The sequence below is a fragment of the Cyphomyrmex costatus genome, unplaced genomic scaffold (genome assembly GCF_001594065.2).
Source record: "Cyphomyrmex costatus isolate MS0001 unplaced genomic scaffold, Ccosl1.0 scaffold51, whole genome shotgun sequence".
Lineage (NCBI taxonomy): Eukaryota > Metazoa > Arthropoda > Insecta > Hymenoptera > Formicidae > Cyphomyrmex > Cyphomyrmex costatus.
In genome coordinates, this window is record NW_017279354.1 from 256,938 (window position 1) to 401,116 (window position 144,179).

The 144,179-nt window shown below is 31.5% G+C and overlaps 11 protein-coding genes across 11 annotated transcripts; 10 read left to right on the plus strand and 1 right to left on the minus strand.

Annotated features, from left to right (window-relative positions):
* The first annotated feature begins 12,381 nt into the window (after window positions 1-12,381).
* On the plus strand, window positions 12,382-12,723 carry LOC108778728 (uncharacterized). The gene has a single exon (XM_018545980.1). It carries the CDS (start codon window positions 12,382-12,384, stop codon window positions 12,721-12,723), a length of 342 nt encoding a protein of 113 aa, XP_018401482.1.
* Window positions 12,724-20,997: 8,274 nt separating this feature from the next.
* On the plus strand, window positions 20,998-23,420 carry LOC108778750 (odorant receptor 4-like). The gene is made up of 6 exons (XM_018546002.1): window positions 20,998-21,254; window positions 21,352-21,697; window positions 21,939-22,175; window positions 22,419-22,532; window positions 22,661-22,816; window positions 23,370-23,420. The coding sequence occupies exons 1-6, from the start codon at window positions 20,998-21,000 to the stop codon at window positions 23,418-23,420; spliced, it is 1,161 nt and encodes a 386-aa protein (XP_018401504.1).
* A 1,002-nt stretch (window positions 23,421-24,422) lies between these two features.
* Window positions 24,423-34,800, plus strand: LOC108778729 (odorant receptor 13a-like). The gene is made up of 10 exons (XM_018545981.1): window positions 24,423-24,679; window positions 25,083-25,425; window positions 25,583-25,816; window positions 25,983-26,096; window positions 26,217-26,396; window positions 27,851-28,110; window positions 28,618-28,963; window positions 29,997-30,110; window positions 34,489-34,644; window positions 34,750-34,800. The coding sequence occupies exons 1-10, from the start codon at window positions 24,423-24,425 to the stop codon at window positions 34,798-34,800; spliced, it is 2,055 nt and encodes a 684-aa protein (XP_018401483.1).
* Window positions 34,801-36,692: 1,892 nt separating this feature from the next.
* LOC108778730 (uncharacterized) lies at window positions 36,693-46,720 on the plus strand. Its single transcript, XM_018545983.1, has 13 exons — window positions 36,693-37,019; window positions 37,363-37,461; window positions 37,720-37,833; window positions 38,062-38,217; window positions 40,320-40,685; window positions 41,008-41,244; window positions 41,365-41,478; window positions 42,531-42,686; window positions 44,784-45,149; window positions 45,683-45,919; window positions 46,038-46,151; window positions 46,326-46,481; window positions 46,670-46,720. Exons 1-13 carry the CDS (start codon window positions 36,693-36,695, stop codon window positions 46,718-46,720), a joined length of 2,493 nt encoding a protein of 830 aa, XP_018401485.1.
* Window positions 46,721-47,872: 1,152 nt separating this feature from the next.
* Window positions 47,873-53,537, plus strand: LOC108778731 (uncharacterized). The gene is made up of 9 exons (XM_018545984.1): window positions 47,873-48,129; window positions 48,543-48,885; window positions 49,210-49,446; window positions 49,569-49,682; window positions 49,859-50,032; window positions 51,558-51,646; window positions 52,048-52,390; window positions 53,056-53,169; window positions 53,352-53,537. Exons 1-9 carry the CDS (start codon window positions 47,873-47,875, stop codon window positions 53,535-53,537), a joined length of 1,857 nt encoding a protein of 618 aa, XP_018401486.1.
* Window positions 53,538-54,941: 1,404 nt separating this feature from the next.
* On the plus strand, window positions 54,942-62,266 carry LOC108778732 (uncharacterized). The gene is made up of 9 exons (XM_018545985.1): window positions 54,942-55,198; window positions 55,601-55,943; window positions 56,263-56,499; window positions 56,618-56,731; window positions 56,913-57,100; window positions 58,642-58,698; window positions 60,725-61,067; window positions 61,751-61,864; window positions 62,081-62,266. Exons 1-9 carry the CDS (start codon window positions 54,942-54,944, stop codon window positions 62,264-62,266), a joined length of 1,839 nt encoding a protein of 612 aa, XP_018401487.1.
* A 1,345-nt stretch (window positions 62,267-63,611) lies between these two features.
* On the plus strand, window positions 63,612-69,233 carry LOC108778733 (uncharacterized). The gene is given in 9 exon segments (XM_018545986.1): window positions 63,612-63,868; window positions 64,273-64,615; window positions 64,830-65,066; window positions 65,185-65,298; window positions 65,481-65,668; window positions 67,022-67,282; window positions 67,682-68,033; window positions 68,718-68,831; window positions 69,048-69,233. Coding segments are annotated over 9 exon segments (2,052 nt in total).
* Window positions 69,234-70,578: 1,345 nt separating this feature from the next.
* Window positions 70,579-76,200, plus strand: LOC108778734 (uncharacterized). Its single transcript, XM_018545987.1, is given in 9 exon segments — window positions 70,579-70,835; window positions 71,240-71,582; window positions 71,797-72,033; window positions 72,152-72,265; window positions 72,448-72,635; window positions 73,989-74,249; window positions 74,649-75,000; window positions 75,685-75,798; window positions 76,015-76,200. Coding segments are annotated over 9 exon segments (2,052 nt in total).
* A 1,236-nt stretch (window positions 76,201-77,436) lies between these two features.
* On the plus strand, window positions 77,437-80,564 carry LOC108778735 (uncharacterized). Its single transcript, XM_018545988.1, has 4 exons — window positions 77,437-77,489; window positions 77,930-78,275; window positions 79,759-79,914; window positions 80,514-80,564. Exons 1-4 carry the CDS (start codon window positions 77,437-77,439, stop codon window positions 80,562-80,564), a joined length of 606 nt encoding a protein of 201 aa, XP_018401490.1.
* A 3,709-nt stretch (window positions 80,565-84,273) lies between these two features.
* LOC108778736 (odorant receptor 13a-like) lies at window positions 84,274-94,356 on the plus strand. Its single transcript, XM_018545989.1, has 8 exons — window positions 84,274-84,542; window positions 85,015-85,351; window positions 86,487-86,717; window positions 87,007-87,120; window positions 87,208-87,374; window positions 87,474-87,538; window positions 89,473-89,684; window positions 94,156-94,356. Exons 1-8 carry the CDS (start codon window positions 84,286-84,288, stop codon window positions 94,354-94,356), a joined length of 1,584 nt encoding a protein of 527 aa, XP_018401491.1. The 5' UTR covers window positions 84,274-84,285.
* An 8,842-nt stretch (window positions 94,357-103,198) lies between these two features.
* On the minus strand, window positions 103,199-105,936 carry LOC108778779 (uncharacterized). The gene is made up of 4 exons (XM_018546046.1): window positions 105,838-105,936; window positions 105,130-105,329; window positions 103,901-104,044; window positions 103,199-103,360 (listed from the first exon to the last, which is right to left on the minus strand). Exons 1-4 carry the CDS (start codon window positions 105,842-105,844, stop codon window positions 103,274-103,276), a joined length of 438 nt encoding a protein of 145 aa, XP_018401548.1. The 5' UTR covers window positions 105,845-105,936; the 3' UTR covers window positions 103,199-103,273.
* Window positions 105,937-144,179: the final 38,243 nt, after the last annotated feature.

A 144,179-nucleotide genomic window follows, 5' to 3' on the forward strand; every position in this document is an offset into this window, starting at 1 on the left:
TCGCATAATCAATTAAAAATTTTATAATGTTCAAGTAATATTAATGCCTAAACATACTTTCCTAAGAGAATAACGTTAGCTTCTTACTTCTTATAATACAATGTTTTTTACAGCTTAAAAGCATTATGCTTGTCGTTTGCGAGAAACGCCGTTGCTGCAATATAAAAAACTTCACTCAACATTTTGTTCTCCGTTTTCTACTTCTAGCTTACTTCTTCATGATTATTGCACGCAACATGTTATATCTGATATGCACAAAAGTTTCATTTAAAATCGTGCGATTTATATATTTCAGAAGAATAAGTTGCGAACGCATTCGCACTTATCATAATCCGCGAAAAAAATATGTTTCGATGTAAAGGAAATAATCTTGGAAAAAGAAATGTCTCTTTCACTTTCATTTTTCCGTTTCTTCAAAATATTCTTCCCCATTCACGGAAATATGAAACTTTTCTTGCGGTCACCAAGGTTTAATGTCCTGTATACGTTTGCATGTTGCTGTCTGCCATGTTAGCTGCTGCTTGAATTTTTAAAGAAAATAACGCACAACTACATTGTTTCTCCCGAGAATTTGAGAGGGGCAGGGACGACCATCCGGAAACTTCGTCTTTTTTTCTTATCGATAATACTGCACGCAGTCTGTGTACGTTGCGATTAAAATATTTAATAAGCCCTGCCTCACAGGAGGGTTCCTTCACCCGAGACTTCTTTCAAGATCTTAGTTTTTTGTATATAGAAACACTATATCATACACGTCGTCTAATGAATTAAATGTTATTTATAACATCATTAAAAATTCTCTCGCAGAAATCAATACATATATTGATAACAGTGTAAAATAATAGAGAATAAATAAAAACAGAAATATGAAGACAAAAATACTGTCAGCCAAATGATAGAAATTTGGTTTCGTATTTTTGGCATTTGGCCAAATATGTCATGCATTTTGTTGTGTAGGTTGTTCTGAATTATTTTTCGCTTGTATTCGAGTAATTTGTTCAATATCGATATGTCGTAAGGAATTTTCATTTGATAGATAATAACTTTGAGTACAATAATTCCGTATACGAGATTTTTAATTAAACTTGCCATTTTTTAATATAAATAACGGTGAGATACATAACGGTAAAGCTCCTAATAATATGCACCATCAATGAAAAATATATTTTAAATATTATTTAATTTGATTATATTTAACTACACTTATTCAGAGAGAGACACATTAAGTTAGTGATGTAAATCTATTTAACAATTACTCTGACAAGTAAATTAAATTTCTTAACAATTGCAAACATGAACAATGTAGTAAAGCGAAATTTAAAATAAATTGCTGTAATAAATTAATTATTGTATGCAAAAAAGGAAATAAAAATAGATATAAATGTATTGATAAAATTATTATTGTACAACGATAAATTTTTCATCAATGGTATAACGATTATGGCCAATAAAAATCATTTGTAGAACTTTCAACAAGATATATTAACAATAATGGCGATTGACTGGGAAAAATACTCTAGCACGAAATTCAGTATCTTTCTGACATGCAATACCAAACTGTCGGAGCACTTTGTCAACGTAATGGTGTTTCTTCATTCGATAACTGTAATTCTTTTTAGTAGCAAGATCCTCCTACAACACGGATGACATCAAAGCTTCCAACATTTCTACACGATTACTCCTTCTAGAGATGGATTTGCCATTTGACGCTAACCAAAGATTGGTATATGAATCGATCATAATTACTCAATTTGTTAATTTGCTGATGTGTGCCGATGGAAACTGTTTATTGAATGCTTTACTTGTAAATTTGGTGAGTCTTACAAGACGCAAAAAATATTATTACTATAATGCAGCTATATTTTACAGCTTTATTATAATACAGCTATATTTTTACTTAATCTATACTTTTAGCTGTGATTACTGCACGCAACATCTGATATACACAAAAGTTTCTTTCAAATTCGTGATTTACATATTTTAAGAGAATAAGTTGCGAACGTAGTCGCACTTACAGTAATGCACGAGAAAAAATTTCCTTCGATATTGAGGAAATAATATCTTAAAAAGTGAAACGCCTCTTCCGTTTTTCCTATCTTTTCTCTTCTTCAAAAAATTCTCCCCTATTTACGGAAATACAAAAGTCTTCTTACGATCACTGAGGTTTAATGTCCTTTGTACGTTTGCATGTGCTGTCTATCCTGTCTGTTGCTGCTTGAATTTTTAAAGAAAATCACGCACTGCGCGCTACTGCATTGTTCCGCCCGAGAATTTGAGAGAAGGAGGGTCGACTATTCGGTAACTTCTTTTTTTTTTACCGATAATACTATACACAATTTGTGCATGTTGCTGTTGAAATATTTAATAAGCCATGCCTCATGGGAGGGTTCTACCACCCGTGTTCCCTTCTAAGCTCTCAGTATGTACGGAGACACTATATCATACACATCGTATAGTTAATTAGATGTTATTTGTAACACCGTTAAAAATTCCCTCGTCGAAATCAATATATGTAAACAGAGTGTAAAATAATAGAAAGATAATAATATTAGAAATATGAAATTAAAAAACACTGTTAGCCAAGTGATAGAAATGTACCTTCGAATTTTTGGCATTTGGCCGAATATGTCGTGCGTTTCGTTGTATAGACTGTTCTGGATTGTCTCGATCATAATCGAGCAAATTTTTCAATATCGATACATTCTAATGCGTTTCCATTTGATTGATTTTTCCGAGATAATGCATATTTTGGGTGCAGCAATGACATATACGATATTTTTAATTAAACTTGTCATTTTTTGGTGTAAACAGCGGTGAGATACGCAGTGGTGAAGCTCATTGTGATATGCACACTATCAGTGAAAAATTTATTTTAAATATATTATTTTAATTAATTATATTTAACTATCAAATATCAAACACATTAAGTCAGTGGTGTATATATATAAATTTAGTTAATATAATTACTCTGGCAAGTAAAAAAAATAAATTATTTAGTAAATTGCAAACATGAGCAATGTGTAATAAAACAAAATTAAGTTGTAAATCGCTGAAATAAGTTTATTATTATATGTAAAAATGAAATAAAAGCAGATACTTATCACTAAAGCCATTGTACAACGATAAATTTTTCATCGATGGTTCGCATAACGCTTCGTTGCGGCCGTTATCACGGATTATATGACCAGTAAAAATCATTTATAGAACTTTCAACAGGATATTAACAATGATGGCGATCGACCGGGAAAAATATTCTAGCACGAAATTTAATATATTCGCGACATGTAATGCTAAACTGTCGCAACGCTTTGCTAACATGACGGTAATTCTTTATTCGACAGCTGTAATTTTTTTTAGTAGCAAGATTTTCGTAAAACATGTGGATGACGGCAATGCTTCCAACATGTCCACACGGTTACTTATTCTAGAGATGGACCTACCATTTGACTCTAACCAAAGATTTGTATATGAAACAATCGTTATTGCTCAATTTGTTACTTTACTGTTGTGTGCCGACGCAAATTGTTTATTAAATGCTGTACTCATAAATTTGGTAAGTTTTGCAAAGCACAAAAGATATATGATACTATTATTTGTAAAAATTAATTTCTTGAAATTTTATTAACCAGTCAATTAATATCAATTGATGCGGTATGTTCACCGTAGAGATTAGTTCTTACTTGTGTATAGTGTAACCATTTTCTTTCAACTACTCTATATAAGCATAGCTAAATTCCAAAATTCATTAAAAAATGTTGCGACTTTTCTGTGACTTCCTGTACATACATGTGTTTATTGTCTACATTAAAAAAAATTGTTAATAGGCAATTTTGATTTATGCTATTTCTCAAATTTTGAAGTTTTGAAGTTTTTTTTTAGTATAAATTTAAGCATTATAAAATATTCGGTTAAAAAGAATGTATATTTTAGATATTGCATATAGGCGGACAAATCGATATTCTTCGAGAAGGTTTAAAGGAAGTTTTTCCGAAGAACGGAAAGTGTAATCCGAGTCATTTTACGGTAAAAAAGATAATTAAAAAGCATCAGAAGATTATTAAATTTTCAGAGCACATCGAAGATCTGTATACGTATATTGCAATGGTGCTGTTCGTATCAGATACTCTGATTATCTGTTGCTTAGGTTTTACAATTGTTGCGGTAAGCAATTTTGATTAATTTTATATGATAAACGAAAAATATAGAAACCACTGTTGAATTTGTATTGTTGCAGATCAGAAAAGCACTAATTTTGCACCTTTAATTATTCATTACTTTTCCACTTTTTCATTGCTCTTAGGACATTTATTAATATTCCAGTCAATCGGTCAACCCGATGCTACGAAAAGTATAATCAGAAACTTCTTATTTTATGTCGTTATAAATGTGGAAGCGTTTGTATATTGTTTTGCTGGAGAGTATTTGAGCGCTAAGGTTAGATATTGAGATCAATATATTGTTCACGATGAATAATAGAATATTATGTTTTGTTTTATAAAAATTACAATTAGTTTTGTATATAAAAGCTACAAAATCTCTATTATTCAATAGAGCAAAAGTATCGGAGATGCTGCTTACACTTCCCTCTGGTACGAATCAGATTCTAGAAACAGTCGAATTATATTGACCCTGATAATGAGGTCGCAAAATCAATTAACCATTACAATTGGAAAGATAATGAATTTGTCTTTGGAACAATATAGTAGTGTAAGTTTATCTCGGCACACACAAGTTCATGTTTTATATATAAAACTTTATAGCACAAATTTTACGCTTTAAAAATAATTCTGTAAATAAATATCTTAAATAAATCGGTTTTAAATATTAAACAAAATTTGCAGCAGTATTTACATTGTAATACATTATTAAAATAGAAATCAAGTAACAATTTGAATCTAAATATTTATATTTTTTACAATGATATTTTATATTAATAATAATAATAATAATGCTCTTACAGATTGTAAAAGCTTCAGCTTCTTATATATCAGTCCTACTTGCTATGTATTAAGAGGTGGAACTACATTCTATTTAAAACAAATTTTTTATACTATTATCAATTACAAGTAACTGGTAGTTTGATTAGTAGCAACAAAATTTGCACATAAATTAAAAGTGACGAAAACTGTTCTAGTATTATTTACTACTTTTATTTGTCTTCATTGATTTATTACTTATATTACATTTTCTTTCCTGTCGTATACTTGCACATATGTATGCTTCGTACACTTGCACGCATATGCGTGTATTTCAGATGAGAGTCAGAGTAAACTCGGGACTGTCAGGCAATATATCGATAACTCGGGATATGCAATGTTTATTAAATGAGATCGAACAATGCAACTCCGTGCTATTTTCTCATTCTACCTGGGATTGTTCTCTTCACTTTGCAAGTTCCTACAATTTTTCTCTTATTTTTTTCGCGGATATTCTAGTCGAACATTATATATTCGCTGGGCGCATGACGTTTTGCACTTTTATTTCTCATAATTCGCCACTATCATTATTATCCTACCAAGAGAGAAAAAGAGAAGGGAGTGGAAAGCATAAAAAGAGAGAACGAATTTTGTAAACTTTGCTTCTCTTTTAACAGTTTAGTAATCGTAATTCTATAATTGAAATTGGGTATCATACGTTTAGTATCAAAAGAATTTTTAATGATTGATTGTTCTCGGTCAATTATTATATGCAAAGTGTTTTTGCATTTCTGTCTTCAGCAGGTTATTTCACTTCTCGATCGAGAAAACACATAGAGCCTGTCAATATCTGATGTTTTATAAGTCATTGGTATAGAATTCTTTGTTCTTGTAATTACGAAAATGACAGTACGAATACAATAAGCTTCTTCATAAAATTTGTTCGTCGTCATCTTTGGTATCTGACTTGATTTGTCGTGCACCATTTGGCATAAATTATTTTATCTCGCGGAATTAATTATTGTTAAAATTTGTCGATATTTATTTTGTGTTGTACTACCACAATTGTTGAGTCACAGCCAGATTTTATTTTCATATATTTCATAAATATGTATTATTTCTGAAAACAAACAGTTTAATTAGAGTCACTATATAAATATAGTAATCTTATAGGGAAACATTAGATGAAAATATAAAGTAAAGTAATATACATAATATAAATCTCCAAAGGGTAAATAAAAAAAATACTAGTATTAACACGATATCAAAGAAGTTATTATCATTGTTATTTTATATGATACTTTAAATAATATTGTATTTATTTCAAATATAATTAAATTATTCATCTTTTCTTTCATTTGTAAAATAAACATTGAAAAAAATAATTACATTACAAATATTACTTCTCATTGCGTAAATAAATATTACTTCAAATTTATGTTAATGTACAAACGATATTATAATGATTATTAAACAATCTTTTCTAAAAGATTAACGTAAGCTCTTTGCATTTTATGATCTTTTTTTATAGCTTATACTATGCTTGTCGTTTGCGAGTAACTTTATTCCGTAAATTTCGCTTAACTCCGTTGTTACTTGAATATAAAACTTTTTTTTACTCAGCACTTTGCTTTCTTATCTCCTTTGCTTACTTTTTTCACTAGTGTTTTATCCAAAATTTTACGATTCATATATTTTAGGACAATAATAGTAAATATGTAAACACTGGCCATACTTATAGTAATGCACGAAGTAGAATATTCCTTAATACTTCCACCTTTCCTTTTCTTCAAAAAATTCTCCCTCATTTACGGAAATATAAAACTTTTCTTCTATAGTCACCGAACATGGTTTAATGTCCTGTCTACGTTTGCATGTTGCTATCTGCTGTTATCTAAATTTTTAAAGAAAATAATGCACTGTCTGCTACATTGTTTTGCCCGAGAATTCAAAAGGGAGAGGGTTATCCACCTGAAAACGTCTATTTTTTTATCCACAATGCACACAATCTATATACATTATGATCAAAATATTTAATAAGCCGTGGCTCGTGGGAGGATATCCACCACTCCCGGCGCTCTCGATCTTTCGAAGCTCTCAGTTTGTACAGAGACACTATATTGTTCACATCGTATTACGATCGATCAAGTGTTTCGTGTAACATTGTTTTTTTGTAAAAATTCTTTTGTCAGAATCAATGCATATTGACAGTGCAAAATAATAAGAAAATAATAATAAAAACATGAAAGTAAAGAATACCGTTAGTCCAGCTATAGAAATTTGGCTTAGAATTTTTGGCATTTGGCCAAACATGTCATGTATTTCGTTGTGTAGGCTATTCTGGATTGTCTCGATCATAATCGAGCAAGTTTTACAATATTAGTATATCATAATGTATTTCCATTTGGTTGAGTTTACCGAGATGATGCACATTGTGGGTTCAACAATGACTTATACAATATTTTTAATTAAACTCATCATTTTTTGGTGTAAACAGCGGTGAGAAATGCGAAATCGGTGATGCATTTATTTATATGCACTGTCAGTGAAAAATTTATTTCACAGATTATTTAATTTAATTATAATTAATTATGCGCTATTCAGCCACATTAAGTCAGTTAAATAAATATAAAATTGCACCTCTCGATTTGACAATTATTATATTAACTTTGGTATCTATAAAATGAGTTATTAAAATGAATTATTTTCAAATGTCAATGAAGCTGAATTAAAGACAAGCTGCTATAATAAATTACTATACGCGATAAAAAAATGAGAGGACACGCATCTGTAAAGTAATTGCGCAACGATAAATTTTTCATCGATGGTTTGCATAAACGAGCCGCTTTGTTGAGGCCATTATCATGATTATAATTATTGAAAATTGTTTGTAGAACGTTCAACAGGATATTAACAATGATGGCAATTGACTGGGAAAAATGTTCCAACACGAAATTCAGTATGTTCGCGACATACAATGCCAAACTGTCGCAGCGCTTTGCTAACATGATGGTGATTCTTTATTCGACAACTGTAATTCTTTTTAGTAGCAAGGTTCTCCTAAAATACACGGACATCAAAACTTCCAACATTTCTACACGATTGCTCATTCTAGAGATGGATCTACCATTTGATGCTAACCAAAGATTCGTGTATGAATCAGTAATACTTACTCAGTTCTTTTATTCTCTATTATGTGCCGATGCAAACTGTTTATTGAATGCCCTGCTTATAAACCTGGTGAGTGTGCTGTGTAAGAAATATTATTATTATCCTTAATATTATTATTTATTATTTCTACAGCTCATCAAAATTAATCTTGATATTTTATTAACCAATTAGCTGATATCAATTGCTTAGCCAAATATATACATGTATTTATTATTTTATATATTATTAAAAATAGTTTAAATAGAAGTTTTAATTTATACTGATTCTCGAATTTTAAAAGATTATACGCAAGATATATTTAATCTAAATAATTTGTTTCAAGTTTGAAAATATTTGATGTGTAGTCATTTGAAGTAAATATATTTAAAATAAATTACACATATAAATTATTATTCCAACTTTGATGTTTTTTTTATTTAATTCATTAAAAATCGTTTTTCGCAACAATCATTAAAAGTAATATATATATTTAGATACTGTATATTGGAGGTCAAATCGATATTCTACGCGAGAACTTGAAGGAAGTTTTTCCGAAGAATGGCAAATATATTCCGAATCATTTTGTGATAAAAAAAGTAATTAGGGAACACCAGAAAATCATTATATTTTCAAAATACATTGAAGATTTGTATTCATACATCGCTATGGTATTGTTCGTATCTGATACGCTGATTGTCTGTTGCTTGGGTTTTACAATTGTCGCGGTAAGTATTATAATTTGTTTAATTCTACGATAAAGAGAAATATACATTATAGGATTTTGCAGAATAAAAGAGCACTAATTTGTAATTATCTTATTACTCTTCCATTCTTCTTAGGACGTTTCTTAATATTCTAGTCGATTGGTCGACCTGATGCTTCAGAAAGCATAATCAGAAACTTCTTATTTTATCTCGTTATAAATATGGAAGCGTTTATCTTTTGCTTTGCTGGAGAATATTTAAGTGCTAAGGTTAGATATTGAGACAAATATATGATTTATGATAAAAGAAAAGCAAAATATTATATAACTGATTTGTAAAATTACAAGATTTGTTATTCAATAGAGCAAGAGCATCGGAGATGCTGCTTACGCTTCCTTTTGGTATATGAATCAGATTCTAAAGATAGTCGAATTATATTGTCCCTGATAATGAGATCGCAAAATCAATTAACCATTACAATTGGAAGGATAATGAATTTGTCTTTGGGACAATTTAGTACTGTAAATTTATCTCAGACACATTGTTTTACACGTAAAACTTAACGTATATTTTACATTAAAAGGTTCATTCTGTAAATTACGTAGAATACGTATATTTTATATTTTTAGTTTTTATATTCGCGTTTTAGATTTAAAAAAATCTGGAACACTCTTTACATTGTTACATATCAAAATTTGTCAAACGACAAATAAATTATTTTTTAAGTAATTTTCGAATTTAAATATTTACAATTTCTATGTATATTGATACTTTTACAATAATCAAATAATACTTTTACAGATTGTAAAGGCTTCAGCCTCCTATATATCGGTTTTACTCACAATATATTAAAAAAAAAAACTGCATTCTGTTTATAACATTAAATTTTTTATGTTAACAACTGGTAGTTTAATATCGTATGATATTGCTAGTCTAAAAAAATATGCACATAATTTAGAAATGACGGAAATCATTATAGTATTACTTACTATTTTTTTCCATATGTCACACACTTGCGTGTATGCGCTTTGGTAGTTACAATGAACCAAATTTCCAGGTAGAGAGTAATCAATAACTCGAGATGTTTATTAATTGATGTCAAATAATGCAACCTCGTGTCGCTTTCTCTCATCCCACTTGGCAACGTCAACGCGACTTTGCAAGTACTAACAATTTTTTTTTCATTTTTTTTTCTTCGAGTTCTCCATTCGTACATTATGCATTTGCTGTGCACGTGGCGTTTTGCATTTTTAAGTCTCATAATTCGTCGCTATCGTGTTACCCTGTCGAAAAAAAAGAGAGAATAAGAAAAATAAAAAATAAGGGAACAAATTCTGTAAATTTGTGTGGAAACATTTTTAAAGTTTTATAATCGTAGATCTATACTTCTATAGTTATACACTCTAAAAATTATGGATGAAAATTTTTAACACCGTGCAGTGTTTATGTAAGTCTCACCGTATGTTGATCTAAATATGAAAATTATATTTAACACCTATGAAGTTAAATCCACAATATATTATTTCATGCCTGGTTTCAAGAAAACATTTAATGAGTAATCGTTCCCGGTTAATCGTGAGCAATACGCTTTCGCGTTCTTCAGTGAGTAATATCTTGATATTTCTCATGGAATTAAGAAAATATGGCAGATCCGTATTTGATGCTTTTATAAAATCATTGATAAAAAATTTTTCTTTCTCGCAATTTTACAAAAATAACTGCTACGAGTATAGCATGTTTCTCTATAAAATTTGTATTTCGTATCTTAATTTAGCATGTGGTTCGGTATGTTGTAAACTATTTTGCATAAATTGTTCTGAAATTAATTGTCGTTATAATGTGTCAGTATATTTATTTCATATTTCTCTACCGCACAATGCGATGAGCTAATGGATTTGATGAATAATTCGAGCAGCTCTTTAATATATAGCCTGTTGCTATTTTCAAACTGATTACTTTGTGGAATTATCAATCAACAAAATTACCTTTTTAAAAAAAGGGAAAAAAAGGTGCGAAGTGTGCGTGTTCGCCTCACAATAAACCGTTACATATATATATATATATATATTATTACAGTATACAAAAAATGAAATAAAATCTTTAAATTGCGCCAATTGTGAAAGGAATATATTTTTTCTTCCCACATATATAACGTATACTTAACTTCAAAAAGTAAAAACACAAAAAACTCGGCGGTTCTTTATAGCTTATAAGTACTATACTTGTCGTTTGTCAAGAACATCATTGCTACTGGAATATAAAACTTCGCTCAGCACTCCACTCTTCGTATTCTGCTTCTAGCTTACTTATTCATGATTATCGCGCGCAACCTGTAGGTATCTGACGTGCACCAGAGCTTCTTCCAAAATTGTGCGATTTACATATTTCAGGAGAATGAATTGCGAACGCGTACACACTAGCCGCACTTACATAATGTGCGCACGGAAGAATATCTTTCAATATTGAGAAAATAAAATATCGGAATAAGAAAAACTTTTACTTTCTTCCCTCTTCCTCAAAAAAGTCTCCTCCATTCATGATACATAAAACTTTTCTTACTGTCACTGAGTGCATTTCACATATGTGAACATTTGCGTGTTTCTATCTACTGTTTCTTGAATTTTTAAAGAAAATGATGAAGCACTGAGAACTACTTCACTGTTTCACCCAAGAATTTGAGAGGTAGAAGGTCGGCCATCCGGAAATTTCTTTTTTTATCGACAATCTGCACGCAATCTGTGCACGTTGCGATCAAAATATTTAATAAGCCGTTGCTCATGGGAGGATGCCCTCCACTCTCATTCTCTTTCAAGCTCTCAGTTTGTACAGAAACACTATATCGTGCACATCGCACAATCGATAAAGTGTGTTTTGTAAAATTTCTCTTGTCGGAATCGATGCATATTGACAGTGAAGAATATTAAAAAGTAATAATAATAAAAGAATGAAAGTAAAGAATACTATTAGCTTAGCTATGGAAATTTGGCTTCGTATTTTTGGCATTTGGCCGAACACGTCGTTTGTTTTGTTCCGTAGACTGTTCTGGACTGTTTCAATTGTATTCGAACAAGTTGCTCAATTTCAATATATTGTAAGGAATTTCCGTTTAATGGAATTTTTAGACATAGTAACCATGTTAAGTGCAATAATGGCGTATATGTTATTTTTAATCAAGCTCATCATTTTTTGGTGTAAACAGCGGTGAGATGCGCAGCGGTGAGACATATAATATACGCACTATCAATGAAAAATTTTATTTTAAATATTATACGTTTAATTGTCCTAGAGTATGGTGATTAAATAAATTTAGTATTACATCTTAATTCAACAATTACTTTTTCGGTCGATGAAGTGAATTATTCGGCAAATTGCGAATGTGAACAAAGCTAGAGACAAATTGCTGTAATAAATAAATTACTAAAAAAATATAATATATATATATATATATAAATACCTAAAAATAATATAAGTGAATACGCATTTGTAAAGTCATTGCATAACGATAAATTTTTCATCGATGTTTCGCATAGTGTTCCATTGCGGCTGTTATCATGAGAGAAATTGTAACCAATAAAACTATTTGTAGAACATTCAACAATATATTAACAATGATGGCGATCGATTGGGAAAAGCGTTCTAGTACAAAATTCAGTATGTTCGCGACATCATACAATGCTAAACTATCGGAACGCTTCGCTAACGTAACAGTAATTCTTTATTCGACAGCTGTAATTCTCTATAGCACCAAGATTCTTGTAAAACATGTGGATGACGGCAATACTTCCAACGCTTCCACACGATTGCTCATTTTAGAGATGGACCTGCCATTTGACGCTAACAAAAGATTTGTATATGAGTTGGTCATAATTGTTCAATTTCTTCATTTGGTGTTATGTGCCGACGCCATCGGTTTATTAAATGCCTTGCTCATAAATCTGGTGAGTTCTGCGTAAGTAGATAGATCTCGATCCTCCGCAACTTGCGATCTTGAATAAAAAATCACTTTAGTGTTGCTGCGCTTGTCTTAATATCAAAACAATACCGTGTCTCCTAATATTGTTTTTATATACTACTATTATTCATAAAAATTAATTTTTTGATATTTTTTTATTAATCGATCAATTAATATCAATTTGTTAGTAAAATATTATATATTATCTATGTTATCAAAAATAATTTATTTGATTTATGCTGTTTTTTGAAATTTAAAATATTTTTTGTTTTACAACATTAATTAAATTTAGGCATTAAAATATATTTTTCGCAACCTGCATTTGCACGCGGTGTGTATTTAATTCTAAAAAGCATACATTTTAGATATTACATATAGGCGGTCAAATCGATATTCTTTGTGAGAGTTTAATGGGAATTTTTCCGAAGAAAGAGAAGGGCAACTTGAGTCACTTTATTGTAAAAAAGGTAATCAAGAAACATCAGAAAATCATCATCTTTACAGAGAATATCGAAAATCTGTATTCTTATATCGCAATGGTGATCTTTGTATCAGATACTTTGATTATCTGCTGCTTGGGTTATACAATTGTTGCGGTAAGTATTATAAATTTTCTACATTAGGGAGAAATATATGCTAAAAAAAACCATTGTTAAATTTGTAGAATAAAGGATCACTGTTTCGAACTTTTAATTATTCATTACTTTATTACTTTTTCGTTGCGTTAAGAACGTTTTTTTGAAATATTTCAGTCAATCGGTGGACCCGATATTTTGAAAAATATTATTAGGACCCTGTTATTTTACCTCGTTATGAATATGGAGGCGTTCATATTTTGTTTTGCTGGAGAATACTTGAGCGCTAAGGTTAGACACTGGCCTAGTTTACACCCTACGTTTAGGCCGCCACCTATACTCTACGAAAACATATTTTTGTCGAGATATTAGTCAATTAAAATGGGATATCCTGTATAAATGTTACAAAATTAATTATTTAATAGAATAAAAGCATTGGAGATGCTGCTTACGCTTCCCACTGGTATGAATCAGGTTCTAGAAACAATCGAATTATATTATTCTTCATAATGAAGTCGCAAAATCAATTAACCATTACAATTGGAAAGATAATGAATTTGTCCTTGGAACGATTTACTAGTGTAAGTTTATTTTGGATTTGCTTTACACGCTTTACAGTCTTTTAGCACAGATTTTACGTAAATGATTTTATCCACATAATTATCTGTATTGAATAAAAAGCGTGTTTCTCCTTCTTAAAATATAAGTAAAGTATTGTTATCAATTAACATGTATATAGGATATAATTAAAAAGAGACAAATTTTGTGGACAAGTTCTCTCATTACCAAAAGTAAAAAAGAACATTAATAAGTTGTTTCCAGATTTTTCTAATTTAATTTCTAATTTAATTATAATTTGTTGTTTTATATTATATAATATTAATGACTTATTTCATAAAAATAGATTTGATTCTTTTTAATTATACTTTAATTTTCAAATAGACCGAAAATCACATATAAAATTTTACTTTTAATGCACAAATAGAGAAAAGCACACGTGCTTGGCAGTCGAGTACAGAATAATCTCTATGCGTTTCGAAGATATTTGAATGTTCCAACTTGCCTTCACGCTCGACTAACCTAGCTTTATCTTATATAATTTTTTATATGTATATATTGATTAATAAGAAATAGTATTTGTGTGTTGCAATATTTCTATTATTACACATTAAAATGAATCAAATGCTAAACAAAATATTTTTTACATAAACTAAATTTAAATATTTAATTTCTACATACATTTATATTTTATAATATTGTTACAGATTATTAAAGCTGCAGCCTCCTATATATCCGTCCTACTTGCGATGTATTGAAACGGAACTACATTTTATATTTACATTGAATTTGTAATGAACGTTAACATGTTAGCGGTTACTATTTATTCATTTAAAAATTTGCACATATATATATAAATTATATATGTATATAAATTATATATATATATATATATATATAACAACAGAATTATTTACCACATTTCCTTCCATCCATTATACATTTGCACGCGTGTATACATTGGTCGAAAGTAAGAATAAATTCAAGACTATCAGACAATAGATCGATAGACACGCAATATTTATTAAATAAGGTCGAACAATACAATTCCGTGTTGCTTTCCTCTCTCGCACATAACACTGTTCGCACTTTGTGATTTCCGACAACTTTCCTTTTATTTTCCTGCAGTACTTCATTTGAACATTGTGTACTTGCTGCACGCACGGTATTTTGCATTTTTAAGTCTCATAATTTACTGCTATCATGTTATCCTGTCATGAAACAAAGAAAAAAGAAGAGAAAAGAGACTAAGGGAAAAAAGTTCTTTAAACTTTCTATTTTTTTTTTTCGTAATCGCAGATCTATAGTTATATTAAGTATCTTATATATACACAGGGTGATTCAATTTAACCGCAGGAGTCGGTACGTACATATTATTCATGAAAAAGTCAATCGAAAATATTAATAGCAAAATGTTGTGGCATCAATAGTTTTCAAACTATTGATGCGACCGACCTATTGCTTTTGAAGGCGCAAATTTCATACCATGTGGTTGGTTATTTTCAAATACTTACCATTTGAAAACTATTAATGCCACAACATTTTGTTATTAATATTTTCGATTCACTTTTTCATGAGGAATATGTACGAATATACCGACTCCTACGGTTGAACTGAATCACCCTGTATACACAGGGGTGTCATTAACCGATTAAATCACCTATCAAGAGCAGGTAGAGTAGACCGAACTGAATCGAAAAGACTTATACCATTTTGCAATTTACGCAATATCTGCCATCATTAACTTGGTGGATGTTATCCGGCAGTAGTAGTAGTTCGGCTACCTTTAAGGTCTAATATCTCGTTAAATATTGCGTAAATTGCAAAATGGTATAAGACTTTTCGACTCAGTGATCTATAATTTTGACATAATTTTGCCTAATACGGAGAGTGATAACTTTAATACATCAACTGTTTTGTTCAGGCATTTATCCTGAGGATGGAATTCCTCTTTGACAGCAATAACTCACCCTGCACAAGCTCATAATGTCATAATGATGGAGCAATTTTTTTACCTGCTGAAAAAAGCTCAATTGACGTGGTAAGCGCTTTAATCATGATATTGGTAAGGTTCAAGATTTATCGCTAAAGTTTAAAATAATTTTACATAGAATAATCATCATCAATATGCTTCGATCATAAATCTTGTTAACTGAATATAGATAAATCTTTACATTAATTTTGTAATTTAATATTTACGTTGTTTAAAGTAATTTTATGTCGATATAAAATGATTTATTGTCATAATAAAGCTATATAAAAGAAAAAGAAGTAAGTTAAATTTTTTGCTTATAATAATTTAATTATTAATTTTCAATTATTTACTTTTCCCCCAACATACATTGCTATATATATTTATTGTATTTACAATCTTTTCTTGACACTTTCATTTATCGATATCTTTGATATAATTTCTCTCTCCCTTTCTATTTTTATCTGTTTTCTTTCATTATTACTTATTCACACATATTTTTATATTTTTTTTGTCTTTTCTGCATATAGCCTGTGTTTATTTTCTCTGCTTTTCTTTTTTTATTTTTTAACGCTTACATTCCACCATCCTTCACAACTTATTGTTGCCTAAAAATATCTTAGCATCCCTGTTGTTCTTAATACCCCATTGTACCTCAGTTCTCTCATTTTTATTTTTTTTTCATACCTTTATACATCTTTGTCTTTTTTCTCCTTTGCCATTTCTAATCCTTCTTTTTTTCATAATCATGTATCACTTTTCTCGATGAAACGTTACAAATAATATTGAATATTATAATTAATTTCATCTATTTTTATTTTAATTTATCTTTTACGTCATGTAAAACAATTAACAGATTGTAAGGTTTAATTAAATTACGTCATTCTGCGTTTGTTCTATTAAAATGAAATAAGATTTTATATATTGTTTTTCAAAAATAAGTTTTTAGAATTGAATATTATAATTTAGAAATTTTTCACACACAAGTTAAAACTCATATTTGAATCCATATTTTGATGTTAATTACCGTTATATCGCCTATAACACGTACGTCAATGTGCTTGAACGTGCGCTTTCGTTGAAAACCAGAATAAACTCAGAAGAAAAATCAATAACTCGAAATATATGCAAAGTTGTGTTAAATGAAGTTGAACAAATTGAACTTATGATTTTCTCTCTTTCTTCACCCTCCCCCCCCCTCTCCGTGCTCGTTCATTATTCTCTCTGCTTCGAATCCCATCGATTTCTGTTCCGACTTTATATACTTTCTGCGCGCATAGCATCTGCATTTTAACTGCATTATTTTTTTACTGCGTTATACCAAGCGACAAACAAAGAGAGGGATGGTGAAGATTCGCCTGAGTTGTAAATTTCTTTTTCTTCTGTTTTCTTTTTTCTTGTTTTCTCATATCTTAAAGCGTGAGAACGTATAACCGTGACTACGATCGATGCTGTTGGTTTTCTTCGAATATACAATTTTCACACAAGTTGAAATTTTTTTCTTATAATCTCCGTTATAAATTTAATATTCACGTGTGCGTTTGAGTGTTGCTTATTTATGTTTGCTTGAATTTTTAAAGCAAATCGCTCACTCTTGCATCAGTCCGTAAGGTTATTGTTCAAGGGATATTCTCTCTTATTTTTTTTCTTACAAGTGTTATTAAGAGTAACAGGAAAAGCAATTGTACATATAATTTAAACGTGCAGACGCAAATATTTAATGACTATGAGGAAACCAAAATGTGTTCTTTTATTTCGCTTTCTCTTAAGATTTTCAATTCGTACCGAGACGCTAAGTTTTACACATCGTATGATTGATTAGCTTTGTACGATTTAGTAACATCAGGTTCTTCAGTAACACAAATTATATACATGTTTTTGTAAAAAAAGATGAGAACACAATAAATTAATATAAAAAGTTAAAAACGAAAGGAGTATGAAGCAAACACTTACAAGCACTGTCAACGGAATCGTAGAAATTCCGCTTCGCATATTTGGTATCTGGCCAAATTCATCGTACATTCTATTTTGCAGACTGTTTTGGACGATTGTACTCGTAGTTACTCAATCTTTGCAATATCGATTTATTATTTTGCACTTCCATGCGGTCGATCTTTCTGATTTGATGGATGTTTTAAGTACAACCTTGAGTTTTAGCCAATTTTCTTCTAAACTCGTCATTTTCTGGTTCAATCAACGGTAAGACACGAACAGCTATAATTTAAAAATGTTAGAAAGATATTAATAATATTTTCATAATGTGTGTGTGAGGCACTATGTTTATTATAATTACACACATACACACATACGCGCACACACACACACTCACTTACATATTATTTATGCTTTGTATAACAATGTTATACAAATTCCTGCAAATGTAGTAGCTCTAGAAAAAAAAAATTAATACAATATTTTTTTACTATTACATTGTAATAATTGGTAAAATTGTTCACATAGAACATTTGATAAATTATTGACTATGATGGAGATGGACTGGAACAAAAATAGCAGTGCCGATTTTAATAGACGTGTGAGAACAAACAAAGCTATTCTATCGCATAATTTCGCTAAAATCGTCTTCGGTATCTTTTCAATAGCAATAACGTTATACAGCTCTAGCGCTTTCAATTTTGGTACAAATAATCTAGAAGAAACCGACATATCTATGCGACCGCTTATTCTAACGATGGACTTCCCATTCAATAGTAGTACACGATTTGTTTACGGACTGATATTAGTTATACAATTTTTTATCACAGTGCTATGTGGCTACACTGTTGTTATGTTAAACGTTCTTCTCGTTGTCTTGGTAAGTTGAAATCGTTTTGAAATGTTTTAAAATTTTTTAATTGTTATATTGTAACTAATGTAACGCAATTCTCTTGAATCATATATAATATTACTGCGATTATACTATATATAAAATATTAACATAAAATCGCACTTCTAAATATTTTAGGTATTACATTTAGCTGGCCAAATCGAAATTCTCGTTAAATGGTTCACAGAAATCGTTTCAGAAGAAAACGGACGTGGGCTGAATCTAACAATAATGAGAAAAATAATTAAAAAACATCAGAGCATTATTACCTTTTCAAAAAACATCGAAAATTTATATTCCGATATTGCGTTGATTCTATTCGTGTCCGATAGTTTGATCATATGTTGCATCGGTTTTGTATTGGTTACGGTAAGTGATTATGATGAGTGTACCTAGTAAGAAAAAATATTATGAAACATTTTAGCAACTTAACAAAATGTTGCTAGAATGTATCAAAATATTTGTTGCTTACTGGATTATTGTTAAAAGTAATAGTTCAAAGAAAGAAATTTTTATGAAAAATTTACAGGTAATTCATTTAACTTTACTTTAATTTATATAACTTTACTTATGTTGACGACTTATTATTAATTATTATAATATCACTATTTTATATATATATACTATAATATATTATTTTATATTACAAGTATTATTTTTAATATTCTTAAGTCAATTGGAAGGCCTAATGCTGCTACAATTATAATAAAGTCACTTGGATTTTACTTTATTATGAATTTTGAGGTATTCATGTTTTGTTTTGCTGGAGAATATTTAAGCGCTAAGGTTAATATTAACGTGAATATAATGCATTTAATTATTAATAAATAAATTGTTAATTTTATGTTGTTTTTTAATCCTCTGGTGCATAGAGTAGAGCAATCGGAAACGCTGCGTACGATTCCCATTGGTATCAATGCAGATTTCAACAGAGCCGGATTATCTTGTTTTTGATAATGAAATCGCAGAATCAGTTGACGATTACAGTTGGGAAATTTATGGACCTTTCTCTCGAACGATACGTCAGCGTAAGAATATTTTTTAAATATTTTTATATTGTAAAAATTAGAATTTCTTCTTAAAAATATATAATATGGTATTGACAATTCCACGCCTATTATTTATACTGCTACAGTTTTTATAATAATTAATATTTCATATGCATCTTTTACATTGTCTACATTTTCATGAATCAATCTAGTGACAAAAACGTATAATATTGTTATAGATTGTAAAAGCTTCAGCATCTTACATATCAGTTATGCTAGCAGTATATTATTGACAACAATGATACGAGTGCTTAATCATAATAGTAATTTATAATTGTTAAATCTGATTATTATATATAAAGAATGTGCACGAATTGAATAAAAATTGTATTTCGTTGTGACTGTATCACTGTAATATTGTCTTATTTTTATTATTTGAATGATTCGCGCACATGAATGTGCGTACAAATCAATAATTCGAATTAATTCACTATATTAATCGTAGATAATAAGATTGATATATATTTAATTCTCTTTACATACCTGAGAGAGATATATTATACGAAGATCAAAGAATTGTATGAGTAATATTCATATTTATAATACTTAATAATTTTATTTTTTTTTCTTAATTAATTATACTTTTATATTTTTAATTTTACCGAGACTTTAGAGCAAGTTTTATTTTAATGTGCATTCGCGTCTACAATCCGTCATATTTCATACTGCACCCTGAATTATTAAAGCAAATAAGTTGCGAATGCGCAGTAACTGTTTTACATGAAAAATATCCTCAGACAAGTTTTTTTTCTTTAAAGGTGACTGTTGTGAGAAGTTAATACTTTATGACTAAATTCGTTATTTCGTGCTGTAATAATTACTTGATCAATTTCTTTATATTTTCCTCTTGAATCTTTTTTCTGCCCTTTAGATCTTAAAACTTTTCCAAAGATCGCATTTTGCCAACAGAGGTATATACATCGTATAGATCACTACATATCATTACATATTTATGCAAATTATTCACGAATGCATCGTCTGCATTGAACAGAACGTTAGACAACACTGCCTATTCCCTTTTTTTTTTTAAATTATAAGAGATTGCTTCTTCGTGATGTGCACGCATATGATAAAAATATTTAATGAGCAACCGCTATTGGTCAATCGCCGAAGGGTGCTGTTTGCTTCACGATACTCGTTTCTAGAACTCCAGTCTTCATGCAAATTTTCTACAACGTACGTCAAGTCGAGGAGAATATAATTTTAGCCAGCATACCACATGTTTCTTATAGTTTGAAAGTATCTCTAGATTTTGACGCACTGACTTATAGACAATTACAGAGAAAAACACGAAATTATGAGGAGTAAACGTACAATCAATCGCACGGTAGAACTTATGCTCACTATGTTTGGTGTCTGGCCAGGAATATCATGCGTCATATTCTATAGAGTGTTTTGGATGATTACGCTAGCAATTGATCAATTCTTCCACTACTCGTATTTTGTAACGCATTTTCATTTGGATAATCTTTTCGATTTGATGGATTGTTTGAGTAGCTTTTTGGCGCATGTAAAACTAACCGTTAAGCTCATTATTTTCTCGTTGAAACAACGGTAAGCGACAATTAATAATCAATTAAATAATTAAAATTTTGTAAGAAAATAATGTGAAATTATGCTGCAACGTTCTGAAATATTCAATTGTTTATAGAAAATTCGTAGAAATCTTGACAACGATGGCGGAAGACTGGAATGATTGTGATAACGGCGGCGTTGCATTACGCGAAACGGCAGGCAAAGCAAAACTATCAAGTCGCATTTGTAATGGATTAATTATTCTTCATACAATCGCCGCGTTTGCATATGTCATTGGTATCCTTCTGGCCGATGCCGACGTCACCGATCGAACGGCTGAACTCCCTCTCATGATGAAAATGGAATATCCCTTCGTTATAGACACGCAACGCAAGTACAGTCTGGTATTAGCTGCGCAGTTCGTTTTCGTGATGGTGTGCAGTTGGGGAGCTGGTTTATTCAACGCTCTGTTTCTAACTCTGGTAACCTGCACCTACATAAGCAAGTATCATAAAGCAAAGCATAATTATATTTGTAATTAATATCCAACTGTAAATTATTTGCATAAATATTAGGATAAAGAGAATTAAATATTCATCAGGTTTTATTCGCTCTCGTACAGCTTATTATGTTCACATTTTTCATAACAATACTTTTATGATTTAAAAATAAAACAAATAACTGTAATCACATTGTCCTAAATAACAGAGTCTTTATTTGTAGACTCTACACGTGGGCAGTCAAATGAACATTCTGCTTTGCTGGTTGACGCAAGTTGGATCCAAAAACATCGAGAACAAGCGTGATTCATTCGTCACTGTCATGACAAAGATCATTCGAAAGCATCAAAAGATTATCAATCTGTCAGAGAACGTTGAAAATCTCTATTCATATATCGCTTTGCTTCAATTCGCGTCAAATATAGTGATGATTTGCTCATTAGCATTTCTTATTGTAACTGTGAGTAAAGTTATTTAAATTTTAAATATAAAAGTACGTATTCCACCTTAGAATTAATTGCATTAGTTAATTTTTTATAGTGATCTTTGTTGAATATTTATTATATCGCATTATTTAATTTATTATAAATAAAGATTTATATTATAATAAACTAAATAATGCGAGAAAAAGAGAGAGAGAGAGATGTTGAAATAACTTTCCATGTGTTGAATACTTTTATTTTCATTCTACCTCACATTGCAGGCAATCGGCAGTCCTGATGCCACTGAACAAATAATCAGGTCTCTTTTATTTTACGCTGTAACGAATCTCGAAGCATTTATATTTTGTTTCGCTGGAGAATATCTAAGCAATAAGGTTAGCAACGTAAGATTATTGCGATTGCAATGAAAGGATATAAACAATCTAATGCTTGTGGTAATAATAATAATATTATAGAGAAAAATATTGTAGAATTACTATTTTTAATATTTCTATCTTCATAGAGCAAAGCAATCGGAAATGCAGCATACAATTCTGCTTGGTACGATATGAAAACTAAGGATAGTCGTGTCCTATTATTTATAATTTTAAGATCTCAAAGGCAATTGAAGCTTACGGCGGGCAAGATGACAGTTCTCTCTTTAGAATGCTTTACAAATGTAAGATATATAATGATTTAAAGAATTTCTCTTAATTTTTTGTGTATAATAAAAAATAGTTACCAATATTTTTGTTATCTATCAGTGAATAATATTATAATATTATATTACAATGTTCAGGTAGAGACTTTTGTGCTACATATATCAACTTTTTATATGTACGAGTACAGACATATTGTTTTCTTATTTTAAAAGTAACACAACAATAAATTAAGTTTTACAAAAAACAAATATTTTTGACCTGACAAAAAATTATTAAATCATATCGGTAAAAAGAGTGCATGTTTTTGACTGGTTAAATTTCATTTTTGTTATTTTCGTTTCGCAACCCTTAAAAATCCACCCTTTTTGAATTATAACAATTTTGATGACCTTTTTATGAATTAAATTTTAGACTTTACTTTTAACAAATAATAGCATAATGTTTATTTAACTTATTTATAATAATTCAAAAATCACATTTCTGAGTTGTGTTACTTTTAAAATAAAACAATGATATGTCTGATAATAATGCACATATATTTTATCACTGATAGGAGTAACATTGTTGTAGATTATGAAGGCTTCGGGATCGTATTTGTCCGTACTTCTGGCAATGAAATAAATGCCGTAGTATCCATCATGTAATTTCATAAGTGACAGTCGCCTGAAGTAACAAAAATGATCAAATAACGATCGACTTTTTTAATTAGAAAAATTGAGACATAATATATGTATATATAAATATAGAAAAATATATATGTAATAAATATTTTTTAATTATATATTTTTAAACCAACATAGAGTATAATTATTAACTGTATATTGAAAACTGTAACACAGAAATCATGATTTTTTTCATTAGTGTGAGACAAATTTTATACTCTCTCATATATGGTTTCTATTTAGAAGATGCACCTATAGTGCTAATCCTTTAAACATACTTTTGTATATATGAAACACTATATTGTACTAAATATGGTACCTATGCGGTCTATACACTCTTATCAAACACCATAGCGCACTTAGATACGCTATAAACTGCTTTGCGCTATCAAAAATATTTATATATTATTAACACTAAACTTGAGTTTCTTGCTGTCTTTTTGCTGCTTTGTTGCATAAATTTCAAATCTTTTTCGAAGTGTACGCTGAAGTGCGACTGACCATCAGATGCGTACGTCGTCGCGTTCATGCTGCACGATCATTGCATATTTAAATTGGATAATACATGGCGATTACATTACCGGCACCCAAGAGAAGGAGAAATGACCCTCCTACGTATTCTCCCTCTTCTTATATCGATGTTGTGAAAAGCTACGGTATAAGTGTATGCGAGAGCGAGGACTGCGTGTGGCATGATGAAAATATTTAATGAGATACTCTCATTGGCCGATCATGGTAGAGAGCGCCCATTTGATGATCTCATAGGACCTCCCAGTCTTTATAAAGTTATTCTAGAACATACATCGAGTTCTCATTGGAAAATACTGAGTAGGAAATATTGTATCACAAAGAGAGAAAAATAGAGAAAGTAATTCTTTTACCTCCCTAAAAGAGCGTTTGTCCTATATATAAACTGATGTTTTCCTCGCGTAAAAACAACAGCGGAAAGAAATAAGGAATTATGACACGTAAAAGCACAATTAATCGTACGTTAAAATTAATGCTTACTCTGTGTGGTATATGGCCAGGCACAACGTGTATTATAATCTGCAGGGCGTATTGGATTATCGCATTAGCAATAGATGAAATTTGTCACTGCCGTTATCTTTTATTGCATTTGCATTCCAACGATCTTTTTGACTTGATGGACTGTTTCAGTAGTTTCCTAACGCAAGTAAAATTCACAATTAAGTTGATTATATTCTGGCTGAATGAAAGGTAAGTACAAATGCTATAAAATAAATAATTTGCATATGTATTACTCAAAGTTAATTTCGTTTCTTTTTCTGTCATTATTTCCTGTATTTATCATAATTAATATACAGATAAAAATAAATAAATAAATATTAATAACCCACAAATATTTTTTTTTTAATTTCTAACAATAAGCGCACAGAATTTTTGTACACATTTTATATTCGGCTCTAAAATAAAAAGAGATTAGAAAATTAGAATATCATTTAAAGAAATTATAAATACGTAAATAAAAATACGTTTATACAATTATACTTTATACGATAATATAATAATACTTTATACAATATACTTCTTTAAATACATAAGCTTCTGTGCCTTATATTTCTCCCATAGCCGGCAAAATAATCAAGTCAATAATTCGTAGAAAATTCTTTGAGATCTTGACGATGATGGCAGAAGACTGGAACGATTGCGCTGGCAGTAACATCAATATGCGCGAAACGGCATGCAAAGCTAAATTAGCAAATCGTATCACTAATGCGATGTTCACTCTTCACACGTTAACCATTGTTGCGTACAGTATTGGTGTTCTATTGGCCGACGTCGACGTCACTGAGCAATCCGAACTACCTCTTCTATTAAAGGTGGAGCTTCCTGTCAACATAAACACAAAACGCATGTATAAAATGCTCCTGACCATGCAATTCGTGCATCTCATCATGTCCGGCTGTGGAACGGGTTTATTGAACGCATTGCTCTTAACTTTGGTAAGTTGCAACTTGCAACGCGTGCGAGATATACTTGTCATAAGTAACATATTGATAATTGCTAATCAATATCGTCTTTAAACAATTTTTTTTTCGCTGTTTAATGCATTAATTTGAGCTTCGATTGATAAACACAATGTATAATTTTTATTTCTAGACTTTACATGTAGGTGGTCAGATGGATATTTTGCGTTGTTGGTTAAATGAACTTGTACCACAAGGAAATGAAGGATCCGAGTCTGTCGCCGTCACGACGAATAGAATTATTCGCAAGCATCAAAGAATCATTAACTTTTCGGAATACATCGAGGATTTATATACATACATCGCGTTAGTGCAATTTACATCAAACACTGTGCTCATTTGTTCTTTAGGATTTCTTATTGTAACGGCGAGTGAAAACATTCAGTATTACGCATAATAAAATGAATACTAAATTTTAAATAATTGAATGTGAATTATTGTTGCAAAATAACTTTTTGCAACTTGTTAGAGTGACGTAGAAGTCTACTTATAATTTTAGAACGCATTTAATAATTGTTACTTTAATATTGCAGGCAATTGGCAGTCCCGATGCAACGGAGCACATAGTGCGATCACTTTTATTTTACACCGTGACGAATCTCGAAGCATTTATATTTTGCTACGCAGGAGAATATTTAAAAAACAAGGTTAGACACAGGAAAATAATGGTGACAATAATCAATAACGATTATTTTGAGACTGTTGGAAAAACAAATTATAATAATATATATTAGGGCAATCTCTTTTAACGATTTCCAACTTTCTAGAGTAAAGCTATCGGAAATGCGGCGTACAATTCTGCCTGGTACGAAATGAAACCTAAAAACAGCCGTAATTTAATATTCGTGATATTAAGAGCACAAAAGCAATTGACACTTACAGTTGGAAAAATAATGGATCTCTCCTTAGAATCTTTTACAAGTGTAAGATTTATACGTAACACACAAAATAATTTTGGACAATAATTGTATACATAATATTTGTATCAAGATACTTTCTATATAAAATTTACTTTTCGTCTAAGTAATTTTTTTCTGCCAATCCATTATAAGTTTGCAAATTACTTATTATAGCAATATTTAAAACGCATTTTTTTCTTTTGGTGACAAAATTATAATCTTCTAAAATATTAATTTCTAATACAAAAGGTTCATACTTTATTATAGATCATGAAAGCATCGGGATCATATTTGTCAGTATTGCTGGCTATGCAATAACATCGCATATTTGAAGATTTTTATATAATAGTCGTGAAGCATATATTATGTAGATATATCTTCACTAGTAATAGAAATGCATACAGTAGTAGCAATACATATATATTTTTATGGCCTGAATAGTAGTATAATTTAGATATTCTAAAATCGTAGTAATCTGCAAAAGAATATAAAATCAGTCATTTTTTTATGTGTGTTATCAAAATATCTTAGATTCCTATTTCCTAAGAATTGTAAAATAATTATATTATATTATATGTCATATCGATAACATTTTTAGTCAATAACCAAAACTAAATTAATAACAAATATAAATAATCTGATGCGACTTTTGTGTTTTCCATGTTTAGTTTTACACAGATTTTGCATTTATGGAAAAAATATTAAATAAAGTAGTTAAATAATTAGATATACAATATATACACTTCTTGTTATAAAAGAATAACGTTAAAATTATTTACAAAAAATATAATATGGTAAGTTTTAATACAATGTTGTTAACTACTGTATAACAATTAGTCTGTTTGAATATTTATTTATAATACGTAAATTCTGATTGACATATATATGTAGTTCACATACATTTTCAGATAAAAATCCGTTTTGTTAATCCTAATTATATTTTCTCAATACCTATATTTCTATAACACAAAACCACTTTTTCGCTATTATATGCAAGTCAATGTAAAATTTTGTGGTATAGCAGATAGTTGCTAGTTGTTCATTCTTTAAAGAATAAAACTTTCCTGAAGCTCCGTGGTCACGATTGATCATCGGACATATACATCACCGTATCTACGTCTGCACATATCGTTATATATTTAAAGTGAACAATTCATGATTGTAGTACAAACGTATAGAGTAGAGAGGGAAAAAAAAGATCTCATCTATCTTTCCATTTCTCAAGTAAATGAAAAACCACAACGAAATATATTCGCAGTCTATGCACTCGGCACGATAAAAATATTTAATGAGCAACTCCAATTACGATCAATTGCCGAAGGTTGAATCTACTGATTTCTTAGAAGCTCCTAGTTTTCTTTATACAAGTATTCTATAATACGTAGAAACGCATGCGTTTTATCAGAGTATATTTCTTTTATCTATCTGAAGTTTTATGTTCTGTTGTACGCACCTTGATGGATTCGATTCTGTGCACAACGGAGAATAAAGAAAAATAAAAAATTATGACTCGTAAAAGTACACTTAACCGCACGTTGAAATTTATGCTCATTTTATGTGGTATTTGGCCGGGCGCATCGTATATTCTACTTTGTAGAATATTTTGGATTGTTTCGTTGATCGTTACCCTATTTTGCCATTACCGTTATTTTCTGACACATGTATATTCTGCCGAAATATTGGATTTAATGGACTGTTTATCCAGTTTTCTAGCGTATTCCAAAATCATTATTAAGTTCCTTGTGTTTTGGTTAAATCAGCGGTAAGTAATATTATTTAATTTATATATAATGTTGAAAACATTCGATAAAAAAATATTATGATTGATGTCACTATAATGACTTAGGTAAAAGCTGTAACAAAAAAATATATTACTTCAAAATCACAATTTTATAGAAAATTTATTTGTATAAATTTTTTTCCTTTAAAAGTAGAATCGTAAATAGTATTATGTAGTCATACAAAACATTCTTTTTAAAACATTGCATCTCATAATAATTTGATCAGCTTCAAATAAAAAATATCTTAAAGCGTTTTAATTAAAAAATATAATTGGATATTTCTTTCTTCGTAATATCAATATGTATAGTTATACTCAATATAGTAATAATTTAAACAAAAATTGTTGATAAATAAAAAGCATTGATAGTGTTTACACATACACACACACATCTAAATATAACAAATCTTTAAAACATCTAAATATTTATATGACGACAATTAAGATTATTTTGCGAATAATACGATTAATAAAACTAATTATCCACAGAAAATTCGTCGAAATCTTGACAGTGATGGCAGAAGATTGGAATGATTGCGCTAATAGTGACATTAGTATACGTGAGACAACACGCAAGGCGAAAATATCGGATCGTATTACAAATGCGATCATCACCCTTCATACGACGACAGTTGTTGCATATTGCATTGGTATCGTTTTGGCTGATGTTGATGTCACTGACTCTACGAAAGAACTACCTTTAGTCAATAAGGTAGAAATTCCTTTCAGTATAAACACACAATTTACATACAGAACCGTTTTAATCACGGAATTTTTACTTATGATCCTTTGCGGATGGGCGGCTGGTATAACAAACTCTTTATTATTAACATTGGTAAGTTAAAAATTCTTTATCGATGCAAACTGTATCTAATTAAAATGATAAATTTAAAACAACGCGTAAAAAATGCAAAAATTAGAATGACTTATAAAAAATGTTATTTGTAATTATTTTATAACAATATTATTTAATCAATGATTATGCGTTTACTTAGTTTATTATTTAAGAGAAAAAATAAGCAATGATAGATCTCACCTAAAGAATCAGTTCTCGTTAAGAAATTTGCATTCTTTGATACAAGAATTACATGTTCTTGTTCGGCCGGTTGTAAGACACGCAATCGATTGTTAAAGCATTGCGTATGACGTCTGGCAATACTAGCCTACATTTGCGCGCGCGCTGCCTTTACTTTTTTTTTTTTAACAGAAATGTAATCAAAGTCACGTGGTTCCTTAAAACTGTTGGAGAACAAATTCCTAAACAAAAATTGATTTTCTTTCGATAAGATCCTCTAAATTTGGTGTTAGAGATTCTGAAACATTCTGTAGATACTTTTTTTGTTTTGTACTAAGGTATTCTTATTTTCAAATTTGTATTTTTTATTTTGAGATCTTACATACCGCTGGCCAAATCGAGATTATGCGTCACTGGCTAATGCAGCTTGTGCCTCGTAGGAACGAGGACAAACATAAATCAATAACTGTGACTACGAGTAAAATTATTCAAAAACATCAAAAAATTATCAGTTTTTCAAGAAACATTGAAATACTTTATTCATATATTGCGTTGCTTCAGTTTGTGTCAAACACAATAATGATATGTTCGTTAGGTTTCGTTATTGTAACAGTGAGTAAATACTATTGAACACAACTATTGCAATGCTTCCAATAGTAATTTTAATTCTAATAATTTAATATTATTGAATATTAATTTATTTTTTATATTGCATATCATTATTTATATTGTATATTATACATTTAAATTGTCATTGTTATATTTAATTTGTATTTTATATTTTATATCATATTGTGTGTTGAGAGGTCTGTATTTTTAATAACTCGTATATTATTTTTATACAATTTTGCAGGCAATCGGCAGCCCCAACGCGCTAGAACAAATAATGAAATCAATTCTATTCTATACTATAACGAATCTCGAAGCGTTTATATTTTGTTATGCTGGAGAATATCTGAATAACAAGGTTAGTGACAAGATAATATTCACACAACGATAATAAAAGTAGATAATTATTTTTTTCTCGCAAAATATTGTGTAAAAGATACTATGAATATTAAAAATTCATCATTTTCAATTTCATAGAGTAAAGAAATTGGGCTCGCGGCGTACAACTGTGAATGGTACGATTTAAAATCTACAGAAAGTCGAATCCTGTTATTTATCATATTGAGGTCGCAAAAACAATTGACACTTACGGTAGGAAAGATGATGGATCTCTCTTTGCAAGCTTTTACAAGCGTAAGATTTATATGTAAATTTTTTATCTTTAAACATAAAAAATATACATGACAAAAGAAGTATATTATATGTGTATAAAGAATTATAACATAAGAATATTTATTCTAATTAAAGAAATAAATTTCTAAGACAAAAGTGATAATATTGTTTTAGATCATGAATGCTTCGGGTTCATATTTATCGATGCTGCTGGCGATGCAATAAACAAATCGACAACTTTTAAGTAACTATAGAAAATTCAAATTATTTGTAATTCACTAGTTATAAAAACACACATTGTAATATAACGTTTTTTTTTTTCAAATATATAGTACAAAATAATCGTAAAGCTTTTTATTTTTTTAAGTTATCGATATATCTACAGTTAAGAAATATCGTAAACACTATACTATGTAAAGAATGAAATTATTATTTGCTGAAATTCTAATAAGTAAAATAATGTAAATTTCCGTAGTGTCGCACTTTATAATTTTTATTCCTATCGATTCGTTCCCCTTTATAAATTTTAGAATTTTCTTGAAGGGTCATTGCTCACGATTGGTCATTAGGCATCATTGTTATATCTGCCTACGCATGAATCATTGCATATTTAAAACATACAATTCGTGGTATGCTACTAGTATTCAAAAGAGGGAAAAATTATACTAGAAGGTTTGTGGGTTATCGCCGTGTGTTTCTTCATTATTAATGCCAACGTTTCGTGAACTATGCCGTTTACTTCATCAGGGCGAGGGGTGCACTGATACTGAGAAAAAATATCCTTTTTTTTTCTTCTCGCGCAACGAAATTCACGAAAAACACAATATAAATATATTATACATACAGTAAACAATACTTGATAAATTTGTATAGATCTGTAAGTTTTATCTGTAAACATTTTATCTTGACACTAAAAAATATATTTTTTTATACTTATAGTACATAATAAATTTTGAATAAATAGTAAAATATATTTTATTTGATTATCTGTAAAATTATCATATTTATAATATATATACGTAATTTGTAATAATACGTCAGATATTATAACAACATATACATTCTTTTTGTATAAATACGAATATAGTTTTAATTTATTTAGGTTGTGATAAATTTTTTACACCTATTTGTACATCCGTGATTTAAAAACTTTATGTATTTGTAATATTACTATTATTTTGTTAAAACATGAATATTGCTAATAACACACAAATTCTCATATAAAGCTTTTAATTATTGCAAATAACATTTCGTTCACGTGGGAGCTCTCCTTCCTTTCAATTTTTAGTCTCTAGATTTTAAAATTTTCCTGAAGATTCACAGACTGACTGACTATAGACACATAATCAATTTATCTACCACCGCACGAGTCATTGCATATTTAAAGTGTAGACAATTTGCAGTTATATTATCGGTAGTATAGAGAAAGTAATTCTCTTTGTTTTTCTCGTATCTTGCAACAAATTTGAGAAAAAAGACTATAGCAGATACTTTTACGATCTGTGCACACAGTATGATAAAAATATTTAATAAATACAATTTATTGATCAGTTGCGCTGAGGGATATATCTATTAAATGATGTTTTAGACTTTTCTTTCTACCTCTCAGTCTCGGGTAGATATTCTGTGATGTATATAGTTTCCATAAAAATATAAACTATATTTCATTGAACAAAGATAGATACACATTTGATTGAAGCATATTTCTTTTGTCTTACCGGAATTTTTTATTTTGTTATCTGTCACATATTTCGACAAACTTATTCATACAGACAAGAGTAAGAAGAGTTATACGGAAAGAACGGTTTTAAAGTATGTACAAATTCAGCTTAATACACATCTGAAAATAAGTTTGTTGAACTGTCAGAATAATTATGTAGGATATGTTTAAGCTTATTGTCAGAATATCGAAGTTCCTTATAATATTGCTCATTATATTAAAGTTTCCTACATATTTATTTTAATGATCTAACAAAATCATTTTCAAATTTGTATATCTAACTAAATTTTTTAATATTTTTACTAAAAAATCGTTTTTTTTTCGTATAGAAAATTATGGATCGTCAGAATCCGCTTAATCGTACGGCAAAATTTTTACTCACTTTGAGCGGTGTTTGGCCGGGCGCATCATGTGCTCTATTTTCGAGAACATTATTCATCGTTTCAGTGATAATTATTCAGTACTGTCACTACCGTTATTTTATGATACATATGCATTCTGCCACACTTTGGGAATACATGGACATGCTGCCTGTTGTTATAGCACATTCCAAAATGCTTTTTAAGTGCCTTGTGTTTTGGTTGAATCAACGGTAAGTAATATGTATATATGCAAAATTAAAAAAAAATTTTTTAAGTATTCGATCATATTTTGACTGATTGGAATACGTGAAAGGTTGGTTTACATATATTACGTTCAGGAATAATATCTAAAACATGGTCACAGCACAAAAACTAAGATTGCTTTAAGATCGACAATATGATCGGCGAACACCACCATTCATAGAAAATTCATCGAAGTCTTGACAATAATGCGAGAGGATTGGAGTGATTGCGCTAATAACGATATCAGTTTGCGTAAGACAGCAAGCAAAGCGAAAACGTCGGAACGTATTACAAATTTAATACTCATTCTTCATACAATGACAGTTTCTGGCCATGGCATCGGTGTCATCCTGGCGAATACCGACGTCACCGATAACGCGACCACGGAGTTACGCTTCTTCACTCAGATAGAAGTTCCTTTTGACATAAATACGCAACGCACATATAGATGTATTTTAATAATAGAATTCTTTTTTTTGATGATGTGGTCCTGGTCATCTGGTGCAATGAATTCTTTATTAATAATTCTAGTAAGTTGTGATTGTACAAATAATATTCAAGGTCGAAAAATATAATTTAAATAATATTTTATAATTTCATTTATAACTATATTATATGCTACTTAAAAGCGATGCACATGATAGATACAAAAATTAAAATAAATTATATGATCTAAATTACTATACCTATCTCCGTGAATTTTGATAATATTATTCTGTACAATATCCATCCTTGCAATTTGAGCAACTACACGGAGAGAAGGATTTCTTAAAATTTACCCTGAAAATATAGTAATTATGGTACAATACAATAAATTTAAAGATTTTTACCATGCACTTCAGTAAAATTTATCATACTTATTTTATATTTTATTGTGGTTTTATTAATGAATGTGAAAGATTTACATCAAAATTCTTCAAAATATAATATTGTCCCACGATTACCATATTTTCAGGGTAAATTTTAAGATGTAATTCTTTCCGTGTAGTTACGGATTGTAATTAATTCCATAGACAATGAGATCTTTATTTTCAGACCTTTCATACAGCTGGCCAAATCGATATTGTGCGTTACTGGTTAACGCATCTTGTATGTTCTAAAGATGAAAGCAAAGATGAATCGGTCACCATGGCAACGACTAAAATTATTTATAAGCATAAGAAGATTATTCGTTTATCGGAATATATCGAAAGTCTGTTTACGTACATTGCGTTGGTGCTATTTGTGTCAAACTCAATAATGATTTGTTTGCTAGCTTTTCTTGTCGTAACGGTAAGATTATTAAATATGAACTCATAGTATTTCTTAATATATAAGTGCAAATAATACAATATAAAATACTAACTAATCAATTAATAAATATATTTAAATTTACTTTACATATTTAAATTATATCTTTATTAATTATATTTATTTTTTATTAAGTAACATATGTTATTACATACCTAATAATATATTTGTATGTTACTAGTAATACTAGTACAATTTATATTAGTTTGCATTTAACAATTTTCCTCACGTCATTGTTGTACAATCACAGGCAATCGGCAGCTCTAACGCGTCAGAGCAATTAGTAAAATCTTTTTTATTCTATTTCATAACGAACCTCGAAGCATATATGTTTTGTTATGCTGGAGAACATCTGAAAAACAAGGTCAGCATTAAAATTTATTAAAAAATATTAATATATATTATAAATGTTAATAAATAACTACAAATATACTGTATATGATTAAAAAAGCTGTTAGAAAAGGTTTAACAAAATATTAAAAATTTGACTATTATTTCTATCTTAATAGAGTAAAGAAATTGGTTTTGCGGCATACAGCTCTACATGGTACAATATGAAATATAAAGACAGTCGCGTCCTACTATTTATTATACTAAGATCACAAAAGCCACTAACGCTTACAGCTGGAAAGATGATAGACCTATCTTTACAATCTTTTACAAGTGTAAGATATATACATCGAAATTGCTTCTTTACGATAAAAAGTATTCTTTAATATTATTAAAAATAAATTTGAATTTTCTAATACAAAAATACAATATTTTTTTAGATCATGAATGCTTCAGGATCATATCTATCGGTATTATTAGCAATGCAATAAACTAGCGTCGGATTTTCTTTAACAAAAAAAAGTCTTATGACAACAGAAGTATTATAACAATACATTAAACAGGTCATTTTAACATCAAGATAATGACAAATAATGTTAACTTAATAACTTGAGAATTATTTAAACATTAGCAATGCTAGGAATTCACAATGTAATATAGTATATTTCTCCAAATATAAATTTAGTACAATAAAACTAATTCGCATCTTTTTTTAAATTATAATATGTCATAATGAAATCAGATTTTACGTAAGTATTACAAATATCAAATATTTATTCATTGTATTACAATATAAGTACAAAATGATAAATTTCATTATCCTCTGAGAAAAAATCTTATTTTGCACGTTAAGTATATAGTAACAACAAACACATACATTAATAAACTTTTTGATAGAAATTAATCTTTGTACAACAATATTTCATAAAATATATAGGGAAAAATAATTATAACTATATGTTACTTTATAGGAGAGAATATGAAAAAGCCTTTCCCTTTAAATACGAAGAGAAAACAAATTTAATCTGTTAAACAAATATAATCACTTTCTTGATTAAGTATACTAAAAATCAGAATAATTATTTATGTTTAAAAAATTGGCATTGGCTGCATGACGTTACCTTCACGAACTAACGCGATACAATACTAAGCAATAAATCAATACAACGCCATACGCATAGGCACTGCCATTAGTTGTTTCTTATGAAATATTATCGTCAATTTACTAGTCAGTAAACGATTTCCAGAAAATTTAATGCCATGATGCACAAAAATAAACTATATACTCTCGTAGAACGGACGATACGTGTATCTCTTCACATGAATCTCTCATCACATATTTAACGTACGAACTTAATAGCTGCAACAGCTGCATTGTGAGTATCACGGGCGGGAAAAGAACATCTCACATATCTTCATTTTTTTCCATACAGTTTCAAGGGAATACGACGAATGTATTTAAGGCTTGCACGTACAATAAAAATATTTCATGAGCAATTTTCATTGATCGATTTGCTAGTGGTGAGTCTGCTCGAACACCTCTAACAACACATCAGTCCTTATGCAAGGTGTCCAATGATACACATTGTCCAATAGTTGAGAGATACAATATTAAATTCTTTAACTTTTTTAAAAATTCTCCTTTAATAATTCTTACTCTGTTAAATATTCTCTAATGCGTTTGCCTGAACAAACTTAGCGCACAGAGAAATAAAGCGTTATGACTCGTAAGAGCACGATTAATCGTAAAGTGTTTCTTCTGCTTCCTTGGTGTGGCATTAGTTCAGACGGAATAATTAAGCTAACAGCCAGATTATTTTGGATTTTTACGTTAGGATTTACACAATATTGTCATTGGCTATATATTTCGACGCATTTAAATGGGCAGAACTTTTTTAACTTGGTAGATTGCTTATGCAGTTTCATAGCATTCGCGAAAGTAATCGTTAAACTTGTTGCGTTTTGGTTGAACCAACAGTAAGTGTATATGAGAGAGTGTGTAATTTTATTTAAATAAAACATTTTTTAATGTTATTTAATCATTGACATATTTACGTATTATTCAAGATATAAATTATCATTAAAATCAAAAGTCATAGTATTGCGCGCACGAATTAATAAGTTACATAGTCTTTTCTATTATTGCCTATAAGCGCACATATAATTTGTTATTATTACTTGTTTCTGGAAAAAAAACATAAAAATTACTGAAATACGCAAGAAAAAATTTAACTCAAAAGAACAAAGACGTCAATATTGTTTTGCGCGCGAGTCGAAAATGATATATTTCTGAAGATACGGTTTACTTCGCGAGATGAATGGGATTCTTATTTGAATTCGACTGCATGATCGAATAATCGTCCACAGAAAATTCGTGGAGACTATGATGTTAATCACAGACGACTGGAATGACTGCGCTGAGAATGATATTGACATGCGCGTGATGACAGACAAGGCAAAGATATCAGATCGTATCACTAATATGATTTTCATCCTTCACACGGTGACTAATACTGCATATGCCCTCGGAACTGTTATCGCTGATGTCGATATTACAGACAAAATCGAGCTGCCGCTTATCAACAAATTAGAGCTTCCCTTCAGTGTTAATACGCAACGAACGTATAGATTAGTGTTAATCATAGAATTTATACACATGATTTTTACAAATTGGGTGTCTGGAGTTATAAACATCATATTTTTGGCTATGGTGAGTTGTAATAATGTAAGAAGTTTTAACTTAAAATTTATATAATAATAATAATGATTATTTGAAATTTAGTGTTGTTACTTTCGTTAAATAATATATATATATTAATATTCTCTTCGTTAATTTCAAAATCATTATTCTGCAAGCTTAAAGAAGTTTCATAGAATAGGTTATCTGTATAAGAGATTTTAATAAATATATTATCGAAAATTATACTTATAAGAAATTATACTTATATATTTATGATATTTTTATTCTTTTTGTAAATTAATTATTAAGAGTTTAATTAATTTACATGTGTAGCTAAAATTAAGACAATTAAAAATTGAATCTTCTCTTTCAGGTTATACATACAGGTGGTCAAATGGATGTTCTGCAACGTTTCTTGGCAGAATTTACTCCCAATGAAATTGAAAATAAGAAAAAATCTGTCGTTATCACAGCAAATAAGATTATTTTGAAACATCAAAAAATCATTCAATTTTCTCAAATTATCGAAAGCATATATACCTACATTGCGTTATTTATAGTTGCATCAAACACAATACTAATGTGCACTCTAGGTTTTCTTATTGTAACTGTAAGCACAATAATCACACTGCGAGAGAGGAAGAGAAATTGCTATATTCTGAAAAAATAAAATTTGCAATTGATCGACCCTTAACTAATGCATAAAGACAAATTTTCTTTATTTTTTCAGGCTATTGGTAGTGCTGATTTTGTGGAGCAAATGACGAAATGTGTTTTATTTTTCATAATAACAAACATGGAGGCATTCATATTTTGTTACGGCGGAGAATATTTAAATAGTAAGGTCAGTAATGAGAAGTAATTACTGCAATAAAGATCGAAATTATTAATGATAGCATAAATATATACTTATAATTTATATACATATTTATAAAACATGCCATAGAGTTATAAAATATACATATATATATTGTTTTTTAAAACATGGCATACAGTAAATACTTTTATATTAGTTACATTATAATGTAGTAAAAAAAAGTAATATTATATAGAGCCTCTTTTACTTTTGTAGAGCAAAGAGATCGGATTTGCAACGTACAATTGTGCATGGTACAATTTGAAATCTAAGCACAGTCGCATTTTGTTACTCGTAATATTACGGTCACAGGAACAATTAACGTTAACAGCTGGCAAGATAATGGATCTCACATTACAATCTTTTACAAGTGTAAGATTTAAAAATAATAAAAATTTTTGATAGTTAACTCTGTTCCTAGAAAAAAACATATATGTATTACTCACTAGATAATATTATTTTTTATCACTGAACCTTTTTATAATAGAAATATTTTCTATATTTGTTATATCAATATATGTTTAAATATCAATTCCCCTAATACAAACAAAACTGTTATAGATTATGAATTCTTCGGGATCATACCTATCGGTATTATTAGCAATGCAATAAATTAGCGTCGTCTTATTTTTATTAAGAAGGTGTTATGATAACGAAAGTGTTATGACAAGTCAGAGATCATTTAGCATCAAGACAACATAATGACAAAAAATATTATCTTACTACCTTGGGAATTATTTATATATTAGCAATTCTAGGAATTCTCAAATTGTAATACAGTATATTTCTCCAAATATAAATTTAGTATAATTATATAATTTGCATCCTTTTTTAAATAATAATATGTCATAATGAAAACAGATTTTACGTAAGTACTACAAAATCAAAAATTTATTTATTGTACAACATAGGGACAAAATGATAAAATATTTAATTATTCTTTACGAAACAATCTTATTTTGTACGTTAAGTATATAGTAACAACAAACACATACATTACTAAATTTTTTTAATAGAAATTAATCTATGTATTATACAAAAATATTTCATAAAATATATAAGGAAAAATAATTAGAATTATATGTAATTTTATAGGAGAGAATTGGCATGAAAAACCCTTTTTCTTTAAATACGAAAACAAATTTAATATGATATTAAACAAATATAATCACTTAATCGACTAAGTATAATAAAACTCAGAATAATTATTTATGTTTAAAAAAATTGGCATTTGCCGCGTGACGCTACCATCACGAACTAATGCGATACAATACTAAGCAATAAATCAATACATTGTCAACTTATAGGCACTGCCATTAGTTGTTTCTTATGAAATATTATCGTCAATTTACTAGTCAGTAAACGATTTCCAGAAAATGTAATGTCATGTGTTGAACAAAAATTAACTATATACTCTCGTAGAACGGACGATACGCGTATTTCTTCAAATGAATCTCTCATTACATATTTAACGTACGAACTTAATAGCTGCAACAGCTGCATTGTGAGTATCACGGGCGGGAAAAGAACATCTCACATATCTTCATTTTTTTCCATACAGTTTCAAGGGAATACGACGAATGTATTTAAGGCTTGCACATACAATAAAAATATTTCCTGAGTAATTTTCAATGATCGATTTAATAGTCGTGAGTCTGCTTGAACACCTCCCACAACACATCAGTCCTTATGCAGGGTGTCCAATGATACGCATTGGCCTACAGTTGGGAGATACAGTATTAAATTCTTTAATTCTTTTAAAAATTCTCCCTGAACAATTCTAACTCTATTAAATATTCTCTTATGCGTTTGCTTCAACAAACCGTGCGGACAGAGAAATAAAGCATTATGACTCGTAAAAGCACGATTAATCGTACAGTGTTTCTTATGCTTCCTTGGTGTGGCATCAGTTCAGACAGAATAATTAAATTAACAGCCAGATTATTTTGGATTCTTACATTAGGATTTATTGAATTTTGTCATTGCCTTTACTTTTCGACGCATTTAAATACGCAGAACTTTTTTAACTTGATAGATTGCTTATGCAGTTTCATAGCTTACGCGAAACTTATCACTAAACTCGTTGTGTTTTGGTTGAACCAACAGTAAGTGTATATGAGAGTGTGTAACGTTATTTAAATAAAACATTTTTTATTGTTATTTATAATTTAATTATTGACATATATACGTATTAATCAAGATATAAATTGTTATTAAAATGAAAAGTCATAATATTGCGCGCATGCACTAAAAAGTTACATAGTCTTTTATATAATTGCCTATAAGCGCGCATATAATTTGTTATTATTACTTGTTTCTGAAAAAAAAACAAAAATTAGTGTAATGTGTAAGAAAAAAATTTCTTTTAAAAGAACAGTGATGTCAATATTGTTTTGGGCGCGATTCGAAGATGATATATTTTTGAAGATACGGTTCATTTAGCTAAATGAATGGGACTCATTTAAATTCGACAGCTTGATCGAATAATCGTCCACAGAAAATTCATGGAGACTATGATGTTAATCACGGACGACTGGAATGATTGCGCTGAGAATGATATTGGCCTGCGCGTGATGACAGACAAGGCAAAGATATCAGATCGTATCGCTAATATGATTTTCATCCTTCGAACGGCGACGATTACTGCATATTGCCTCAGAAATGTTATCACTGATGTCGATATTACAGATAAAATCGAGCTGCCGCTTAGCACCAAAATAGAGCTTCCTTTCAGTATTAGTACGCAACGAATGTATAGATTAGTGTTAATCACAGAATTTATACACGCGATTTTTGCAAGTTGGGTACAATGTGTTATAAATATCATATTTTTGGCTATGGTAAGTTGTAACTATGTAAGAAGTTATAACTTAAAATTTATAGAAATACTAATGATTATTCGAAATTCCGTGTTGTTACTTACGTTAAATAATATATCTATATTAATATTTTCTTCTTTAATTTCAAAATCATTATTCTGCAAAGTTAAAGAAGTTTCATGGAATATGTTATCTGTATAAGAGATTTTATTAAATATATATTTTCACAAAAATTATATATATATATTTATTATTTTATTCTTTTGAATAAACTATTGAGATTTTAATTAATTTGCATGTGTAGATAAATTATTTTAATTAAGAATTGAATCTCCTCTTTCAGATTTTACATGTAGGTGGTCAAATGGACATTCTGCAACATTGGTTGGCAGAATTTATTTCCAAAAAACATGAAATTAAGCAAAAATCTGTCGTTATCACAACTAGCAAGATTATTTTAAAACATCAAAAAATTATTCAATTTTCAGAAAATATCGAAAGCATATTCACGTACATAGCGTTATTCATATTTGCATCAAACACATTACTGATGTGCTGTCTAGGTTTTCTTATTATAACCGTAAGCACCATAATCACACTGCGAAAGAAGAAGAGAAACTGCTATATTTTGTAAAAAAATACATTTTGATTATTCTCAAACCATAAATAATGCATAAAGCTATTTTCTTAATTTTCTCAGGCTATAAGTACTGCTGATATCGGGGTGCAAATGACGAAATGTTTTTTATTTTTCACATTAGTAAACCTGGAGGCATTCATATTTTGTTACGCTGGAGAATATTTGAATAGTAAGGTCAGTGATGAGAAGTAATTACTGTAATAAAGACGGAAATTATTAATGATAGCATGAATGCTTATAACTTTATATAGGTTTCACTTTTTATTTTAGTAGAAATTAATTAATAGTAATTAAAACAAGGTAAAGGACAATGAGAGTCAATTCGTAAGTAAACAACAAAGCGATTATAACATTAAATCTATAATATGAATTTTTAAAAGAAAAATAATAATACAATGAAATACTTAGCCGCAAAAATTAGAATATCCGTCAATATGTAACAATATACAAAATCGCTCGATATAAAATTTCGTGACAAGTTTCGACTCTTGGTTTGAGTCCTTTTCAGACGTACAATAAAAATTCTTCATTTCAGCATTAAGACACAACCCTTACTGACTCCTCGATTACTTTCTTCGTTACACACCATATAGGATGACAAAATCGTATATTGAAACAATGTATCTGTAACAACGAAAACGAATTGTCAGTTTACTTATATTGTAAATGCTGAAATGAAGAATTTTTATTGTACGTCTGAAGAGGACTCAAACCAAGAGTCGAAACTTGTCACGAAATTTTATATCGAGCGATTTTGTATATTGTTACATATTGACGGATATTCTAATTTTTGCGGCTAAGTATTTCATTGTATTATTATTTTTCTTTTAAAAATTCATATTATAGATTTAATGTTATAATCGCTTTGTTGTTTACTTACGAATTGACTCTCATTGTCCTTTACCTTGTTTTAATTATTATTTTCATATAAAGAGTCCTTCAACTTTAATTTTATTTGTTAATTAATAGTGCTACATGGATTTCTAAAACTAGAATTCAACTTGGTATAACCAACTCAAAACCAGAAGTTCAAACAAAAATTAGAATAAAGATAATACCATATAAGTTTTACTTTTTCTTTACACATATCTACAAAACATGGCATAGGTTATAAAATATACATATATACATATTTATAAAATATGGTATATAGTAAATGCTTTTATAGTAGTTATATTATAATGTAATAAAAAAATAATATTATAAAGTCTCTTTTACTTTCGTAGAGCAAAGATATCGGATTTGCAACGTACAATTGTGCATGGTACAATTTGAAATCTAAACACAGTCGCATTTTGTTACTGGTAATATTACGATCACAGGAACAATTAAAGCTAACAGCTGGCAAGATAATGGATCTCAAATTAGAAACTTTCACAAGTGTAAGATTTAAAAGAATAGATATTTTTGATAGTTAACTCTGTCCCTAGAAAACAATTCAATGTACTATTTACTAGATAATATTCTTTATTATCAGTGCATATTTTTATTATAGAAATATTCTTTATTTGTTGTAGCAATATTCTGTTTAAATATCAATTCCTAATACAAAACAACACTGTTATAGATTATGAATGCGTCGGGATCATACCTATCGGTATTATTAGCAATGCAATGAGCAGGATCGACTTTTTTTCATTAAGAGTATTTTGACAACAAAAGTGATATAACAAAACATTGTAGACATCATTTTAACATCGGGATAATAACAAATAATGTTAGCTTTAGGAATTACATATACGTTAGCAATTTACATTAGGAATTTACATTGTAGAAAAGTATATTTCTCCAAATATAAATTTAATACAATAAACTAATATGCATCTATTTTTAAATCACAATGAAAACATCAAATCATAATGAAAACAGATTTTACGTAAGTATTACAAATAAAAAAATTTATTTATTGTCCAATATAGGGACAAAATGAATGATATTTCATTACCTCTGTGAAAAGATCTTATTTTGCACTTAAGTATATAGTAATGATAAACACATACATTAATAAATTTTTATGATAGAAATTAATCTGTATTATATTTAGAAAATATATTTCATATAATATCTAGAGTAAAATAATTATAACTATATATGTAACTTTTAGGAGCGAATAGGCATGAAAAAGGCTATTCCTTTAAATACGAAAAAAATTTAATCTGGTATTAAACAAATATAATCACTTTCACGATTAAGTATAATAAAAGTCAGAATGATTATTTATGTTTCAAAAATTAGCATTGGCCGCGTGACGTTGACATCACGAACTAACGCGATACAATACTAAGCAATAAATCAATACAACGCCAATGCATAGGCACTGCCATTAGTTGTTTCTTATGAAATATTATCGTCAATTTACTAGTCAGTAGACGATTTCCAGAAAATGTAATGCCATGATGCGCAAAAATTAACTATATATTCTCGTAGAACGGACGATACGCATATCTCTTCACATGAATCTCTCATTACATATTTAATGTACGAACTTAATAGCTGCAACAGCTGCATTGTGAGTATCACAGGACGGCAAAGAACATCTCACATATCTTCATTTTTTTTCATAAAGTTTCAAGAGAATACGACGAATGTATTTAAGGCTTGCACGTACAATAAAAATATTTCATGAGCAATTTTCATTGATCGATTTGCTAGTGGTGAGTCTGCTCGAACACCTCTAACAACACATCAGTCCTTATGCAAGGTGTCCAATGATACACATTGTCCAATAGTTGGGAGATTCAGTATTAAATTCTTTAACTTTTAAAAAATTCTCCTTTAATAATTCTTACTGTATTAAATATTCTCTAATGCGTTTGCCTGAACAAACCTAGCGCTCAGAGAAATAAAGCGTTATGACTCGTAAGAGCACGATTAATCGTAAAGTGTTTCTTATGCTTCCTTGGTGTGGTATTGGTTCAGACAGAATAATTATCATAATAGCCAGATTATTTTGGATTTTTATATTAGGATTCATTGGATTTTGTCATTGCCTTTATTTTTCGACGCATTTAAATGCACAGAACTTTTTTAACTTGGTAGATTGCTTATGCAGTTTCATAGCTTACGCGAAACTTATCACAAAACTCGTTGTGTTTTGGTTGAACCAACAGTAAGTATATATAAGAGTGCGTAATGTTATTTAAATAAAACATTTTTTATTGTTATTTATAATTTAATTATTGACATATATACATATTAATCAAGATATAAATTTTTATTATAATCAAAAGTCATAGTATTGCGCGCATGCACTAAAAAGTTACATAGCCTTTTGTATAATTACCTATAAGCGCGCATATAATTTGTTATTATTACCTGTTTCTGGAAAAAAACAAAAATTATTGTAATATGTAAGAAAAAAATTTCGTTCAAAAGAACAGAGATGTCAATACTGTTTTGCGCGCGATTCGAAGATGATATATTTCTAAACATACGGTTCACTTGGCGAGATGAATGGGACTCTTATATGAATTCGACAGCATGATCGAATAATCGTCCGCAGAAAATTCGTGGAGACTATGATGTTAATCACGGACGACTGGAATGATTGCGCTGAGAATGATATCGACATGCGCGTGATGACAGACAAGGCAAAGATATCAGATCGTATCACTAATATGAGTTTCATCCTTCACACGGCGACTATTGCTGCATATTCCTTCGGAACTCTTATCGCTGATATCGATATTACAGATAAAATCGAGTTGCCGCATATCAACAAATTAGAGCTTCCCTTCAGTGTTAATACGCAACGAATGTATAGATTAGTGTTAATCACAGAATTGATATTCATGATTTTTGCAAATTGTGTGTCTGGTGTCATAAATATTATATTTTTTGCTATGGTAAGTTGTAACTGTGTAAGAAGTTAAAACTTAAAATTTATAGAAATAATAATGATCATTATTTGAAATATAGTGTTGTTACTTTCGTTGAATAATGTATCCATACTAATATTCTATACTTTAATTTCAAAATTATTATTCTGCAAGGTAAAAGATGTTTCAAGGAATATGTTATCTGTATATGATATTTTATTAAATAATTTTCGAAAATTATATTTATATTATGTGTACAAATTAGTTCGATCCGTTTTTTGTGTTCAAAGATGCATTTATTTCAAAACAATATGAAAAAACAGATTAATTAAAGTATTCTCCATCGCTGGCTACTACTTTTTCCCAATTCTCAGGAAATTTTCGAATTCCATCTCGAAAAAATGACTCGTCTTTGGAGGCGATCATCATTTGGAAAACGAACCGAAATAATTTGTTCTTCCAAAAAATTTATGATATTTTTATTCTTTTGTGTAAAGTATTAATTAATTTACATGTGTAGCTAAAATTAGTTTAATTAAAAATTGTACCTTTTCTTTCAGATTATACATGTAGGTGGTCAAATGGATGTTCTTCAACGTTTGTTGGCAGAATTTATTCCCAAAGGAATTGAAAATAAGCAAAAATCAGTCGTTATATCACCAAACAAGATTATTTTAAAACATCAAAAAATTATTCAATTTTCAGAATGTATCGAGAGCTTGTATACCTACATTGCATTATTGATATTCGCGTCAAACACAATACTGATGTGCTCTCTAGGTTTTCTTATTGTAACAGTAAGCATAATAATTATACTGCGAGAGGGGAAGAAAAATTGTTATATCTTCTGTAAAAATAAATTATATGTATTCGAACATTAAATAATGCCTAATGCTATTTTCTTTATTTTCTCAGGCTATTGGTACTGCAGATATCGTGGAACAATTGTCGAAATGTGTGTTATTTTTCACATTAACAAACCTGGAGGCATTCATATTTTGTTACGGCGGAGAATATTTAAATAGTAAGGTCAGTGATGAGAAGTAATTACTGCAATAAAGACCGAAATTATTAATAATAGTAGAAATACTCACATTTTATATACATATCTATAAAACATGGCATAAAGTAAATACTTTTATAGTGGACATGTTATAAAGTAATGAACAAAGTAATATTATATAGTCTTTTTTACTGTCGTAGAGCAATGAGATCGGATTTGCAACGTACAATTGTGCATGGTACAATTTGAAATCTAAACACAGTCGCATTTTGTTACTAGTAATATTACGATCACAGAAATGTTTAACTCTAACAGCTGGCAAGATAATGGATCTCACATTAGAATCTTTTACAAGTGTAAGTTTTAAAAAGAATAAAAATTTTTCATAGTTAACTCTGTTCCTAGAAAAGAATATAGATGTACTATTTACTAGATAATATTCCTTTTTATCAAAATGCACCTTTTTATTATAGAAATATTCTCTATTTGTTGTAACAATATTCTGTTTAAATATCAATTCCTAATACAAACAACACTGTTATAGATTATGAATGCTTCGGGATCATACTTATCGGTATTATTAGCAATGCAATAAATTAGTGTCAATTATTTTTTATTCAAAAAGTTTTATGATAAGGAAAGTGTTATGAGAAGACAGAGCATCATTTAGCATCATGACAACATAATGGCAGAAAACATTATATATATATATATATATATATATATATTATATCACTTTGGAAATTATTAGTATATTACCAATTCTAGAAATTCACATTGTAATATGGTACATTTCTTCAAATATAAATTTAGTAGAATAAACTAATTCGTACCTTTTTATTTATATCACATCATATATAATAATATCAGGTTTTCATGTAAGTATTATAAATATCAAAAATTTATTCGTTGTACAATATAGCAACAAAATGATAAAATATTTCATTTTTCTCTGGGAGCCTTATTTTGCACGTTAAGTATATAGTAAAATAATAAACACATACATTAATAACTTTTTTTATAAAAATTAATCTATTTTATACAAGAATATATTACATATAATATATAAAGGAAAACAATTAGAATTATACGTAACATTATACAAGATTAGATTGATTATTTATGTTTTAAGAATCCTTATTTGTGCCGCGTGACGTTACAACCATGAGTTATTGCGAAACAATACTACGCAATAAAATCAATAGTTACATCGCTAACGCATGTCATTAATTGTTTCTTATAAAATATTATCGTCAATTTACTAGCCAGTAGACGGTTTCGAGGAAATGAAATGCACAAAAATTAAATATATACTCTCGTAGAACGGACGATACGTATCTCTTCACATGAATCATTACATATTTAACGTATGAACTTAATAGATGCAACAGCTGCATTGTGAGTATCACGGGCGGGAAAAGAACACCTCACATATCTTCGTTTTTTCCCATACAGTTTCAAGGGAATACGACGAATGTATTTAAGGCTTGCACATACAATAAAAATATTTCATGAGCAATTTTCATTGATCGATTTGCTAGTGGTGAGTCGGCTTAAACACCTCCCACAACTCATCAGCCTTTACGTAAGGTGTCCAATAATATCATATATATCGTCCTATCGTTGGAAGTTACATTTCTAAATTCTTTAACTTTCTTGAAAATTCTCTCTTAACAATTCTTTTTCTACTAAATATTCTCTAATACGTTTGCTTCAACAAATCGAGTGCACAGAGAAATAAAGCGTTATGATTCGTAAGACCACGGTTAACCGTACAGTGTTCCTTATGCTTCCTTGGTGTGGCATCAGTTCAGACGGAATAATTAAGTTAACAGCCAGATTATTTTGGATTTTTACGTTAGGATTTATAGGTTATTGTCATTGCCTTTATTTTGCGACGCATTTAAATGGGCAGAACTTCATTAACTTGGTAGATTGCTTATGCAGCTTTATAGCATTCGCGAAAGTAATCGTTAAACTCGTTGCGTTTTGGTTGAACCAACAGTAAGTGTATATGGAAGTGTGTAATGTTATTTAATTAAAATATTTTTTATTGTTACTTATAATTTAATTATTGACATATATATGTATTAATCAAGATTATTATTAAAATTATTATTATTAAATTATTATTAAAATCAAAAGTCGTAGTATTGCGCGCATGTACTAAAAAGTTACAAAGTCTTTTGTATAATTGCCTACAAGCGCTCGTCAAATTTGTTATTATTACTTGTTCCTGAAAAAAAGCAAAAATTACTGTAATATGTAAGAAAATAGTTTCGTTCAAAAAAACAGAGATGTCAATATTATTTTGCGCGCGATACGAGAATTATATATTTCTGAAGATACGGTTCACTTGGCGAGATGAATGGGACTCTTATATGAATTCGACAGCATGATCGAATAATCGTCCCCAGAAAATTCGTGGAGACTATGACGTTAATCACGGACGACTGGAATAATTGCGCTGAGAATGACATCGGCCTGCGCGTGATGACAGACAAGGCAAAGATATCAGATGGTATCACTAATATGATTTTCATCCTTTACACGTTGGATATTGCTGCATATTCTTTTGGAACTGTTATTGCTGATATCGATATTACACATAAAGTCGAGCTGCCGCATATCAACAAATTAGAACTTCCCTTCAGTGTTAATACGCAACGAATGTATAGATTAGTGTTAATCACAGAATTTATCCACTTGATTTTCGCAACTTGGATACATTGTGTTATAAATATCATATTTTTGGCTATGGTAAGTTGTAACTGTGTAAGAAGTTAAAACTTAAAATTTATAGAAATAATAATGATTATTTGAAATTTAGTGTTGTTACTTTCGTTGAATAATATATCTATACTAATATTCTACACTTTGATTTCAAAATCATTATTCTGCAAGATCAAAGATGCTTCGTAGAATATGTTATCCGTATAATATATTTTATTAAATATATTTTCTAAAATTACATTAATACAATGAACTCATTTTTATTCCTTTTTGTAAACTATTGAGAGTTGAATTAATTTACATGTTTAGCTAAAATTAATTTAATTAAAAAATGGACTATTTCTTTCACAGATTATACATGTAGGTGGTCAAATGGAGGTTCTGCAACATTGGTTGGAAGAATTTATTCCAAAAAAAAATGAAATTAAGCAAAAATCTGTCGTTATCACAGCAAGCAAGATTATTTTTAAACATCAAAAAATTATTCAATTTTCGCAAAATGTCGAAAGCATATATACATACATTGCGTTATTCATATTTGCATCAAACACAATACTGATGTGCTGTCTAGGTTTTCTTGTTGTAACTGTAAGTACAATAATCACACTGCGAAAGGGGAAGAGAAATTGTTATATTTCCTAAAAATACATTTTGATTACTCTCGAACATTAAATATATAATACATAAAACTATTTTTTTTATTTCCTCAGGCTATTGGTACTGCTGATTTTGTGGAGCAACTGACTAAATGTATTTTATTTTTCACATCAACAAACCTGGAGGCATTCATATTTTGTTACGGCGGAGAATATTTAAATAGCAAGGTCAGTGATGAGAAGTAATTACTGCAATAAAGACCGAAATTATTAATAATAGTAGAAATACTCACATTTTATATACATATCTGTAAAATATATGACATAAAGTAAATACTTTTATAGTAGTTATATTATAATTTAATGAACAAAGTAATTTTATATAGTTTCTTTTACTTTCGTAGAGCAATGAAATCGGATTTGCAACGTACAATTGTGCATGGTACAATTTGAAATCTAAACATAGTCGCATTTTGATACTAGTTCTATTACGGTCACAGAAACGTTTAACGCTAACAGCTGGCAAGATAATGGATCTCACATTAGAAACTTTTACAAGTGTAAGATTTAAAAAGAATAAAAATTTTTGATAGTTTTTTAACACTGTTCCTAGAAAACAACGTATATGTATTACTCACTACATAATATTATTTTTTATCACTGCTCCTTTATGTTATAGAAATATTCTCTATTTTTTATAGCAATTTTCTGTTTAAATATCAATTCCTAATACAAACAATACTGTTATAGATTATGAATGCTTCGGGATCGTACCTATCGGTATTATTAGCATTGCAATAAATTAGTGTCGTCTGTTTATAAAAAGAGTGCTATGGTAACGAAAGTGTTATGACAAAACAGAGGTCATTTAGCATCAAGACAACATAATGACAAAAAATGTTAGCTTACCACCTTGGGAATTATTTATATATTAGTAATTCTAGTAATTCACATTGTAATGTAGTACATTTCTTCAAATATAAATTTAGTAGAATAAACTAATTTGTATCTTTTTATTTATGTCACATCATCATAATATCAGGTTTTAAGTAAGTATTTCAAAGATCATGAATTTATTTATTGTGCAATTTAGGGACAAAATGATGAATTATTTTCATCTTTCTCTACAATAATATCGTATTTTGCATACTAAGTATACAGTGAAGATATGCACACATTTTAATAAAAAGTTATCGAGAAAAATTTATCTATATCATACAAAAAGTACTTCATACAATATAAAGGAAAAAATAATTATAATTATATGTATCTTTATACAATGCCTGAGTGATTATTATACCTATGCTGTAAGAATCAACATTTGCTGCATGAGGTTACCGTCACGAATTAACGCGATACAATACTAAGCAATAAAATCAATAGTTACTTCACCAACGCATAGGCATTGCCATAAGTTGTTTAGGAAATATTATCTTCCCTTTACTAGCGAGTAGAGAATTTCCAGGAAATGTAATGCTCTGTTGCACAAAAATTAACGACATTTTCTAGTAGGACGGACGATACGTGTATCTCTTCACATGTATCATTATATATTTAACATACACACTACCTAACAGCAACAGTTACATTTTCAGTACGAGAGAGGTGGGCGAAAACATCTTATTTATCCTCATTTTTTTCCATAAAGTTTCAAGGAAACATGACTGCTGTATTTGAGGCTTGTACTTATATTAAAAATATTTTATGAGCAACTTTTATTTGTCGATATTCTAACGGTGAACTTGCTTATACGCCTTCAACATCCCATCAGTCTTTATGCAGGGTGTCCTATGATATACATTGCCCTATCATTGGGAGATACATTTCTAATTTTTTAACGTTTTAAAAAATTTTCCCTTAACAATTCTTATACTCTATTAAATATTCTCTAATGCGTTTGTTTGAACAAACGGAGTGCACAGAGAAATAAGCGTTATGACTCGTAAGAGCACGATTAACCGTATAGTGTTTCTTATGCTTCCTTGGTGTGGTATCGGTTCAGACAAAATAATTATTTTAATAGCCAGATTATTTTGGACTCTTACATTAGGATTTGTTGGATTTTGTCATTGCCTTTACATTGCGACGCATTTAAATGTGCAGAACTTTTTTAACTTGGTAGATTGCTTATGCAGTTTTTTAGCACACGCGAAAGTAATCGCTAATCTCGTTGTGTTTTGGTTGAACCAACAGTAAGTGTATATGCGTGTACGTAATATTATTTAATAAAAAATTTTTTATTATTATTTACATATGATTATATATATATACGCATTAATCGAGATATATATTATTTTTTATATCAAATGTCATATATAACTGCTTGCGCCCACGTACCAAAAAATTAAACATCTTTTTCTGTAATTGCCTATATGTGTGCATTTAATTTGTTATTATTATTTGAATCTAGTAAAAAAACATAAACATATTTTGAAATATGTACAAAAAGATTTCGCTCAAAAGATCAGAGATATCAATATTGTTTCGCGCGCGATTCGAAGACGATATATTTCTGAAGATACGGTTGACTTGACGCGATAGGTAGGACTTATATTTGAATTCGACAGCATGATCAATGAACAATCGTCCACAGAAAATTCGTGGAGACCTTGACGTTAATCACGGACGACTGGAATGATTGCGCTAAGAATGATAACGGCATGCGCGTGATGACAGACAAGGCAAAGATATCAGATCGTATCACTAATACGATATTCATCCTTCATACGGCGACAATAGCTGCGTATGGCCTGGGAACTGTTATCACTGATGTCGATATTACAGATAAAATCGAGCTGCCGCTTATCAACAAATTAGAACTTCCCTTCAATGTTAATACGCAGCGAACGTATAGATTAGTGTTAATCATAGAATTTATGCACATGATTCTTACAAATTGGGCATCTGGTGTTATATATGCCATATTTTTGGCTATGGTAAGTTGTGACTGTGTAAGGAGTTATAACTTGATAATAATAATGATTATTTGAAATTTTGTGTTGTTACTTTCCTTGGATATTGTATCTATACTAATATTCTGTTTTTTAATTTCAAAATCATTTTTCTATAAAGTTAAAAAATTTTCCTGAAGTATGCTTTCAGTATAAAACATTTTATTAAATAAATTTTTGAAAATTATATTTTTAAGGTGATATTTTCACTTTTTTGTGTAAACTATTGATAGTTTAAGTGTTTTACATGTGTAAATAAAATTATTTTTAATAAATATTGAATCTTTTTTTAGATTATACATGTAGGTGGTCAAATGGATGTTCTGCAACGTTTGTTGTCAGAATTTATTCCGAAAGAAATTGAAGATAAGCAAAAATCTGTCGTTATTACAGCAAACAAGATTATTTTAAAACATCAAAAAATTATTCATCTTTCTGAAAGTATTGAGTGCTTGTATACGTACATTGCGTTATTGATATTCGCGTCAAACACAATATTGATGTGCTCTCTAGGTTTTCTTATTGTAACCGTAAGCACAATAATCACGCTGCGAGAGGGGAAGAGAAATTGTTATATTCTGTAAAAATAAATTTTGTTTTTGCTCGAACATTAAATAATGCATAAAGAGCTATTTTCTTTATTTTCTTAGGCTATTGGTACTGCTGATTTTGTGGAGCAAATGACGAAGTGTGTTTTATTTTTCACATCAACCAATCTGGAGGCATTCATATTTTGTTACGCCGGAGAATATTTAAATAGTAAGGTCAGTGATGGGAAGTAATTAGTCTAACAAATATCAAATTTTTAATGATAGTATAAATACTCATAGTTTTATATGCATTTTTTATAAAACATGGCTTTGTGTTAAATATTCTTTTAACAGTAATATCATAATGTAATAAAAAGTGATAATATAAAATCTCTTTGTTACTATTACTTTCACAGAGCAAAGAGATCGGATTTGCATTGTACAATTGTGCGTGGTACAATTTGAAATCTAAAGACAGTCGCATTTTGTTACTAGTTCTATTACGATCACAGAAACATTTAACACTAACAGCTGGCAAGATAATGGATCTCACATTAGAATCTTTTACAAGTGTAAGATTTAAGCAGAATATAAAGTTTTGATAGTTAACTCTGTCCCTAGAAAACAATATAAATGTACTATTTACTACATAATATTCTTTTTTATTAGTACACCTTTTTATTATAGAAATATTCTCTATTTGTTGTAGCAAGATTCTGTTTATATACTAATTCCTAATACAAACAATATTTTTTAGATTATGAATGCTTCGGGATCATATCTATCGGTATTATTAGCAATGCAATGAGGTGACATCGACTTTTTTTTATTAAGAGTGTTTTGAAAACAAAAGTGTTATAAGAATTCATTATAGATATCATTTTAACATCAGGATAATTAAATATAATGTTAGATTGATACCTTAATTATATATATACATTAGCAATTCTAGGAATTTACATTGTAGCATAGTATATTTCTCCAAATATAAATTTATTGCAATAAACTAATTCGCATCTATTTTTAAATCACATTAAATGATAATAAAAACATATTTTACGTAAGTATTACAAATATAAAAGTTTATTCATTGTTCAATATATAGGGAAATAATGAAGATACTTCATTATTTTCTGTGAAAAAATAATAATAATAAACACGTACATTAATTAATTTTTATGATAGAAATAATATATGTATTATACAAAAATATTTCATACAATAAATAAGGCAAAAATATTAGAATTATATGTAACTTTATATGAAAGAGTGGGCATGAAAAAGACTTCTCCTTTAAATACGAAAAAAATTTAATTTGGTATTGAACAAATATAATAACTTTCACGATTAAGTATAATAAAAGTCAGAATGATTATTTATGTTTAAAAAATTGGCATTGTGCCGCGTGACGTTACCATCACGAACTAACGCAATACAATACTAAGCAATAAATCAATACATCGCCAACGCATAGACACTGCCATTAGTTGTTTCTTATGAAATATTATCGTCAATTTACTAGCCAGTAGACGATTTCCAGAAAATGTAATGCCATTGTGCACAAAAATTAAATATATACTCTCGTAGAACGGACGATACGTGTATCTCTTCACATGAATCATTACATATTTAACGTACGAACTTAATAGCTGCAACAGCTGCATTGTGAGTATCACAGGCGGGCAAAGAACATCTCACATATCCTCATTTTTTTTCCATAAAGTTTCAAGGAAACATGACGGATATATTTAAGGCTTGCATGTACAATAAAAATATTTCATGAGCAATTTTCATTGATCGATTTACTAGTGGTGAGTCTGCTTGAACACCTCCAACAACACAGTCCTTATGCAAAGTGTCCAATGGTACACATTGTCCAATAGTTGGGAGATACAGTATTAAATTGTTTAACTTTTTTAAAAATTCTCCTTTAATAACTCTTACTCTGTTAAATATTCTCCAATGCGCTTGCCTGAACAAACAGAGCGCACAGAGAAATAAACATTATGACTCGTAAGAGCACGATTAATCGTAAAGTGTTTCTTATGCTTCCTTGGTGTGGCATCAGTTCAGACGGAATAATTAAGTTAACAGCCAGATTATTTTGGATTTTTACATTAGGATTTACAGGATATTGTCATTGCCTATATTTTGCAACACATTTAAATGGGCAGAACTTCTTTAACTTGGTAGATTGCTTAAGCAGCTTCACAGCATTCGCAAAACTTTTTACTAAACTCGTTGCGTTTTGGTTGAATCAACAGTAAGTGTATATGAGAGTTTGTAATGCTATTTAAATAAAACATTTTTTATTATTATTTTTATTTTAATTATTCACATAATTATATATCTACATATTAAATAAAGATATAAATTATTATTAAAATCGAAAGTCATAGTACTGCGCGCACGCACTAAGAAGTTACATATTCTTTTCTATAATTGCCTATAAGCGCGCATATAATTTGTTATTATTACTTGTTTCTGGGAAAAAACAAAAATTACTGAAATATGTAAGAAAAAAATTTAGCTCAAAAGAACAGAGATGTTAATATTGTTTTGCGCACGATTCGAAGATGATATATTTCTTAAGACACGGTTTACTTGGCGAGATAAATGGGACTCTTACATGAATTCGACAGCATGATTGAATAATCGTCCCCAGAAAATTCGTGGAGATTATGATGTTAATCACGGACGACTGGAATGATTGCGCTGAGAATGATATCGGCATGCGCGTGATGACAGACAAAGCAAAGATATCAGATCGTATCACTAATATGATTTTCATCCTTCACATCATGGCTGTAGCTCCATATTTCCTCGTAATTATTATCGCTGATATTGATATTACAGATAAAATCGAGCTGCCGCTTATGAACAAATTAGAGTTCCCCTTCAGGGTTAGTACGCAACGAATGTATAGATTTGTGTTAATAACAGAATTTATACACATGATGTTTGCAAATTGTGTGTCTGGTATTATAAATATCATATTTTTGGCTATGGTAAGTTGTAACTGTGTAAGAAGTTAAAACTTAAAATTTATAGAAATAATAATAGTTATTTGAAATTTCGTCATGTTACTTTCGCTGAATAATATATCTATACTAATATTCTACACAATAAATTCAAAATCATTATTCTGCAAGGTAAAAGATGTTTCATGGAATATGTTATCTGTATAATATATTTTATTAAATATATTTTCGAAAATATTATACTTATAAATATATTTTTATTCTTTTGTGTAAACTTTTGAGAGTTTAATTAATTTACATGGGTAGCAAAAATTATTATAATTAAAAATTGAATCTTCTCTTTCAGATTATGCATGTAGGTGGTCAAATGGATGTTCTGCAACGTTTGCTGGCAGAATTCATTCCCAAAGAAATTGGAGATAAGCAAAAATCGGTCGTTATCACAGCAAACAAAATAATTTTGAAACATCAAAAAATCATTCAATTTTCACAAAATATCGAAAGCATATATACATACATTACATTATTCATATTTGTAACAAACACAATAACCATGTGCTGTCTAGGTTTTCTTATCGTAACCGTAAGTTCAATAATCACACTGCGAAAGGGAAAGAGAAATTGTTATATTATCTGAAAATATATTTTGATAACTCTCGAAACTTAAATAATGCATAAAGTTATTTTCTTTATTTTCTCAGGCTATTGGTACTGCTGATTTTGTGGAGCAAATGACGAAATGTGTTTTATTTTTTACATCAACAAACCTGGAGGCATTCATATTTTGTTACGGCGGAGAATATTTAAATAGTAAGGTCAGTAATGAGAAGTAATTACTGCAAAAAAAACCGAAATTATTAATGATAGCAGAATTATATATATACACACACACACGCATATCTATAAAACATGGCATAAAGTAAATACTTTTATATTTGTTATATTATAATTTAACGAACAATGTAATATTATATATAGTCTCTTTTACTTTCGTAGAGCACTGAGATCGGATTTGCAACGTACAATTGTGCATGGTACAATTTGAATTCTAAACACAGTCGCATTTTGTTACTAGTAATATTACGATCACAGAAACAATTAACGCTAACAGCTGGCAAAATAATGGATCTCACATTAGACTCTTTTACAAATGTAAGATTTAAAAAGAAGAGAAAATTTGGATAGTTAACTCTGTCCCTAGAAAACAATAGATGTATTATTTACTAGATAATATTCTTTTTTATCAAAATGTACCTTTTTATTATAGAAATATTCTCTATTTGTTGTAGCAATATTCTGTTTAAATATCAATTTCTAATACAAACAACACTGTTATAGATTATGAATGCTTCGGGATCATACCTATCGGTATTATTAGCAATGAAATAAATTAGTGCCGACTATTTTTTATTAAAAAAGTTTTATGATAAAGAAAGTGTTATGACAAGACACAGATCATTTAGCATCAAGACAACATAATGGCATAAAATATTATCTTACCACTTTGGGAATTATTTGTACATTACCAATTCTAGGAATTCACATTGTAATATGGTACATTTCTTAAAATATAAATTTAGTAGAATAAACTAAAAAATTATTATTTATATCACATCATACATAATAATATCAGGTTTTATGTAAGTATTATAAATATCAAAAATTTATTCATATTGTCCTATATAGTAACAAAATGATAAAATATTTCATTTTTCTCTGGCAAGAAACCTTATTTTGCACGTTAAGTATATAGTAAAATAATAAACACAATACATTAATAATTTTTTTTGATACATTAAAATTAATCTGTTTTATACAAAAATATATTTCATATAATATATAAAGGAAAACAATTAGAATTATGCGTAACATTATACAAAGTTAGATTGATTATTTATGTTTTAAGAATTGTCATTTGTCGCGTGACGTTACAACCATGAGTAATCGTGAAACAATACTACGCAATAAAATCAATAGTTACATCGCTAACGCATGTCATCAATTGTTTCTTATGAAATATTATCGTCAATTTACTAGCCAGTAGACGATTTCGAGGAAATGAAATGCCATGATGCACAAAAATTAACTATATACTCTCGTAGAACGGACAATACGTGTATCTCTTCACATGAATCATTACATATTTAACGTACGATCTTAATAGCTGCAACAGCTGCAATGTGAGTATCACAGGCGGGCAAAGAACATCTCACATATCCTCATTTTTTTTCCATAAAGTTTCAAGGAAATATGACAGATGTATTTGAGGCTTGCACGTACAATAAAAATATTTCATGAGCAATTTTCATTGATCGATCTGCTAGTGATGAGTCTGCTTGAACACCTCCCACAACTTATCAGTCTTTACGTAGGGTGTCCAATAATAGATATCGTCCTATCGTTGGAAGATACATTTCTAAATTCTTTAACTTTCTTGAAAATTCTCCCTTAACAATTCTTTCTCTATTAAATATTCTCTAATGCGTTTGGCTGAACAAACGTAGCGCACAGAGGAATAAAGCGTTATGACTCGTAAGAGCACGATTAATCGTAAAGTGTTTTTTCTGCTTCCTTGGTATGGCATCAGTTCAGACGGAATAATTAAGTTAACAGCCAGATTATTTTGGATTTTTACGTTAGGATTTATAGGATATTGTCATTGCCTTTATTTTTCGACGCATTTAAATGGGCAGAACTTCTCTAACTTGGTACATTGCTTATGCAGCTTCATAGCTTTCGCGAAACTTATCACTAAACTCGTTGTGTTTTGGTTGAACCAACAGTAAGTGTATATGAGAGTATATAGTGTTATTTAAATAAAACATTTTTTATTGTTATTTATAATTTAATTGTTGATATATATACGTATTAATCAAGATATAAATTATTATTAAAATTAAAAGTCGTAGTATTGTGCGCACGAACTAAAGAGTTACCTAGTTTTTTCTATAATTACTTATAAGCGCGCATATAATTTGTTATTATTATTTGTTTCTGGAAAAAAAGACATAAAAATTACTGAAATATGTAAGAAAAAATTTCGCTCAAAGAAACAGAGATGTCAATATTGTTTTCCGCGCGAGTCGAAGATAATAATATTTCTGAAGATACGGTTTACTTGGCGAGATGAACGGGACTTTTATACAGTGAGTATAAAAAGTATTTGCACACTCGATTATTTTGCAATAACTTTGTGCAAAGGAATAATATATTAATACCAACTGTGCCTTTAGATAGTGTATTACATATGGAGATGATACGTTGTTAGAGAATTCTCTATCGCACTGCATAATAAAATAATGCAAAAGAAATGAAAATTTTCATGCACAAAGAGTATTTGCACATGTGTGATTGTGATGGTAAACTTATAATAATTCAGTTTCTTAATCTTTGAGTAAGTTATTATTATTTTGTATGCATACTTTTGGCTTCAATAATAGCTTCTAATCTTCTGGGATGGATTCTATCAATTTCTTTGTAGTTTCTGTTGATATTTTAGACCATTCTTCTAGAAGCTCTTTTTTCAAGTCATTTTTGTTAGAAATTTTTCTTTTCTTATTTGTAAGTCTAACAGATGCCACAGATTTTCAATGGGATTGACGTCTAGCGACTGTGGAGGCGTAATTAATTGTCGCGGAACATTATACAGTAAACATTCTTTCGTTTTTCTAGCGATGTGTTTAGGATCTTTATCCTGCTAGAACTGATAAGCCTCATGTATATCCAGTTTCATTGCACTTTCTAATAAATTACTTCGCAACATCTCGATATAGTTTTCTGCATTCATTATATGATTAATAAATGCTATATATCCAACACCATTATACGCCATGCAACCCCATATCATGACGTTTCCACCACCGTGTTTGACAGTCGACTGTAGATTCTTCTCTTGGAACTCAGTATTCGGTTTCCTCCATACATATATCCTTCGAATCAGAACAAAAAATATTAAACTTGCTTTCATCAGAGAAAATAATATTTCTCCGAAACTCAATCGGCTTACTTAAATACGTTTTGGCGAATTCCAACCGCTTTCGTCTATTTATGTCACTTATGTAAGGTTTCTTTCTTGCCACTCTGCCGTAAAGTTGAGCCGAGTGCAAAACATTTCTGATAGTTTGAGCACACACATTCCTTCCTGACATTGAAGCAATACCTGCAGATAAACTCTGAGCACTTACGGAAGGATTTTTCGATGCTTGTCTTATAATATCGCGCCGCTCTCTAGTCGTAAGTATCTTTGGCCGTCCTGATCTCGGTTCATTCTCAGTACTTTTAATCTCTTCATATTTTTTAACGATGTATCGCACTGTTGAAGACTGTAATCTCATTGTTTTATCCATTTGTTTATAACTTTGACCACTTTTACATAACATAATAAATCTATCGCGCATGGATGTAGATATCTTACTACTTTTAAGAACCATACTTTCTCTATAAAGTGTGTACATCGACTAACTTCGTAGATAAGCTAGAAGTAGTCATGTAAACAAACTCTCTTTACGTTATAGATCTCGGTAGTGTCTTTGAAGCGAATAATCTTACATTTACTACGGCAATCACACATGTGCAAATACTTTTTGTGGACGAAAATTTTCAATTTTTTTGCATCATTTTGTTATGCCGTATAATAGAGAATTCTTCAACAATGTATGGTCTTCATATGTAATACACTATCTACAGGCATAATTGGTATTAATGTATTATTCCTTTGAACAAAGTTATTGCAAAAAAATTGAGTGCGCAAATACTTTTTTGACCCACTGTATATATATTCGATAGCATGATCGAATAATCATCCCCAGAAAATTCGTGGAGACTATGATGTTAATCACGGAAGACTGGAATGATTGCGCTGAGAATGATATCGGCCTGCGCGTGATGACAGACAAGGCAAAGATATCAGATCGTATCACTAATATGATTTTCGTCCTTCACACGGTGACTGTTGCTCTACATTCCCTCGGAATTATTATCGCTGATGTCGATATAACTGATAACATCGAGCTGCCGCTTTTACACAAATTAGAGCTTCCCTTCAGTGTTAATACGCAACGAATGTATAGATTAGTGTTAATCACAGAATTTATACACTTGATTTTTTCAAATTGGATGTCTGGTGTTATAAATATCATATTTTTGGCTATGGTAAGTTGTAACTGTGTAAGAAGTTAAAACGTAAAATTTATAGTAATAATAACGATTATTTGAAATTTAGTGTTGTTACTTTCGTTAAATAATGTATCTATACTAATATTATACATTTTTATTTCAAAATCATTATTCTGCAAGGTTAAAGAAGTTTCATAGAATGTTATCTATATAAGAAATTCTAACAAATATATTTTCGAAAATTATACTTATAAATATATGATATTTTTATTCTTTCGTCTAAACACACACTACTGAGAGTTTAATTAAGTTATATGTGTAGCTAAAATTATTATTATTAAAAATTGAATCTTCTATTTTAGATTATACATGTAGGTGGTCAAATGGATGTTCTGCAACATTGGTTGGAAGAATTTATTCCCAAAGGAAATGAAATTAAACAAAAATCTGTCGTTATCACAGCAAGCAAGATTATTTTAAAACATCAAAAAATCATTCAATTTTCACAAAATATCGAGAGCATATATACGTACATTGCGTTATTCGTAGTTGCATCAAACACAATAATTATGTGCTTTCTAGGTTTTCTTATTGTAACTGTAAGCACAATAATCACACTGTGAGAGAGGAAGAGAAATTGCTATATTCTGAAAAAATAAATTTTGCTTTTGCTCGATCCTTAAATAATGCATAAAGACCTATTTTCTTTATTTTCTCAGGCTATTGGTACTGCTGATTTTATGAAGCAAATGTCGAAATTTGTTCTATTTTTCATAATAACAAACATGGAGGCATTCATATTTTGTTACGGCGGAGAATATTTAAATAGTAAGGTCAGTAATAAGAAGTAATTACTGGAATAAGAACCGAAATTATTAGTGATAGCATAAATACTTGTAATCTTATATACATATCTATAAAACATGGCATAGATTTATAAAATAGACATATATATATTTATAAAACATTTCATACAGTAAATATTTTTATAGTAGATATATTATACTGTAGTAAAAAAAAGTAATATTATATAGAGTCTCTTTTTGTAGAGTAAAGAGATCGGATTTGCAACGTACAATTGTGCATGGTACAATTTGAAATCTAAACACAGTCGCATTTTGTTACTCGTAATATTACGGTCACAGGAACAATTAACGCTAACAGCTGGCAGGATAATGGATCTCACATTACAATCTTTTACAAGTGTAAGAGAAGAGAAGTATAGAAATTTTTGATAGTTAACTCTGTCTTTAGAATCAATATATATGTACTATTTATTAGATAATATTATTTATTATAAGTTCGCCTTTTTTTATAGAATTATTCTCTATTTATTGTAGCAATATTCTATTTAAATATCAATTCCTAATACAAACAACATTGTTATAGATTATGAATGCTTCGGGATCATACCTATCGGTATTATTAGCAATGCAATAAATTATCGTCGACTCTTTTTTATTAAAAAAGTGTTATGATAACAAAAGTGTTACGAGAAGACATTTAAGAGTTCATTTTAACATCAAGAATGACAAAAAATATTATCTTAGTATCTTGGGAATCATTTATAAATTAGCAATTCTAGGAATTCACATAGTAATATAGTATATTTCTCGAAATATAAATTTAGTAGGACAAACTAACTCATATCTTATTATTTAAATTACATCATAATAATATTAGGTTTTACGTAAGTATTACAATAGTCATGAATTTATTTATAGTGCAATTTGGGGACAAAATGATTAAATATTTCTACTTTCTCTGCAAAAATATCGTATTTTGCATATTAAGTATACAGTGACGATACACACATATTTTAATAAAAAGGCTTCGATAAAAATTAATCTGTATTATACAAAAAATACTCCATACAGTATATAGGAAAAAATAATTACAGTTATATATAACATTAAACAAAGCCTGAGATTATTTATACTTTAAGTATCGACATTTGACGTTTGACGTTATCATCACGATTTAGCGCGATACAATACTGAGCAATAAAATCAATAGTTACTTCGCCAACGCATGGGCATTGCCATCAGTTGTTCTCTTATGTAATATTATCATGCATTTACTAGCCAGTAGACAATTTTCCAGGAAATATAATACCTTGATACACAAAAATTAACGACATTTTCTAGTAGGACGGACGTTATATGTATCTCTTCACATGTATCATTATATATTTAACATACGCACTTCATAATAGCAACAGCTGCATTTTCAGTACGAGAGAGGTGGGCGATAACATCTTATTTATCCTCATTTTTTTTTCATAAAATTTCAAAGAAACATGACGGATGTATTTCAGTCTTGCATGTACCTTAAAAATATTTTATGAGCAGCTTTCATTTGTCGATATTCTAACGGTGAACTTGCTTAAACACCTCCAACATCTCATCAGTCTTTATGCAGGGTGTCTTATGATATACCATACATTGTCCTATCTTTGGGAGATTCATTTCTAAATTTTTTAACTTTTTTAAAAATTCTCCCTTAACAATTCTTACTGTATTAAATATTCTCTAATGCGTTTTACTTGAACTAACCGAGAGCACAGAGAAATAAAGCATTATGACTCGTAAGAGCACGATTAATCGTATAGTGTTTCTTATGCTTCCTTGGTGTGGTATCGGTTCAGACAGAATAATTATAGTAATAGCCAGATTATTTTGGATTTTTACATTAGGATTCATTGGATTTTGTCATTGCCTTTACTTTGCGACGCATTTAAATGCACAGAACTTTTTTAACTTGGTAGATTGCTTATGCAGCTTCTTAGCACACGCGAAAGTAATCACTAAACTCGTTGCGTTTTGGTTGAACCAACAGTAAGTGTATATGCAAGTGTGTAATATTATTTAAGTAAAATAATTTTTATTTTATTTTTATTTATAATTTAATTATTGATATATACACGTATTAATCAAGACATAAATCATTATTAAAATCAAGAGTCATAACATTAGTTGCGCGCGCGCATCAAAAAATTACATAGCTTCTTCTATAATTGCCTATTTGCGTGCGTTTAATTTGTTATTATTATTTGATTATGTAAAAAAAACAACAATTACTGAAATAAGTATCAAAAAATTTTGTTAAAAAAGCAGTGATGTTAATATTGTTTTCCGCCCGAGTCGAAAATAATATATTTCTGAAGATACGGTTCACTTGGCGCGATGAATAGGACTTTTATTTGAATTCGACAGCATGATCGAGGAACAATCGTCCACAGAAAATTCGTGGAGACCTTGACGTTAATCACGGACGACTGGAATGATTGCGCTGAGAATGATATTGGCATACGCGTGATGACAGATAAGGCAAAGTTATCAGATCGTATCACTAATATGATATTCATCCTTCACACAGTGACGATTACTGCGTATTGCCTGGGAACTGTTATCGCTGATGTCGATATTACAGATAAAATGGAGCTGCCGCTTATCAACAAATTAGAGCTTCCCTTCAGTGTTAATACGCAACGAATGTATAGATTAGTGTTAATTATAGAATTTATGCACATGATTCTTACAAATTTGGCATCTGGTGTTATAAATACCATATTTTTGGCTATGGTAAGTTATAACCGTATAAGAATTGATAACTTAAAATTTGCAATCATAATAACGATAATTTGAAACTTCGTATTGTTACTTTCGTTAAATAATATATTTATGTTAATATTAAGTTGATGATATTTTCACTCTTTCATGTAAACTATGATAGTTTAATATTTTATATGCGTAGCTAAAGTTATTTTAATTGAAAATTGAATCTTCTCTCTTTCAGATTATACATGTAGGTGGTCAAATGGATGTTCTTCAACGTTGGCTGGCAGAATTTATTCCCAAAGGAATTGAAAATAAGCAAAAATCAGTCGTTATTGCACCAAACAAGATTATTTTCAAACATCAAAAAATTATTCAATTTTCAGAATGTATCGAGAGCTTGTATACCTTCATTGCATTATTGATATTCGCGTCAAACACAATATTGATGTGCTCTCTAGGTTTTCTTATTGTAACCGTAAGCACAATAATTATACTGCGAGGGGTGAAGAAAAAATGTTATATATTCCGTAAAATTAAATTTTACGTATTCGATCATTAAATAATGCCTAATGCTATTTCCTTTATTTTCTCAGGCTATTGGTACAGCAGATATCGTGGAGCAAATGATGAAATGTCTTTTATTTTTCACATCAACAAATCTGGAGGCATTCATATTTTGTTACGCCGGAGAATATTTAAATAGTAAGGTCAGTGGTGAGAAGTAATTACTCGAATAAATATCAAATTTTTAATGATAGTATAAGTACTCATAATTTTATATGTATTTTTTATAAAACATAGCATCGTGTTAAATATTCTTTTAGTAGTAATATCATAATGTAGTAAAAAGTGATAATACAAAACCTCTTTGTTACTGTTACTTTCACAGAGCAAAGAAATCGGATTTGCGACGTACAATTGTGCATGGTACAATTTGAAATCTAAAGATAGTCGCATTTTGTTACTCGTAATATTACGATCACAGAAACAATTAACGCTAACAGCTGGCAAGATAATGGATCTCACATTAGAATCTTTTACAAGTGTAAGATTTAAGCAAAATAGAAAATTTTGATAGTTAACTCTCTATCCCAAGAAAACAAAATAAATGTACTATTTACTAGAACTATTGTAGATAATATTTTTTTTTATTAGTACACCTTTTTATTATAGAAATATTCTCTATTTGTTGTAGCAATATTCTGTTTTTATATTACTTTCTAATACAAACAATATTTTTATAGATTATGAATGCTTCGGGATCATATCTATCGGTATTATTAGCAATGCAATGAGCTGGCATCTACTTTTCTTTATTAAGAGTGTTTTAACAACAAAAGTATAAGAAAAGTATAATAAAACATTATAGACATCATTTTAACATCAGGATAATAACAAATAATGTTAGCTTGCTGCATAAGAAATTATATATACATTAGCAATTCTAGGAATTTACATTGAATCATACTATATTTCTCAAAATATAAATTTAGTACAATAAACTAATTCGTATCTATTTTTAAATCACAATACATCACAACGAAATCAGTTTTTACGTAAATATTACAAATATCTAGAATTTATTCATTATCCAATATAGAGACAAAATGATAAAATATTTCATTTTTCTCTGGCAAGAAACCTTATTTTGCACGTTAAGTATATAGTAAAATAATAAACACAATACATTAATAATTTTTTTTGATTAAAATTAATCTGTTTTATACAAAAATATATTTCATATAATATATAAAGGAAAACAATCAGAATTATACGTAACATTACACAAAGTTAGATTCATTATTTACGTTTTAAGAATCGTCATTTGCGACGTGACGTTACAACCATGAGTTATCGCGAAACAATACTACACAATAAAATCAATAGTTACATCGCTAACGCATGTCATCAATTGTTTCTTATGAAATATTATTGTCAATTTACAAGCCAGTAGACGATTTCGAGGAAATAAAATGCCATAATGCACAAAAATTAACTATATACTCTCGTAGAACGGACAATACATGTATCTCTTAACATGAAACAATATATGTTTAATATACGCACTTAATAGCTGCAACAGCTGCATTGTGAGTATCACAGGCGGGCAAAGAACATTTCACATATCCTCATTTTTTTCTATAAAGTTTCAAGGAAATATGACGTATGTATTTGAGGCTTGCACGTACAATGAAAATATTTCATGAGCAATTTTCATTGATCGATTTGCTAGTGGTGAGTCTGCGTGAACACCTCCCACAACTCATCAGTCCTTACGTAGGGTGTCGAATAATATATATCGTCCTATCGTTGGAAGATACATTGTTAAATTCTTTTACTATCTTGAAAATTCTCCCTTAACAATTCTTTCTCTATTAAATATTCGCTAATGCGTTTAGCTGAACAAACGTAGCGCACAGAGGAATAAAGCGTTATGACTCGTAAGAGCACGATTAATCGTAAAGTGTTTCTTATGCTTCCTTGGTATGGCATCAGTTCAGACGGAATAATTAAATTAACAGCCAGATTATTTTGGATTTGTACGTTAGGATTTATAGAATATAGTCACTGCCTTTATTTTTCGATGCATTTAAATGGGCAGAACTTCTTTAACTTGGTACATTGCTTATGCAGCTTTATAGCTTTCGGGAAACTTATCACTAAGCTCGTTGTGTTTTGGTTGAACCAACAGTAAGTGTATATTTGAGTATATAGTGTTATTTAAATAAAACATTTTTTATTGTTATTTATAATTTAATTGTTGACATATATACGTATTAATCAAGATATAAATTATTATTAAAATTAAAAGTCGTAGTATTGAGCGCATGCACTAAAGAGTTACATAGTTTTTTTTATAATTACCTATAAGCGCGTATATAATTTGTTATTATTACTTGTTTCTGGAAAAAAAAATATAAAAATCACTGAAAGATGTAAGAAAAAATTTCGCTCAAAAGAACAGAGATGTCAATAATGTTTTCCGCGCGAGTCGAAGATGATATATTTCTGAAGATACGGTTTAGTTGGCGAGGTAAAAGGGATAGCTTATATATATATTCGATAGCATGATCGAATAATAATCCCCAGAAAATTCGTGGAGACTATGATGTTAATCACGGAAGACTGGAATGATTGCGCTGAAAATGATATCGGCCTGCGCTTGATGACAGACAAGGCAAAGATATCAGATCGTATCACTAATATAATGTTCGTCCTTCACACGGCGACTATTACTAGTATTTCTGTATCTTCCCTCGGAATGATTATTGCTGATTTCGATATTACTGATAACATCGAGCTGCCGCTTATACACAAATTAGAGCTTCCCTTCAGTGTTAATACGCAACGAATGTATAGATTAGTGTTAATCACAGAATTTATACACTTGATTTTTTCAAATTGGATGTCTGGTGTTATAAATATCATATTTTTGGCTATGGTAAGTTGTAACTGTGTAAGAAGTTAAAACGTAAAATTTATAGTACTAATAAAGATTATTCGAAATTTAGTGTTGTTACTTTCGTTAAATAATGTATCTATACTAATATTCTACACTTTTATTTCAAAATCATTATTCTGCAAAGTTAAAGAAGTTTCATAGAATATGTTATCTATATAAGAGATTCTAATAAATATATTTTCGAAAATTATACTTATAAATATATGATATTTTTATTCTTTCGTGTAAACACACACTATTGAGGGTTTAATTAAGTTACATGTGTAACTAAAATTATTATTATTAAAAATTGAATCTTCTCTTTTAGATTATACATGTAGGCGGTCAAATGGATGTTCTGCAACATTGGTTGGAAGAATTTATTCCCAAAGGAAATAAAATTACGCAAAAACCTGTCGTTATCACAGCAAGCAAGATTATTTTAAAACATCAAAAAATCATTCAATTTTCACAAAATATCGAGAACATATATACGTACATTGCGTTATTCGTAGTTGCATCAAACACAATAATGATGTGCTTTCTAGGTTTTCTTATTGTAACTGTAAGCACAATAATCACACTGCGAGAGAGGAAGAGAAATTGCTATATTTTGAAAAAATAAATTTTGCTTTGCTCGAACCTTAAATAATGCATAAAAACCTATTTTCTTCATTTTCTCAGGCTATTGGTACTGCTGATTTTGTGGAGCAGATGTCGAAATGTGTTTTATTTTTCACAATAACAAACATGGAGACATTCATATTTTGTTACGGCGGAGAATATTTAAATAGTAAGGTCAGTAACGAGAAGTAATTACTGGAATAAGGACCAAAATTATTAGTGATAGCATAGATACTTGTAATCTTATATACATATCTATAAAACATGGCATAGATTTATAAAATAGACATATATATATTTATAAAACATGGCATACAGTAAATATTTTTATAGTAGATATATTATACTGTAGTAAAAAAAAGTAATATTATATAGAGTCTCTTTTTGTAGAGTAAAGAGATCGGATTTGCAACGTACAATTGTGCATGGTACAATTTGAAATCTAAACACAGTCGCATTTTGTTACTCGTAATATTACGGTCACAGGAACAATTAACGCTAACAGCTGGCAAGATAATGGATCTCACATTAGAATCTTTTACAAGTGTAAGAGAAGAGAAGTATAGAAATTTTTGATAGTTAACTCTGTCTTTAGAATCAATATATATGTACTATTTATTAGATAATATTATTTATTATAAGTTCGCCTTTTTTTATAGAATTATTCTCTATTTATTGTAGCAATATTCTATTTAAATATCAATTCCTAATACAAACAACATTGTTATAGATTATGAATGCTTCGGGATCATACCTATCGGTATTATTAGCAATGCAATAAATTATCGTCGACTCTTTTTTATTAAAAAAGTGTTATGATAACAAAAGTGTTACGAGAAGACATTTAAGAGTTCATTTTAACATCAAGAATGACAAAAAATATTATCTTAGTATCTTGGGAATCATTTATAAATTAGCAATTCTAGGAATTCACATAGTAATATAGTATATTTCTCGAAATATAAATTTAGTAGGACAAACTAACTCATATCTTATTATTTAAATTACATCATAATAATATTAGGTTTTACGTAAGTATTACAATAGTCATGAATTTATTTATAGTGCAATTTGGGGACAAAATGATTAAATATTTCTACTTTCTCTGCAAAAATATCGTATTTTGCATATTAAGTATACAGTGACGATACACACATATTTTAATAAAAAGGCTTCGATAAAAATTAATCTGTATTATACAAAAAATACTCCATACAGTATATAGGAAAAAATAATTACAGTTATATATAACATTAAACAAAGCCTGAGATTATTTATACTTTAAGTATCGACATTTGACGTTTGACGTTATCATCACGATTTAGCGCGATACAATACTGAGCAATAAAATCAATAGTTACTTCGCCAACGCATGGGCATTGCCATCAGTTGTTCTCTTATGTAATATTATCATGCATTTACTAGCCAGTAGACAATTTTCCAGGAAATATAATACCTTGATACACAAAAATTAACGACATTTTCTAGTAGGACGGACGTTATATGTATCTCTTCACATGTATCATTATATATTTAACATACGCACTTCATAATAGCAACAGCTGCATTTTCAGTACGAGAGAGGTGGGCGATAACATCTTATTTATCCTCATTTTTTTTTCATAAAATTTCAAAGAAACATGACGGATGTATTTCAGTCTTGCATGTACCTTAAAAATATTTTATGAGCAGCTTTCATTTGTCGATATTCTAACGGTGAACTTGCTTAAACACCTCCAACATCTCATCAGTCTTTATGCAGGGTGTCTTATGATATACCATACATTGTCCTATCTTTGGGAGATTCATTTCTAAATTTTTTAACTTTTTTAAAAATTCTCCCTTAACAATTCTTACTGTATTAAATATTCTCTAATGCGTTTTACTTGAACTAACCGAGAGCACAGAGAAATAAAGCATTATGACTCGTAAGAGCACGATTAATCGTATAGTGTTTCTTATGCTTCCTTGGTGTGGTATCGGTTCAGACAGAATAATTATAGTAATAGCCAGATTATTTTGGATTTTTACATTAGGATTCATTGGATTTTGTCATTGCCTTTACTTTGCGACGCATTTAAATGCACAGAACTTTTTTAACTTGGTAGATTGCTTATGCAGCTTCTTAGCACACGCGAAAGTAATCACTAAACTCGTTGCGTTTTGGTTGAACCAACAGTAAGTGTATATGCAAGTGTGTAATATTATTTAAGTAAAATAATTTTTATTTTATTTTTATTTATAATTTAATTATTGATATATACACGTATTAATCAAGACATAAATCATTATTAAAATCAAGAGTCATAACATTAGTTGCGCGCGCGCATCAAAAAATTACATAGCTTCTTCTATAATTGCCTATTTGCGTGCGTTTAATTTGTTATTATTATTTGATTATGTAAAAAAAACAACAATTACTGAAATAAGTATCAAAAAATTTTGTTAAAAAAGCAGTGATGTTAATATTGTTTTCCGCCCGAGTCGAAAATAATATATTTCTGAAGATACGGTTCACTTGGCGCGATGAATAGGACTTTTATTTGAATTCGACAGCATGATCGAGGAACAATCGTCCACAGAAAATTCGTGGAGACCTTGACGTTAATCACGGACGACTGGAATGATTGCGCTGAGAATGATATTGGCATACGCGTGATGACAGATAAGGCAAAGTTATCAGATCGTATCACTAATATGATATTCATCCTTCACACAGTGACGATTACTGCGTATTGCCTGGGAACTGTTATCGCTGATGTCGATATTACAGATAAAATGGAGCTGCCGCTTATCAACAAATTAGAGCTTCCCTTCAGTGTTAATACGCAACGAATGTATAGATTAGTGTTAATTATAGAATTTATGCACATGATTCTTACAAATTTGGCATCTGGTGTTATAAATACCATATTTTTGGCTATGGTAAGTTATAACCGTATAAGAATTGATAACTTAAAATTTGCAATCATAATAACGATAATTTGAAACTTCGTATTGTTACTTTCGTTAAATAATATATTTATGTTAATATTAAGTTGATGATATTTTCACTCTTTCATGTAAACTATGATAGTTTAATATTTTATATGCGTAGCTAAAGTTATTTTAATTGAAAATTGAATCTTCTCTCTTTCAGATTATACATGTAGGTGGTCAAATGGATGTTCTTCAACGTTGGCTGGCAGAATTTATTCCCAAAGGAATTGAAAATAAGCAAAAATCAGTCGTTATTGCACCAAACAAGATTATTTTCAAACATCAAAAAATTATTCAATTTTCAGAATGTATCGAGAGCTTGTATACCTTCATTGCATTATTGATATTCGCGTCAAACACAATATTGATGTGCTCTCTAGGTTTTCTTATTGTAACCGTAAGCACAATAATTATACTGCGAGGGGTGAAGAAAAAATGTTATATATTCCGTAAAATTAAATTTTACGTATTCGATCATTAAATAATGCCTAATGCTATTTCCTTTATTTTCTCAGGCTATTGGTACAGCAGATATCGTGGAGCAAATGATGAAATGTCTTTTATTTTTCACATCAACAAATCTGGAGGCATTCATATTTTGTTACGCCGGAGAATATTTAAATAGTAAGGTCAGTGGTGAGAAGTAATTACTCGAATAAATATCAAATTTTTAATGATAGTATAAGTACTCATAATTTTATATGTATTTTTTATAAAACATAGCATCGTGTTAAATATTCTTTTAGTAGTAATATCATAATGTAGTAAAAAGTGATAATACAAAACCTCTTTGTTACTGTTACTTTCACAGAGCAAAGAAATCGGATTTGCGACGTACAATTGTGCATGGTACAATTTGAAATCTAAAGATAGTCGCATTTTGTTACTCGTAATATTACGATCACAGAAACAATTAACGCTAACAGCTGGCAAGATAATGGATCTCACATTAGAATCTTTTACAAGTGTAAGATTTAAGCAAAATAGAAAATTTTGATAGTTAACTCTCTATCCCAAGAAAACAAAATAAATGTACTATTTACTAGAACTATTGTAGATAATATTTTTTTTTATTAGTACACCTTTTTATTATAGAAATATTCTCTATTTGTTGTAGCAATATTCTGTTTTTATATTACTTTCTAATACAAACAATATTTTTATAGATTATGAATGCTTCGGGATCATATCTATCGGTATTATTAGCAATGCAATGAGCTGGCATCTACTTTTCTTTATTAAGAGTGTTTTAACAACAAAAGTATAAGAAAAGTATAATAAAACATTATAGACATCATTTTAACATCAGGATAATAACAAATAATGTTAGCTTGCTGCATAAGAAATTATATATACATTAGCAATTCTAGGAATTTACATTGAATCATACTATATTTCTCAAAATATAAATTTAGTACAATAAACTAATTCGTATCTATTTTTAAATCACAATACATCACAACGAAATCAGTTTTTACGTAAATATTACAAATATCTAGAATTTATTCATTATCCAATATAGAGACAAAATGATAAAATATTTCATTTTTCTCTGGCAAGAAACCTTATTTTGCACGTTAAGTATATAGTAAAATAATAAACACAATACATTAATAATTTTTTTTGATTAAAATTAATCTGTTTTATACAAAAATATATTTCATATAATATATAAAGGAAAACAATCAGAATTATACGTAACATTACACAAAGTTAGATTCATTATTTACGTTTTAAGAATCGTCATTTGCGACGTGACGTTACAACCATGAGTTATCGCGAAACAATACTACACAATAAAATCAATAGTTACATCGCTAACGCATGTCATCAATTGTTTCTTATGAAATATTATTGTCAATTTACAAGCCAGTAGACGATTTCGAGGAAATAAAATGCCATAATGCACAAAAATTAACTATATACTCTCGTAGAACGGACAATACATGTATCTCTTAACATGAAACAATATATGTTTAATATACGCACTTAATAGCTGCAACAGCTGCATTGTGAGTATCACAGGCGGGCAAAGAACATTTCACATATCCTCATTTTTTTCTATAAAGTTTCAAGGAAATATGACGTATGTATTTGAGGCTTGCACGTACAATGAAAATATTTCATGAGCAATTTTCATTGATCGATTTGCTAGTGGTGAGTCTGCGTGAACACCTCCCACAACTCATCAGTCCTTACGTAGGGTGTCGAATAATATATATCGTCCTATCGTTGGAAGATACATTGTTAAATTCTTTTACTATCTTGAAAATTCTCCCTTAACAATTCTTTCTCTATTAAATATTCGCTAATGCGTTTAGCTGAACAAACGTAGCGCACAGAGGAATAAAGCGTTATGACTCGTAAGAGCACGATTAATCGTAAAGTGTTTCTTATGCTTCCTTGGTATGGCATCAGTTCAGACGGAATAATTAAATTAACAGCCAGATTATTTTGGATTTGTACGTTAGGATTTATAGAATATAGTCACTGCCTTTATTTTTCGATGCATTTAAATGGGCAGAACTTCTTTAACTTGGTACATTGCTTATGCAGCTTTATAGCTTTCGGGAAACTTATCACTAAGCTCGTTGTGTTTTGGTTGAACCAACAGTAAGTGTATATTTGAGTATATAGTGTTATTTAAATAAAACATTTTTTATTGTTATTTATAATTTAATTGTTGACATATATACGTATTAATCAAGATATAAATTATTATTAAAATTAAAAGTCGTAGTATTGAGCGCATGCACTAAAGAGTTACATAGTTTTTTTTATAATTACCTATAAGCGCGTATATAATTTGTTATTATTACTTGTTTCTGGAAAAAAAAATATAAAAATCACTGAAAGATGTAAGAAAAAATTTCGCTCAAAAGAACAGAGATGTCAATAATGTTTTCCGCGCGAGTCGAAGATGATATATTTCTGAAGATACGGTTTAGTTGGCGAGGTAAAAGGGATAGCTTATATATATATTCGATAGCATGATCGAATAATAATCCCCAGAAAATTCGTGGAGACTATGATGTTAATCACGGAAGACTGGAATGATTGCGCTGAAAATGATATCGGCCTGCGCTTGATGACAGACAAGGCAAAGATATCAGATCGTATCACTAATATAATGTTCGTCCTTCACACGGCGACTATTACTAGTATTTCTGTATCTTCCCTCGGAATGATTATTGCTGATTTCGATATTACTGATAACATCGAGCTGCCGCTTATACACAAATTAGAGCTTCCCTTCAGTGTTAATACGCAACGAATGTATAGATTAGTGTTAATCACAGAATTTATACACTTGATTTTTTCAAATTGGATGTCTGGTGTTATAAATATCATATTTTTGGCTATGGTAAGTTGTAACTGTGTAAGAAGTTAAAACGTAAAATTTATAGTACTAATAAAGATTATTCGAAATTTAGTGTTGTTACTTTCGTTAAATAATGTATCTATACTAATATTCTACACTTTTATTTCAAAATCATTATTCTGCAAAGTTAAAGAAGTTTCATAGAATATGTTATCTATATAAGAGATTCTAATAAATATATTTTCGAAAATTATACTTATAAATATATGATATTTTTATTCTTTCGTGTAAACACACACTATTGAGGGTTTAATTAAGTTACATGTGTAACTAAAATTATTATTATTAAAAATTGAATCTTCTCTTTTAGATTATACATGTAGGCGGTCAAATGGATGTTCTGCAACATTGGTTGGAAGAATTTATTCCCAAAGGAAATAAAATTACGCAAAAACCTGTCGTTATCACAGCAAGCAAGATTATTTTAAAACATCAAAAAATCATTCAATTTTCACAAAATATCGAGAACATATATACGTACATTGCGTTATTCGTAGTTGCATCAAACACAATAATGATGTGCTTTCTAGGTTTTCTTATTGTAACTGTAAGCACAATAATCACACTGCGAGAGAGGAAGAGAAATTGCTATATTTTGAAAAAATAAATTTTGCTTTGCTCGAACCTTAAATAATGCATAAAAACCTATTTTCTTCATTTTCTCAGGCTATTGGTACTGCTGATTTTGTGGAGCAGATGTCGAAATGTGTTTTATTTTTCACAATAACAAACATGGAGACATTCATATTTTGTTACGGCGGAGAATATTTAAATAGTAAGGTCAGTAACGAGAAGTAATTACTGGAATAAGGACCAAAATTATTAGTGATAGCATAGATACTTGTAATCTTATATACATATCTATAAAACATGGCATAGATTTATAAAATAGACATATATATATTTATAAAACATTTCATACAGTAAATATTTTTATAGTAGATATATTATACTGTAGTAAAAAAAAGTAATATTATATAGAGTCTCTTTTTGTAGAGTAAAGAGATCGGATTTGCAACGTACAATTGTGCATGGTACAATTTGAAATCTAAACACAGTCGCATTTTGTTACTCGTAATATTACGGTCACAGGAACAATTAACGCTAACAGCTGGCAAGATAATGGATCTCACATTAGAATCTTTTACAAGTGTAAGAGAAGAGAAGTATAGAAATTTTTGATAGTTAACTCTGTCTTTAGAAAACAATATATATGTACTATTTACTAGTTAATATTATTTTTTATAAGAAATTTTTTATAGAATTATTCTCTATTTATTGTAGCAATATTCTATTTAAATATCAATTCCTAATACAAACAACATTGTTATAGATTATGAAAGCTTCTGGATCCTACCTATCAGTGTTGTTAGCAATGCAATAAACATCACCTTCATCTCGACAACTTTTAATCAATAGTCGTGAAGCGTGTACAGAGACGACGTGTAAATACCTTCACTAGTTGTATATTAACATATATTGTAATATTGCATGTTTTACTAAGTATTATTCTATGAGGTATAAAGATTATTTACCATAAAGATAACTTTTAATGAAATATGACATATGAAGTTTCAGTAAACTCGTATCGTTTTCTTTTTAAAAGTGGTATATCATTTCGGTTTTTATGAACGGATATAAATCGTGGATCTTTCCTGTGAAATCGAGTTTGCAATGTAGAAGATACACGAAGATATATAGATATATAGATACGTAGTAATTTAATTTTCTCTTATTTTCTTTCGTTCTCTAAACTTTAAAATATTTTCAAAGCTCACTGAGATCACGACTCGCAATCGAATATACCGTATCTATGTCCACGCACATCATTTCTTATTTAAAGAGAGCAATTTGCATCATTGGTTCTCAGAGAAGGAAAGGAATGACCCCACCTGTTTCTTACTTTTTATTAAAATTGTTAGAACCACAACAGATGTACGAGTGGTTTACACGGAATACGGTAAAAATATTTAATGACTTATTTCCATTGATCGTCAGTCTAAGGGTAAATTCGTGTGATGACCTCTTAGGAACGCCCAGTCTTTACGTACACAGCAATTGTGTGATATATGTACATCAATCCATTGAAACGTATATCTGGCAAAAGTATACGATCAAATTCATTGTATTTCCTTTTGCTTCGTTAGAAGTATTTGTTGTATAATATATTTCATGTGCTCGCTCTCGTATAGAAAAAGTAGTAAATAAATTATTATGATCCGGAAGAGTACGATTAATCGCACACTAGAAGTCATTTGCAGTTTGTACGGTATATGGCCTGATTCTTCGCGCATTCCATTTTGCAAACTATTTTGGATTTTTTTAACAGTAATTATGCAGTTCTACCATTGTCGTTATTTGTGGACACATTTTTATTCCGATGAACTTTCCAATTTGATGGATTGTTTGAATTGCTTTATGGCATACATGAAATTCACAATCAAGATTATTGTATTTTGGTTAAATCAACGGTAAGTAACATGATTGACATAAATAATGATATAAATTGCTTATAATTAAATGACAGTTAGGTGACGTGTGACACGTATTTCTAAACAATTAATATGACGAAAGAAAATCTATAATTAATTGATTTAATCAATTATATTACATTTTGTATTAATTAATTAAATTATATTTTGTTAATTATTCAAATCACATTCTAAGATATAATTGCGACCAACTATTACGTATATTTACACGCGATTAATAGTGTGTATTGCATTTTGATTTACTTAAAAAAAAATAATAAAAAGCATGAAAACTGAAATTTTATTTAGAGAAAATTAAGACATATTATTAGAAATATTATTAGAAACTGTCAAGTAACATTTGGGAGATTATAATTTTTTAAGGACTTGAAATGATCTTTTTTGTGATCGATAGGATAATCAACGAACCAAATCCACAGAAAATTCAACAAAACTTTGGAAATGATGACGGAAGACTGGGATAATTGCGCCGACAACGAAATCTACATGCATGAAATGATAAGCAAAGCGAAATGGTCAAATCGCATTAATAACGTAATAGTAATTCTTCATATAGCCAGTGCTGTTACATACAGCTTACGTACAATCTTGGCTGATGTTGATGTCACCGATAGCACGTCTAAGCTGCCGTACGTTCACAAAATAGAATTTCCCTTTGACGTGAACACAAAAAGAACTTACAAAATTATCTTATTAACGGAAACTGTGATTTGCACCATGAACAGCATGGGTACTGGTGCTATAAATGCTTTACTTTTAATATTGGTAAGTTAAAGAACATAAGCAATTATCGCGAACTATAATGGTAACGATATCAAAAATAAAAGACAACAAATTACCTGACAATATTGAAATCTGAGCAAAGCTTGTATATAAAAACTATTTTGAGAAATTTTTCTTATGTTCTGTCTTTTTTTCTCCTAATGGGTCGTCTACATTATGGGAATAATAATGTGCATTTGGTAAGTCGTAAGCTGTAAGAAATTTACTGAAGAAATTATAATTGATTATTCTTACATTCGACTGCGATTGCGGTTAATTTCTTAAGACTTACAGATTATTATATCATATTACTTTTATTGTAGACGGCTTTTTATATAAAACGTAAATTTGAGAAATAAGAAAAATTAGATTCTCAGATAGCAACAAGTCTGTCTTATTAATGCATGTTGCTCATAAATAATTGTGTTACTATCTGAATTGCAACTAAGACCGCATTTGTTGGAAAATTGGTGCCTTTATGACAATTTTAAGTACCAACTTGCCAACAATTTGCCGACAACTTTAAATTTTTATTATCAAAATTTGTGCTATTTCCATCATGTTGTTGTAATCTATAAGGTCATGCAATGCAATCATATTAAGTACTGACAATGCAAGGTAACGCTGCTAAATTACTGTTAAATCGCTGTCAATATTTATATATTCATTTTTGTCTGTTATAATGTCGGTATATTTGAAATGAAGAGCATCATAAGCAATTACAGATTTGTACGATTTCGTTAAGACACACTTGATTATTTGGGTTATAAAAATAGAGTGAGAAATATAATAATTTTAATTTAAGCGGTGGGTTTCTCATTTTTAGGTTTTACATATAGGCGGTCAAATGGATATCCTGTGTTACTGTTTGATGAATTTTGCAACTAAGGAAAATGGAAAGAAACATCAATTAATCACAAGAAATGAAATCATCCAGAAACATCAAAAAATTATTAACTTCTCAAAGAACATAGAAAATCTATTCACGTACATCGCATTGATACTGTTTTTGGTTAACACGCTGATGATTTGTTCACTGGCGTTTGTAATCATAAGCGTGAGTAAAAGATGAAAGTTAAAATATTAATAATTACTGCTTATCGCTTGCTAATAAGTACACGATTTACTTTAATTAATTTCCTCATATTTTATGACACAGATATTTAAATAAAAGCAACTATTTTTATAATTGCATAGTAAGATAACGATTTTTTTCTTTTACAGGCAATTGGTACACCCGATACAATAAAGCAGATAGCAAGATCTATTCTATTTTTCGCTATAACAAATCTAGAAGCATTTATATTTTGCTTTGCTGGAGAATATTTAAATAACAAGGTTGGCGATAAAATAATTTTTATAATGATAATTACAAATGATTCTTGTGTGTTATAGTAAAATATTTAAAAAAGAAGTTATCATTATATACTAACAACATTTTTATAAAATATACTGAAAATCTTTCTCATTATTTCCGTCTTTCTAGAGTAAAGCAATTGGAAATGCAGCATATAATTCCGCATGGTATAACTTGAAACCTGAGGATAGTCGTATCTTATCATTTATAATATTAAGGTCGCAAAAACAACTAACACTCACTGTAGGAAAAATAGCCGATCTCTCCTTAGAATATTTTACAAGTGTAAGAATTATACGTAGCATGCAATTAATTTTGCACATTATTCGGATATAGGTACAGTCTTCTGCAACAAATGCAAAAAAATTTGAGAAATAACTCTAGATGATAAAATAAGACAGAAATTTGAGAATAACGAAATCGTGGTGAATAGTTTTATAAGTACAAATGTTTAAATATCCACATGCTTTAAACAATTTTTACGTAAATATTTAAACGTTTGTAATTAAAAAACAAAGCCAAAATTATAATCTTAATATTCTTAGATTTCGTCTTATTTGATTATCTGTGTATTAGAATAATTTCTTAAATTTTCTAGCATCTATTGCCAAATATCCTGTATATAATAAATTTTATACTTACATATAAATGTATATAAAATTTGTTATAAAGAATATATTAACTTTTCTTGTTCTAAGTACTGGCTTACTTATGCAAATTGGTTTGCATTTGATTAATTTCGCATTTGATTAATTGCGATATTGCTTAAATGTGCTTATTTATAATAATTTGATTAATATCCGTTATAAATTTATATTATCTATAATTATGTATAAAGATATATTGTTTTTACATATAGTTCAAATTAAATGATACTGTTATAGATCATGAATGCCTCGGGATCATATTTATCAGTGATGTTGGCGATGCAATAAACGTCACGTCCGTCTCGTCGAACTTCTCAACTGGTACTTGTAAAATACACATCAGTTAATGTGCAAATTACGTTAGTTTAACAACACACGCAATGCAAACCATTATTTAAAAATATTTAAAGTAATAGAAAGCATGATGTAAAACTACGATCTGAAACTCTGAGATGTAATGTATACATAGTTAAAGTTAGGCAAAGCAAATTCAAAACAGATCAATATTTCTCAAATAAATATCTCTTTAGTATTGACACTGTTAAATGGTTTTAAACGATATCGTGTATATACATAACATGTCCCAGTTTTATTCTATGACAAACTATACTTACTTTTATATTCGACAGTTGATAGGTTTTTAATTAATCTCTCGCAAATATTGCTTCACCAATATAATCAGATATTATGTACACGTCTCGCAGCATCGTGCAATTCAGTTTTCTGTTTCTTCGTCAAAGTCTCTTCATGTTCTAGATTTCAAAAACTTTTCAAAGGATCCCCTCCAAGCTCGATTTGCTATCATATGTACGTACGTCGCTCCGCCCATGTTCGTTTGTGTCGTCGCGTATTTAAGGCAAACAGTTTGCTATCATTGGTGCAGAAGGAAGAAATAATTCTGCCTGTACCTTTCTTTTATCCAAGTGAGGAGGAGCAGCGACGTTGCATATGTGGTCACGATACGATAAAAATATTTAATGAGCAACTTCTATTGGCTATTGGCTTAGGGGTGCATCTGTGTGATTACCTCTTACGACCTCCCAGTCTTCATCCGGATATTTATTTGATATAACATCAAGCTAGTGACTGGAAAATATACATTTAATAAAATCATATTTTTTTATTTTTTTTAAATATATTCTTGCCTACTATATGTGTATACATATCGATGCACTAATTTATATATACGATTGACAGTAAGAATAAATACGAAATTATGACTCGTAAGAATACAATTATCGTACAACAAAATTTATGCTTATCTTGTTTGGCCAGGTACATTACCACGATAACAATCATTCTATTCTGGCACTAACAATGTTTCTCAAAGATTACAGTTCCAACAAAGTATTTGACTTAATAGATTGTTTCAGTAGCTTTTCATCATATGAAATTAATCATTAAATTCATTTTTTTTTTGTTAAATAAAAGTAGTAACAAATGCAGTACAATTAATGAAATAATATACAAATGTATTTTGATAGACTTGTACTTACATTTGTTATTTTTTTATTTAATCAATTCGTATTCTGTCTGTTAAAAATTTCTAACATTTATTAAGAGTAAACGTTATTTTATTTGTAGTATTTTTCGAATGCTTCTTTTTTTTTATTTTTTGGAAAGTAAAAAGAGACGGGAAATTAAAATTTTGTCGCGTTACTTTACGATCCAAAAATTAAGAAATCATTAAATTCGTAGTATAACTTATTATATTTTATCTGACGTAGAATATTCAACTAAATGTTGACAATAATGATAGAAGATTGAAATGATTGCCCTGACAATGACGTTGAGTTGCACGCGACAACATGCAAGGCAAAAATATCAGATTGAATCATTAAAATGATCGATTTTCTTCATACAATAGCAGATTTTTCTTACAGCATGGGCATCATCCTGGCCGATGTTGAAATCACCGATCAAACGACCGAACTCCCACATTCATAAAATGGAAATTCTTTTTCATATGAGTACACTGTTCATGTACAATATTGTGTTAATCATAGAACTAATATATACGCTCGTGGGTTCTTGCTGTGGTTTTGGTTTGATAGATACTTTAATGTTATCTTTAGTTAGTTACAAGTATACAAGTAATGAATACAAATACATAGTTATTTTTAATAAAAATAAATAAAAAATATATTTGAGAAAAATTAATTTACTCTAAAGGTATTTACTTCGTTAAATATATCAGTTCTGTAAAATTAGTCAATTTTTTTTACTAATAAAAGTATTTTTGCAATTTATTGCGATTTAAAAACATGAGTTTTTATTTTCAGGTAGTGGATTCTTTATTTTTAGATTCTACACGTGAGTCAAATAAATATCCTGCCTTATTGGTTTACGAAGCTAGTATCCGAAATTAGCATTGACAGACAAAAATTCACTATTGTTATGGTAAACTAAATCATTCGAAAACATCAGAAGATTATTTATTTTTCTGAAAATATTAAGTATTTATATAATGCACTGTTGCATAATATAACATTGTGATGATTAGCTTATTAGGATTTTTGGTCATAACAGTGAGTGTAGCTAATAAATAGTATATAAATATATACCTAAACATAGTTGGATTATGTTATTCGTGATACTGAGATCGTAGAAACACTTGAAGCTTACAGTCGGGAAAATGATGGATTTTTCGTTACAATGTTTCGCAAAAGTAAGATTTGTGCACAATATATAAGATAACCATCTGATTGTACATAATACATTTATTGTAATTATGTATGTATAGATGTTTATATTTACTTACGTAACTCCTTTTATCAGTTAGATATTTGTAGATTCTATTATATATATTTATTGAGAGTATTATATTCTCGCAATATAACTATAATATATAGCTTGATTAATATATGTATAGCTTGAGTATATAATAACAAATATTAATATTAAATTCTGACGCATTTTTATAGGTCATAAATTCTGCAGGATCGTGTCTAACGGTGTTATTGACGATGAGATGAGCATCACATTCTATCTCTTTGCTTTTCGACTGGTAAATACTAAAATTTCTAGATAGCCAAGTCTGTCAAAAACAGATAATATATTCAATAATACATAAACTCACTAGTTAGACAAACGCATAACACAATATACTGTAGTTTTTCAAATACATATTCAAGTCAGTATAAGGTAATTAAATTAGCAATAAAATAATTTACAGAATGATATCGAACTATATGAACTATCTCTAAGCTGTGGCATCCTGATATAAAAGAAATTGCCATGGTATTCTCGATTTCCACGAATCCCGCGATCTTCTCTTCCTTCCCGACGCGACCCTTCGGAAACTTCTTTGTCTTTCTTTAGATCAGTACGCATAATTTTTTGATGTATACTATAAACCTTGTACATCGACCTCCGTCCTGCGTGATCGTACATTTTTAACGAAAATTGCACGGCACTGTTCCGTGCATAGGGCGGAAGGACGAGGGAGAGAGCACTCGATTTCCCTTCCATCCATAAAATCGGTGGTCGCCGATGACACGCGCTACGACAACTTTATCGTACATGGAGCGATGAAAATATTTAATGAGCTGTCCCCTGCCCGGTCGACGGTGGACGAAGGTAGGTTTCGTGGTAAGTAATCCTCCGGTATCCTTCAGTTCATCCGCAGCGTTTACAGGTGCGCGTTTCATGCCTCTATGTTCCTAAATCTGTTCCGCGATCGCGCTGATATACCTTCCGTTCGTGTTTCGGTTAACTGCGAGCGTTGTGGGTTTATGTCATTAATCCTCGTCGATCGGTCACGTGTCGGCACCAAACAGTCTCTCTCTGTTCTTGATAACTAATTATACTTACGAGTATATACAATTATTTTCCGTACACCGATGACAAAATCTCTGATATCACTTTAAGAAAGTTTACAAGTATCTCTCACTTCCTAGGGAAGAGATTCTCGAAAGAAGTACGTGCATGACCTACTCTATTTTAGCCTCGCTTTATCGATTATGTCATAAAGTGTTCGCGATTGATCGAGAATTAAGTCTTGTCACAAATGATGTCTGCTAATACAATTACCCGATCGATCGAGATCGGACTTCGGATCGTCGGCATCTGGCCAGGCGCGACCTATGCGATCGTCAGTCGATTTTTCTGGACCACGACGATGATAGCCGCACAGATCTTTCAATATCGCCACATGGCGATGCATCTTAATTCCGAAGACATCTCGCAGCTGATGGATGGTCTAAGCGCGACGCTGTCATATAGTTTGTTATGTGTCAAGTTGATTGTTTTCTGGACAAAGCAACGGTACGTCCCCATCGTCGTTACTTGCAGTTCATGACTTTATGTTCGTGCAAATCGAACAAATGTTTGATAATACGAAACTCTCGTATGCATCCGCAATCATCATTAAATCGTATTAAATGGTTAAAAAAACTAGTGATCGTTTGCTTTTTGTAATAAAAAGGCTTCGCGAATACATTAGAAGTCATTGTTTCGGTAAATGACATATCTTTTCTTTCTCATGATACACATCATCTCAACAATTTGTAAATAATACATTTTTAATACCTCCTTCACTATTCTTTCTTATCGTAATCATTATTACATTGGGGAATATCATTATTAGCAACAATGATACCGATATCCATCTTCACATCTTTCGACCTATTCTCCTCATCATTCATCATCGCATAGAGACAAATAGTGTCCTAATCATAATCTTCGAGGGGGGAACATCTTTGCTGTCGCAGTGTTGCACGAAATCAATTCTTCCTAGAATATTCGAGGACGTGTTAGCGAGCATCGCGACGGACTGGAAGGAATGCGGGGATGCGTTGTACAGCATGAATAACGTGGCTAATCTCTCGCATCGTTTCTCCAATTTGATCATCGGCTTGCACTCAACGGCCGTGCTGTTTTATGGCATTGGCGTCGTCGCCCTGCGCAGCGACGATGTCGTCGACGCTGCCGATCGTGAACTTTTTCTCAAAATGGAGTTACCCTTCGAGAGTGGCACGTCGCCAATTTACGAGGTCGTCATGACCACGCAATTCCTGCATCAAATGACGGCCGCCACCGTGATCGGCGTGCTCAGCGCATTGCTCGTTACACTGGTAAGTTGGAGCCTTGGAGGCTTTTAACCCTCGGGGGATTTTCAAGTTCCCGACTGAGATTACTCCCGGGAGTACATCTCGAGAGATAGCTCGCATTACTGCGATAACTGTTCGTATATAGCACATTTCAATTTATTTAAGAAAAATTGGAAGAAAACTTGCTTGTGAAAAATTAATTTCTAAGTGAGTTGATTTGTTGAAATTATTAAATAAGATTTTTAATGGTAGATATCTTATATTTGCCTTTTCTTAATTAATGTTAAAAATGTTGATTGTTACTGTCTTGTGAAAATATTTAAGCAAAATTACACACATTTCTATGAAAATATTTTTTATCTGCAAAATTTTGGATATATCAATAAATTAAAAAATTGTTAATAAATCTCTGTTTCGATAAAAATGTTAAAATGTCTGTTGGCTAATGTAATATTATATAGCATTAGCAGAGACCAGGGAAGATTATATAGGGTTGATCGTGTGAAAAAGCTCAAGTTCAATAACTCAATCAGTATATGGAGAGAGCGTTCTTAGTAAATTGCCAATATAATATTAAGTTGTTGTGAAAATGAGTTACGTTTAAAGCGTTCTTACATTACTCGTAACTATTTTTTAAAAATGAGGAGTAAATTTTTTTATTTCTTGTTTTTTTTTTTTAGTTAAATTAATAAGTTGCGTATTTTATAATTATTATAAAATAATTATTTTATTTACGTTAATACTATAATTACTATAATTTCTCGATAGAAATAAAAATTTTAATGTCAATTTTGCATACTTTATCTTTAAAAAATGTGTTATTGTCATTCCTGACGTATGACAATCAATCTCGAATGCAACTAAGCTGTAATTATCACATGTTCGTAATTTTGTTTAAAATTACATATCTTTTTAATGTTAAATAAGGTACATTTATACAATAATGTATTTTAATATTTTTTTTTATTACCTAATGGATGTAGGTGTATTATAATATGTATGTTTTAAAAATCTACAACCATTTTTTCCTAAAAATCATTATTCAAAAACTGTGACAACCACATTCCATATTTTTAATAATTATTATTTACTTTTACATATTGTAATATTGAAATTTGTGGAGTGAACAAATAATAGATCTCATCAACAAAATCTCTAGGTGCTTCATGTAGGTGGTCAAATAGACATTTTGCGTGAAAAATTATTGGACATTTTACCAAAGGAAAAGACATCATCTGTCTCCATGATTACGATAAGCTCCATAATTCGAAAACACCAGAACATCATTGTTTTCACCGGAAAAATTGAGGATCTATACTCATACATTGCGCTAGCCCAATTCATATCAAACACCATCGTTATATGTTGCTTGGGCTTTATCATCGTAAACGTAAGTAATTTTAATGGCTCATTCGCCGCACAGATTAATCACATTTCTATAATTTACGTTGATGACACATATATATTAAATATTTATAAAAATCAATTGTTACCATTTATAAGATGTTTCCTTTTTTACATACATACATGTGTTTATATAAGTAATAATAACTTATAATTTCAATATTTTTTTATAACGCAATTATTGTTATTTTGTTAAAAGTAATTACTATTATTAGTAATTACTATCATTTCGCGGTAGAAAAGATCCGATCGTGCACATATTTTCAATATTACAGTCGATCGGCGCCAATGAAGGTTCCTCTATGTTAGTGAGATCCCTTTTATTTTACGTCGTCATTAATTTAGAAGCGTTTATCTTTTGTTTTGCTGGCGAATACTTAAGTATCAAGGTGAGCGGTTATTGACTTTAGTTTTTAATACGGTAATTTTATTTCTTTCATCCTTCCGAATTTTCGCTTTGACTTGACTTCCTGCAGAGCAAGATGATCGGCGACGCGGCGTATGAGTCTCTATGGTATGATTTGACTCCCAGCGAAAATCGAATCCTTCTATTCCTGATAATGAGGTCACAAAAACAACTGACTATCACCGTCGGCAAGTTCATGAATCTCTCTTTACAACAGTTCGCGAACGTAAGTTTTACGTAATGTTACTCGGATCATGTGTTGAAACTGTGCACCTTATTACATTCGTGTTACGTGTAAATTATGAACTTTATAATATACAATTTTGTTTGTCGTAGATCATTAAATCATCAGCGTCATATGTGTCTGTGTTACACGCGTTGTAAAGATGTAATTATAACGGGTAATACTGAATTACCAATACGCTAAAAATTAAAATAATGGAAGATTATTATATTTTTAATAAAAGTTAATGATCAGCTGACGTTCTTTGGTTAGTGTCCTTGTATTGCAATAATATTTTCGCAAGCATCGTTAAACGCTCACAGTTTACGTCACCTGTTCATTTAAAATACACCGTTACTTCTGAGAGCACAGGGGAAAGAAAATATTTTTCGTAAAGCTGAAAACGCCCACGTCACAGGTTTTCATCCCCTAAAAGAACTTTGAAACGTCATTCTACGCTAAATTACGGAAGTTACCCCGACGTAGCGGGAACTCTCCCCGTTCTCATTATACTTGCATGTATCTCGGTCTGATGATACCGCGCGATCGTGCCAGATGGCCACAACGAATAGATCGCAACGTCAATGAAATTATACCGAGATTACTTAGCGCTATTTCGCGCGTACAATTAGAACACTTTCACATGGCAATGGAAATCAGTCCCTGAAGGGACAATTTTATTAGAGACAATCGTGTCTACATAATGCAAGTTGCTGTAATCCTATCGCCCCTCGCGGCCGTTCAATTTGAAACTTTGAGTTTACACCCAGTACGAGAGAAAGGAATTTATGCCTGGTGTAGTCTGGCAAAAATACACATCTTCTACAAGCATGTCAAGGTAATATATTGTATAAGGGAATTGTGGAATTCTATCCTTCATACATAATTTCCTTCGTTCGTTAGAAAATTCCGACATGACATTATTCCTATAAAAGTTCTTCAATTAAATCTCGTTTCCAATTAGATCTTAAATTGAATTTTTTATGAAAATGTAAAATAATCATTTATTACAAATGTACGTTTCTAATTTTGTTCCCTAATCATCAGTTCCAATTGCTTGTATTAAATATTTTTACAAGAGAAAAATTTTATACTTTTATATTAAATATTTTTTAATATTAATTATTCATAATTATATTTGAATCTAATACTGCATGGAACGTTTCGTTCAAAAAAATTGCTCTACAGATTTATTTTACATACGTACGCGGAGAGTGTAATCTTCGAAACAAAAACTTTTATTTTTAGCGATGTGTATAATAGAACTTTTAGTTCTATACCGCTGTAGGACATCAACTTTCTAGATTGTCTAAGAATAATATTCTGACAATGTAAACCATCAATTTCTGATTACGTCAGATTTTATGTAACGATACGGCGATTGTCGCCTCATTTTACTAATTGTAAGTACGGAATTATCAGAGTTGAGACGTTAGTGTCGTAAATTTCTTTTAGAATTTCTCATCATTACTCGCTCAAAATTTTTGATTTTTGCATTTATAGTATTAACTTCCTTATGACTTTCTTGAATTTATTGATATGCGCAACATAAAATGTGCCAAGCGAAAAAGACTGTTAATATTCTTAAATAATTTTTTTTAACTAGAAAAACGTGCATTTAATTAATCCGTGTACATACAATGAATACGCTTCTATGGTTTTTGAAAAAATAATATGACTAAGCTGCTTCGTATTATTCTTTTTTATCAGATTGGAATTCTCTCCATCATAATATAAATAAATTTTACTGTAATATATATAAATGTTTTATGAATTATTAAAAAAGTTATATATTTAATTTGCTACATATTTTCCTCTTGTTATTTTCATCAATCATATGCAAAATGTGGGTCAAAAATAAAAAAAGGAGACTCTATATAATCTATCGTTGTCACACTATTTAAAACATAGTTCATTATCGAGACCAAAATTAAATTCGTCTCAAAACAAATATAATTTACTCGAATTTTAATCGAGGTAATTTTACGTTGAAGGAGACCTGGCTGACAATTTTACTTCACTATCGTGAATCTCCAGCAAGTGGAGATCTCGCGTGCGAGTACCCGCGCAGGTAATGAGCGAACCAGTCGTTTCCAACTTTTTGACGTTTAGAGGCAGCGCGATTTTCCGGGGAAAGCTGCGCCAGTGGTGGCAGTTACGGTGGCGGCGGCGACGATGGTGATGGTAGTGGCGGTGGTGGCGGCGGCGGCGACGACGGTGGTGGTGGTGGTGGTGACGGTGGTGGAAGCGGCGACGACGACTTCCCCGGGCCGAGCGAATTGGTTTCCATGGAAACCATCCCGAAGCCAATCCGGGGTGCATTCGTACGTACATTTACCCTTGTCGTGGCGCGTCTGCAGCACCCTCTCTTCTCCCCTCCTTCCGCTTACCGCCCTCAACCTCTATAAACTCGTATCCCTCTCTCACTCTCATCTCTCGCACGGCTCTTCGTTCACTCCGACATTTTTTCTCCGTCTGTATTCCTCTTCCTCTTTCTTTCACTTTCCTTCCCTTTTTGTCTCTCGATTCAAGTTGTTCCTTCGTCCGCAATTCCTCACCGTTTTCTGTCTCTTTTTCCTCGCCTTTTTCGACCATTTTATTTATTCCTTATCCACTTTTGTTGTTTTGTCTGCACACGGCCTTGCCGTATCTCCAAGCTTCCATTTATTACTTTGCGCTCCGGTGATCTCGTCACTTGTGAATCTAAGAATAAAGTTTCCATCTCCATTTAAAGATGTTGTTTAAACAATGAACGTGCACAAATATAAATAGTATTTTTAAATAGGATTTTACCGGACTTGTCTATATGCATAGTTCACGTTCATTTTGTAAATGAACTTTTCTCACGTCAAAATATGATTTTCAATACTAAATTACTGCAACCATTTTTGTAATCTAGGTCAAGAGTTGAAAGAACTGCAATTCAATTGAGTTTCGGAGTATAAATTAAACATTTGGACATTCTGCACAATAGAGAACTTTTAACCAAGAACTTCTCTCTATAATGTTTCATCTTCGAGAAATACACACAAGGGATATTTGAAAGTTTTCACTACGTCGAGTAAATGAATATTAAAGATTATTCTCGTTTAATATTTCTTACGTAAAACGTATTTTTTTTTAAATTAAAACTATTATATTAGAACTGTTTATTTATTATTAAAGGGTTTCATTTGGCAGTCCGTTTATCATAACGTCCATTAATTATCTTGTTATACTACCTCTCTTCTCTTTATAATCTTTGATTTTTCCAGTTACCTGTTAGTTTCTAACAGCATGAACGTTCTATCTTTATTCTCGTTTATTTCACTCCACGAGGTTGTCGCTGGATCCATAAAGCGACGATGTGACATGTCGATCGTTACGTGACCCTACAAATGTTATTACGTGTCCCATTACCCCGGCTCCGAATACTCAGCAAGTCGACGATTCGCAAGGGTGTATTTCGTTCAACACATCATAAGCATTCAAGTCTAGTGAATTACGCGAATTTGCTTATGTGTGTTTAGTGTACAGCAAGAACAATATAAATTTTACTTAGAAACTGGAATTTAGAAGTATACTGCAATATCTGGAAGGTCGAATTTAAAAATTATAATTTGTAGTTTGTATATTTGTAATTTGTATATTTGGAGTATAACATTAAAGCGTAATGCACTGAAAAGAAAATCTGGTAATAGCTACACCAAATGTTTAGTGAAATAATTCCAGTCAAATATTCGATTAATATAATAGAAAATTAATTCTACTTTTCTAAATATTTATTACTAAATAGTTGATAATATTATTATGTTTGGGAATACTTACTAAATATTTAGTAAAGTACAATCATTTTTAATTAATAACTGATTGACCGAACATTTAATTGGAATTATTTCACTCAACATTTAGTAACTATTATCGGACTCTTTCTTCGATGTATTAAAATTTACATCTTATTATAATAACAAGTGCGTAATATACCGTAATACCTATTGTTCTACAGAGAACGTGCAAATCTTGAATCTTATCTGACAGAGATTTATTTCTCCTTTTAGATAAAATAAGTACATGTGGCATTCGTCGATTCTAGAACTTTGCTCGCAGGGGATGTCACGGAAATCAAGTTTCGCCTCGCAACACGCGAACACCGACTCCTTTGTTTCTTTGCGAAAAATCGAAAACGACGTAATGCTCATGCGTAGAGGAGAAAGGAACTTCGTAAGGAAGTTTATAGCCGCTCGTTCAATAATCCTCGAAAGAGGCTTCTTTGTCGAAAGCTTAGAGTTCACTTGCTTTATTGTCTCGTAATACATATTTATATTTAATTTACCGAGTCCTCGAAAACCTTTTCCTTAACCGTGTAAACGACTGTATAATATCACGGAAATTAAATCGCAAAGCACAAACATTAAAACGAGAAGAATTATCTCAATTTCGTTATTAAATCATGATAACAATAATTACTCCAATTTTCTAATATATACATATAATATCTTTTAGTTGATTTACGTTCTTAATGTAAACGTGATTAAACAAGAGAAATTAATACAACCATTGTTCATAATTCACACAATATGATTACAATATGTAAACGAGTACGGTAAGAAAACTGGTTCATAATTCATGAGTTACCCTCCGGTTATCACTCATGAATCATTCGACGGTCACATTCCTGCTTATTCCTGCAACGACTATCGGTAGAATTAATTAAAATTCATACCGAACGCATTACTCGACCGCAATTAACATGCATTAATGCATGGTGTTTTTTTTTTTTTTACTACAGCTGACATGTGCGATCAGACCAATTTATGTAACTTCTTTTTCTCTCTAGCGACGTAATTAACATCCGCGCGCATAATCTAATTGTATGAACATATATGTATATGTATAACAAGTGCACATATTATTGACGCATATTCAAAATGTGAGGCAATCACGCGACGTAGATCGCAATATGGTTCGTAGAAGTAGCGAATTCATATACAACCGGATCCAGCCCACGATGTCCAAGTTTGAACCCGCAAAAAAAGAAAACGAAAAATAAACCGAATTAGCGATGGACGGCACAAAGATACACATATCTCGATATGAACAAACGAATCGCTTCTACGTTCAAGGACCATCCCTTCGCTTTAGACCAAGAACATACGATAGACAAATAAGTGTCGGCTGATTGTACCCGAAGGGCACTTATCTATCGTGTTCCTTGTTGTCCTTACACGTAGACTTCTCGCGAGATCTGTTTTCCTATCCTTCAACCTTTCCGTGTCGTTGCCTTCCTTTTCGTCGTAAAAAAAAATAGTTGATGGCTCGCCACTCTTTAATTGTCCGTGATAAGAAGCAAAATCTCGTAAAAAAAAACTGTAAATTTTCAACAGTAGCGCGATCTTAGCCGAAATATTGACAACTTTCCTGTTGGCTATTTCGACTGCCATTTTTTACGTAATCACTGTAATCCAATAAGCGCTTATTAGTATTCTTAGTAATTCTTATACCATGATCTAGGTATTCATAGTTAGTTATTTTAAGACTATCTTGAGTAATGTCATAAAATGCTATAATACTACTTTCTGGTTTGTTCATCATGACATCTTAAGACTGTACTTAAGATGATCTTAAATATAAGAACTACTAATTACTAGGTTAAAATGGCGAACTTTCACGCTATTCTTGTAAAATTCTACTCCGTAAAAAACTAACTCGCGACACACTGATTGTAAGATGAAATATTTGGAACTAGCGTCGCGCGTTATCGTTTGACGTACAACAGCACGAAAGATAATATGTCCGGTGCACGAGGATGGACAAAACTCTCTCTGCACGTGCTATTTATTTTTGAAGTAATAATTCGCAATAGCTGTCGATACCAATGTGCAAACAAAAATTGGCACGCGCGCGAAGTTGCACTAAAGTTCTCAACGTTGATTTCACGCTGCTTGGAAAATGTCAAGTGCACGCTCCACAGCAACAATTTAATTTTCAAATTGTATCCGCTTCCATATGAAGTATTTGAAAAATCATCGATGGGAGCTCCGTCAAATCCCGTACGTGCGTAGCTGCGTCTTTCGTAATTCCGAAACAATTTAAATTCAAATCGCGCCGCGCCGCAAATCCGTGTATTGCCGTTGTTTCATAACGCGGATTAAAATAGCGGCCGCTTGCAAAACCATCCAGTTCGTCGTGCGTTTTTAAAATATCATATCGGTTTTTACGATAGCACGATGGAAAAAGTTTTACGGAATTGAGAGCGGACATTATAATATTGATAAAATTTTTTCTCACGACGTAAACGTTTTATCACACTTATGAACGTAATTCTTTCAAAATTGCGAATCTCGCTCAAATTACTTGTAACGTAAAAACGGAATTCTTACATTTACGGATGAACGTCGGTGAAAAATTAAAAGTTTGATTGTGTCGATACAATTTTAGCTTAATGAGCGATTTTATAACGATAGTTATACAACGATAATCACCTTGAATAGGTAAACATTTTTCTGTGGAACGATGTTACGTGGAAGAGTAGGTTGGCATCGGTGTTACATGTAATCCTTTGATTTCTGTGAGAATTATTAATATGCATGAGACAAAGATAAAAATGCGATTTTTGTTATAAAATAAAAATATAGTTCGCCATCAAGCGTGACTTTGTGTCAAAATGACATTGTATCGATTTGAATACATTTCTTACGTATCGCATACACGTGCTACCATTGATTTTTGAGCGCAAACACCGGTCACGATTGAGTTCACCCGCAATTTGTCTTACATTAAATCGATTCAAGCAGCTCTCAAAGCGAAATGCTTTAGGTCGAATGCTTGGCTGCACCTCGCCAATTTCGACATGATTTACATTCGAATCGCGAGCAATTCGACCTCGGCTACGAAGTGCACTTATTAAGTGTAAGCACCGGCTGTGAAAGAGACTTTAGTCCCCACGTTAAACGCGATGATAACGAAACTTGGACATCTTCGGTCGTTCGAGCAGCCACCAAGGGTCAGGGTAGTTAATTAAGACACGTCTTTACGCGCGCGCGCTCGTCTTTAGCTCTCTACTTTTCATCCCATGCTCCATGTAGCCTTCTCCGGTGTCCTTTTGACATATTTCGGAGTCGTCATACCGTCGCGATCGAGATCAAAGATATGCTTTCGCGAGTTTTAATGAGACTGAGTTCACCGCGAAAACGACGGCTCTCGTAATTATTCAATTACGGTGACGTTTGTCGTTGAATATCGTCGCGACGTCTACCGAAAAGATTATATCTCACAAAGAGCTGTAGTTAAAAATTCCTTTGTGCAGGGAATTGAGTATTCCCTATTACGTGAATAATATTGCGGTGGAAATTTTGAAATTTGTGAGAGAGAATTGAGTTATGATTTGTCTCTGTGACGTAAAGCTTTAATTTAAGCGGTATTTATTTAATTTCAATTATTAGATATGAAATATTTTAGACGAAATTGTCAGATAAAAAATACACTAAACCTAATTAATGAATCATGACATGATTAAACAATTTAATACAGAGGTATTTCACAAAATATTCATAAAAGAGAGAGAGAGGGAGAAAAGCAACGTCTTTTGAACAGAGAACGTGTTTCGTTTTCAATGTATCACCTTCGAGGATTTCGTATTATTGCACATCTATTGAATGGAGCTGATATCTCTTCTTTGGACGAAACAGCGTGGAATACATCCTTTGACAAATCGTTCGCGTTCGAACACACCACGAATTTAGGGATTGAAATCTTATCTTCTCGGTGCAGACAATCCTCTATTCTCGATCGTATCACTTGCGCCGTGCGTGCAACGCATGGGGACCACCCTTAAATCCTTCATACATTCATAAAGACCGCCTGCAAGCAAACAACTAGGATGAATTCCCGTTTCATCGGCCATCAGGAAGGCCCGTTTACATCCGAAAAGGATGGGCGGAGCGACATATGCGGGCTTCCTTCTTTGTTCTCTCGCACCCTTACGCCCTTATCGATTGGCTTCCACGTGACGGATACGCACGCCGCCACCCACGCGACTGATCGAAGTGCACGCATATACTTCAGGGTGTGTGAGTTCGTAGACACACATGCGTGTACGTGTGCTCGTATAACGCGCAGCAGTCACGAGACCAAGGGTTCCTCGTATGTACATCTGGCAGTTTCCAATGATAACGTCCGAACCGTGAATATCGCTACGATATTTGTTCTCCGATGCACAAAGCGAAAAAATGATTTCATTTGCAGTTCCGCGTGTGATTGTGATGTTCTGCTGTGAAAACAGATATCTCGAATAGTCATTCGTTTTATATCGTGTATCAATGAGCGACAAGTTGTTTTTAAAAAGCTTTGAAATGATAATTCCACATACGTTAATTAAAGTATCCGGTGATTTTAGTAATTTTTATCGCGTTGCAATTTTAATTATAATTCTAAAATGTCTTTTTTTATCTTTATAATTAAACCGTTAAGTTTTAACGATACTATTTTTGATGATTATTCCGATCGAAATGAGTAAGACCGTTGTATTAAATAAAATATGATATCATGGGTAAATAATGCCATTTTACAAAATTTACGGGGAAATTTATATCGTGCAAAAATTAATGGTGCACGTAATTCACTACGTTTCGTTTAATTTCTAAATTTATTAACCGATAAACCCGCTCTAAGGGAAGATATCGACTCATGCTGCGCCTCCCACGTATTTCCTCGCGAAGCACCGACAAAACGGAAAGGAGGGGCTGATTCTCTAGAGGTCTTAACTTTTAATTTTTTAAACGTATCCGTAGATGCTTCGGGAAAGCCAGATGCGCGCGAAGCCCTTAAAAGCCTAGCAGTTACCTTCTGATGGCCGGTACAATTTGTGTTCACGATCACATCGTGCATGGGAAACTTGAGTAGTTAGGAAAAACTGCAGCAGAAAAATAAGCAATATTTTTACGAACAAAAATGTTTCTCTGTGTATGACATTCTGAATAATAAAACCGGTTAACCCTATACGGATTCATACAAAATAAAGATATGTGTATTTTTTAAAAAAATTGATTAATCATGAATATTTCTCTCGGATCAACTTCGAAATAACGTATATTACTGACACGTTTACTTGTGAGAAATTCGTACATTCATCGATTAATGACTACAAATCGATTGACTCTTTTTTCAGCTTTTTTTTTTGTTGCTGCTCGAGCGCTACTATAACAATTCTTGCTTTTACATCTGTCGTGTTCAATGCCTCACATTGAATAGCGTGCAGATCTGCAATGAAAAAAGTAAGCTTTTTGTGTAGCCGGTTTGTCATTATATGGTAGGACCACGAAGTTTTTTTTTTTTTTTTTTTTTTTTAAACTATCCAGAATCACGCCCGTACGCTGCAGACACAGGATCGTCACTTTGGGTATTGTTGCACCCCTTATGTCGCGTGTCACGCTCGCACCCCCTCTATTCGCCTTTAGTTATGCTAATTTTTGCGCGGCTCTCCTTACAAAATATAGCGCAAGAATATAAAACCGATTTCATAGGCTGTCGCGAGCATATTAGTGTATATGTAAAATTTTATATATATGTATGATATAATATACAAAGAGATTAGTTATATACAAGTATACATATGTACGTTATATATTTAAATCATATTTAAAAGAAACGTTCTGCAAAGAATTTAATTTTTAAAAAATTTAATTAAAGAGTATTAAAATACAGAGATTTCACGTTAATTAAAATATCCAGCGTCACTAATACTTTCTGGCGCGTTGCAGTTTTAATTCTGATCTTAAATTAAGAGTCTTTATAATCAAATTATTATTAAAGTTTAATAATATTATTATCGATCCGAGCAAAAAGATATATAAATCCAATATATAAATTAGTAAAAAATATTACCAATTTCCTTTGCGATCAAATGAATACACAAGCGTGATTACTCTCAAGAAATTTTCGTCACTTCATTCGCATTTCTCATTGTCACTATTATTCGCACCAATAAATGATTGGAAATGGACTGCGATTACAGTAATATCGTCCGTACAACGCACACACGCTCGAATGATATTTCTTTATAACTCCGAACGGGAGAAACCGTCCTCACGAGGCCAATCGAGACCTTAGTACATTCCGTATTGTTACGAGGCCATTACACGGCTAGGCGGGGGGGGGGGGGGGGAGCCTGGACGAGACGCGTGTGCACGCGTGCAGCCTCTAATGGCAGATGGTGTTGGGGCTCGCGTTTGCGGCGCAGCTGCAGACGAAAAGGGCGGCACGAGCGAGAAAGGACGAAGGGGAGAGAGGACCCGCGAAATCGCAAGGACCACCCTGTGACCCCCATAACCGTCGGAAAGACCCCTCTCCTCCTCTTACACGGGGGTTGCTCCCCGTAACTCTCGCACGCTAACCTGTTGGTATACAGGGTGTTTCCAAAATACCGCCCAGTATTTATATAGCGTTATGCCTGATGAAAAATTAAGTCGATTACTATTAGGAAATTTTTTTCCACCGTGCTTACCGAAGCAGTTATTATCGACGCGAGAGAGCGTGAATCCCGTTATCATTCTGCAATGCTCACCGCGCGCGTGCCTGTCGCAGACACAACAGTGAAAAGCTCACTCGCATGGACCGCGAATAATGGATGTGCGTTAAGCACATGAAACGGGCTGTCGTTCAGCACACGTTTGCCTCGCTGCGCTGGTTCCGTAAATGGGAAATGCACGCTCTGTCGTTTAAATTGATTAGTATCGGCAGTGCCATATAATCAGATTAAAACAGAGAGCAACGAGGAGCACTCGAGCCAACCGTATGTCGGGATTTTCAGAAAATTGACTTTCACACATTTGTTTGAAGAAATACTACGAACGGACCACGTATTCGAAGTACGTCCGAATTCGATTTGGAGTTCAACATTCTTTTGTTCTACAGTGTTTATTTAATCGTTAAATACTGGGATTATATTCAGGTGGTTACTACGGCAAGATTATGAAAGAAAAGAAGTTATTCATCTTGCTCTAATATTTTATATATATATATATATATATATATACTTGAAAAATAATTGCATTAAGTATATAACACAATTTTGATCATCCACGTAAGAAGTATTTTATAGTAAAAATATAAGTATTATGATTCCAAAGAAATTTATAATCGCTTGTGGCACAAAAGTAATAAACATGAGATAAAAAGAGAAGGAGAGAGGGAAAGAGAGAGATAAAGCGTTTATTTGAAGTTCTGTGGCAAGTCGTCTAAGAATATGCAAAATAAATTAAAACTCAAAAGAAAGCAAGTTATGACAGACGTTATAAACGGTAAACACTGAAGATTAAATAGAGAGTAGAAGATGTGTGCAGCTATAAAAGTATAAATTGGAAATAAAGTAAAATAAAACGAATATAATGAATATTACGCGTATATTAAAATTAACAGAAGAGAAGAGAGAGAGAGAGGCAATGTGCGTTATATTCTTTTAGCTACTTGTTCGACTCGATAAAACGAGATTTTATTGTCGGAACCAGTCGCGATTGCAGTTTCATACTTACACCTATCGTTTCGACGTATAGACCCTATCATGAAATCGGCGGATTCTCAATACTAAACAGCAGCTGCCGCTGCGCTCTTAACGCAGCGGGGGGAGCAGCTGTCCTCTCTCTCTCCCTCTCTGCTCTCGAACCCCGATCCCGATTCTGGTTTTGCTTGTCGTATCTACCGCGCCACATGCGTGGATGGATTCGTCTCTACGAGTGACCCGTATAGCTTCCGAAAAACGTGTTTACCCAAATGAAATGAGTGTTGCGCTCGCGACAGTACATTCGATGTACAAAGCTCGGTATGAACGAATTGGATCGAACGCGCTGATGTTTTTTTCCATCAAAAACATTAATTCTGTTTTTTCAAAGAATCGATTTACAAAAACAAATTCCGATTTTTATTTAAGAACTATGAATTAAAAAGCTATAGGTTCTTCTGTAACCAAAAAGATCCGCGAAGCATATACGTTTTGGAAATATATTGAAGACGTAAATTGTAAGGAAGAATATTGGTGAATTGGAGTATGAAAAGATCGGTCTAAAATGTTAAACTGAATAGATTTTCATGAAACTTCTATCAAACGTTATATTGGGTCATAGGATATTGGTGAAAAGATTTTATGTAGAAATGATCAGGTGGGCCAATACGGCGACTTGGGATAAAGGCTGTGCCGCTTTTCGGATAATGTTTCGTTCTTTATGGCAACTCCACTTATCGATTCTTAAAGAAATACGACATTTATTACGATAGATAGATAAATTATAAAAAGAGTATAAAGAAATTACACATCATTCTAAATTGAAAAATAATACAATAAATTTTTAGTAACGGTTTACCATCTAGATTAAAAGTAATTTAATAAATAGTATTTTTTTTAATCTGTGTTTTTTTCTAATAGAAATGATAGAAATGCACTATAAAGTAATGACAAAATTTTAGTCTTTTAATATACGTATTTTAAGTATTCAAAATGATTTATGTAAATTTACATTGCGATGCAGAAATCAGTTGTTCAATAAGTATACAATAAAATATTTATTTGTTCTAAATCTTTGTATTATAATTAATCAATGAATCGCAATGACACTTTATATAAATCATTTTGATTACTTGAATACTATAAAAACATTTAGATCTTTGTCATTTTTAAATTTTAATTTTTAACAATAAAAATAACGAATAAATAAACTGTCGAAATATGTATATCATTTAATAAAAATAGGATATTATAAACATATTTTTATATGTATATATAATTTGTTTAAAATAAACATTAATATATAAATTATATGTATTATATGTATCTATCGAATCTTCTTAATCTTTCTGAAAAACTTCACAATGCATTCTTTCAGTCATTCGAATGCGAGTATTTTTGATTAGCTTTTTCCCAAATTTCGAGAAGATGGTCTATTAGGTTCCAATTTATTGTACCGATTTGTTATATAAAGTCCTTTTACCACTACGATTCTGCAATAAATAAAACATTTGGTGAAAGTTACATGAAAATCTATTTAGTTTAACATTTTTGGTTCAATCTTTGCATACTCCCTTCAATACATATGTTGAATAACGGCAATATCATGAGTGGATATTTTTGTAACGAGTTTTCCGTTGTTGCGCTTCGATACGATTGACGTAAACCGCAATAAGCGCAGATTTATCGAGTCGGTATATATATATCGATACGCGAGCACCAACGATTTCCGGACCGCAGACGTAAATAAAATAAAAAAAAAAGAAAAGACTCAATCGAGTGCGAAGAAGGTACGATAGAGAAAACGATGAAAATTGTAGACAGACGTGAAAACAATCGGCATGAAGTCTTTTATTTCGTGATATAAATCACTATTTACTTACATTCACCTATCGATATCGTGATAATGCAAAAGGCATAAACTCGGATGAAAGAATCTTTTTATCTCGGGGAATGGTCTGGAAGATTCACAAATATTTGTCAAATCCGGATATAAGACGTTTTCCAGCAAGGACACAGTGTAACACAACGAATCATTTCATTCTTGTTTAACGTTGACAAATAACAAGAATGTAATGATTCACTGTGAAACTGGAGTACATTAACAAGATTATGTTTTTCGAAATGTTTTGTATAAAACATTTGCGACATTCGAAATGTGACAATTGCATTAAACGTTTGATCTCGCTTAAGATCTTAGGAGCTTTCCAACAAGAGACACAGTCGACACAGATGACACAGTGTAACACAGTGAACCATTACATCATTGTTGTTCGCCAATGTTACACGAAGGTAAAATAACCATTGCGTACAATGAGTGTCGCTCGTTTTGAAAAGCTCCCCCTATTATCAAATTCCCCCAGTTTTAAAACTAAGAGCAGATAATCTCGTATTATCGGTCTCATTATTAAAATTCTGTTCAGCCGAGTTGGACTGATTCTCCTCGGCTTAATGAACGTCGCTCCCCTTTCGCGCATCCACATTGTCAATTATAACGTGCATACTACGCGAGGATGATCGCGCGCGTGTCAATCGACTCGCGTCGGCAACCCGACGATGAGAGGGGTGGTTCACCCTCAAGCCTAAGCAGCATTGTCCGCTTGATTCTGGTCCCGCCGCCAGCTGTTGCCATTTTTTTTATTTAGCCCCTCCTCGCTCGTGCTCGCCCTCGGGCTCTTTTGTCGAGTATCGTACTCGTTCATGTCAGTCGATCCGAGCCGAAATTAATCAAAGGGGGACGATGGGTTGCACGTGGACAAGCCTCTTCCTCCTCCTCTTGTCCCCCCCCCCACCCCTTTGCGCAAACGTGCACTTTTCCTCGTTCAAAATATTAAATAGCGCAATCCCCAGTAACAATTCCGCCCGGAGTAATGAGGGAGACGAGGAACAAGGGGGAGAAAAAAGGATCAACGTGGAAATGAAGAAGCGAACGGCCACGTGCCAACCATGGGAATATAATGCCGCAACGGCCACGTGCTTAGTATCTATCGGGTGAGCAGCAGAAAACGACCACTGGTTGCGTCACGGCGGCTTAAGCTTTTGCAATTCCGTTTCTCTCGCGCAGTTGGCAATACATGTATATTTATTTGAATCTGGGATTTATCTTGAACGTGGGATCATAGCTGAGGAGCGTGAAAATTGAATCGCCACCGATGAAGAAAACAGAGGCAGTCATTCCGTATGTAACCCCTGCGATTAAGTAAATAAGTGTGGTAATTGATTCGAGTAGCTTCACCGCAGTTGTAAAAGTATATAAGAGAAAGTATTTCGATTTTAACGTTAATAAATGTGCTTTTATTAAAAATTAAATACATGAATATTATGTTACTCGTGTTAAATTAAAGTAAAAAAATTGCTGAAAATAATCTTCACTAACAACAGTATATAATTATAATGGAGTATATAATTATGGTATTCTGCCGACATTTTTTTTTCACCGGAAATTTGTTCTGACTAATCAACAAAAACCTTTGATATTGACACATCAAGCTGAATTACTTTTCTATGAGTCACTCTGTACTTTCAATGTATCTCAATTTATCAATGTATGATATCGTAAATCCATAAACGGTATAAGAATTATTTACATTACTTATATAAATATTCTTTCAAAATTTACTCCTATATCAAACTTTCACAATCTTCGTCTTATCTTGTAGATAAAATATAAGGTTGAGTGTATTGGACGTTAATATTTGTTATCTCTTCGTTTTTCCATTGAAAATTACAGAACGTAAGATTTGTACGTAGTGGGAAATGGCTTGTTGTAAAGTTCCAGAGACTACGGCATTTTCTGACTCACGCTTTACGTACCGTTGAATCATTTAATACTCGTGACTGCATCTCTCGTCGTGTCGTAAGCGTGAAAAATAAAATCCGAAGACCCGAATGACATGACGAATCGCGATTAGACCATAAAGCTCCGTAATTACAATCCAAAATTACAAAAGGGGGTGCAAATGGCGACGCCATCGCCGTTATAAATTGGCCTGACTTTGTCTGTTATGCCCTTTCTTTCGGCATTAACTTAAGCGTCGATAAATTACTTTCTCTGCATGCTAATAGAACTTAAGCGAGAGGGTAGATAAGAACGACTCTCCATCGCCAACTTTGTGAAATTTTAATCTAACTTCGGGAAAGCCTCATAAGTAAACAGGCGGTGAACGTTTCGAAACGATATTCGCCATTTACGGTATATTGTTTATTAGCGTTTTGTTTTCCATAAAAGTACAAATTTACAAATAAATAAAGAACAAAATAATAACATTAAGCAAAATGTTTCAATCATACATGTCTGTTAATACAACATAAAATGTGTTTAATCCTAAATTACATTTATACGTATAAAAGTCATTTTTCCTGCAATTATAAATCGTTATTTATCAATCACGACAATTCCAAGTGAAAGTGTTTCTTCAAACAAACGATTGTAGATAAGATTTAACATTGTATTAAGACTTCATACTCCTTGTATGATATTTCCTTCCCATCGAACGGAATGTACAAAACACCGTGACTTCTCTGGATCTGTCAAACAATAGTTTTAGGCATATATAAAGATTCCTGATTGCGCAGATACAGACTGTTTTCCAGGTAGAATATGCTTTGTCACATTGCGTTACATCGTGTAAAGTAATTATTAATACGTTTAGTTCCATAGCATCATCAGAGTGCATTATGTGTATTTAGTGTATTTATGGTAGACTTATGATTTTAATTTGTAGACTTAAATTATAAAATTCTTTCAGGATCGACATTTTTTGATGATTTTATTACAAAATAATAGCTACTAAATAATTTTTTTAAGAAATTGATAAAAAAAGTTGACAGAGTAACACTATGTCTCATAGTTGGAACACTTTGTATTAGACACAGCATATCATCTGTGTATTCCTTGTGGAAAACAGCCACAGACTGAGTGTGGCTTGAACATTCACGCGCTATAAATTTCATTCCACCTTTCCGCGTGTAATGAGCGAAAAGATAGAACGAAACAATGTGAACATCGAAACGTCCAAAATGAACGAGCAGTTTAACTCTTAACAATTATTCCGATTCCTAGCGTACCTTTCCTACGCAAGGTGCACCATTGTGATAAACACGGCCGACGTACAGTATTTCCCCATTCATTGTCCTCCCGGCCTCTACCGCGTGATCCGGTACATGACCATGACCTGTTAGGATCCAATCGAAATGGACAGGCATCAATACCTAAGATGTGAAAACCAACCATTATTTCGAATTATACGTCCGCCTGGATTTCGCGACGACGCGACGAGAAGGGAAGAAGGAAGGGGCCGCGAATCCAGCCAACGAAACGACGTACTTCGACTACTTTCCTTCCGACCCTACCCGACGCAAATAGATTAATTCGCGGGCGATCGTGCGGCTGCGTGTAAGCCGAGCCGAGAAGAAATTGATTCGAACGAGCATGATCGAGTGCACGCCAAATAGCAAACAAAGGGTCCGCCTAATGTGGGATCGAAGGGATGTACTAGCTTCAGTAACGCATCGAATCCCGCTATACCGATCAATACTATGAACGTTTCATTCTGTATTCGATATTCGTATACTTCGGTTTTTCATTTTATCTTGAAAGTTGTCGAGAATTATTCTGCACTATTATCGTCCATCAGTATTTTTATGAAGAACATTCCATGATCACGACTATTGTTAATCGGTGGGATGATAAATTAAATTATACGTCGTTTCATTCGTATAGAAGGTGTCTCGGATTTACTATACGACTTCATCAAGGAAGGAAATGATTGCGAAAATAGAGGGAAACTGGAAGAGCAATAAAACGCGCTCGATCGTTTCTAAAATATCGCCGTGCAAATATCCGTGACTAACACACTACGCTCGATCGCACAGTCGTAATCTTATCTTCGCCATCGAAATGAGATGCGCCAGGGATATAGAGATATAAAAGCGACGTGTTCGTGCGCTAAGGTTTTACGCGAACTCTTTAATTCGCTTATTAAGGAAAGGAGGAACAGAGAGCGGCGTTATGAAACCAGTGCGCTCGTAACGATGCGGAGGCAGAAACACATAAAAATGTAGTTCGCGTTACGTAATTATAGATTGATTAAAATTACGATGTCGTGAAAGGTAACTAAATAAAAATAATTGACACGCGATTGATTGGCGTTCGAACCGACAACGGCGTGTAATTGGAACTACATTCACGTAATTGGAAGGGAAATAATTTCGTTTGAAATCCCAACTCGAAATGTCAAAACGTGTGAAATAACGAAGAGAATCGAATCTCTCATTTCTCGCGATCTCTGTTATACCTCAAAGTCATGTTTCATGTGCTCGGCACCTCCGTAGCACACGTAGGCAACTCCATGATCCGGCTTCACTTTTGCCGGCAACATGTCACCCTGGTGCATGGCTCGACCTACGACGAGATTCATGCCGTCCAGGTCCCTACCGATGGAGATCATCATATTACGATCGACGTATCTGGACGACCATCTGACCCATTTGAATCCTACAACAAAGCCATCGAATGCTTACGATACCTTCACGAAATCACTCGTGATGTTTACGTATTTCAAAATGTTTAACCATAATTTATCACACATTCTTATCATATCGATTATTCATCACATTTTGATTCTCATAAGCAGGCAAATAAGTGAGTAATCGTTACAGTGATTATTGAGCAAGGTTTATTATATATTTTCTATCACAAAAAAGATGTAAGATAACAAAAAGATATATAATTCATTTTTGTTAATTTATCGTGTTTGTAGGTAATTGTTATCATTATAATATTTAAATGATTAATAAATAAATGAAATATTAAATAATAATTAAAATATCTAATATATTTATTATTTAGTAGATGATGCACAAAAATAGAATTGTCTTTCTTCTTCATTTTTTTTTAAATCGTATCCTAAGATCAAAATAAAATCAATTCTGTATTTGCTTCACAATGTGATCGTTATTACTGTTTCCTGTTTATATGTAAATTTTACGGTATCACTGCTTACCAGGCATTATTGTTCCTTGATCGAAACTCGCTGTCGCACTGTCACGCTACGATGAATAATTAAATAGCACGAGTGACGATTTGCGTGGCGACACGTTTAAGTGAGAATTATCACTGAACGTGCCGATACTTTGGGCGTAAACGAGCTGAAGTTTGCAATCCCACCATTCGAGACCTTATCAATCTTATCAGCACGGAAACGCATGTTACGTGGAGCATGTGGCACGCCATGTTTGAACACATGAACTATATTATGCTATTCATTCGTCATATCACGCGAAGTGATTCCATACCTATAATAATCTCATTGTTACAACTTTTACTTCAACTTCACGGTTGTGTGACGAAAAGTGTAATATAAGTACATATATCGAGTAAATGCGAATTTATGACACGTAATACATTAATCATTGTTACGTGCAAGATAAAACAAATTCGTAGTAATCGATCTAATCGCATATGTACGTCATCGAGAGCAAATAAAATAATCCAAAAACGAAGTACAATATATTTCGTTCACTAAACCGTTTCAATTTAGTCTTAAAAAAATACATAATCCCATTACAATTATTTGATAAATGAAATATATATATATAATATACAATATATATGTATAATACAAATTTTCAGAGCAGAGAGTGATTGTCAATCCATACAATGCAAGTTTAGCAATCGAAAGCATTTAGAAAGAGAGAAGGAGAGAGAGAGAGAGAGAGAGAGAGGGAGAGAGAAGAACAAAGCTCAGATCAGACAGTCTCGAGCAAAGAAGACCCGTTATTTTCTCGTCGCTGTAAACGTCGCAGTCGTGCCTCGCGAGGAATGCACGACGGCGGAGGAATGAACTTTCTCGTTCGTGCGCGGCAGGAAACGAACGATTTGCCGCGCTCATCGCTCGAGCGAAGAGAAGCCGATCTCTTACGTATCGCCGTGTCGTACAAAAATACACGCGTTACGCGATTCACGATTCACACTTGGCGCGTAGCCGAGTGTTCGGTTATTATTTTGCCAGGTAAAATCTTATTAAAATACAGGTATTATGTAACAAGAGAAAATACAGGTATAATCAAACTATAGGTGAAAATACATCTTAAGCAGTATGTATGTATTATACATGAAGAAGCGATCGTTCATTGTTTCCGTTAAAATCACGATAAAATTAGTGAAGTAAAAGGTTCTTTCGCCGGAATTGCTTGCCTTCTCTAATCGCTGATCCGTAGTTAATTGTGCCACAGGTAATGTGTTTAGAGCAGAGGCGGTCTATTCGTTTAATGAGACGTGTAACGAGCACGCGTGTCGCTTCGAGCGTAAAAACGAGGTAAGCATCTAACGATCAGTCTCGTTTGAAAATTCTGTCTGGTTTTTCGCTCAAAATTTCGCTCGAATTCATCCCGTGATTTGCATTCGATTTTACGTAGGTGCATTTTGTTTTTATGCTCACGCGCTGTAAGCATTAGGTCATCCTTGTTGTCTATTAAACATCGAGCAAGTGATGTTTACAGGCGCGGTAAGTGCAAAACAGAATGCACTTAATGTGTGTCTGACGTGATGGATAGCGTCCGAAATTCGAGATATTTAATCGAACGAGATGAGCCAGGGGTGTCTTTTGCCGTATTCTTATATGCAAAAAGGGTGCAAAAAGGTTTAAGCTCGAGGATGCTTTAATGGATCTGTTAAGGCAAGTGCTATCTTTTGGATATCCTCCCTCATCCTTTTGTGACTAACACTTTTGCTCGCGCTGTGATCGTTCTTTTCCTTTCTTTCCTTTTTCCAATATATAGTGGAAAAAAGGAGATATATATATATATATATACAGAGAAAGAGAGAGAGCGAGAGCGAGTATGTAACCCAAGCCTGACATAAAATATCGGAATCACGATGATATTTGCCCAATACTATTGACACGACAGAAAAGATATCGCAGCGTTCGTTCGAGTTATTCAAAAATTCTCAATGGCGATTGCCAATGTACATTTAAACAGCTGCTTTAATAATATATATATATATATATACACACACACACACAAACTGTATAAAGTATATTCTAGAATTAAAACACAATTCTTTATAAACATCGATAAAAAAATAAATTTATAAAATATAAATTCCACATAAATATGTGACGCAACACGTATACCAATATAATAATATAAATCTCTAGAAATATAACAAATTTGCGGAAAAAAAAACTTATAGAATATGTACGTGAATTGTTGCAATGTTTAGCGAGGGATAATTATTTGTTCCAGTGTTGCTAGATCTATTAATTCCAAGCAAATTGCCGTCATTATCCGCAACGAAACATTTTTACGTTATAGCAACTTGCTTCGACTAGTGCGACTTCAAAACTAGGTTAATTTCATTTAACGAGAACGCTCGCCTTTTTAACGAACGTTAAATCGCAGGATTCAAGCGGAAGTGCTGTAGGTACGCATAGCAGACGCACAACGTCGGGGGGTAGGTTCCGCGGCGGCAAACGCAGAACAAGAGAATTGCTCAAGCCGCTGAACCGAACAAAACACCCTGGCCGGCGCTTTAAGCCGACAAAACAATTCCACCGGCGGAGTGGCGGCTGGCAAATACGTTGCCGGTAGTCAATGTTCCAAAAGGATTCATTTGTCTCGCTCGACAAAACGTCGGACCGAGCGCGCGCGATACCCGCGTTTATTCCGTATCACGCTCACGCTGCATTCAACATGCACACATCCATGAGTAATGCCTTGTTAACGTGTCAAGTGCGATTCTCCGACCTGTTTAAGGCGTTTGAACGCTAACATGTTAGACATGATGACGTTATACATATTTATGCGGATAACTAGAAATATTGTACTCAAAACAGCTCGATTTCCGAAAGATATTTTCAACTTTTGTACATCTCCATCGAAACGTTGATCTCTTTAAAGATAAGTAGTTGTTATTTTTGTAGACGTTTTGTAGCAAATTTGATTCGATGCGACGTTAGATTGCGCGATTGTGGTTGACGATCGAGGATTACTTCTCAGCAGTCACCGATTGCTTTGCTCCGATTGGTTGAAAAGTAATCCTCGATCGTCAATCACAATTGCGCAATCGCTAGTGTAACTACGGCTTTACGAGTACGATCACCAACCGTACTTTTCTAAGGTACATGTACTCTTCTTAAGGTCATAAAACTTCTGATCGTTGAAATTTTATATTTATAAAATTATTCTATAAGAATTGTTAATAAAAATGATATTGCAAAAATTTATTGTATCAAATATCCACATCTAATGCATAAAATACCTCCTTCTATCTCAGGGAATTTGACTTTTTTTCTTGTGATTCAAATATGGTAATCTTATTTACGAGTAAAATGTCGATAATTAATCTTCGTAAAAGAATCAGAATAATCTCTGAAAAAAAATGATACTGTACAAAGCTTTCGATTTCAAATACAATAAATATACGGAACAAATTAACTCTCGCCATATAAAATCGGGAAACAAATCGCGAGACTTTCTTGATGATGACAAAGAGGATTAAACAAAGTACGTTTTCCTCTACTGTGCTCGGTGGTTTCCTCATTCATACCGTGTGATAGGGATCCTTTTTAATGGAAGCTCTTTAATATGCGAACGGAATAGAAACGTAGCTGTATACTTTGAATAAAATGTAAAAGTTCGTCGAAATTCGTTAGCATATATCTATAGAAACTGCTCGAGATAGAAAGAACGAAACTTCGATAATGCCACTCGATGCTATGTTTAAATTAGACGTCTGTTTACATATCTAAATGTCTTTTATTTGTCTCTCGGTTGATACGAATACAGAATACGAAATGTCGTTTTGCGAAAATATAAATTTGTTTAAATTTCTTACTCAGAATGGTTTAATTCCTATTTATATTAATTTTAACCATCTCTTAAATCTTTAAATCTCTGATAGTCTTCAAGCGCAATTTTTAACGACTTCTGTTATCACTTACAACTGTTAAATCACTATTAAGAATTCTGAGTTAGCCAGTAATTCCTCGATGAATGTTATTTTAGCGGCGAAAGGCTAACAAAGGCAAGCAAAAGCTCGAGCTGTTGGCTGAGCCAACTGAGGTGGCACAATAGCCGACAATTTCTGAATATTGTCGGGATATTTAACGTAATTAAAGTATAAAAAATCATTACTAATGACAGTTAAAAATCCTCGTTGTATATTAATCGTTTCAATTTCAGGAATAAAGAAGACATTTTTTTTTCAAGAAGAGTCTTGCAATCACTCCATGTCGGCGGCTTTTCGCCCGGTGAATACGCCACAACAGAGAAAGACGCGAGTCCCGGAGAATCCTGTCGGCAGAAAACAAAGAAACGCCGCGAAGGCTCCACGGCAGAGCATTGCGTTTTCTTTGTTCAAGCAATCCCGCCACGCGACGCGCCGCGCCGCGTCGCACAACGCCGAAGTATCTGGCGTCGGCGAGGTAGAGGGAGAGCTCGAAGCTGGCACCGCGATGGATCGATACAGCACCAAGGGGTAGTGTTATGGGGGTGGCTGGCTCGTAATACACGGGGGCTCGCCGCTATTCCGTGATGGCTAAAGCGTGCGAGTGAGAGACAGTGAGAGGGGGGAGGAAGAGAGAGAGAGAGAGAGAGAGAGAGGAGAGGGAGAGAAAGAGAGAGAGGGGGAGAGGGTTGAGAGGAGACAGGAATGAGAGAGGAAATGTACGTGCACACCCTCTGCTCTAACCTGGCGGAGGCAGAGCTAGCGCCAGCAACATCCCATTCGTCAATTCTCGTCCCTCGTTGCTGAAGGCTCTTTCTCTTTGTTCGAGTTCGTTAAACTTCCAGTCGGCCGACGCAATCCCTACCTCCGCGCCCCTGGACCTATATCCTTTAACCGTTTCCTCCGTCCACCGCGCGTTTCTCGCACCGGTTCTTAATTACGACGGGTTTGCGTCTCATTTCCTTGCGCTTAAGTGAGACTCACCTTGAGATTCGCGGCACGAGCTCGAAGTACTACAGTATACACGTCTCACAGTTATCCCAATTATTTGCCAACACTTTGTACTATTACAATACGCTATTATCCTAAATAATGCTTATTGTTCCTCAGTTTCTTTTTTTTTTTTTTTTTTTTTAACCATTATGCTATTATCTCTGAAACATTGATTATAGAGATAAGAAACGCTGTAAATTTTTTTTCCGGGCAAGAGTAGGTAGCTGAAGATTAATATCTCTGAAAGATATAAAAAAAATATAATCAGACCTAAGCTTTTAAACTCGCGAGAAGTCTCGTTCTTCGCTGCAGATGGTCTGACTGGATTGTGGAACTTACTACTTGCGCGCGCGCGCACGCATCAACCATAAATGCTCTCAGTCAGATAAAGTTGCACAATATTCGTGTGAATATGTTTTGCTTTTGTATTGTTGTTTTTATTGAATTACAAAAATATAAAAGAGAGAAATAGCATTTACTTCTCGAATAATTTGAGTATGTATTTTCTCAATAAATCTAATTTGAAATATAAAAATGACAAAGCTAAAATAGTATTGATTATTATCATTTTTTTTTTTCCTAATTGAGTTAAAATCTCTCTCTCTTTTTATTATTAATTATTTCTTTTATTATAGTTTTTCCGTAATTTCTCATCAAACTTTATTCAAAACAATCAAAATTCATTATTCATTATCATATTTATATTTAAATAAATTGTTTGCATAAACAATTAAAATCCATTATTTATCATCGTTCATAATTTACTTATATTACTGTTTCATAATCCTTTAGGTGAAATTAGAGATTCACTGCTACATGCTACTGTGGGTCAAGGATGAACAACGACGAAACTGATGGCCTCGCAACGCGTTTTCCGATATGCGCTCGCTTACAAAATTGAAGTCATGGAAACACTCAACGGTCTGCATTACGATATACTTTTCCGCGAATGTAGCGACGTTTCATTGCGCATAACGGCAGGTCACGAAGTTCCTTGGACTAGCTCGGACACAAAGAAGAGAAATGACGTCGGCGTTCTGGTACAGTTGCCTCGAAGTATACTCTAACAATAGAATAAACTTAGAAAGATAAAAGACGACGCGTAAGCGAGTGAGACTTCAAGGAAGGCGCACGACACCACAACGATGATTATTTTTTATGATCCCATAGCAACGGAATCAGGATAAAGTTCTTGATCTACGACGCAATTTTCGCCTTACATCACAACCTCATTAAACACGTGCGCCTTTGTAACAGCATTCTAATCAGAAATTCGCTTTGAAGAACAACAATGCATTTTTAATTTTCGCAGAATTTAAATAATTTCATGAAGTAAAGTTAAATAATCTTCGAATTATTTAATTTTAATTTTAATTTTTATTCGGTGCCTTTCGGCTTTAAATGACTTCCGGGGTATACTTCACATTTTTTACATTTTTTGCAATTAATCTTTGAATTAATAATGAAACAGCTCTATACATACATATATGCTGCTATATATATATATATAAAGAAGAATTCAATATCTTTTTTATACACACTTGGTGTATATTTTTTCTTTTTTTAAAAATATATATACATATACACATACACATATATATATATAATAACTGTGTGTGTATATATATGTCAAAGGTCCTGTTAAAGCTAGTGATAGCGTCGCGAATTGGCAGCGCCATGAACATACATACGATGACGTTTACGCGTCAAGCGATCATGTCAAGTGGTTATATTTTTATTTCATGCACTTGGCGTCGCGACGCTACCGTGTCGTTTGATATATGTATATAAAATAACGGCGCTATAATTAAAATAAAAATAAAATTAAAATAAGCAATGGTATATATATTTAAAAATATATATGTAAGGCTCAACCTTTATACATTAATAATTTATAATATATAAAAAAGCAATTCTCTTTTCTAATTTAAAATTTTTTTAAATTGTTTTATGCTTGCGCGTGTCGTATTTATAAAGATGTTACGACATAAATTGTACAGTGTTCTTTCGTAATAACTACTTTGCACACAATACTCAATAAGATATGTAATTGATATATTCATGCAATATGGGAAATGTTCATTCCATCTTCGATATCAGAGATCAAAGAATATAGTTTTGATACGTGTTAATGTTAACGTTAGAAGGAGGTCCTTCGAAAGGAGTCGTAATTTAAAAGATAAGTTTACAGATATAATCTGATTGTACGAGAAATGCTATAATTTCACAAACTTCCGAGCGCGGAGCATTGTGATTAGAGATAGTCCGACAAGACGTATTTAGACGTCGGAGAGAAAGGAATACACGACGGTTACGAGACAGGAATTTAAACCAGGTTTAGTCATAGCCAGCTTTCTCGAAGCACCATCTTTTCTCTCGCCAACTCTATAGTAGCTTTTGTACCGAAAGCTTCCACGGAGCTTACGTTCCATTCTAAATGCATTAACCCCTGTACATCTCGCGCGCGTACTGCACTTTACCCGCTCCTACTTCACCGGTACGTCTTATCCCGCAATTCCCACAGGCGATCCGATATCACAACTATTACAATTATTTTCAGAGCGCGCGCGTTCGCAGATATATAATACCCTTATTTTATTTCAATATTGCATATTCTGCGAATCACATGTTGACGTTCTCGAATAAATTCATTAATAACAATAAATAAGTAATAATGCAGTTTATGAGAAATTATTTCAAAATTATAATTCTGTTAATAGCAATTAATGCACATTTATATTATTGAATTACTTATACATTTTATGTCATAAATAATCATTCTGATAAAGATACGTTTTGCTTTTTAAGTTAATTTTTCCGAGCTTTTGAAAGTTTGTAACAACCAGATTAAAAATTATAGTTAAAATTATAATATTTTGTGTCATTACGAAACTTCCATGATAAAATTTGTTCAAGTCTATATCGTTTAATATAGTTTTATGTAGTTTAAAGACAATCTAACAATTTTAGTAACTGCGGTATGCGTAACTTATCATTTAATACATTTAACGATACAGTATGGTTAGACGCGACGCGCTAAGTTTGGCATGATTTTACTCAGATTTCGTATCTTCCGATTCAATGTGCATTCATTTAAGATTACTCTGGTTGTTTTGTTGGACAATTCCGATCTTTAACCGCGTCGTTTTCCTCCCTGAATTGCTGCGGAAGTGATTTTACCGTGAGATGATTGTCCTATTGTGAAATATAATATTCTTCCTATTTACCAGACAAATAGCAAGAGAGAGAGAGAGTCAGTTTAGATACAATATATATTTTAAATATATCTACAGAAGTATATATAATAATGTCTAATAAATTGATCTCGCAAAGTTTATTTTTTTATAAATATGTGTTGTTCATTAATAAAATAATGAATCAACGCGATAATCACAATGATATTTATTATCTAAAATGTCAATAATATCTTTAAGTCAATAATATCGTAAAGATATTTAATGAAATAAAAGATTATAAATTGAAATTGGAATAAACAGACAAGAATAAATTAATTGATAAAACTAATCCTAATCAAAATGTGTTTTACTGCTTAATGATATTAAATGCAAATTTTTGCAAATATATTATTTTTACTTTAATCAAAAATAGAATCATTTCTACTAATTGAAATGAAAAATAGAGATGCAAATAATTCTACTAATTAAAATAAAAGAGCAAATAATAATATTGTTGAATGAGAAATTATAACTAACAGAAGTGCGTTACGTGTAATTCGATATTTACTGGGTTCTTTATATTAAAATTATTCTTAATTATCATAAAAATATATGTGTTTTCAGAAATTAGAAAAAACGCATAGAAGAGATATACTGTGACAATGACATGCCGCGCCAAAAGAAGTTGAAACGTTACAAAACACATTTCGAAGCCAAACAATTCTCGATATAACAGCTATAATATCTATGATGATCGTCAGTTGTGCAAACTATGTGAACCACTTCCAAGATTGACAATACTGAAGTGCAATATCTCCCTTCGTATTTTTACGAGGCAACCTCCTCTTCCGCTAACGACTATCTTGGGAAAGAACGTTTCTCAATCGAGTTTCTCCGTGTCTGAACTAAAGTTCATCGGAATCGAATTGATATATACCGTGTCCAAGACTAATAAAACTATAATATTAACGCAAAAGTCCCAATGCTTGATGTTCAATATTTACGGTAATTTTCTCTTATATAGATCTTTATAAAAAAAATATTTTTTAATACACATATATAATAATAGAAAACACATTCTATATAAAATAGTATTTTCAATATTTCTTTTAATTATATATTACTGATGTGTATCAGAATATTATTATAAAATAAAAATATTTTTAATTTATAATTACATTATTTTCTGTATTAAAAATAAAAAAAAGTCAAGTTTTAACACACACACACACACACACACACACACACACATACATATATCCGTATATAAACATTTAATAGACACGGTGTTATAAAAAAGTTATTCTTAAATGTTTAAAAAAGAATAATAATATTATATTATTAAATTCTATTGATTACTAATAATTAACTATTAATAATTAAAGCCAAAGCTACAGGAATAATTTTGGAAGAGACTGTATGATATTCTACACAATAAGCGGGTAAGTTTGCGTCATCGACAGCATTTGAAGGATCTATTACTCGCTAAGGTAACGGCAATTCAGGTCACTGTAGAAAGTGGATATTCCTTGTATTAGTTGTAATACTACCGGTAGTTGAGCTAACAATGCAAACTGTTACGGTCGTTAAACGATGTAATTACCGCAACGTTCAATATTATATTACAATTAATTAATTAGCAGTTTAAAATCTATATGCAATGAGAGACGTCGATTAAATCTCAATTATTGCATAACTTTCTCCAAAAGAAATTTATTCAGATATCACTTTTGTAGAGTTCAATCTACCTGAAACAAAATGTAAGATTAAATATCATTTTTTTTTTTTTTTTTAAATTACTAACATCTCTCGAAATATTTAGAATTGTTTAAGTTCTTTAAATTTTATTAAATGATGTGGCATTTGAACAAGAGAAAGGTTATGAAAAGTAAAATATGTCGAAAATTTTTAAGACATCTCAGGCATAAACTTCTGTCATTTCAAAAGAGGAGCTTGTTAAAAGAAAGTACTTTTAGGTCAACACTTTCGTTTCAGATCAGTCGTCTTTTTTTCTACTTCCTTTTTTTTACAGGTGGATACTTCACCAGTGTACATCGCACTTCCTTTACATAACACGCGCGCCGTGCTCCTTTCGTTTCGCCACTGTATCGCACCGATCTACTTGCGTTAATTATAAGAGACTTTCAAACGGAAAATGCTTAAAAGAATTAAAAAATTTGTCGGCGACAGTAAAGGACTGTAAAAAAAGATATCATCGGATTAAGTTTGCGAGGAAAAATCTGAAATTCAATTTCAGATTTTCCCAAGAATTTGCGATTGTGAGAGGGAGAATATGCGCGGTTTTCATCACGTCCCTAATAGTACGTTGCTTTAATGAGATTTTTGGTATACGGAAGAGATACTCGAGTCTAAGGGTGACTGACATCATATAGGCACAATTAATATTTTTTTTCTATCAAAAATTCGCCAGGGTTCTCCCATATATGCTACATAACGATAACTCCGCTTTTTTTCTTTTTCCATGATCGCCTTTTCGGTATTTACCCTTGGTCGAGGATTTACGTTGTCGACTTCTGTAGTGGCGGATTTTCGCATAAAGGCATCTCAACATTGGAGGTTTCGACTTAGCCTGTGCGTAAAAAGCAGTCTCACATCGAAGGGGAATATCCTGCTTCTCTAAAAAGAACTTTTTTCTCGTAAAGGGGAGACCACTACTGTCGTTATTGGAACGCGTTCTTTCAGCCAAATGCTATCGACGTTTCCTTTTTTTTATCGGAGATAAAGATTTTAAATTGTACTTTGCATAGCTTTTCATTTCATTTGAACGACTGACGGGTTTATTTGACAATCTAAGATCGTTCATTGTGAAATATTAATATTAATTATCATATAAACAGCGAAATATTAATTATTAAATAAAAAGCAATAACAATACTGCGCTATAATAATTAATAAAGTTACGATTAATACAATGAAACGATAAAAGTTTGTTAAAAACTTATCCGTTTGTTATAATTATTTACAGATGTTTGAAAGGTTATGCAATCTTATTATAACTTTATAATTACTTATTAATTAAACATTAATATTCTGAGCAAAAGGAGATTATCTATCTCTTGCACATAATATATACGTATACATTATATCATTAAAATAAAATTGTGTAATTATTTTAATAATACAACAATATTTAAAGAAATTATTAATCTCGAGAGAGAGTCACATTTTAATTAAAAATACGGTGACAAGCATTTATGACACGAAATCTTCCGATATATTTCAATTCAAATATAATATTCTATACACGTAAAACTTAAATAGAATTAAATATAAAAAAGAAATCGTTATGTCACGTAGTTAAAAAGTAAAATTGAAAAGATCGTTCTATACAGAACATTTATATAGAAGGGATTACGAGATAAAAATTGAACAGGCATTGGAAGGATTGGAAAGGCAATTATTACCGTGAAAAGTACTCTCGTACTCTTGATCGGAGAAAAGTTGCATCGTGATAGGAATGGCCTGCAGCCGAGCAAATTAGAATCCTGCAATTTCCTTCCAGGAAATATCCCGGAATATTCTACTGAGAAAACCGGTTCGCAAAGCCAACGTATCCTATGAAAATGGATCTCTTCGTCTATTCCCAACAGGGATAGTTATCTCCACGGGAGACTGTTTAACTTATTTTGTATGTTTCCCATGAATATTATCATGGATTAAACATTTCGTCCAATATTTATTTCGCGAATTCTCGCATTATGATAACAACTTATCGCGTTTTATGACAGTAATATCTGAGATTAAGTAAAATTCATGTACTGGGTTATCTATTATATAATAACGTTTTAAAATTATAGAATGTTGAGAGATTTAATCAAACATCATAGTAATCAATTATATTAAAAAGTAATATTTTTAAAAGAGTGTTTTATCCGTGCGTGAAAACTTCAGGACGAATTTAATTAGAATTTAATTTAATTTTCGCATATAATCTTGCGCAAATCATGCTGCGCAAATATAAAATGAAACAGAGAGAAAGTTACAGAGAGAGAAATAGAGAATTATATAGTAAAATGCATCCGGAGAATATTAATTTCCGGATCCTGTACCGCGCGTATATTGTTCGATTATAATTAAAGCGTGACCGAGAACGATTAGATAATTAAATCGATGCGTCGTCCGACGAATCAGGAATGCGACTGTATCATGTAATTTATCTGTCTTTCAAAATATTCTTTCCATCATGTTGTCGCGTATCGTAAAGAATGATTATATCTTTTTTTCGGAAAATCTGCGATGATGGTTTCATCATTTTCCGTTATGACACAAAGGTGATACTCTCTTTATCACCGGAAGGGTAATCAAAAGTTATAGTGAATAAGTCGATTAATTCAAGAGCTGTCACGATGATAATGAGTCGATAAACAATAAGTTTAATGTTCGCGATGGTTTCGAGGTACGATGGTTCACCGTAGTTTACCTAGGCAAATCCAATTTACTAACTTTAACTTTAACAGCGACATAGTCATAACACGAATCCGTACGTAACATTTAATAGCAAAGAAGTAATTTTTCAACTAGAAACACTAATATAATATTGACTTAAATATATCGGTAACATGATCGATAATATACCTCGATAAGCGTACATATACATTTCATAAAACAAAAAATACAAGCCAATTAAGAAATGATATAACACTCGCGTAAAATGTTGCCGTCTCTTTTGCGTGATGTAACACTCGTATCTTAGGTAGATAATATCATATTGTGAATATGTATTTTGATTTCAAAAATTAAATTATGTAGATAGAATAGAAGATATATACATATATATATATATATATATAATTTGATACTGGATATAAAATTGTGCTGGAAATTCATAACGAGAAGCAAAAGATAAGCATTATATACATGTATATAGACACGGAAAAAGTATATTAAAAAATAAAAAAAAAAATGTCTAACTTCCCGACAATAACGGAACATCCTATATCGGAAATACGACTGCAAAAACGATCGTTTTTTTTTTAAAGTTTTCCCATTACTCGGAAGAGCGAATTTTATTGACTATGAAAGAGGCTGTACACGCGCGCGAAGGCACGCCGCGCCGTGCTGCGCTCGAGGACGACGGCGGCGCGGAGGTAGTAAAAGAAGAGGAAGAAAAGGGGAGAATAATTCTGGTGAACGCCCTCCCTGCCTTGACCTCGGCGACCTCTCGTTGCACTCGTCCGACTCGGGACCAGATTCCTTCGAAGCTCCGAGAACGTACAGACCCGAGTAAGCGCGTGCAGTTGCACTACGCCGCGCCGCGCCGTTCCGTATCGCGGCAGTGCATTGCCGATGCAATTGGAATTTCTCTCCGCGGCGAGAGATTGTAGCAATATTGTGGCAATATACGTCGCCCAAGCTCGAATCGCAAATATTTCCCGATTTTTAGATGAACGTCTAACTATTATAAACGGCCATTTATTGCAATTGCAAATAAATCGCAAATGCATATTAAATTACTAATTAAAATAATATGTAATATGAAATATTAATATATGATAAAATATTTTGTTGCCAGTATATATATTAATATTAATTATACTTGTTTATATTATAATAAACAAAATTCTTTATTTAGATTATATATGTGCCGACCTCTTCTTTTGTAAAATTATTTGTAAAAGATACTATACACAAATAAAATCATGTTAATGCAATGTTACATAATGCAATGCTCATTTTTTACGGTTAGATATATTTCACGCAAATGCTTTTATATACCGATACATATAGGATTTGAGAATTATTCCATAAATTTATGCATTTCTCAGATGCTACATGTTGGCTTAATTATGTCACTCGATGATGCATGGTGTAGTAGCCGCGATTGGATCATATCTCACGGGACGTCCTGTAATCCGATGAACCGGTCCTGTCCGCCAACGTGACAGGATATTGTGTTAGCATCCTTGTTCTCTCATCACGCTTAGATTAAAAGGGCACTACAATGAATCCGCCTTGAATCTTAATTGCATCATTATGTGAAATAAAATAACACTGCTAAGTAACGAGAAAGAGAAAGAGAGAGCGCGAGACAGAGTAAGGGACTTTTGTTCTCTTTCTCTCCCCCCTCCCTCTCTCACTCACTCACTCACTCACTCACTCACTTAAAAATCAATTTAATTTGTGTAAAACAGTCAATATACTCGACGGACGATCAGTTGAAACAATTTTAGTCAACATATAATAATATAATCATCTGCATCTCAATTATTAAAATACCCCGTACACATCAATTGAAATACGATGTTTGTTCTCTCTGCGACGATCATTATCGGAATCATTGCCAACTTCCCGTTGCATCAATTTTAAATCACCCCTCGGCGTTTGGAATATTAGGGGTCGACGTAACTCCCTCTCTCTCTCTCTCTCTCTCTCTTTCTCCTTCCCTACCCTTCCCTTCCTCTCTCTCCCTTTTTCTTTCTCTCTCGATACAAGGGTCTCGCGCTTTATTATTCTGTGAGAAGAATTTGAATAAAAAAGGAGAGCAACCCCAGCGGAGGGGATGAAAAGGGGGATAGAAGGGCGGGAGACGTAAAACCTGGGGAGGGGTTCTTGTATGGAGAGGTAATTCTGGTTGCAGAAGAACATCTGTCGTCGCGCGAGATGCAAATTAGTCGGCAGGACTCGTCTCGGGACAAGGCGTCCTCTCTCTGTGTATCGTCGAGTTTCTCTCTTCTCGTCTAAAAGTCGCGTTGGCGTTTGCATTAAATAATGTGTATCAGGCAAAAGCTGCGTAGGAAATTCATAAAGGCTTCATCTGACGACTCGGCGCATCGGGTGACACGATTGAGTTTCGCACTCTCTGCCGAGAGAGCAGAGCCCCGAGATGCGTTTTCTTATATTATTGATTAAGCGCATCCTTTAGCAGCAACGTTCTACTTGTTGCTTGGATATTTCTCTTCCGCATAGCTCTGCTTGAAAATCGATAAATATATACCTGAGCAAATGCTTGAGTCTCCAGATTGATTTAACAACGTTGATTTAATTAATCGTCCATTAGATGCGCACAAATAATTGTGCAGATTTAAAAAATTGTATCGAAAAATCACTAAACATTCCATTGAATTCGCGTGTTTTCAATTACATAACAAATGAATTCATTTAAAGAATCACGATACTCGTTGTGAAAAAAAATAAGAAAATAAATATCTCTCAGCATCTCTCTCTCTCTCTCTCTCTCTCTCTCTCTCTCTCTCTCTCTCTCTCTCTCTCTCTCTCTTTTATTTCAGTGAATTGCATTTTATAATTATTTTTTAATAAGATTACAAGACTATAAACTACTCGTATTTTATCTCTGAGGAAGCATCACTATTATGTGTCTTGTATTTTCAAAAATACGAGGTTACGTCACAGTAAAGAAAATCTGGCGTTCCCACGTTCGTGTGATAAATGTCTTTTTTTTTGTATCCTCGTAAAAACATCTCTCACTACAGTTTTATATCTATACTTTTATACTGTGGAAGTTATAATATTGTCAATGGACATAACATTGCTTTTTTATTCGCGAATTTACGAATACTATCTTTAAAAGGAATTCCTTGATGGTTTCCGTCTTATTGTAAATTTTTGTATTAATGTCTTTTTTTGGATGACTATTCTATATTCTGCAAATTTTACAAAGATTAGAATGTAGAAGATAACTCAGATCACTTTGAATGCACAAATTCATGTTATTTTAACCGCGTTTTCTTTTCTCATTACACGAAATGCTTTCATCAAGATTTCTTACAATTTGATTAGAAAAATTTCTCGTTCCCGCAGAAAATATCCATATTGAGCTCGGCAATTTTCTCTGCCAAAATCTCACTTTTTCCCAGGCGGCAGTCGCTCAACGTTTTCCACGATTATATCATTCTCTCGTTCACGAAAAGTTTCTCTCTCTCTTCCTCTCTTCCTCTCTGTTATAGAGGAAGGACGACGCCATCGCGGAAACCAATAAATCCATTGGAACGTCGTGCCTCATACGTCAGCGAAGTCGGTACGGCGCAGCAGTGCGAGGGAAAATGCGCGGAGGGCCGCAGGGAGGAACCGCGACCCGTAAAATTTCCTGGCAAAGTCATTCCGCGTTTACGGTGGCCCATAAACATGGGGAAACGTCGTTACGCCCGGAGAAGATTTTACGATAGTGGTACCTGCCTCCACCCAGCTCTGTCGTTCTTCCGATCTGCCACGCTTGAAATTCGCGCGCTCTACCGCTCTTCGTGCAAGAGATAACGTCCCTCGATCGTGAATAATCCCCGTGTTCCGGCATACGCGTGCTCAAACCAGAATTTCGCACTTCCCAAATAACAAGTTCATTATTATGCCAACGAGATATGTATGCGCGGGTTGATTTCCCAGAAGGCGAACCATCCCGCGAAATCACAGAAAGCAAGACTACGTTAAAACAATTAAGGAATGGTATCTTAACAATTAAGGAATTGTATTTACGCAAGTATAATACTTTTTTTAACGCTCAATTGTAGCTATTTTTAGATTAGAAAATTACTTCAGTTTTGAAGTTACCTGTTTAAAGTACAAAATGTAAGTGAATTACCGCTTTACGATGGTTGATAGTTCAAAGTTATTTTATAATTTAGAATCTCATGACTCGTAGTATCAATCGTACAACTGTCCACAATTTTCGCTTTAGATCCAACTATAACCCGTTACTGTAGTCAAGAGAGTTAAATAAATAGATTCGGTTTAAACGTACAATGTCTGTTTTCTTTGTTTCCGTCTGAATATATTCAGTAACTATACGATTTTCTCTTATTATAGCTTATAATAAGAGATTTTGATACAACGATATAATATTAAAATGCTTTCATAACGTAATCTAAGTGAGATTGACTAGGAGAGAAGTGAAAGGATATGCGAAACCCTGCGTAATCGATTACAATTTATTGATATTATTACTAATGTGGAACGTGAGAAGCTTATCTGTCTCTATTACAGCTAGATTTCTGATAATTTAAAAAGGGATCGTAAAAATTCTTTGAAAAAAAAGAGAAACCAATAGCTATTACATCCCGAAGCATCAAAGGAATATTTATTTCAACCTGCCTATTTCGAGATTTTCGTGTTATTGGAGAAAATAATGAGAGAGAATTCGTAAATTTCGTAAATCTGACAAATTCTTACAAGCACAACATCATAAAACAAACGTTTTTAAAAATAACAATATATATATATTTAAAGTTATGTAAAAAAGATAAAACGCTAGATAATGTTTCCCTACAAATTTTCATGACAACAATTAACGTAAAAAAAATTATAAAAGTAGTGACACACACACACACACACACACACACACACACACATACAAAAATAAAATAATCTTTTTTTTTTTTCAAAATAATATTTCCAAGATAAATTTTAATACATTCTTTCCTTTCAAAATAATTTAAAAGAAAGTTATAAGAAAAAGACAATTTTAGAAACTAAGTAAATTGAATAAAAGATCGATAAAGTATACGAAATTATGGAATATCACAAAGTCTTTAATTCACAATAGTCTACGCATAGCGACAGAGGATAATGATTGCAAATCGGTCGAATCGATTCAACGGAGACCAACGGGAATTCTATAATTAAACGCCTGGAAATTGTATCACAGCGTTGCACATTCGTGGGAACGCGTGTGTTGCACGTGGCACGGATGTGACTCTCATCACCCACACGAGTAAAATATAACAAGCAAGAGGCCTAGAGACTTTAATCAGCCATAAAAGTGGCTAGCAACAAGTGGTAGAGCTTGAGTCTCCAAGAGCTTCGCCTGACATGGTATGGCTATAGATCCGGGAGACAATACCTATAGAAAGATTAGCACATCTCCGTATTAACAAAAGAGTGACATTCCAATAACTCTTAAAAAATTTTTCTTTGCTTAAGTGAATAACATTGCGTTTATTAGCCGTAATGTAATATTCTTTTATTAAGTAGCTAAAAGACAGGAATTTGTATTGCTTAATAATAAATTATAAATTACACTTTTCTAATGTTTTTTAGCAATGTATTTAAACGTATTTATGTAAACAAATTTTATTACTATTCTTTGTCTAATAATGTAATCAGAAGTCAGTAATTTTTTATATGTAATATTAATAATTATATTTAATTAAAATATATTTATTTGCCAAAAATAGAGAAGAGTGTGAGAATTGCACAGAGTAATTGCAATCAAATATACAAATAATGATAACCTAAATACTATCATAGGTTTTCAATGTTTCCGAAGTGAAGAAATGTAACAGAATTGCAAATACCTAAAAAAGAAAAAAATTTGTTTTTTGTTTAAAATTATAGTTCATATTAATAATATAATATGATATATGAATATTAATTATTGCAGTTTAAAGTTAAATATCTCCTTTGAGTAAAGACTATAATTGATAAATAATCGTGGGCTTCATTTAACTTTTCCCTTAGATGTTTGCAGCTTCTCCGCTTTCCCCTGCTATTGGTAATTAATTTTTCAAAAAGAGAACTGTATTTATATTATATAAATTATATATTTGAAAGAAGAGAGCGAATTTCGTATCACTGCAAATTTTTTAACTTTTTAAACTTATAAATTGTGTGTATAATACAAATATCATTCCTATCATTCCTTGCACCTTTTACATAAAGAAATAAAAAAAAAAATTTATAAAATCCATTTAGATTTAGTTTAATGTTAAATTATTTATTCAGCCAGTTCAAGATTTGACTAATGTCGTAATACATATAATAAATGATCACAGAGGTAGAAATTAATGTGTATAATCATGTAAATCGAAAAGGGATTGAGCCGTTTGTGTATCGAGTACTTTTTGAGGCTAAGGCGAATATATACAGGTAATACAAGCTGCCCTAGTTTCATTGATCACTTTACCCGTCATTCCCTGGTGTATCCTGTTTGAATTTAAATTACGTATGCGGAGTCGTGTACACACATCGACGCCAAACTAATAAATTAAGAGAATACAAAGCCGATACAAACTTACAAAGATCTCTTGTTGCAAATACAGTTGGTGAAATATAAATATTTAAAATGTGAAACGTTTTTATGAATCAACAAAATGTTTTCTCATAACAAGAATTGTTTTTTGGTTTCTATATTGACACAGTAATACAGTAACGTAGGTTTGTACAGTAAATAAATAAATTTTACACTTTTCGTTTCTCTCGTGCACCAACTTACAATAAATAAAAGAAAAAAGGTTTATAGACCTTTTTTTTTCTAAACCAATTGTTAGAAAATATAATTTTAATAGCAAACGATTAATTGCTGCCGTTCTAATACTTTTAACATTTTAAAATTATCAAATGTATACAATCGATTTTCTATATTTTTTGTCAGTTTTAAAGAATGTATATTCATTAGTGTGCATTGTCCTCTCTATTTTCTTTCTCTCTTTTTTCTCTCATATATTTTTTACTATTACTCGAAATACTTGATCGACTATTTTACTAACGACAGCGCCATTATCATTACCACAATTGCCACTATTTGTCGAACTATTAGACAGTGCTAGTAAACAAGCGCTATGTCTAGCTGGCCTAAAGCAATTACATGCTATCCTTGTTGTTGCTTGTACATGTCCGATAATGGATTTTACAGGCCTCTGTATCTCAACATTTTCAAATGTTCATTTGAATGTTCACGATACGTCAATTAAAGATATTTTTTAATCTAGCAAGCGAATAAAGATTTTTAAATAAATGAAGAATAAAGTTATCTATAATATCTACATACAACATTAATTTGCATTCTGCTTAAGACTGTATCATAAAGAAAAATTTGTTCAAATAACAATCAACCAACAAAATACAAACACACAGAAGAGAACTTAATATACAATATATATCGTGATGATAAATTATTCATATAATAAAAATAAATTATTATTTCTGTCCATAATAATAATTAATGTTTGTTTTGCTTTTTCTTTGAATTCTACAAATTCGGTTATTTAAAATAGTTCAATTGGAATTCTTTGTCGTCAACCTACTTATTTTATTAGGTCCCATTATTACTCTCCCAAACGATGCGGTTTTTACAAGCTGTCGTATATTAACTGTTATCATTTTCATCAAGAGTCGCGAAAGGACGACAAAGCGACTCTATCGTTTCAACAATAAATTGCATCGTCCGATGCACGTGGTGCACTGAGCCACTGAGGTTAACAGCTGTCGCAGCCACCTCTCGTGCATATATCTGTGCATATGTCGAACGATAGAGAGAGAACAAGGAAGAGACGGAAGTAGCAAAAGCAATGCATATGTGATACATAATGCGTCTTTATGTATGTCTACATGTATGTTTTAATTATATCAATAACTAAGACCACCTGTGCGAACAAACTGACGCTGCTTTTTAATCTTTCTATATAAGATATCAACTCTCAAGTAGTGCAGATTGAACGATATATTAATAATTGAAGTAGTCTGTTGTCTAAAAGTAAAAGACTTATAACATATAAAAAATAATAATATATTAATTTTTTTAAGAAATACGGAAATTTCACAGGATCAACAGAATGTATTACTTGTAGGTCGAGAAATGAAATTTATCTCTCCGTTACTTTTACAGTTATTCTTTATAATAACAATTTAATAATGTTGCGAATTTTTACAACTGTAATGATGATTAACTAAATATTGAGGTTACGCTAAGGTTAAAAAAGTTACTTTAAAAAATAAATTGTCATCATTACACGTTACTTATTGAAAGAAGTAATAAGAAACGAGTAATAAATAACGTAAAGTTACTCCATTACAAGTTACATTAAAAGTAATGAGTTACAAATTGCGAGTTATTTTTTTCAATAACGAATAATTTTTTCAACTCGTTATAAGCGATTATTGACTATTCTAACTTCAGTGTTACATTATCGCCATAAAAAATTTGCAAAGTCACAACCAAATTGTTATTACAACAAGGTAACTAAGTAACTAACGATAAGTAATAGCGATTCCAGTAAGTAGTTACTGTAATCGCCATTCCCTCTATTGTAAATATATGTATAAGAAATAGATAATAAATGTGACAACAAGAAATAAATATGTTCTATAGTTTACATACCTTATCTTAAATGATCATAACATAATTTTTCATTTTAACATATTATAAAATGTAAAAAAATATAAAATACATAAGAAATAAAATAAAAACGAATAATGATCGCGACATCAAGTAATTAAATATGTAAATAGTTTCAATAAAAATAATATGTATTACAATAACGTACTACGATATCACACTATCACAAAATGCCGATGAATAGTCGCATCAATTTATAAAATATTAGATATTAGTAAATTTATGAAGTTTTACTTAGAATACTTCTAGAATTTTTCATTCTTGGCTAAGAAATTGATCGTTTTTTCTTTTCGGCGCGGGCAGTATGGACGATAAGCAATGGTATTACAAAAATAGAATTCCTTTTTACGCACCAGCCATCACGTGTAACATGCGGTGATGCTTACGCCAGCAAGAAAACAGCTTAAAGCCTGTCGTGGGTGGGTGAGATAAGAGGTTTTAAGAATCGGTATTTGCCTGCAGTGCTGGGAAATACGTGACGTTAGGTTGCACGAGGGGATTCGTCATTCTGACAGAAAATGTAGCTAAACTAATACATTGTTCGTACAAATAATGTAACTCTTTCCAACAACAAGACATAATTTTCAAAATATAAACGAAACCAATTTGCGAAATTTAAAACATAAGGAGAGATCGACGATCTGCCTCGATATTTCCGCTAAGGAAAGATCTTTCAAATTGACTGAAGGAGCTTTAGTTAAAAGGATATCCGCTCGTGTAGGAGGAGAAAAACACTTTATGTGGTCTCGCGTTGCACACGAAATTGGAGTATTCTCGTGGTGTGGAAAGCTTCCAGCGCAGCGATAAAAAGCGGTCACTTTTATCCTTTCGAGGTGATTACCGGTAGAGAGGAACTTGCCATCCTTGCAAGCTTCTCTTTTCGCCTTCGGTATGGTGCCGTTGTACGGACTCGCGCCACTTAGAGGGAATATGCTCTTAAAGATAATGATGCGACAGTGTCTCCGCGGACATTATTAAGTCTTCCTTCCTCTCACCGCGGTCCTTTATCACGGAACACGTGCTTTTGCTGTTGTCTCGGCAAGAGCAGATTGATCTTTATATAGAAGTCGAACGGAGATCAAAATGTCTCTTTATCAGTCACGAGCGCGTATTTGAAAAGCATTTTCAAAATTAAAGAGAACAAGACAGAATAAAACGTCCAATTTAACGTTGTTTTTTATGTTGAAAGTTTATTCACATTTATTTCTTCGCTCAGTTTAATTTAATAGTCGACCATTACGACAAACTTTATGCAATAAATTTCGTAAATTGTTTCATATTTTTAAAACGTAACGTTATACAAACGCTATTTAAACGTCATAAATATAGTTGTTATAATCAATTTTTTAAATATTCATTTTTATTTTTGTGAACAAAGCCTTCTTCAATCAGTGTACGTAAATTCATTCGTTACAATTTTTGTTATGCTACATATCCTACAATTTGTACGTTAATTGCATAAATTAAAAATATGTCAGAAAAACAAAATAAAACAATACTTTATAGTTTATTTAATTCTATCAACGTTTGTACATATCCTTTGGCTCTAATAAAGTCTCGTATATCTCAAGGATATGGTGATTTCAAAGAGATGTTTCGTGCTTGGACTTTAGAGGGATGAACGTATACGTATGCTAACCGAAAAAATTACTTCATTAATAATGAATGATCGATGTTCGCTTCGAACAGTATTATCAAACGAGGACGAGAGAAATGCAACGCATAGTTTGTAATGCATATTAACAGAGGTAGCTGTAGTCCGCGAAAGTTTTGGCATAATTCAAAAGCACTCGTCCATCTTGCGTACTTTGCATCTGCAAAGTTTCAGAACAATTTGAGAATGACTGAACAGATACAAAGGTATGAGTACGAAATACATATATGTATTTATTATCAATATAGCGAGATTTTTTTACATAATATTTTCTTGTATAAATTATGTATCTGCAGTATCAACAGATGCAGTAAATGAGAAGTAGATTGTTAATATTATATCGATATGTACAGGTAAAGAAATCAATAAAATATTTATTAAAACCTATCTCTCAGCTCAGATACGTTTCTATTTTTTATAATACTGTTGTTAAAAATTGATCGATCGTCATTTTGATATTGGTTAACAAGCAGTTTAAAATTCAAAATAATGGAATAAATTGTGTAAAAGCGATATAAATTGCGAGAACAATTATGCAAAAATAAGATGGATTTTTCCTGTCAAAACTTTTACAAGAGAAAGTTAATTATTGTAATTTTGCATTACAATAATAAATTAAAAACATACAATATTTAAGAGATTTAATTGCAGTCGATAAAAAATGTTATAAACATGACTTATAATATAAATTATACTATATAATTAATTAAGATCGCTAATATATAGCGACTCTTTTTATGAAGAAGAAAAAGGAATGAAACATTTTCCCAAAGTAAAATTTATTATCTATCATTAATAATATTTCTTTTTTGAGAGACAAATTCGAAAATGTAGCTCGAAGGGCAGCGACACGAGGAAATCGATGGCCATCTAGGGGATGATAACCAATCTCCGTGCTTGCCGGGTCAACACGTGAAACCGACGGGTCGATTAATAAAAGGACCGTGTCGAGATTACGCCATATTGTAATGCGGTCAAAATAATTACTGAATTCGACGGACGGATTGATGGTTGGTCCGTGATAAATTATTCGCGCGAGCGCAATTAGACGGGCCGCCAAACCGGCGTAATTGCGCTCGCTGACCACATCCGATAATGTACAGGAAACGATGTTAAGCGGCAGAAAGACCAACTCGTATTTCAGCTACATCGCGCAGCTGGTGCCTGTAGCTATTACGTATAGCGGTAATGTTTAAATACCTTATGACACCAAAGTTTCACTGTTATATCGCGTAAATGGTTTACGATCAAAAAGTTTGCGTGTAACTCTTCACAGTTTTTAGCGTAATCAATGATATTAACGTTTGTTACCAGTGAGCTTTGGTTTTACGTTATGCATTTATAGCCATGCAAATCACAATCATGTTATAAATACCAGCACAAATAAATCATGTAATAAAATTAATTTAATGTGCATTCTCTAAATTTGAATCAGTGGATAATCACTCATTACCCAGTAACATACTTGGCATTGGATAATTAGTGAAATTCAACTAAACAAGAAAGAAAGTGTGAGCATTATATAATTAAAATATCGACAGTTACATGTCAGTTCTAATTTTTAAATACCATATATGTATATTGAACTTGTATACTAAGATTAGTTAGAGATTTCACGGTTATTCACTGATTACCAGTGGGACATACTTATTAAGACCAATTTTAATAATTATCTACTGATTTGGATTTAGAGAGTGTAAACGATTCACTTTCTAATAAAAATAATTGAAATCTCTTTGGGCAGTGTTGTACATTTTCTCAAATGTAGAGCATTTCTATAAAAATTGTATTTAAATCAGTTATTATTATATTTAAAAATGTGAAATATCAACGCCATTCATATTAGCAATAATAACTAAATTATTAATAAAATTTTATAATGATTCAAAAATTATCATTTATAAGCTATAATTATTAATAGTTTGTTTCCTCGTAAAAATATGTACGAGATTATTGTAAATTTTATTACGTCAAATTTATTCCAAGTAAATTAAAGAAATTATTCAACAAACACAGGTATAATATACGTAAATCATATCTATGTTATATAACAGTTTTATTCATAATTTGCTAGATAAATTTTTTTTTTAGACTAGACAAATTTCTCAATTAGATCAAAACATAAAAAAAGAAAGATTCTATCATTTTTTCGATTGAAAGTTTTAAATAAGACCATTTTGCTGTGACTATTTTTTTCAACAATAGAAAAATGTGGATGGTACTACAACTTCATCAGATAGATGAGTCCGATTCTCTGGTCGAAGGTCGATGAGCGAAGGTCATTTTTCTTGCGCAGCCCTCTCTCTTTGTGTGTCCAGAGAAAGGGCTCCCGTGGGGAAGAAGAGATAGCAAGTTGGCTCCCGACAGACTTTCCCTTTTCTGTTCGTAGAGAAGTTGGACGAGCAACTCTGGCTGGAATAGAGGGACATTGCTCTCACCTTTATTTGCCCCGTAAATAGGATTTCGTTTCTACCAGGTGAGAGAGACGGACTATAAATCGATAACAACCCTTCTTAATAAAGAATTATCTGGATTTAAGTCATTCGCGGGCGAGAGTTCTCGAACTTTGCGTCTCTATTCAATTTCACTTTAATTAATTTTCTGATATAAAAATAATTAAAATAAAATGTTGTAGATAGATGTAAAGTTTTAATTTTTGGATGGAATCATATTTTGTTCGATATAGCCGATTTAAATTTTTAATATAAAAAATAGTAAAAGGTAAGAATATATAATTACTCCAATATTTTATAATTGTTTCGAAGTTGCAATTATTATATATTGTACATATAGTATATTAGATAGGTCAAAAAAGTTCAAGGTGAAGTATTATATATTCGTCATGTTACTCTTCGTAAAATTCGGATTCAGTTTCCGATCGCGTCGATTTTTTTCTCAACAGAAACATTTTTCTCGCGCAGTTCATATTTCATTATTAACAAGAAGCACGTACCAAAAATATCGACCTTTGCACATTCGCAATTCTCGATTGAAAGAGGAATATCTCTGGAATAAATTCTCCTATATCACACACGAAATTTTAGCCATCATACACAAAAATGTTACGGAAAATTTGGCGTTTGACAGTTAAAAATTTTCCACGAACTTAAAGAAACTATTGAATTTTTCAGAGTATTCATCCTGGGACGAGCCGTGTGTTCCCTCGTATCTCGCGAAAAACATATATAACGTCGAGAGAAAAACAAATATGTTTTACAAAAAATTGCACTTTCAACTCGCAAAGTATTCCTCTTTTCGCTTCTTTTCCTCTCGAAAACCTCATTTTACCCGGAATGCTCATGTTGCGCATCGATTAAACCACATTTCGCGTGTCATCAGTATAATTCATGTTCCGGTGATTGCACAGAGTAAATATTCGACAATAAACGTGTTTGTGTTACGGAATTATGAATCGAAGCAAATTACAGATATGTCATATGTTACATACAAAATATCAGGAGTACTTCGAGTTTAAATTGACTTTCGCACACTATACTATTCGGATAATTCTGAATTCTAATTAGTGATAAAGTACGAACATGGTGATCAGCGTTTATTACTATTAGAATTGAGAGTCACAAATACCGAACAGTTAACAATTCACACATATATAATATTTACATTGTAATAAAAACCATAGTTTCCAATCAGATGAAAAGTCTAATTATTATTGAGATGAGAGAAAACGATAAAATATTTTTTTAAATTAATGATATGTGCAGAATTCTAAAAATAGAGAAAGTAATTCGCAAATAAAACGTAATACACATTTTCTATTTAAAAAAGGTAAAGAGTATATGTGTCTCTATTAATATATTAGTAACTATAGTTGGAAATGAGACAATACATGCAATAACGATTATAACCAACTGGATGGTTTACAACTCTCTGGCGTAATATTCGCATTTGTCTCCGAATTTGCTAGACACATTGAAATCAAATCGCTCGCTTGCATTGGCAAGCGAACAATTCTGGACGTTCGCGTCGGGTTACCTGTCATTAATTCATGTCGGTTAATGCATGCAGCAATCGCTAAAATGCACACCTGTCCAAGCACTAAGTACACGCTCAAAACACGTTTTTTCTGCCATGTAATAATTTCTACCGTTTCTTCGATTATTAAATTTTAATAGAATATCTCAAATTTACAAATTATAAAATTGGAGAGATAGTGATTTTTGTTCAATTTTTTTTTAATAATAAAGTCTCTAAAGTAATCTTATAAGTAAATTTTTAAGCGAAAATGAAGGATATAAATTGATCATAATAATTCAAAGTACCATACGAGATATTGAAATCCCAGAATTGCTAAAGAACCAATTACCATTCGTAAATATTACGTGTCAATAATGTATAATTTCTGTTATCTATCGCTCCGATTCCTATGTCACATGAATAAATCGCATGAAATATCGAGTTTGATAAACAATCGTTGCCTCGATACGCTTGCGTAAGAGTTAATTAATCGCGTGAGCTGATAATCGCTAATTGTTCATAGGGAATCGCATATCGAGGAATAATACAACAATGCACAGAGCAACTCGCGTAGCTACCTTCTCGCTCGAGGCTCGCCCATGCGAATAGGCGACAAAATTACCGCGTATATATGTACGTGCGTTAATGCCGCAAAAAATGGATGCCGGATATCGCTACCGCGTCGCTTGATTATTCAGAATTGTTCTTTAAAATTTGTTAAAAGATAATAACTGCTCTAAAAATTATTCTTAAAAATTATTAGATTGTAAGGAAGGCTTTCTTTAGTTTTCAAGTATAAATTTTGTTAAAAGAAATTTTACGATATTTCTTTGCTAAGATAAAAGTTGATTAGGTTGTTCACAGAGATAAGAACAAGATACAAGATGAAGGTAAAGAAATATGCATCTCTAAGAAAGTTTAGCCAATATTAGTTCTTGTGCACTGGAAATGTCGTTTGTAACGGTACATCACAAATTCTTAAAGTAGAATGTTGCTTTTGAAATATTTTATTTTATTTCTATTTGCTCTAATCTTTTGTAAATGGAAGAATGTAATCTAATCTAATTTAGTTTTATTTAAGTATAGGTATATTAAAAGTGTTTATTTGCTGAACAAATTACATAGTAGATTTTATATCAGTATTTTCTTTTTATTCTCATTATTTATGTGTAACTATTTTTACGCGCTAGATTCGAATGGACTCTGTTATAATCTCCTTTTCTGTTTGTTTTTTTGTACCGTACGTCTCTTGAAGAAAATTTGCCGTTAATACCTACGAACGTTCGTCTATGTCTGTCTCAAAGAGGTCTCTGAAATATTCATTAGTACAGGGATTTTCGTGCAGACGCTCTTTTGCATCGTGCTTGTGTCCCGCCACTGCGAATCAAAACTACGTCAGGATGTCGCAGTGCGGTATGCACGTACGAGCCAATGAAAGAAACCGGACGTTACTGCGCTGTGTATAGCGAAACTACAGCCGCAACCTTAAATCGCGTACTCGGATTCGCGTTGGATTCAAGCGCCCCCGCGCCGCGAGTAAGCCGCCGAGAAAATGCAACTATATAGAGCTTATGTGATCATTAACCCTAAATCGAATAAAAAGCTCTTCGAGAAAACGTTCTTTTACGATCTCTGGAAAGCTTTTTCGCCAGATTACAGGATTTACAAGATTCAAACGAAATTCCTATTCAAGTCGATCGAAAACAGCGGAATAGATGTGTTCATTATTTTATTGTTATTAATAATTATAATTCAACTAGTGAGTTCTGAACGATTTTATAAAAATATTGATCTCTCATGATTTAATTGACATTGAAAAACGTTCCAAATTGAAATCAAAGAAGCTATTTTTATCGTTCATTATTGCTTTATGATTTGTATATTTTTGGAAAGATTCGTCTTGCACTTACGCTTTGACTTTAATCTTCTTTTATGAAAAGAAAAGTTCTTTTTAACGAAAAAAAAAATTAAAACTTGTTAACACTCACCATGAAAAATCAATTTGCTGCAACGAAATCACTTGATTCCTTAACCGCGCGTAATAGCCTGTAGTAATAGCCCTTTGTTTTCTCGTAGGTAATCTCGTCTCTTCCTGCGGGATTTGCGGGGGAGAATTGTGACATTGTCGACGCAGGTCTATTCCCGTAGAAGCCTCCCTGCGATCGTCTCGGCACGCGCGTAACCAGTACCGATACAACATCAGGGAATCGCCTCAATTAACGGCGTAACCATGAGCCATTGTTTCGGCTGGAGCACATCCTATAGCGTACCTTGCATGCAAGTACGTTACGCTCAGCCAACCGCTCGAAATCGGAGCTCGTTGCAAACGCGACACACTATACCGACATCCAATGTCCGATAATGATCATCTGTATACGAAGCAAAATGTTCTCAATCGATTATCATCAGCTTAGATATATATATATATATTTATATATATATGACATATACGTAAAATATACACCTAAGAAAGAAGAAACGTGAAGAGAATATGTCATTCTGTAATGGTGTTCAAAATTAGCAGTTATTAAGTTTTTCTATATCATTCTAAAATATCGATATGTTTGTGATCAATGTATTAAAAATATTTAGTAAAATATTCAAAAAATCTCGATCTCTCGATTTTATTAGTTTAATTATAAAGATTTTCAAACAGAATAATTTAGGATTTGAAATATTCATTGACATGTAGAAAAATACGAAAGGTTAACTTTAAATCACTAAACTCAATAATGAATAATTTCTGCAATTTTGAAGTCGACTTTTAACCATTCATATGGATAAAATTATAAGGGTTGGCAGCACGGTTCATTCGGAAAGGTCTCAATTAGACATCGAAGCGACACACTATCGTTCCATGATTCCGATCACCACGCTGAGAAGATCGACGGAGAAGACCAGAGAGTCGGCTGCTTGTCTCGCTCCAGTGATTTCGAGGGTTTGTCGCCCGCGTTTCTCTCTCATCCTCTTCTCACTCTTATCCCGAAAGGAATTTAATCAGACTACCCTTCGAATCGAGTCGACTCGAACCGAATTGAATCGAATGGCTTGTAGTGGTAGCGGCGAGAATTTCTCGCGGCGAATGAAAAGACACCCTCACGAAATATTTGACGAGTTTGAGCGAAAATAGCGAACAGCGCGGGAAAACATTGAAGGAGAGAACGGCGAGAGGAAAAGGGATGCCGTATTTTCGGCGATAAATTTCCCGTTGGTTTCTCGGGTCGGTTGAGATAGATCAAAAACACGCCAAAATGAATATGTTCAGGTCAACCAGAAATGTTAATATGATACGTGCAAAATATTTTTCTGCATAATATGCTGTTGAATATGAGAATCGATATCCTTTATCATGAAATAATTTGAAAATTTGTTAATTCAAGTAATTATTATAAGATATATTAGAAATTATAAATAATCCCTAGAGCTAATTAATATATATACTAAATCATTATTACGTTTGTAAGTAAAACTTTTTAAATGAATTTATCTCATATTTTATATTGTATTTATTGCAACACAAAATGAGATGAATTCATTTCTTTTTAATTTTTCTATTACAAACATCTTGAATATTTGCAACATTCCGAAAATATTATCTCACACTTCCCGAACGCCTATCAAACATAATCGAGAACATCGCTTAAACAATTCTATGTTTAAATTTCCATTTCATAAACAATAAATTTCAATAAATGCTTTAGAGTTCAAATTAAACATCTACTCAACATTTAAGCAAACTTCTTATATACTTTTAATAAACATATTATTTTCGCTAGGGAATTGTACAAAACTAGGACGATACGTAATTATTATTTCGCGAATTGTGATTGCCTTGAGCAGCGCTTGTTTTGTTTTTTTTTCCCCATGTTGTTTTCCTTCTATGATGTTAATTCAAAATATCGTATTTTCTCGTTTAAGCACTGGACAATATTTTTTAAACACTAAAATAACAAACAATTCCTCATCTTCTATGAAATTCGTAAAAATTTGTTTACAAACAAGTAAATTTGTAATTTCGACAGAGTAAAACTAATTAACAACAAAATGTTGTAAATAACATTTTATTACATTGTGTGTCTCACTTCTATTATATATGTAAATGATTAAAAATAAATACTTTTTCTCTTCGTCAATTAATGCACGTTTCCATTACTTCATGTAGTGCAAAAAAGAATTCCAAATCCTCGAGAGAAGGTTAACTATAAACACAAACTTATAAAAGTAATAAAGAAAGATACTTTCATAATGTAGAAATGATATTAAAAACTATACATGTATATACACGTATAACAGAACATTGTAAGCGTAACTCACAAAGAGCACAAATCTCGTGACAATTCTCTTAACTCTCTTTAAAGCCTGACTCATTCGCGTGATACCCGTGATTACTCGTCCTATATTCTAAATATTGTTCTTAATCAAGCGCGTTTTGTTCCTTTATGTCCGTTTATTACCGCCGACACGGCAAACCCGGTCGTGACGAATAAGAAATAACGACGTTGCGACGCATTTTTTACGGAAAACGTCGCGCCGATGAGAACGAAACGAAATTCCGTTAGATAATTGCGAGTCTTCGAATGTCCCCGGTTTGACCGTGCTGCGACGTAACTCGATTTTATATCGCGCAAGAGAGATGCAAGCGGGGCATGGCTGACGTTGCATTCAGGAGACGCTTAGCAGGGCTCGTTTCCATGGCCGGAAGAACGAAGCTTGTAATTTCTCTCGTAAAAGCCTCTCTCTCTCTCTCTCTCTCTCTCTCTCTCACCACTTTTCCCTCTCCTGCACTTTGTCATTGTCTCTCTTTCTCTCTTTATACTTTCTCGACTCTCCTCGATTTCGGTCGCGCGACACAATAACGTGCAATTACGCGACACACATATACAATTACTGCAGCACTGCGCGCGTAACCGCTGCTATTTCAAGCTGTGGCTGAACCTCTCCGGTTAGCCCCTGAGGGGGTTGAAACGATTCAGGGGAGAATATGCGCTGTTAACATTTTCTCTCCGCGAGTAACTTAACACCCGACACTACTGGCACCTTTCGTGGCATTTCAATCACCAACGAGCCATGAATTTATTTTCACACGTATTATGTACAATAATTTATGATTCCTCCAACGAGAGAATCGTTTATATCATTGCGTCTTTACTGAAAATAACATGCGTATATATCTCCGTGATTAATCCTTTTCCAATTACGTCTGTCGTTGAATGTTTCTAATTGATTTTCTTAAAGTATTGTGAAAAATATTGCTCTGATTAACTTAAAAGTTTTTCGAGAATGTTTTATACACAAAAATATCATTCTACTGTTAAGAAACGTAATTACTCATGTCAGCTAACTTTTTTTTTTAAGTTTCTGTAATAAAGAATATTTTCTTGGGAAGAAACAATTTTAAAATATATATTTATTATAAATTATAAAAACTCATTATCATGCATGTATTCAAAACGAGTATTTATTTTCTTTTGAAGAACATCATAAAATTTTATCAAAGAGGCGACTTTATATGTATAATAAGCAAATTAAATTTGTTCTAATTTATTAAGTTTGATTGAAGTACTAATTTATTAGAATTCAGAATATATTTTGAATATAGATGCTTGTAATGAATTTATAACAGGTTTTGCGGAGAGAAATATAATTTTTTTTAATTCTTGAAGCAAGTTATTAACATTTAAATACAGTGTGTATATTATTCTGTGTGTACGCTCTATAAATTATCTGTTCTTGAATGCATTCGCGTGGTACATCTGTATGCAGGTATTTATGTGCTTTAATTTTATCGACATGCAAAATCTAGTGAAATGCTTTGAAAGACTTGCAGAAAAGATCATATAATTTGATATACAAACATGTAATACTGACATACAAACATATAATACTGCAATACAAACATTATTATAATAAACAAATTCGCTTTTGCTTCTTTTGATGTTTATGAAGTTTATTTAATTCCCTTGCATTATACACAATTCTATAAATAAAAAAAATATTTATACAGATATTATTATTTTATGTTGTTCCATACAAAATATCCTAAATTTTATCTATTTTAATGATGTTTTTGTATTTTATTAATATTTCATATTATAAATAACGATATTTTATATTTTATAGTAAACAAATTTGTTTTTAACGTGTAACATATATAAATATTTATTTGATCGTACAAATATTATTGCTGGAACTAATATAATAATAACAAATATCTCAAAATAATTTTGATGACAGATTTCATTACAAAATGAATAGATACATCGCAAAAGTTTTATAGAATGTTGTTATAAGAATACTCTGCGTATAAATTTATATTATATTAAAATGTAATTATATAATTTTTTACGTAGAAGTGTGTTGATGGAAGAAATTATGTACATTAATTTGTGACGAAAAGTTGAAAATTCCCGTTCATTGCGAATCGCAAGCTATGCGATACTGCTGGTTCTCGATATTTCGGGTCGTTTAACTGTGGTAGACTCATTGCGGAAAATTGCATTTCTGTCTGTGATAAATCGTTGAGACACGCTGCTATGCTTGCGCGAACGGAAAACTCGACATCTCTCACTCACACACACACCGAATCCGACGACATTCTTAACGCTCGGATTAAGATCGTTTCAAACGACTCTTTTAATGCAGCCTTCTATCATCCGATGCGGAGGCGTCTCAAATACGAACATTTCGGAAACGATTCCGGAATAAAATTTCATTTTATAAATTTTGAAAAGAAATGTCTATTAATCTTTTAATCTGTTTGTAACAAGTTAATGAGCGATTTAATACGCAAGATATTTTATATTGAAGGATTTTATATATATTCAAATACATGTGAAACTCTTCGACCTTTTGGCACGTTATTTATATATATATATGTATATGTATATGTATACAGATTCAAGCGATATAATATTTGCGCATAGCGATTTACCGTAGCAATATATCTATAGCTATGCTTCAAGCTATCCTACATTTCCGAAACATTTCTGTTCTTCACTAAATCTTCTATGTAAGTGTTCTAGTATATAAGCACAGTCGTAAAAGTACATGAAAATATATAAATATCGTATATAAATAAATAATAATGAAAGCAAATTTAAGTTGAATAGGTATATAGATTTCCGGAGATCTCTCGCGTCAAAATTTAATAATCCTAACTGTTAAATAATCCCAATATCGATTATTTATCATATAATTGAAATTATTTGGACTGTTTTTTTTTATAAATTATAGAGTTGAAAAAATTTACTAAAACAGAAAGGCTGTTAAGCCATTTTTAATCAGTTATTGAAATTGCTAGCATGAGCAAGAATCAAAAAAAGGCACGAAGATCAAAGGTTTTCTCCGTAATTAAGTATAATTTAAAAAATTTGTGTTTTATATAAATAAATTTTAACAAAATGATTTAATATAATAAGAAATCATTGCTACTGAATATTCAATCTATACACCAGAGTCAAAATTCACGAGTATATCTTATTAAATTTTCAAGACGTTTTATCATCGTGTTGAGCGAATGGCTTTCAAACGTAAAGCATTTCCCATGATTTTACTTACTTCCCTTTCACACATCGAATCTCGCCCGGCTCGAGCACGCTACGAGCGAGTCGAAGAGAATCTGCTTTCCTTTCAAAACCAGCTCCATCGGTTTCCTCCATGGGGAACTAAATCCATTAGACATTCGTCTTCTCTTTCTCTACGAGATAGACGAGATATGAGTACGAGCGCGATGCGACGGAACACTAAAGTCAATGCGAAAAAGACGCTTTCGTCTCTCGGTGAAGAAGATTCATTGCAAGTAGCATAAAAAGAGTATCTAGCAAATTAAAGTATCGAAAGCCAAGCACGACTTCTTGGATTCGATTAATTTATTTTCTCATCAATCTTTAAGGGTATAAGAAATGAAAAAAACATTTGTTCTTTTATTCGATATTAGTTTACGGACACAAGATTGCTAGGAAAATCCTTATTTCGCCTCTTCAATTACATCCTTATGTGGGTTAAGGGACAGGTCAAATTGCTCCCACAAGATTGACGCTAATTGCAGGCCGTGACGTAAGGGATTGGAGTGTATTATAGTTGTAGGTCGGGGTAGCACATGAGGACAAGGAACTTTGCTAATACACTTCCATAAAGCATCACAAGGCTGCGTTGAAAGCGTTTTTGCAATATTGATTTTAAAATAATATTAATTTTAACAGCTATAAAAAAAATGTTCTTTAAAAATAATTTTTTAATTTTATGACTTTTATTTTCCAAAAAGTATAAATACAAAGCTTATTTTTTATTACTTTCGTACATCAAAGTGTTTTCTTTATTGTAAAAAAATGTACTTTCTATAAAAGACTAATATTCTTTTATACAAACGTAAACATGAATAAAAATCTTTTTCAAGTTGAAAAAAATAGTACATTTATTATCATACATTATAAAAAGTAAAAATAAGGTATTTAACTTCTCTGAATAATACATAAAATAACAAAGGATTTCTAGTATTTAAAATTAAAACAAAAGTGTGAAATGGGATAATGAGAATCAGCACTGTAATTAGTGCACAAATCTTTTAAAATACAATAATTTAATAATTCATTACACATTGTTCACAAGGTACGTTTAAAATCCGTACGTTAGTATTAAAATTTGTGCATAAATTACCGCACTGACTTCTGTTTCCCGTTTTTGACTTTTTTTTTAAGTTTAATATATTTACTCTTTCCATAAAAAAAGAAATTTGGAATATACTAAATTATTTTAAACTCTATCTCGTCGAAATTGTATCATCGTCAAACAGTGTATTCTAATATCGCATCCACATACCTACATACATGCGTATTGTTTAGAAATTTTCTCTAACCAATAGTTTTTTACTTCACAAATTCTGCGACGTAACAATCAGTTACCCGACGAGAAATAATCGATTGGCGCGAAAAACTCCGCAAAAAAGGAGGATAGGAATATGGCAATCAAGGAAATGGCCGTCGATAGAAACGGGAACGATTAGGGTGTTTCAAGAGCTCGAGCGCAGGGGAGGCCGTATTTGTCACGGTTGTTCAACCCTGTGGAATTGCGTGCGTGTTGCACGTTTCCTTCTATGGTGGACCACAACAGGTCTGGGAATGACAGCTTGTTACGAGATTTTCAGGGAAACTTGAGCGTATTCGGGTTGCGTTCGCTGTTAGAGAATCGCATATACACGTGGGCCTAGGTTGCGGTGATTGCCAGTCAATCCTAAGAAAACACATTCTTTCCTTATTTGCAAAAGCAGTTCTTTCAAAGAAAGGAGGGTGCGTGAGGTGCTTGCCGACGTAGATATCTCGAACAAAAGTTGTAAAAATAGTGCACTGTGATAAATTGAGATACGCGTGTTCGCCGCTGGAAATATTTTTCGTGTGAAAACTTAAATCAGAGTACTGATTTCCAAAGGCAATTTTGTGAACAAGAAAATTAAATATTGTAAATAGTATGAGGGGTTTTTTGAGTCGTTTTTCTCTTTTTTCTATCATTAGTAAAAGAGGATTTGACGTATAATGTAATTTTATAATATTATACAATTCAAAAAATTGCGATACATGATAATATATTACCGTTCATGTTATTTGAGATTATATAATTACATTTGTAGTATAGATTCTTAAAAATATTGATGAACGTAATTAATCTAATTACATGCAATGATATAGATGAATACACGTGCATGTAAAACCTATGCTAATTGGAAATTCAGTACGTATCGAGTATAAATAAAACGTTTTAAAATGATTCATGCTTGTAGTAATATGATATTCTATATCGAGAATTGAAGGAGAGAGAAACAAAATTTTATACTGCACAGACAGAAAATCAAATTTGTTTCCATTTTATAATAAACTAATGATATATATGGATTCTTACCCTAGTGTAATAAATTTCATCTCTCTCTCAAATTTTCGATGATCTATTCGTTGTATCTACCATGATTCTACTGTAGATATTCTGTTTCTGACAGTTTCTGACAGGCTGAATATATCGTTGTATATACATGAGTATGTATAATGTTTTTGCGAGCAAAACATGATTATTGTAAATGATAAACCAGTCGATTACAAATGAAACTAAAAAATTCTGATGGAACGACTATATTCACTAAATAAATAATCTTTTTTCGTGAAAGCGAGAATTGCAATAAAACTGTAAAGCTTTCAAATAAACATTTCAAGCTTTAATTCGATTAAGAATTAACTCCTACACATTAATTATTAAAATTATTAAAATATTAAGGGGTTGTTAAAATAAACTCATTATTTATGTTGCAGAGAGAATTTAAATCAAAATTTTTTATTAACCAAATAATTTTAATTTTTATAAATAATCGTAGTTAAATGAGAAATTGATTGATCGAAAATAAAATAAATGTATAATCCTTCTTAAGCTACACTTGAGAATTATTACTGATATAATATATTTAATATCAACTTGTACAATACAATAGTATCAATACACACTTATCAAGATTATTTCTCTCTCTGCTTCTTGTCGCCATCTTCTCTCGATATCTCGAATAGTCGCGCCCTCGATACTCGCTAGTGTATATCCCACATAACAATTCCTTGTTCTACTAATAATTCATCTCGATGAGGGAAGTAAGGTTTCAGTTTATCTGGTAGCCGAGATTGCTTATTTGGCCAACCTCTTCTAATGAAACGAATAACACTTAACAATGTTAGATCGCGACTAGTTTTCAGCTTTATTGAGCTTGAAGATGTTGGGTGTTCCTTTATAATGGCTTTGACTTTCTCTTCTACTATAATGTTTACTGGCTAATTTATATCGAGTGGTAGACGTGACAATGCTTTCGCATTACTATGATGATGAGTGCTGCGATACTCAATATTATATAAAAAAATTAGATAGGAACGTAGTCCAACGATGTAACTTACAATTAGTTCTCGAGTATTTCATCAACTTTTGCAAGGGGATATTGCTGAACATGTAATTGACCATTTATGGTACGCTTAAAATCTCCTGTGATGCAAACTGCTCCAATAGGCTTTGGTACTACCATCAATGGCGAAGCCCATTCCGATGTTTCAATATGACTAATGACACCGGATTTTTTCATTTTTTCAAGTTCTTTGTCTACTTTGTCTCGCAATACAAATGGAACGGGACGTGGTTTAAAGAAACAAGGGATAGCATTTTCCTTAAGCATTAACTTGGCTTTGAAACCCTTGATAGTTCCGATCGGTTGATCAGAAACATCGCTACATTCTTTTAACAATGTATTCAGTGACAATTCATTGCTAATGCGACATACCTGACAACATTGTTTTTTAATTTCTGTCCATTTGAATCTTCCTTAACAGATCACGGCCAAAAAGGACAAGATCCTTCAGAGACATGAATCTGATGACTAACTGTCTGTTGATTCTTCTAAAGCCTTGACACAACAAGTATGTTGCGCAAAATGAGATCGATCCAAGATATTTCTCGGCGACCTTACGACTGGCGACTCGCGAAAGAGGGGCCAAACCCCT

What these genes read in the sequence shown, in the direction of transcription:
- LOC108778729 (XM_018545981.1), top strand. Translation starts at nt 24,423, where the DNA reads ATGACACGTAAAAGCACAATTAATCGTACGTTAAAATTAATGCTTACT. An exon ending in ATATTCTGGCTGAATGAAAG is followed by an intron (nt 24,680 to 25,082) that starts GTAAGTACAAAT and finishes AATAATTCGTAG; the next exon opens with AAAATTCTTTGAGATCTTGA. An exon ending in GATTTATACGTAACACACAA is followed by an intron (nt 26,397 to 27,850) that starts AATAATTTTGGA and finishes GAAAAATAAAAA; the next exon opens with ATTATGACTCGTAAAAGTAC.
- LOC108778750 (XM_018546002.1), top strand. Translation starts at nt 20,998, where the DNA reads ATGAGGAGTAAACGTACAATCAATCGCACGGTAGAACTTATGCTCACT. An exon ending in ATTTTCTCGTTGAAACAACG is followed by an intron (nt 21,255 to 21,351) that starts GTAAGCGACAAT and finishes AATTGTTTATAG; the next exon opens with AAAATTCGTAGAAATCTTGA. An exon ending in GAGAATATCTAAGCAATAAG is followed by an intron (nt 22,533 to 22,660) that starts GTTAGCAACGTA and finishes CTATCTTCATAG; the next exon opens with AGCAAAGCAATCGGAAATGC.
- LOC108778732 (XM_018545985.1), top strand. Translation starts at nt 54,942, where the DNA reads ATGACTCGTAAGAGCACGATTAATCGTAAAGTGTTTCTTATGCTTCCT. An exon ending in GCGTTTTGGTTGAATCAACA is followed by an intron (nt 55,199 to 55,600) that starts GTAAGTGTATAT and finishes AATCGTCCCCAG; the next exon opens with AAAATTCGTGGAGATTATGA. An exon ending in AAGAAGAGAAAATTTGGATA is followed by an intron (nt 57,101 to 58,641) that starts GTTAACTCTGTC and finishes TTGCTTATGCAG; the next exon opens with CTTCATAGCTTTCGCGAAAC.
- LOC108778779 (XM_018546046.1), bottom strand. An exon ending in ACATGAAACATGACTTTGAG is followed by an intron (nt 104,045 to 105,129) that starts GTATAACAGAGA and finishes TTCACATCTTAG; the next exon opens with GTATTGATGCCTGTCCATTT. An exon ending in GTGCACCTTGCGTAGGAAAG is followed by an intron (nt 103,361 to 103,900) that starts GTACGCTAGGAA and finishes ATTGTTTGACAG; the next exon opens with ATCCAGAGAAGTCACGGTGT.
- LOC108778736 (XM_018545989.1), top strand. Translation starts at nt 84,286, where the DNA reads ATGATGTCTGCTAATACAATTACCCGATCGATCGAGATCGGACTTCGG. An exon ending in TGGGCTTTATCATCGTAAAC is followed by an intron (nt 86,718 to 87,006) that starts GTAAGTAATTTT and finishes TCAATATTACAG; the next exon opens with TCGATCGGCGCCAATGAAGG. An exon ending in TAAAGATGTAATTATAACGG is followed by an intron (nt 87,539 to 89,472) that starts GTAATACTGAAT and finishes TTTGACGTTTAG; the next exon opens with AGGCAGCGCGATTTTCCGGG.
- LOC108778735 (XM_018545988.1), top strand. Translation starts at nt 77,437, where the DNA reads ATGGCATACATGAAATTCACAATCAAGATTATTGTATTTTGGTTAAAT. An exon ending in GTATTTTGGTTAAATCAACG is followed by an intron (nt 77,490 to 77,929) that starts GTAAGTAACATG and finishes CCAAATCCACAG; the next exon opens with AAAATTCAACAAAACTTTGG. An exon ending in ATGCTTTACTTTTAATATTG is followed by an intron (nt 78,276 to 79,758) that starts GTAAGTTAAAGA and finishes CCGTCTTTCTAG; the next exon opens with AGTAAAGCAATTGGAAATGC.
- LOC108778730 (XM_018545983.1), top strand. Translation starts at nt 36,693, where the DNA reads ATGATGTTAATCACAGACGACTGGAATGACTGCGCTGAGAATGATATT. An exon ending in TAGGTTTTCTTATTATAACC is followed by an intron (nt 41,245 to 41,364) that starts GTAAGCACCATA and finishes TAATTTTCTCAG; the next exon opens with GCTATAAGTACTGCTGATAT. An exon ending in GAGAATATTTAAATAGTAAG is followed by an intron (nt 46,152 to 46,325) that starts GTCAGTGATGAG and finishes TTACTGTCGTAG; the next exon opens with AGCAATGAGATCGGATTTGC.
- LOC108778731 (XM_018545984.1), top strand. Translation starts at nt 47,873, where the DNA reads ATGATTCGTAAGACCACGGTTAACCGTACAGTGTTCCTTATGCTTCCT. An exon ending in GCGTTTTGGTTGAACCAACA is followed by an intron (nt 48,130 to 48,542) that starts GTAAGTGTATAT and finishes AATCGTCCCCAG; the next exon opens with AAAATTCGTGGAGACTATGA. An exon ending in GTGTAAGATTTAAAAAGAAT is followed by an intron (nt 50,033 to 51,557) that starts AAAAATTTTTGA and finishes TTAAATGTGCAG; the next exon opens with AACTTTTTTAACTTGGTAGA.
- LOC108778728 (XM_018545980.1), top strand. Translation starts at nt 12,382, where the DNA reads ATGGCGATCGATTGGGAAAAGCGTTCTAGTACAAAATTCAGTATGTTC.